This window comes from Haematobia irritans, chromosome 1, assembly GCF_050003625.1.
Source record: "Haematobia irritans isolate KBUSLIRL chromosome 1, ASM5000362v1, whole genome shotgun sequence".
In the NCBI taxonomy this organism is placed as follows: domain Eukaryota; kingdom Metazoa; phylum Arthropoda; class Insecta; order Diptera; family Muscidae; genus Haematobia; species Haematobia irritans.
In genome coordinates this window covers 200,110,680-200,254,858 of record NC_134397.1, presented here as the reverse complement: position 1 = coordinate 200,254,858, position 144,179 = coordinate 200,110,680, and the positions used below count along the sequence as shown (strand labels likewise).

General features: G+C 33.8%; 5 protein-coding genes and 1 long non-coding RNA gene across 9 annotated transcripts; 4 read left to right on the top strand and 2 right to left on the bottom strand.

Annotated features, from left to right (window-relative positions):
- The first annotated feature begins 1,877 nt into the window (after positions 1–1,877).
- Osi1 (Osiris 1) lies at positions 1,878–19,792 on the top strand. The gene is made up of 4 exons (XM_075288402.1): positions 1,878–2,366; positions 12,385–12,510; positions 18,997–19,242; positions 19,398–19,792. The coding sequence occupies exons 1-4, from the start codon at positions 2,003–2,005 to the stop codon at positions 19,559–19,561; spliced, it is 900 nt and encodes a 299-aa protein (XP_075144517.1). The 5' UTR covers positions 1,878–2,002; the 3' UTR covers positions 19,562–19,792.
- Positions 19,793–31,130: 11,338 nt separating this feature from the next.
- On the bottom strand, positions 31,131–32,194 carry LOC142222417 (sarcocystatin-A-like). 3 transcript variants are annotated; one of them, XM_075292561.1, is made up of 3 exons: positions 32,022–32,194; positions 31,920–31,952; positions 31,131–31,620 (listed from the first exon to the last, which is right to left on the bottom strand). In XM_075292561.1, exons 1-3 carry the CDS (start codon positions 32,115–32,117, stop codon positions 31,300–31,302), a joined length of 450 nt encoding a protein of 149 aa, XP_075148676.1. In that variant the 5' UTR covers positions 32,118–32,194; the 3' UTR covers positions 31,131–31,299. The 3 variants fall into 3 exon arrangements, with proteins under 3 accessions (XP_075148676.1, XP_075148675.1, XP_075148677.1); XM_075292560.1 differs by having other exon boundaries at positions 31,920–31,964; positions 32,022–32,193; XM_075292562.1 differs by lacking the exon at positions 31,920–31,952.
- Positions 32,195–40,111: 7,917 nt separating this feature from the next.
- LOC142222416 (sarcocystatin-A-like) lies at positions 40,112–41,038 on the top strand. The gene is made up of 3 exons (XM_075292559.1): positions 40,112–40,272; positions 40,367–40,399; positions 40,610–41,038. Exons 1-3 carry the CDS (start codon positions 40,183–40,185, stop codon positions 40,928–40,930), a joined length of 444 nt encoding a protein of 147 aa, XP_075148674.1. The 5' UTR covers positions 40,112–40,182; the 3' UTR covers positions 40,931–41,038.
- A 12,092-nt stretch (positions 41,039–53,130) lies between these two features.
- On the bottom strand, positions 53,131–60,705 carry LOC142222415 (sarcocystatin-A-like). The gene is made up of 3 exons (XM_075292557.1): positions 60,524–60,705; positions 60,319–60,437; positions 53,131–53,420 (listed from the first exon to the last, which is right to left on the bottom strand). Exons 1-3 carry the CDS (start codon positions 60,596–60,598, stop codon positions 53,216–53,218), a joined length of 399 nt encoding a protein of 132 aa, XP_075148672.1. The 5' UTR covers positions 60,599–60,705; the 3' UTR covers positions 53,131–53,215.
- A 5,163-nt stretch (positions 60,706–65,868) lies between these two features.
- On the top strand, positions 65,869–139,479 carry NPFR (Neuropeptide F receptor). 2 transcript variants are annotated; one of them, XM_075292556.1, is made up of 6 exons: positions 65,869–66,062; positions 99,724–99,983; positions 121,152–121,572; positions 126,166–126,335; positions 137,996–138,566; positions 138,639–139,479. In XM_075292556.1, the coding sequence occupies exons 2-6, from the start codon at positions 99,981–99,983 to the stop codon at positions 138,878–138,880; spliced, it is 1,407 nt and encodes a 468-aa protein (XP_075148671.1). In that variant the 5' UTR covers positions 65,869–66,062; positions 99,724–99,980; the 3' UTR covers positions 138,881–139,479. The 2 variants fall into 2 exon arrangements, with proteins under 2 accessions (XP_075148671.1, XP_075148670.1); XM_075292555.1 differs by having other exon boundaries at positions 137,996–139,479.
- LOC142222414 (uncharacterized) lies at positions 136,914–137,279 on the top strand. The gene is made up of 2 exons (XR_012718309.1): positions 136,914–137,022; positions 137,085–137,279. It is a non-coding gene; the product is annotated as an uncharacterized LOC142222414 (long non-coding RNA).
- Positions 139,480–144,179: the final 4,700 nt, after the last annotated feature.

The window sequence follows — 144,179 nt, the reverse complement described above, 5'->3', positions numbered from 1 at the left end:
CATATGCTAAAACCATGTACCAAATTTCAGCTGGATCGGATGAAAATTGCTTATATTAGAGTCCCCGCAAGCCAAATTTGGGGGTCCTTTTATATGGGGGGTATTGAACATTTTATTACAAAAACAAGTATATACAGCACTAAGTTCGGCCGGGCCGAATCTTAAATACCCACCACCATGAACCAAATATTAGGGTTTCCTTTGAAATTTCAGGAGGGCTTGAGGACTTGAGGGCACTTCCCGAAGATAAATTTAAAGATTTCACCTATGAGGACTATATCAGATTCTGGATTTATAAGGACCATTTTTGTTTGAGTTTTAGAGGAATCATTAACATCTCTTGTAAGTGTGCAAGAAAATTATAAAATAACGTCTTGATTTGAAATATTAAATCTGTAGAAGTAAAATCTGGAAATTTTACATTGAGTTTCAAGCAATTTTCATGATCTGTGCGCCTTCTACATCCTCAAGAAGTGAAGTCGGTCTATATGAAGGCATTACCTAATGGACCGACAAAAACTTAATCCGATACACGTTTTTGTGAGCCTAAAATACCAGAATATTTACAATTTCAGGCAAATCAGATAAAAACTACGGTTTCTAGAAACCCAAGGAGTTAAATCGGGAGATCGTTCTTATGGGGGCTATACTAAAATATGGACCGATACTCACCGTTTTCGGCACACCTCTTTATGACCCGATAATACCTCTAGATTTCCAATTTCAGGCAAATAGGATAAAAACTTCGGATTCTAGAAGCCCAAGAAGTAAAATCGGGAAATCGGTCTATATGGGGGCTATACCAACATATGGACCGATACCCACCATTTTCGGCACACCTCTTTATGATCCTAAAATACCTCTAGATTTCCAATTTCAGACAAATTCGATAAAAACTACGGTTTCTATAAGCCCAAAACCCCAAGTCGGGAGGTCGTTTTATATGGGGACCATACCAAAACATGGATCGATACTCACAATTTTTGGCACACGTATTTGTGGTCCTACAATACCTCTAGATTTCCAATTTCAGGTAAATTGAATAAAAACTGCGGTTTCTATAAGCCCAAGAAGAAAAACCGGGAGATCGGTCTATATGGGGGCTATACCAAAACATGAACCGATACTCACCATTTTTGGCACACCTCTTTATGGTCATAAAATACCTCTAGATTTCAAATTTCAGGCAAATTGGATAAAAACTTCGATTTCTATAAGCCCAAGACCCCAAATCGGGAGGTCGGTTTATATGGGGACTATATCAAAACCTGGACCGATATAGCCCATCTTCAAACTTGACCTGCCTGCAGACAAAAGACGAGTGTGTGCAAAATTTCAGCACGATTGCTTCATTATTGAAGACTGTAGCGTGATTACAACAGACAGACAGACAGACGGACAGACGGACATCGTTATATCGTCTTAGAATTTCTCCCTGATCAAGAATATATATACTTTATATAGTCGGAAATCGATATTTCGATGTGTTACAAACGGAATGACAAACTTATTATACCCCCGTCACCATTCTATGGTGGTGGGTATAATAAAATGTTCACTACTTTTTTGGGAACGCCTTTTTTTGCTCGACATCTAAGATATTCTTGCCAATAACGCAGAATTACCACTGCATTGGCAACACTGAATTCGATTATATTTATGAGATCTTGCTACAGATATTTACGTGAGATGTTCATAATGCCATTGTGAATGTCTACATCATCCTGACATTTGTCTTTGCTTGCACTTTTATTACAAAGCCAATGATGAATGTTGTTAGAAATATGCACATACTCGTCTTAGTCAGCATCCAGAGATTATAGTGGCACATAAAAGCAGTTGCCTAGATAATTTTCCTGTCATTCTTCTAGTTCAACTCCTTACAATCGTATCACGCACACTTTCCATTATATTTACGAGTTGAGTGTGTGAGAAAACAAAAAGTGAAATTAAAGCAAGCAAAAAAAAACTCAAAATACATATCAAAAATAATCAAAATATAATGCCTCTGATAAAAATAATTTCATTCCAACATATTCTAATATTAATTAGTGCTGGCCTTCTTAAGGAGACATTTGCAGAGGCGGCTACAAATGCAACCCTGAATAATCGCCCACGCGATTTATTAACAGACAGTGATGCCTATGTGCTGCGAAATCAAAAACAATGTTTGGAATCAAGAACTTTAGTGTCGTGTATTAAATATAAAACATCGAAAATTGTTTGGAAACTTGCTACCAATAGCCTGGGATATTTCCCCAAGGAGTATGGTCGTGAATTGAAGGAGGATAATCGACGAATACGTTTGATACAATTGGATAAACCTGTGAAGTTTTCTGTATTCGGTGATGCCCGAAGTTTAGATGGTGTGTGAGTGAGTGTGAATGAATGAGAATAGTAAGAAAATTTAAAATATTTGATATAAGGACATTATCAAATAAAGAAAAGGTGATCAAGGTTCGAACCGATGTGAACTGATTGAACAAAAGTTTGCAAAATGGTGCTGGCCCTTATTGGGACCTTTACATTGGCCAACAAATAGAAGGAAGGGCATTAAGGGATAGATAAAGTGAAAAGGTATTAATACTGAGAGAGGACATGATTGTAGTCATACATTCAAACACTGAAAAAAATATTGTTATGAGACCAAAGATTTGATATCCTTCAAATACAAATGCGAATTTTGCTTAGCATAGAAGACGCATTTCTCTGACTTTTCCTTGTCCAAAAGTCGATACCTTTTTAAATGAAGTCGTTTTTCAATATGGGTATATTAACATGAAAGAAAATTTCGTTAGGCTAAGGATAACTTGGCTTTAAAAATTCTTTAAAATTAATGAAATCGTCTTTGAGTTGTTTGACAAGGCTAAAAAGCATTCAAATATAGGAGATTTTTTCCACACTTTATGTTTACTTGAAAAATAGCATAATTTTTGTTTGAAGTCGAGACTAAATTTGGAAATTAAAGTCATCGGTAAAGGACTTTGATGGCACACGAAGAAGAAGAATACATTAAAATATTAACAGGTTGGCTGATAAGAACCCGGTCTGACACATAGATGGCGTCGCTAGTATTAAATGCATATTATTTTTATATAGTACCTACTAGAGGTCTGCACAATTCCATTTGTAAATGCAGAGTACACGTGTACTTGCTAAATGAGTACATATATTTGAGAGAGTCGGAAAACAATTGGTACACATTTTAATGAACACCAAAAGCCACGAGTAACTTCTAGTTGCTACTCTGATGTCTTTACTACCAACAAACACATATTCCTCTTTCTCTCTTATTGAAGTGTACTCAGTGTGATTACGTCGAGTATGTTGCGAGAACAAAACTTCATAGAGTACTCCATGTACCACGTGCAGTTTCAAAAATACAAGAAAACAGTTACTCTCCATAATAAAGGGTGATTTGTTAAGAGCTTGATAACTTTTTTTAAAAAAAAAACGCATAAAATTTGCAAAATCTCATCGGTTCTTTATTTGAAACGTTAGATTGGTCCATGACATTTACTTTTTGAAGATAATTTCATTTAAATGTTGACCGCGGCTGCGTCTTAGGTGGTCCATTCGGAAAGTCCAATTTTGGGCAACTTTTTCGAGCATTTCGGCCGGAATAGCCCGAATTTCTTCGGAAATGTTGTCTTCCAAAGCTGGAATAGTTGCTGGCTTATTTCTGTAGACTTTAGACTTGACGTAGCCCCACAAAAAATAGTCTAAAGGCGTCAAATCGCATGATCTTGGTGGCCAACTTACCGGTCCATTTCTTGAGATGAATTGTTCTCCGAAGTTTTCCCTCAAAATGGCCATAGAATCGCGAGCTGTGTGGCATGTAGCGCCATCTTGTTGAAACCACATGTCAACCAAGTTCAGTTCTTCCATTTTTGGCAACAAAAAGTTTGTTAGCATCGAACGATAGCGATCGCCATTCACCGTAACGTTGCGTCCAACAGCATCTTTGAAAAAATACGGTCCAATGATTCCACCAGCGTACAAACCACACCAAACAGTGCATTTTTCGGGATGCATGGGCAGTTCTTGAACGGCTTCTGGTTGCTCTTCACTCCAAATGCGGCAATTTTGCTTATTTACGTAGCCATTCAACCAGAAATGAGCCTCATCGCTGAACAAAATTTGTCGATAAAAAAGCGGATTTTCTGCCACTGATTTTGGTAATAAAATTCAATGATTTGCAAGCGTTGCTCGTTAGTAAGTCTATTCATGATGAAATGTCAAAGCATACTGAGCATCTTTCTCTTTGACACCATGTCTGAAATCCCACGTGATCTGTCAAATACTAATGCATGAAAATCCTAACCTCAAAAGAATCACCCTTTATATGTTTTCGGATTGATATAAAGAACGGCAAACGTTAAGGTAAGTGTGTGACATACATAAATATATGAAATATGTGACATACATACATATCTATGATTAATAATAATGGAAAGTTTTGTTTCGCACATAACTGAGCAATACTTGTGGTACCACGTGAAGTGAAGAGAATTCATGTTGTACTTTTTCTCAAGTACTTACATTTTTATTGTTCCTTTTTTTCGGAACACATATTGTTTCGGATAAGTACTTGGTGGTATTTGACAAGCAAGTGTTCTCTTCACTTCACTACTTGCGCTCTGAGAGAAAGACAGTGTATGTACTATATTCGACAGCGAATTGCATACATGTAGTGAAAAGTTATTCGATGCAGACCTCTAGTACCTACCTTCAAATGATTCGTGTCAAAATTTGACGTCTGTAAGTCAATTAGTTTGTGAGATAGAGCGTCTTTTGTGAAGCAACTTTTGTTATTGTGAAAAAAATGGAAAAAAAGGAATTTCGTGTTTTGATAAAATACTGTTCTCTGAAGGGAAACAATACGGTGGAAGCAAAAACTTGGCTTGATAATGAGTTTCCGGACTCTGCCCCAGGGAAATCAACAATAATTGATTGGTATGCAAAATTCAAGCGTGGTGAAATGAGCACGGAGGACGGTGAACGCAGTGGACGACCGAAAGAGGTGGTTACCCACGAAAACATCAAAAAAATCCACAAAATGATTTTGAATGACCATAAAATGAAGTTGATCGAGATAGCAGAGGCCTTAACGATATCAAAGGAACGTGTTGGTCATATCATTCATCAATATTTGGATATGCGGAAGCTTTGTGCAAAATGGGTGCCGCGCGAGCTCACATTTGACCAAAAACAACAACGTGTTGATGATTCTGAGCGGTATTTGCAGCTGTTAACTCGTAATACACCCAAGTTTTTCCGTCGATAAGTGACAATGGATGAAACACGGCTCCATCTCTACACTCCTGAGTCCAATCGACAGTCGGCTGAGTGGACAGCGACCGGTGGGACCTTTACCGTCTCCGAAGCGTGGAAAGACTCAAAAGTCCGTTGGCAAAGTAATGGCCTCTGTTTTTTGGGATGCGCATGAAATAATTTTTATCGATTATCTTGAGAAGGGAAAAACCATCAACAGTGACTATTATATGGCGTTATTGGAGCGTTTGAAGGTCGAAATCGCGGCAAAACGGCCCCATATGAAGAAGAAAAAAGTGTTGTTCCACCAAGACAACGCACCGTACCACAAGTCATTGTTTGCATGATGGCAAAAATTCATGAATTGGGCTTGGAATTGCTTCCCCACCCACCGTATTCTCCAGATCTGGCCCCCAGCGACTTTTTCTTGTTCTCAGACCTCAAAAGGATGCTCGCAGGGAAAAAATTTGGCAGCAATGAAGAGGTGATCGCCGAAACTGAGGCCTATTTTGAGGCAAAACCGAAGGAGTACTTCCAAAATGGTATAAAAAAATTGGAAGGTTGTTATAATCGTTTTATCGCTCTTGAAGGGAACTATGTTGAATAATAAAAACGAATTTAGACAAAATAAATGTGTTTTTCTTTGTTAGACCAGGGACTTATCAGCCAACCTGTTATGTAATTATAGACCGATGTAAACAAATTTTTGCATGGTTGTTATAGACCATATACTAACACCATGTACCAAATTTCAGCCGGATCGGATGAAATTTGCTTCTCTTAGAGGCCTCGCAAACCAAATTTGGGGGTCCGTTTATATGGGGGCTATACGTAAAAGTGGACCGATATGGCCCATTTGCAATACCATCCGACTTACATCAATAACAACTACTTGTGCCAAGTTTCAAGTCGATAGCTTGTTTCGTTCGGAAGTTAGAGTGATTTCAACAGACGGACGGACGGACGGACGGACATGCTCAGATCGACGCAGAATTTCACCACGACCCAGAATATATATACTTTATGGGATCTTAGAGCAATATTTCGATCCACCATCCTGTGGTGTAGGGTATAAAAAAGTCTTGTGAATATGTCTCGTTCATATGTTATAATATTGTGCTCGGTTGTGATTGAGATGCCGAAATATTCTCGAATGGCTAGATTCCTTCTGTTGTAAATATGTGTTATGAGATTATTCTTTGGGTTGTGCCAGCAAATTTCTGCTGAATCGTTTCCATTCGTAGTACGTAATATTTTTTACCTGTCCATTCAACGCCCATTCTAGCTGCATGTATTTTTATTTCCTTAACCCAAAAAAAAAATCCTGTTGCAAAAGCAGTTTGAGGAACTTATTTGGAAGTCTACACAGAAAAAAAGTGTCTCGTAAATTTAAGAAGATTTTTAAAATAATTTATTACAAGAATTTTCCAGAATTTTAGTTCATATTTCGTATCTTTAACGAAAATTAACTACTCGAAAGGAAATTTTACAAATTTTAAGTAGCAATCGTTTAGTTCATAGCCTAACAAAATACGATGGAAATTTCCCTAAAAATTTTCTTAACTGGTAGTTAAAAATTCTTTCGTCATACTATAAAACTACTTATGAAATGTAAAATACTTTCTAAATAATAAGTGTAATTTACTATAAAGAGTTTTTGTATGAGAAAATATTTTTTAATGAAAATTGAACTTGAAAGCGGATAGCAATTTCTTACTGGCAATTCCTACACAGAAAAAAAGTTCACGAAAATTGTTCCAATTAAAATTTTAATTGAGTTTTAAAAAATATTCAATTAATAATTTAATTGAAACATTTTAATTGAAACAAAAATCAATCACAAAAATTAATAGTATCAATTAATTTTTTAATTGGATCAATTAATTGTTTAATTGGCCTTCAATTAATTTTTTAATTGATACTATCATTTCTGTGATTGAAGAAATTTCAATTAAAAAATTAATTGGATCAATTAATTTCGTGATTGAATCAGATTTTTTTTGTGTATAGTTAATAATAGTTGGTACAACATTTCTCAATGAAATATTTTTAGTTCACATGTAATTAAATTTGTAGAAATTTTCGTCAAAAATGGGTAGATATCATTTCATGAAGTTTTTGCTAATTTTATGTTAAACGTTTCATCGTTCTTATACTGATATGCATTTAAGAGTATTGTTTTTAGAGTAAATTGTGGACAGATGCGATGAACTAATGCATAGTACAGAGATCTTTCTCGTCAAATTGGAATATGTTTAATGTAAAGATGATGTTACTTGAAATTTTTTTGAGAGTGAGAGCATGCAATGCAATGATGAGAAATGGTAGCGAGTGATGGGGATGTTGTGTATATCTGAGCGTGGGATTGTTTTTATTTTTGTTCTTTCAGTGGTGTGTGTGTGTGTGTTTATTATTCGCGAATGGTTTATTTGTCTGGATGAGGTGTTGTTTTCAATGAAGGCACATGTGTTTTGTTGTTGTAGAAATGTTTTGGTTTTGCTTGGTTTTGTTTGGCATGCTTCAGTTGTATAGTTGGCGTTGGCGTGGGTTGTTGCACCTTTCCCTGCCAACATTTGGGTGATAGTTTTATCGTCTTTCGCCAAGATGTCACTATTTCGGATCGCCAGGAAGTTTTCTGGTGGTAAAATCTCAAGCACAGCAACAATAAAAACAACTATCGCGTGGGGTGTTTCCGTTTCGAAACAAATTCGACTCTAACAGCGATCAAAAATCTAAATATAGACTCCACACATCGACATAGCTAATTCTTCAATAGCACCTCTCTGAGAGTACATGTGTGCAAAAAGCCACAATCAACCAACGAGCGTGGGTGGCACAGAGGGAGAGTCTCTGACTTGAAAACGAAAGGTTCCGAGTTCAATGCTCGGTGCATCCGATCATCATTTTTATTTTTTAAAAAATAACTATCGCTTTTCTAACTACTTTTAGTCACTGGTTCGATTCCCCGAGAACACTATCGCGTAGTGGGACATTTGTTCCCGAACGGGGACCCTAATTCGATAAGAAGATGATATCGCCTGCGAAAGTTTTATCTTCCGCGGCGAAACTACTTCGATACACTTTCGATAGAAAATGTTTGCAGGGTTTTAGCAAGTATGTAACAAGGGAATGTAAAGGTATGGAATACTTTGGTTTTTTGAGACATATATTAGTGTTTGTTTATTAAAACTTTTAAATGAAAGTTATTAATATAGCGATGAGGTGTACAATGGCGAAGTGATGATCGGTAGCTTAGTAAAAACTTATTAAGAACGTTCAATATTTAGGAAAAAAATGCTGAAATGGAAAGTATATTGAAATGGTTTTATCTAATTTAATTTTTATTATTCACTAGAATATTTACGTTTTTATGACCTTTTTATTATCAAAATTACATGTTTGTAATACCTTATTTTAGTATTACTTCAATCAAATATTTTTGGAAACCAATTTAATATTTTTAATGTAAAAAAAAAACAAATATTTAATTTCAGAATAACAACATTTTTATGAATTGGTAAGCTTTCTTTAACATTCTTTTAACCAGAATATTTACTTTTTTATGCATATTATTTCTTTAATTATATTTTTGGAAACCAATTTAATGTTTTTTATTTAATGTAAAAAAATAAATATTTAATTTCAGAGTAACCCCAAATGAATTTCGATAACTTTTTAACCTCGGCGTACAATGTAATAGAGAATTGGTAAGTTTTATATTAAAACTTTGGCTTTCTTTTAACAAGAATATTTATTGTATTCGATAACATCGATAACAACACAATTTTATGAGTTAATATATTACTTAATTCAATATTTCTCTAATCGTTTCAGGTACAAACTTTATGAGGTACGTTTATCTAAGAAAAGTTGAATTCCTTACACCATTTAATAAAATGCCCCCAAATATGGTAAGTTACAAGCTAATTTAAAGAGCTAAAAAAATTTATTTTATTACATGTTAATTTTTAACAATTTTCATTATTCCTTCCATTTTTTTCAGCAAGATATGTGAAAAATATACTTACGATGAATAAAAAAACTAAGGAAAAGTCAAAATGTCCAAAAAGCGAGTTAAAATAAACTACTTTCTTGTTCCACGTGGTCATAATTTTTATTCACAAAAACATTGTATTAAGAACTTTCATCATAAGTTGTTATAATAAAGTACTTTTGCTTAAAGAAAATTTAATTTTATTGTATGAAAATTTTCATAATAGTAAAACGGTTTGTTGTTCCTTTAATTATTTAATTTCTGTGTACTGTGGAATGATTGATTTAAAAATAGTTTAGTCGTCGACATTTTAAAGAGACTGTTAACCAATTTTTATTATCGGGTTTCCCAAAAAATAAGCAAGTAAACCAAAATAATACTGACTTTTTAACTTGGTAGGGGTATATAAATCTTATGGTGTTGTAAAAATGAACTAAAATACAATGTTATAGATGAACTAAAATTTAAGAGAATTATAAACTAGACAAGTTGAAAAAAATCTTAAGGGCTAAATCATGATCAATATTACTACAGTTTAGTTCATTTTGCAATGGAAAATGGTTCACTGTTTTTTCAGTGTACTATCGCTATATAAATATAAAGTTTTTCCTATATATGAGAGATGTAGACCTAATGTGTATTAGCGACTATCGTCTACACCTGATTCCAACATGTAGGCATAATTTGGAGTATGAGATGGTAGTTCTAGAAGTTTTTTTACGAAAATATCTCAACAAGGAGTTAACTTCTTCAAATTGACTGAATCCCCACACTTGGGCCGATTAAGATTGTGTTGAACCTGGATGCGTCTTCTTCTACATTGTATTTGGTATAACTTTCTAGGCATTTCATGGTGGAATTTTTATTTTTATTTACAAAGTCAAAATTCCTTTTACAGTTTACTTTAATCATCCCTCCACCCATGCTCTACTACTAAGCTCATCGATATTTGAAAAAATGCTAAATGTCACATTTTTTATTATCCGTGAAATATTCGAAAGACTTTCCCGTAGAGAAATGATTTAAATGCCTACACCCAGAAAAAAGTGCCTTCGAAACTAAAGGAAAAATTTTTCATCAATATAGTTTATCCATTTTATTTCCATTAAGGTAAAATTTTGTGAGAAATAATAAAATTTACTCGTTTCAGTAAAAATATCCTATACTGTAAGCAGTTAGGAATAGTTCATTAACTAGAATAAGGCATGGAATTTTACTCATACAATTTTCTTCGCTGGGTATAAGAATTTACTACTGAACAAGAAAATTTTATTCACCGATAACAAAGCATTCGTAAAAATAAACAAAACCCGAACTAAAACCAAGTTTCCTCAAAATTAGTAAAATTTCTTATAAAATGATAATTGCGACTTCCTTTATAATAGAAAGTTTTTCATACATACGAACAACACTTGGCATAGAAAAATATTTTAGTTCATTCGTACTAAGAAGTATGCAATCCAATCAAAACTTAAGGAAACACACTTGTTAGAATATAGGAAATTTCCTATATTTCTATTGTCTACCTGTAATCGATACCTGTCATCGCAATCGATGTGTTTGCGCGTGGGTGTAATCGATATGTTTGCGCGTGGGTTGTTTTTTTAGTTGGAATCGCGTTGTTGTGGTATACGGAAAGATTGTTAAAAAATAATATTGTAAAATAAAATAATAAATAACAAATAAAATATATAAAATATTTATTATTTTAAATTAGTGAGAAAAATTTTCGTTTTTTGAAAATAAATCTATCAATGTTCGTGATGGTATATAAAGAAAGAAAACACCAGCAGAATAACAACCCTTTCATTTGTCTTCATTTTGGAATCTTCAATTATCAGGTAATATTCAGTGACGCTAACCTTTTGTAACAAAAATGGTTTATGATTTTTTATATTTGTAGGTATTGAAATTGTAAAAGGAGGACAAAATCGTTAGGCAGCAACTTATTAAAAGTGAAAAGTACAAGAAGAAGAAAAAGTGCGTTTTACAGTTGATAATATCACATGGAAATTGGAAACAGCGGAATAATAAACTAATATTTTAAGGAGATTCGATGCTGTTGATTCTTAATAAGTATATTCAATGTATTAATAAAACATGTCTTTTATTGAAGATAAAATTGCTCATATAAATAAATAAAATTGTATTTAAAAACGAAGGTAAGCATTTATAATTATGAAGTAAAAGTTTTACCATAAATGTGTAAGATTTGTCCAAATGAATGAAAAAATTTCAATAAAATCATTCCATATATGAATTCAAATCAGTTAAATTTTTTCATTCTGTAGTATAGTGGTACATAAATATAGGAAAATGTTAACTAATATATGGAATGCATTATACCTAATTTCTACGAAAATCACATCGTTCAAACAAATAAAAATGTCTTTGGCGCTATACGAAGTTCAACTTTCTTCACAATGAGTTCATTTTAACTTAAAGAAGGGGTCACTTTTTTCTGGGTGTATGTCATTGTGAAGCTCAATGACACTAAAAATCAAAGCTACAGAAATATTTCTTTTGAATATTTGCTTGTAATAAGGGCATAGTTTTGTTGTTACTGGTGTTATTAAAAATCTTTCATTACAAAATTCTCAGAATTTGGACTGTCAGAAATAGCAACCACATTCCATAGCATTAGATCTCTAATGTCATGTAATTTAACAGAATTCAATCTATAGTGTCGGGGAAGTAGTCAGAATTTTTAAATTTTCTACTGTACACCAGAAGGCCAATCCAATCTAATGATTTCGAATTTCCCTTAAGGATTTTGGTATTGAAAGATGCAGCTGTCGCTGCTTGCCATCATTTCTGATAAATGTCCCAATATAATTAAATGAAACGCCAAAGAAAGTAAAACTTCTATTATCGTGGCGAATAGATGACAGCTATGACAACGAATGTCTGTTAACGGTAATGAATTTTTTCCAGGATATTTGAGAAGGTAATGAATAATTTAAAATATGTCCTGGACAAAAGTATGAAGGACAAGTTGCAGCAATCATACCATTGTTAGCCTTTGTAGTTTGTGGCATTCATGAATTTATAATTATTTCATTAATATTATAATAATTTCGAAATATTTTGTTTGGTCTATTCTTTTATGTTTTTAGGCGATACCGAAATTATGGCTCTTTCAAAATTCATAAAGCGTTCAATGGAGTATTTTGGCCAGAACCATGCCATACAACTGTCCATGTCCAGTGATAGTGGAGTGCGTATTACATCGAATGAAGTGGGTAAGTGTTGTTACTTTGTTTTTTACTATTAAAGCAGAAAAATAATGTTACCAAAGGATAGCAAATTATTAAGTTTTTTGTTTGTTGTTTTGTCAAGAGTAAAGAGTAAGCCCTTGAGTTTGGAAACTGTAATTCTCAATAGGAATTTCTGATTAATAAACAAACCAGACTGCTGGCTTTGTTTTTGAGAACCGAAAAAGTTTGGCAAAGAAAAACAAAACGAAACGACTTTACAAATCTCGTGCGACAGGACAAAGTTCTTATAACCTCTATTACATAGATTTTTACTATTCGACTCTTATTCATTTTAAAGACATAAAGATAAAAAGTTTTAAAATACACTAAATGCAAGCTTTTGGCGATGTAAAATGGAGCCCAATTTAAAAATCACAGCAAAAAAATGGGTTAGAAGTTGAAGTGACAGAACTGCTTACCAAGATTATTTGGTGCTATATCCCATGCAATACCGTATGCTTGAGAATAATGACTTACGACCTTGCACCTTTTGCATGAATCCCGAGATGTACTTAGACTATTCAGTCCATTGTGGGACCACAGTGATGAACTTCTCTCTTATCACTGAGTGCTCAATGGTTTAGCTCAATGACTGAGGACCTCTTTTTTATAGCCGGGTCCGAACGGCGGGTCCACATTGCGGTGGAACCACATAGAGAAGCTTTAAAACACTGGGAAATGTCCCCAGCATTACTGAGAGGGTATAATCCACCGTTGTCGAAACTGGATTTAAACCCACGACTCTGTGTATGCAAGGTGGGCATGCTAACCATTGTACCACAGTGGCGGAAGCAAGTTAATTGCCAAAGCAATTAGTGCCGAACTAAATCCAGCGGTGAAACAGTTAGTGAAGAAGCAACCTAAGAAGGAACTACTTCGGAGGCAAGATTACTATAGAAACAAATAATGTGGAATAAACTAGTGCGAAGCAAGCTAGATGATGAAACAACTACAGCTGATACCAGCTAGATACTTAAGCAACAAGTGCCGAAGCAAGTCATATGTGGAAGTAAGCTAAGTTCCGAAGCAAACAGTGCAGAATAGATTCCGAAGCAACTAGTCTGGAAACAAGCCAAATGCGGCAAGCGAGAGGCAATTATTAACAAAACAAGTCAAATGCCGAGGTAAAATAATGAGAATGATAGGTAGTAGGTGCAGAAGCAAACTAAGTGCGGAAGTAACTATTGTAGAATAAACTGGTGGGTATGCCAGTTAGATTCTGAAGCAAGTAATACGAAAACAAACTGAATGCTGATGCAACTAGTGTAAAAATGTGGACAATGCCGAAGTCAGTAGCAAAATAAAAACATATACAAATGATGGAGAAGCAACTTGTGGGAGACAAGTTAGGTGCGGAAAGAGTAAGTGCAAAAACAACAAATGGTAATGCGAGCTCAATTCAGAATCAACTAGCGCAGATGCTAGTCAGATGCCGAAGTAACTAGCGCAAAAACGTGCAAAATGTCGAGGTATCTACCAATATAAATACAAACAGGAATGATGAAGAAGAAACTAGTGTGGAGGCAAGCTGGGTGCAGAAAGGTTACGTGCTGCAAAAAGAGATGCTGAAACAACTAGGGCAGTGACAGCTAGATTCCGAAGAAAATTGTGCGGAAGCAAGCCAAATGCGGTAGTAACTACTCCGAAAGTAACCTTGATTCCGAACAAATATGTTGGAATATATACCGAAGTAACTACTGCGCATGCAAGCCAAATACCGAAGTAAAGAGTGCGGAATAGAGATAAACAAAACTAATGCGGAAGGAAGCTATAATGAGGTAGATATTAATTCCCATGATTTCATACGGGTACCGAATATGTCTCACGTTTTGTTCATTAGTTTGGTGTCGTTCTGGAACTAACTACTTCACGATTCTAATTGAATGAGGGAGCCACCGTGGTGCAATGGTTACCATGCCCGCCTTGCATACACAAGGACGTGGGTTCGATTCCTGCTTCGACCGAACACCAAAAAGTTTTTCAGCGGCGGATTATCCTCAGTACTCCTGGTGACATTTCTGCTTCTCTAAGTGATTTCACTGCAATGAGGAACGCCGTTCGGACTCGGCTATAAATAGGAGTTCCCTTGTCATTGAGCTTAACATGGAATTGGGCAGCACTCAGTGGTACGAGAGAAGTTCACCAATGTGGAACTTCTTCTAAGTGAGCCTGATACATCGGGCTGCCACCTAACCTAACCTAACGGAATGATTGGCATTAGGTCTGTCACTTTCGCTTCTATAGTTCAGTATGTTCCATTTCCTCTCTAATAGAGCAGTTTTCTTTTAGTATTCGATCCAATATTTGTATTAGCTTTCCAGAACATCTTTACACTGGTGTTCTCATCAGTGCAAATGGTGTCGGTGTTGCCAGATTGGATTTTGATAAATTATTGCTAGGAAGGAAGGAATAAATGGAACGATAAATCACAATCACTATGGTGACCTATTTTTACTTCTATAGAAAATTTTGTCAAAATTTTTTTTTCTATAGAAAATTTTTTCAAAATTTTATTTCTATAGAAAATTTTATCAAAATTTTATTTCTATAGAAAATTTTGTCAAAATTTTATTTCTATAGAAATTTTTGTCAATATGTTCTTTCTATAGAAAATGTTGTCAAAATGTTCTTTGTATAGAAAATTTTGTCAACATTTTATTTCTATAAAAAATTTTGTCAAAATTTTACTTCAATAGAAAATTTTGTCAATTTTTTATTTCTATAGAAAATTTTCTTAAAATTTTATTTCTAAGAAAATTTTGTCAAATTTTTATTTCTATAGAAAATTTTGTCAACATTTTATTTCTATAGAAAGTAACCCTAATTCCGAAAAAATAGGTTGGAATATATGCAGAAGTAACTACTGCGGACGCAAGCCAAACTCCGAAGTAAATAGTGCGGAATAGAGATAAACACTGAAGCAACTAGTGCAGAAGCAAGTTATAATGTGGAAGATATGAATTCCTATTATTGCTTAGATTAAACGGGCACCGTATATGCCTCAAGTTTTGTTCATTAGTCTGATGTCGTTCTGGAACTAACTAGTTCCAAAAACGATCGGTATTAGTTCCGTCACTTTCGCTTCTATAGTTCCATTTACTATCCAATAGACCTCTTTTCTTTTGGTACTCCATCCAACATTTGTATGAGCTATCCAGAAGATCTTATCAGTGCCAATCGTGTCGGTGTTGCCAGATTGGATATTGATAAATTATTGGAACGAAGGAAGGAATACAAGGATCGATAAAATCCAATCGCTATTTTGATCTATTTTTTCTTCTATAGAAAATTTTGACAAAATTGTATTTCTATAGAAAAAAAAAATTTTTATTTCTATAGAAAATTTTGTCAAAATTTTATTCCTATAGAAAATTTTGTCAAAATTTTATTTCTATAGAAAATTTTGTCAAAATTGTATTTCTATAGTAAATTTTGTCAAAATTTTATTTCTATAAAAAATTTTGTCAAAATTTTATTTCTATAGAAAACTTTGTTAAAATTCTATTTCTATAGAAAATTTTGTCAAAATTTTATTTTTATAGAAAATTTTGTCAAAATTTTATTTCTATAGAAAATTTTGTCTAAATTTTATTTTCTATAGAAAATTTTGTCAAAATTTTATTTCTATAGAAAATTTTATCAAAATTTTATTTCTATAGAAAATTTTGTTAAAATTCTATTTCTGTAGAAAATTTTGTCAAATTTTTTTTCTAAACAAATTTTTGTCAATTTTGTTTCTATAGAAAATTTTGTCAAAATGTTATTTCTATAGAAAATTTTGTCAAAATTTTATTTCTATAGAAAATTTTTTCAAAATTTTTTGTCAAAATGTTCTTTCTACAGAAAATTTTGTCAAAATTTTATTTCAATAAATAATATTGTCAAAATTTTACTTCTATAAATAATTTTGTCAAAATTTTACTGCAATAGAAAATTTTGTCAATTTTTTTATTTCTAAGAAAATTTTGTCAAATTTTTATTTCTATAGAAAATTTTGTCAACCTTTTATTTCTATAGAAAGTAACCTTAATTCCGAAAAATAGGTTGGAATATATGCAGAAGTAACTACTGCGGATTGGGAGCCACCGTGGTGCAATGGTTAGCATGCCCGCCTTGCATACACAAGGTCGTGGATTCGATTCCTGCTACGACCGAACACCAAAAAAAAAGTTTTTCAGCGGTGGATTATCCCACCTCAGTAATTCTGGTGACATTTCTGAGGGTTTCAAAGCTTCTCTAAGTGGTTTCATTGGAATGTGGAACGCCGTTCGGACTCGGCTATAAAAAGGAGATCCATTGTCATTGAGCTTAACATGGAATCGGGCAGCACTCAGTGATAAGAGAGAAGATCACCACTGTGGTATCACAATGGACTGAATAGTCTAAGTGAGCCTGATACATCGGGCTGCCACATAACCTAACCTAACCTAACTACTGCGGATGCAAGCCAAATTCCGAAGTAAATAGTGCGGAATAGAGATAAACACTGAAGCAACTAGTGCAGAAGCAAGTTATAATGTGGAAGATATGAATTCCTATTATTGCTTAGATTAAACGGGCACCGAATATGCCTCAAGTTTTGTTAATTAGTCTGATGTGGTTCTGGAACTAACTAGTTCCAAAAACGATCGGTATTAGTAGCGTCACTTTCGCTTCTATAGTTCCATTTACTATCCAATAGACCTCTTTTCTTTTAGTACTCCATCCAACATTTGTATGAGCTATCCAGAAGATCTTATCAGTGCCAATAGTGTCGGTGTTGCCAGATTGGATATTGATAACTTATTCGAACGAAGGAAGGAATACAAGGAACGATAAATTCCAATCGCTATGGTGACCTATTTTTACTTCTATAGAAAATTTTGTCAAAATTTGATTTTTATAGAAAATTTATTTCTATAGAAAATTTTGTCAAAATTTTATTTCTATAGAAAATTTTGTCAAAATTTTATTTCTATAGAAAATTTTGTCAAAATTTTATTTCTATAGAATATTTGTCAAAATTTTATTTCTATAGAATATTTGTCAAAATTTTATTTTTATAGAAAATTTTGTCAAAATTTTATTTCTATAGAAAATTTTGTCAAAATTTTATTTCTATAGAAAATTTTGTCAAAATTTTATTTCTATAGAAAATTTTGTCAAAATTTTACTGCAATAGAAAATTTTGTCAATTTTTTTTTTTATAGAAAATTTTGTCAAAATGTTATTTCTATAGAAAATTTTGTCAAAATTTTATTTCTATAGAAAATTTTGTCAAAATTGTATTTCTATAGAAAATTTTGTCAAAATTTTATTTCTATAGAAAATTTTGTCAAAATTTTATTTTTATAGAAAATTTTGTCAAAATTTTATTTCTATAGAAAATTTTGTCGAAATTTTATTTCTATAGAAAATTTTATCAAAATGCTATTTCTATAGAAAATTTTATTAAAATTTTATTTCTATAGAAAATGTTGTCAATTTTTTTTATAGAAAATGTTGACAAAATTTTATTTCTATAGAAAATATTGTCAAAATTTTATATCTATAGAAAATATTGTGAACATTTTATATCTATAGAAAATATTGTCAAAATATTATTTCTATAGAAAATGTTGGCAAAATTTTATTTTTATAGAAAATTTTGTCAAAATATTTTTTCTCTAAAAAAATTTGTCAAAATGTTATTTCTATAGAAAATTTTGTCAAAATTTTATTTTTTTATTAGAAAATTTTGTCAAAATTTTATTTCTATAGAAATTTTTGTCAAAATTGTATTTCTATAGAAAATTTTGTCAAAATTTTATTTCTATAGAAAATTTTGTCAAAATTGTATTTCTATAGAAAATTTTGTCAAAATTTTATTTCTATAGAAAATTTTGTCGAAATTTTATTTCTATAGAAAATTTTGTCAAAATGCTATTTCTATAGAAAATTTTATTAAAATTTTATTTCTATAGAAAATGTTGTCAAGTTTTTTTTTATAGAAAATGTTGACAAAATTTTATTTCTATAGCAAATGTTGTCAAAATTTTATATCTGTAGAAAATATTGTGAACATTTTATATCTATAGAAAATATTGTCAAAATATTATTTCTATAGAAAATGTTGGCAAAATTTTATTTTTATAGAAAATTTTGTCAAAATATTTTTTCTCTAAAAAAAATTGTCAAAATGTTATTTCTATAGAAAATTTTGTCAAAATTTATTTTATTTATATAGAAAATTTTGTCAAAATTTTATTTCTATACAAAATTTGGTTAAAAAAAAATTATTTCTATAGAAAATCTGTGAGGTACCTCTTAGTTGGAGAGGAATATTTTGTAAAATCTAACAAAAACATAAACAATTTTACCAATCTATTAAACCAACATCTAACAAACAGTAAAAAATCTACAATTTTTGGTAGAATTCTACCATCTGTGGCATCTGTGGTCCCTGCTCGAGGGCCATTTTGTAAAATGTTCTGTTTTTTCTCTATTTTTCAGATGAAGCACGTTTCCACAAGAAAAAGCAACGCAAATGGGCAATCTTATTGCCCTTGATAATTCTCATCAAGATTGCCCACCTGAAAATGACTTTGGTTAGCCTTATCCTAGGCGTAATGGCCTTAAACATATTGATCGTTGGTGGTGGTGGTTGGCTAATACATTATCTGAAATTCAAAACTTTATGTAAAATTCATCCACAATTGGTGCAGCATCATTCACATGTTTATGACTCAGATCCTGCTGGTAAGTTGCTATAGGCTTGACATAATAAATCACGAAATTATCAACAAATCAAAAAATCCAAAATTATTTCGATTTTAATTTATGTTTTATTTTTTCCAAATTTCATTTCATTTGATCCCAACTCACAACTCACTGATGCCCATAATTACAACCAGATTATTCCCAATTCTTGGGCAGCAGCTTTCCTGGTCCCTACCATGGCTCTTCTGGCTCTAATCCTCACGAAACTGCAGGACAATACTATTCCAAAGACTGGAGTACGGGCAAAGCATATCAGGGATACAATTTTTTGGATACCATCAGTAGACGAATACAATAGCTAAGGTCTTCGATATATCGTTTTTTCAATCGATATAGCAGGCGATATTTTGCAATGTTCATTCGTTATCTCATACCAATATTTGGTCCTAATTTGGTGATCGATTTTGCTTCACAACTAATAAATATAGCAAGTTCAGCTTCAGTATGAATAGAATGGAGTGAAATTAGAAACTAGAATTAGTCTTTGTTTATTTATTGTTGTTGTAGTAAATAAATAAAAAAATATATATTTTTAAGAGTTTTTATTGAATGTGATTAAACTGCGATAAATGGAATATAGATTTTATGAGGGTTGTTTTATATATGGCGGGATTGGGCAACCCTAGTGTTGCATTCTGCCAACTGACACCTCACATTTTTGCGGTTATTATCACAATGGACTGAATACTCTAAGTGAGCCGGAACATTTGACATACTAGCGTTATTTGTGTTGTTTGCAGCAATTAAATCATTAACATTTTCGTTCGATTAGTTTTTACAACTTTTGACGACTCACCATCGGTGTATCGATGAATTTAATTTAATTTTTGGAGATGAATTCAAACGATGTCGTAGTTCACTCTAAGACGAATTTCGTGAAGGTCGTCCAAAATCAGTTGTAGTTCTGGAAACTATTGATGCTGGAAACTATTAATGCTGTGCGCCAACTGATATTGTATGTTCGTCATCTGACCTATTGAGATTGAGACAGCGTTTGGCATTAGTGAGGATGCAGTGGTTAACATACCTGCTTTGCAAACAAAGGGTCGTAGGTTCGATATCTGCTTCCCCTCTCATTCTGAACTTCTCTGAGTGGTTTCACTGCAATGTGAAACGCCGTTCGGTTCAGATTTAGATATAGCTCTCATATATATCTTTATCCCGATATGGACTTAAATGGCCCCAGAGGTCAGAGTTTTACCCTAATTTGTTTAAAATTTTTACACAAGAAGAACAATTAGTACTATAGTCAAGTGTGCCAAATTTTATTGAAATCGCTTCAGATTTAGATATAGCTCCCATATATATCTTTCGGCCGATATGGACTAATATGGTCTCAGAAGCCAGAGTTTTACCCCAATTTGGTTGAAATTTTGCACTAGGAGTATAATTAGTGGTGTAGTCAAGTGCGCCAAATTTTATTGAAATCGGTTCAGATTTAGATATAGCTCATATGACCACAGTGGCCAATATTTTATTCCGATGTACTTGAAATTTTGCACAGGAAGTACAATTAACATTCCAATTCCAATTTGGTACCGACAGTTCAGATGTAGATATAGCTCCCAATTGACCATAGTGTCCAATTTTTTACTCCGATTTACATTTTGAAAATTTGCGTCCTTTCGTTAAAGTTGCATGACTTTAAACTAAGTCAAATTTTCGTATAAAGTAAAGAAACACATTTTTGATTTAAAGAAATCGTCCTTAAATGAACTGAAATATTGAATCTTTAGATTTAAGATAAAAGCGCTTCAAATATAGGCTAAAACTTATTTTGAGGATTTAGCATCTTTGGTTTAAAGTTATTTTGGAATTAAGAAAATATTTTTTTTTACTTCGAAATATCCGTCATAATTTGGATTTTTAAACTGGCATTTGTTTGTACGTGAATAGCTTTATTAATAACCGGAAAAATAGAATGAAAATTTAATAATTGAGATCTGTATCCTAATTTTAATTTTATAGATGCTAGATTTAAAGCCAGACAGGTCGCAAAAAAATTTCCATATTTTAAAGAACCCGCATCTTTGGCTCGGAATCAATACCAAAATCCTTAAAGGAAGGTCAACATCTTTGGATCCAAGTAAACTTTTTTGAGTGCATATTTATACCCTGCGCCACACTGTGGAACAGGGTATTATAAGTTAGTGCATATGTTTGCAACACCCAGAAGGAGACGAGATAGACATATGGTGTCTTTGGCAATATTGTTCAGGGTCGGCCCCTGAGTCGGTCTAGCCATGTCCGTCTGTCTGTGAACACATTTTTGTAATCAAAGTCTATGTCGCAATTTAAGTCCAATCGACTTCAAATTTGGCACAAGTATGTATTTTGGGTCAGAATAGAACCCTATTGAATTTGGAATAAATAGGTTAAATTTTAGATGTAGCTGCCATATATATCTTTCTCCCGATATCTACTAATAGGGCTCCAGAAGCCAGAATTTCAGCCTGATTTACTTTACATTTTGCAAAAGAAGTGCAATTGATAGTGTCGTAAAGTGTGCCGAATTTGGCTGAAATCGGTTCAGATTTAGATATAGCTCCCATATATATCTTTCTCCCGATTTCCACTCATATGACAACAGAGGTCAAAGTTGTAATCCGATTTAGGTGAAATTTTGCACAGGTTCAGATTTAGATATAAAGGGTGGTTAAAATTTCAAGGGCCGATGTTGATTTTGAATAAAACACAAACTATATAGGAAATTATTTTAATTTTATTTTATTATGATATATTGGTATTACTCAATTATGTATGGAACAAAATATCGACCAAATCGGCGCCGCGACCTCGGTGGCATACCTTCATCCGATGGTCCAAATTTTTGATGACGCTGAGGCATAATGGAGGTTCTATGCCGCTAATGTGCCGAATTATCTCATCCTTTAGCTCTTGAATTGTTGCTGACTTATCGACGTACACCTTTTCTTTCAAATAACCCCAAAGAAGAACTCCAACGGTGTCAAATCACATGGTCTTGGCGGCCAATTGACATCGCCATTACGTGAGATAACACGGCCATTGAATTTGTTGCGCAAAAGAGCCATTATTTCGTTAGCTGTGTGGCAAGTGGCACCGTCCTGCTGAAACCACATATCGTCCACATCCATATCTTCCAACTCGGGCCATAAAAAGTTCGTTATCATCTCACGATAGCGAACACCATTCACAGTAACTGCCTGACCGGCCTCATTTTGGAAAAAATACGGCCCGATGATGCCGCCAGCCCATAAACCGCACCAAACAGTCACTCTTAGTGGGTACATTGGTTTTTCGACAATCACTCTTGGATTCTCATTCGCCCAAATGCGGCAATTCTGTTTATTGACGAATCCACTGAGGTGAAAATGTGCCTCATCACTGAAGATGATTTTCTTCGAAAATTGATCACCTACTGTTGCCATTTCTTGGAACCATTCGCCCATTCACGACGTCCATGGTTCAAATTGAGTAAGTCTGAAATAGAGAAATGTCAAATAAAATTCGGAAAAAAAACTTGGCGTTTAAGTGTGGTTCACATTCAGCATCGGCCCTTACAATTTAACCACCCTTTAGTTCCCATATATATATGTGTTTCTTATTTCGGCAAAAATGGCCAAAATACCCAAATTTTCCTTGTAAAATCGCCGCTGCTAAGTCGAAAACTTTAATTTTCCTTTACTTGTAATACATAGCTATTGACCGATAAATCATAAATAAACTTTTGTAAAGTTTCCTTAAAATTGCTTCAGATTTAAATGTTTTCCATATTTTTTTACTATCATTGTGTTCCACCCCAGGGCATTAGACTGAAAGTTTAAGTCTACAGTTTTTTGGAAGTCTAACAAATGTTGTCCAAGTCGAGTCAAGTTTAAATGCATATATAGTCAAGTTTAAATGCAACACATTTGACGAATTTGATATGGCGAAATTGTGGATCTACAAAGTGGTGCAGGGTATAAAATTGTCGGCACCGCCCGTCTTTAGACTTTCCTTACTTGTTTTCTATTTGTAGTTCTCCCACCACAATGAAGAGCTAATAAAGAGAGCTGGACTAATTTCCCATTACAGCTGGGCATAAAAGTAAAATATTGGTAATTCAGGCATAAAATAGCTCTTATCATCATGCATGTCTTATACGATCTAATAAAGTAATTTTGTTTTGTTTCTGATTGGATTGGGGAAGTGGGTGGGCTGGGCAGTTTTGTCGCAGGCACATACAAACGTTCAGCGGATAAGTGAATTTATATTGCTATTCAAATATAGAATTCGATTAATATCTTTTCTCCAATCCACCATTCAATATCAATGTAATGATGATATTATCAGTGTTAATATTTGTGGGTGTTTATAAGTGTGTGTGTGTGTGTGTGTACATGTTGTTATTTGCTCAAGTATTTGTAAGGATTCTTTCATGCCTATTTTCAGTTATTTGTAGGTATTTTACATGGCCTTTTATTGACCCTAGTATAGGATATTAATTATCTACAAATAAGTAACAATTAATAAGCAGATTTATGCGTATGTGTTTACAAACGAGGGCAACCTTAATGTTGGTAATGGTGATTTGTCTTCTCTTTCCTTAACACAGTGTTACGGACATAGAGAAAAATGTATTTTTTTGCCATCAATCACATAATTAATTGATCCAATTAAGATTTAATTGATTTTGCTTCGAATTGATAATATCATTCACCAACGTGAATTAAAACAAATACATACAGCCAATGGACGGACCAGGCAGAATGTTGGTTCTGCACCCACACTGAAAAAATATTGATGTGTTATGAAAGATTATACAACTTAAATTTTTGGATACATAATTGACACAAGGATAAGGATTAATTTCTTTGAAAAAAAACAAGTACATACGGCCGCAAGTTCGGCCAGGCCGAATCTTATGTACCCACCACCATGGATTGCGTAGAAACTTCTACGAAAGACTGTGATTTAGTCCATACATGGTATATATTAGACAAAAGTTACGTATAGTTAAGTCTACAAATAATTACGAATCGATATGGACTTTTTGTACGTAGAGAGCCAGAATTGAAATATGGGGGTCGCTTATATGGGGCCTATATACAATTATGAACTTGATATGGACCAATCTTTGTGTGATTGGGGATCGATTTATCTGAGGGCCATATATAACTATAGACCGATATGGACCTAGTTAGGCATGGTTGTTAACGACCATATACTAGCACAATGTACCAAATTTCAACTCACTCGAATGCTCCTCCAAGAGGTTCCAAAACCAAATCTCGGGATCGGTTTATATGGGGCTATGTACGATTATGAACTGATATGGACCACTTTTGGCATGGTTGTTAAATATCATATACTACCACCACGTACCAAATTTCAAGCAGATCAGATAAATTTTGCTTCTCCAAAAGGCACCGGAGGTCAAATCTGGGGATCGGTTTATATGGGAGTTATATATAATTATGGACTGATAGGAACCAATTCCTGCATGATTGTTGGATACCATATACTAACATCACGTACCAAATTTCAACCGAATGGCAAGAATTTTGCTCTTCCAAGGGGCTCTGAAGGTCAAATCTGGGGATCGGTTTATATGGGGACTATATATAATTATGGACCGATATCGACCAATTTTTGCATGGGAGTTTGAGGCCATATATTAACACCAAGTACCAAATTTCAACTGAATCAGATGAATTTTGGTCTTCCAAGATGTTCCGGAGGTCAAATCTGGTGATCGGTTTATATGGGGGCTATATATAATTATAAACCGATGTGGACCAATTTTTGCATGGTTGTTATAGACCACACGGATGAAAAAGACTGTTTTTCATATGTTTGGCTATAAACATTATATGTTTGGAACACAAATTTTTAAACACAATATTTTTGAGTGCAAGCATATAATGTTCATAAACTAGCATAACATGTTTGGGACATATATGTTAATATGTTAGAACATATTATGTTTGGGACATAAAATGTTTGTAAATATAATATGCTTGGATGCAAACATATATTAATTTAGAAATAGCCTATAAACATATATGTGTTTAGTAGCTTGGAGCGCTATTTAACAGGGAGCGATATTGAATTAAGTTGGTGGTTGTTGCTTGTTATTACAAAATTAACATTTTATTTTTCCTTGGGCAATTGATCAGCTACTTCTTTGATCCTTACAAACTGTGTGGTCCGCTGTTCGAATCCCCGTCCGGCAAAAGGTAAAATTAAAATAAAAAAAAAATGAATAATTTCTTCTACAATGTTTGTATTACAGAAAAAGGTGATAAGAACTAAAAAATGTCGTGGAAGTGAGAAAGATGTGGGGGAATATACAATTAGGCAGAAACAAAATTTTGAGCATTCAGGTCGAAAACCTATGTTGTTAGCACCTATATTACCTGTTTATTTTCATAATTCATTATGATTATAAATATATAAATAAATAAATAAAATTTTGAGCACAATATTGTTTGGGAGAATTTTTTTTAAGCATATAATATTTTTGGGTGCAAAATGCTTCCAAACATATTATATGTTCACATAATAACATATTGTTTTTTGGAAGACAACATTATTGAATTTGGATGCAAAAATACAAAATGTTTGGAAATTGACTACCCAAACATATATTGTTTAGACCAATATGCTTTCAAACATATTATATATTGGAAGAGATCAAACATATAAATGTTTGGGCAATAGCCAAAAATGTATATGTTTGAAGCAAAATATGTTTGGGAGTATATGTTACAGAAGCGATTTTTTGTGAGCGTGCATATACTAACATCACGTACAAAATTTCAGCCGGATCGGATGAAATTTGCTTCTCTTAGCGGCCTCGCAAGCCAAATCGGGGGATCGGTTTATATGGGGGCTATATATACTTATGGACCGATGTGGACCAATTTTTGCATGGTTGTTAGAGATCATATACTAACACCATGTACCAAATTTCAGCCGGATCGGACGAAATTTGCTTCTCTTAGAGGCCTCGCAAGCCAAATCGGGGGATCGGTTTATATGGGGGCTATATATAATTATGCACCGATGTGGACCAATTTTTGCATGGTTGTTAGAGACCATATACTGACACCATGTACCAAATTTCAGCCGGATCGGATGAAATTTACTTCTCTTAGGGGCCTCGCAAGCCAAATTTTGGGGTCCGTTTATATGGGGGCTATACGTAAAAGTGGACCGATATGGCCCATTTGCAATACCATCCGACCTACATCAATAACAACTACTTGTGCCAAGTTTCAAGTCGATAGCTTGTTTGGTTCGGAAGTTAGCGTGATTTCAACAGACGGACGGACAGACGGACGGACATGCTCAGATCGACTCAGAATTTCACCACGACCCAGAATATATATACTTTATGGGGTCTTAGAGCAATATTTCGATGTGTTACAAACGGAATGACAAAGTTAATATACCCCCCATCCTATGGTGGTGGGTATAAAAACAAATTTTAGGTAAAAGAAAATTCAAAATCTTTGTGTTTTAAGATTTTTTCCATTAAATTTAGATCACGAATCTTTGAAACGTACGTCCCTTCTTCAACGTCGTAACGTTAACGTTGGTGTAAAGTTTTTTATACCCACCACTATAGACCTCTTTCGCTCTACGAAGACCACTATGAAGACCTCTTTCGCTCGTGAAATAGGTCAGTTTCAGCTCAAATATATTTGAATTTATATATAGAGAATACAGATTGGTTGTGATAACCGAATTTATTGCCAACCTCCTTTTGGCAGTTGCACCAACTATCAGTTGGCAGGTGTGTCACCCGACAAATTCGGTCGATTCAATCGAATTATGGGAACTCCAACTAATACCATATATGGATTTGGTTGTATCAGACGATGGAATTTGTCGTCGTTCACTTCATATGGTTGTGTTACCCAACCCCAATAAAAACAAGTATATATGGCCGTAAGTTCGGCCAGGCCGAATCTTATGTACCCTCCACCATGGATTGCGTAGAAACTTCTACGAAAGACTGTCATCCACAATCGAATTACTTAAATCGTTTTCTAAATTGTGAGTTAGTCCATACGTGGTATTATATATTAGACAAAAAAGGTATATATAGGTAAGTCTACAAATAATTACGTATCGATATGGACTTTTGCACGGTACGTAGGGAGCCAGAATTGAAATATGGGGGTCGCCTATATGGGAGCTATATACAAATATGAACTTGATATGGACCAATTTTTTTGTGATTGGGGATCGATTTATCTGAGGGCTCTATATAACTATAGACCGATATGGACCTAGTTAGGCATGGTTGTTAACGTCCATATACTAGCACAATGTACCAAATTTCAACTGACTCGGATGAAATTTGCTCCTCCAAGAGGCTCCAAAACCAAATCTCGGGATCGGTTTATATGGGGGCTATATATGATTATGGACTGATATGGACCACTTTTGGCATGGTTGTTAAATATCATATACTACCACCACGTACCAAATTTCAACCAGATCGGATGAATTTTGCCTCTCCAAAAGGCAACGGAGTTCAAATCTGGGGATCGGTTTATATGGGGCTATATATAATTATGGACTGATATGAACCAATTCATGTATGGTTGTTGGATAACATATACTAACAACGCGTACCAAATATCAACTGAATCAGATGAATTTTAATCTTCCAAGAGGCTCCGTAGGTCAAATCTGGTGATCGGTTTATATGGGGCTATATATAATTATGCACCGATGTGGACCAATTTTTGCATAGTTGTTAGAGACCATATATTAACACCATTTACCAAATTTCAGCCGGATAGGATGAAATTTGCTTCTCTTAGAGGCTCCGCAAGCCAAATCGGGGGATCGGTTTATATGGAAGCTATATATAATTATTGACCGATGTAGACCAATTTCTGCATGGTTGTTAAATACCATATACTAACACCATGTACCAAATTTCAGCCGGATCGGATGAAATTTGCTTGTCTTAGAGGCTCCGAAAGCCAAATCGGGGGATCGGTTTATAAGGTGGCTATATATAATTATGGACCGAAGTGGACCAATTTTTGCATGGTCGTTAGAGACCATATATTAACATCATGTACCAAATTTCAGCTGAATCGGATGAAATTTGCTTCTCTTAGAGTCCCCGCAAGCCAAATTTGGGGGTCCGTTTATATGGGGGCTATACGTAAAAGTGGACCGATATGGCCCATTTGCAATATCATCCGACCTACATCAATTACAACTACTTGTGCCAAGTTTCAAGTCGATAGCTTGTTTCGTTCGGAAGTTAGCGTGATTTCAACAGACGGACGGACATGCTCAGATCGACTCAGAATTTCACCACGACCCAGAATATATATACTTTATGGGGTCTTAGAGCAATATTTCGATGTGTTACAAACGGAATGACAAAGTTAATATACCCCCATCCTATGGTGGGGGTATAAAAAGCTTTTGATTTAAATATCTCCAATACTTTTTACTAGCAGTGTGCTTCGCTCCTGGGAATTAGCCTATTTAAATTTTAACTCTCGAGATTTTGTTCAAATCGATTCAGTATATATACGGGGACATTAATCTTTGTATAGCAACCTACAAATTTGAAGGATTTGAAATGGTATCGAACACGTAGATCTACAAAGTAGTCCAGGGTATAAAATGTGTTTTTATAAATAACTCAATTTGAGCCGCGGACGTCGTGAATGGTTCCAAGAAATGGAAACAGTGCATGATCAATTTTCGAAGAAAATCATCTTCAGTGATGAGGCACATTTTCACCTCAGTGGATTCGTCAATAAATAGAATTGCCGCATTTGGGCGAATGAGAATCCAAGAGTGATTGTCGAAAAACCAATGCATCCACTAAGAGTGACTGTTTAGTGCGGTTTATGGGCTGGCGACATCATCGGGCCGTATTTTTTCCAAAATGAGGCCGGTCAGGCAGTTACTGTGAATGGTGTTCGCTATCGTGAGATGATAGCGAACTTTTTATGGCCCGAATTGGAAGATATGGATGTGGACGATATGTGGTTTCAGCAGGACGGTGCCACTTGCCACAGAGCTAACGAAACAATGGCTCTTTGGCGCAAAAATTCCATGGCCGTGTCATCTCACGTAATGGCGATGTCAATTGGCCGCCAAGATCATGTGATTTGACACCGTTGGACTTTTTTCTTTGGGGTTATTTGAAAGAAAAGGTGTACGTCGATAAGCCAGCAACAATTCAAGAGCTAAAGGATGAGATAATTCGGCACATTAACGGTATAGAACCTCTATTATGCCTCAGCGTCATCGAAAATTTGAACCATCGGATGAAGGTGTGCCACGGTGGTCGCGGCGCCCATTTGACCGATATTTTGTACCATACATAATTGAGTAATACCAATATATCATAATAGAATAAAATTACAATAATTTCCAAAATAGTTTGTGTTTTATTCAAAATCAACATCGGCCCTTGAAATTTTAACCACCCTTTATATATGTAGAGGATTTTTGGTATCTATTCATATTATGACGAGGCTCTCTATGTAAGTTTATGCCATAATTTAATTTATTGACAATTGTAGCCAATTGGTCTAAATTTCATTTACGGCCATTTTCATGTAGCTCCGTTAGGCTTTAACTGCCAGTTAACAGAAAGTAAATTGCAAATATCTTCTCTTCGGTTAACTTTAATTGAAACTTTCGTCAGTTAAGTTCCTAATTCGCATATGGGATACATAGGCAAGATGACAGCTTCGACCATACTACGGTTTAAAAGTTGGTTAGTTAACGGAACACTAACGGAGCTTTATGAAAATGGGGGTTAGACTTCTAAAATTCTAACATTTGTCGGTATGCAACTGGTATCAAATGTGAAATTTATAGCTAGAAATAAGATAATTTTATAGGTTCATTTTTTGTGGAAGGTGCACCTTATAATTACAAATGAAAGTTATTAAAATGCGATTTAGTTATATTATCCGGAGTCGGAGTCGAGCAAAAAATTGGCTCGACTCCACAGTCCTAGTTAAGATACCCATTTTCAATCACTTAACTATAAGGACAAAACGACTCTAATGAGAATGTCTAAACAAGACTGTTTAGACTTAATATAACTATAACCCATTTGTGAATTTACTATATATAGAAATTAATCATTCTGAATTTTAAATTGTATTGAATTATAACGGAAAAATATTATGGTTTAAGAATCACTTGAAATGTATGAAATTGTTCGATTTACACTAAAGATAGTAATATCGATAAATGTCAAAAGATAATTTCTGTTTTCAACTAGTTCTAAAAATTAGTTAAATAGAAAATCGATAGGTTTCCTGGCTGGCAGGAAACATTCAATAAATCACTTTTTATTTTTCCGCAGCCACGAATAGACTTACTTAGTGAGATCATCCTCGAATAAAGACTTAACTCAAAATTTAACCCACTTGTGTTTATGTCTCATTCCTCTTTCTTGAATTATTTTTGGATTGGGCTATGATTTCCCATTGCTCGAGGAACCATCCCCAACCCAAAATAACAATACTATCTAGTCTATCGACTTCATCCATCGAACCTTCTGTGAAGTTTTGGGATTCAGTCTTCTCTACACATCCAATATCCACATACAGTCCACAATAAACACAACCTCTGGAGTCGTATACCCATTTAGCGCTATTGGTGTCAGTTGGTGCTTTTGACATCCTCCCCTGAATCCCCATTTTTGTTCAGAGTAGTTTATAGACTTTTCGACAAGGAAAAAAACTTTATATTGTAGAAATGCGTCTTCTATGCTAAGCAAAATTCGCATTAGTATTTTAAGAACAAGAAATCTGTGGCCTCACGACAATATTTTTTTCAGTGTATGGGAAGCCCAAAGAACTCAGAGAAACCTCGGCAAATAAAACGACATCACATGTTTTTATTCAAGTTCCATATTTAATATTAAAAAATCATGCTTTTTCGACAACAAAATACACTCGGAAACAAGAAAAGAGGATTTTTTTAATATACGCTATTTAAACTCGAAATAAACAAAACAAAATTTATAAGTCAATATTTTACTACTTTGTGTGTAAACAAAAATTAGTGACTATGTTGTCGAACCATTTCCGGCTCTGTACCACAGTTGAAAGTAACTCGATTGCCATTAGGCATCCACAATTGTGTCCAAATCGTAATGTTACAGTTCTTTGTTGTGGCACCATCATCATCGTCAATAATATCAGCATTGATGCGATACAAAAGTCCAGATACTACAGTTCTAGAGGCCTCATGTATTCGAACCAACCTAAAATGGGGTCCATTTTCATCGGCCGATAATTTTGTCAATGATTTGTTGAGATGATATACAGCTTCATTAATATTTTCTCCTTCTAGTTTTTCTGGGCCACCCCTTGGATGATCCTGGAAATAGATAAAGTGAAATAATTAAGCTATAATGGTTTGCACTGATAGCAAAAGCTCTGTAATAAACAAGAAATTCATTAAAATTGAGCCACTAAAATAATTCCATAAATCCAATGAAACTAACCGTTATTATTATGATGTTTTCATTTATGTTATGAAATTTTAATATTTTCATTTCTCCAAATGAAAGAAATCAAGAATTAAATGAAAAAAAAAACTAATAATAATAAATTGTGATCTCAATTTTAATTTCGTTATTTTATTTAATTCACATCATTCCGTAGAATCATACTTACATCTCTGGGTGTGACATAAGCTACCGGAATATCCTTAAATGAAATCTATATTATAATTTATTAAAAATTATATAATTTCCAAAATTGAAAAATTTTTATTACCTCATTGGGTTCATTGGATTTGGCATTTGCAGCAACACAAATGGAAACCAAAATCAACAAACTAAAGCAAATATTGATTTTTTTAGTTTTAAACATTTTTTTGCCTTATTTTAAGAATATTAGGAGAATAGATGCTCCTCACTTTCACTAATTCGAACTGACAATTCAGCTGGAAATCTCTTCGTATTTATATTTAATAAATGTGTTTAGTAGCAGTAGTATAGATTATTAATTCCCTCACAGTTTGTGAGTGTAGTTTAGCGCTCTCAATCGCTTTCAATTGAAATAATCGCTTGTTAATCTTTTCTTAGAATCTGATTGCTTTAGAACTTGCAGATCGACATAATATTACCAAAATCGGAGAAAAACTTTTGTTTATAGCTGGTAAATAGCCTTGGTAAGCAAAATTTCAAATAATAGGAAATGTTAAAGGTCTACTACTATGAACTCTACAAAATTTCATGGAAATAAATTAAGAGTTTGAACTCAAAATTTCATGAAAATCATTTCAGATTTTGGTATGATTTTTACAAAGTGGGTTTACCTGCCTCAGCTCGTTTTCTGTCAGTAATACACACTGAAAAAATATTGAAACAACTTCAAACATATAACACAAAAATAGTTTTCTGGAAGAACGTATGGTTTTGGATACTGCCGAAATATTATGGTGATGGTTTTCAAGGGTGATACGGTCAAAATTTGGTCAAGGGAAAACGCGTGTAAATCGGTGAAAGCGTTTATTTAAAAAATCAAATTAAATTTCTTTTTCAAGTTCAATTAGAATAGATTTCAGGAAAAATATTCAGTTAGGCTTTCGCTTTTCCAAATCCGAATTGCCGGGCCTCACGCTTGACCCCTGCCATCAGATTTTGTACAGCCACCTTGTCCACTTTCTTCGCCGCAGAAAGCCAGTTTGCCTTGAACTGCTGCTCGTCCTTAGCAGTTTTTTTGGTCTTCCTTAGGTTCCGCTTGACAATAGCCCAGTATTTCTCAATTGGGCGAAGCTCTGGCGTGTTGGGAGGGTTCTTGTCTTGGGAACCATCTGCACGTTGTTGGCGGCGTACCACTCCATGGTCTTTTTACCGTAATGGCAAGATGCCAAATCCGGCCAAAACAGTACGGAACAACCGTTTTCATCAGGAAAGGCAGCAGACGTTTATTCAAACACTCTTTCACGTAAATTTCTTGGTTGACAGTCCCGGAAGCTATGAAAATGCTGCTTTTCAAACCACATGTACAGATGGCTTGCCAAACCAGATATTTCTTTGCGAACTTTGACAGTTTTATGTGCTTGAAAATAACTGCTACCTTTCCCCTTCCTTTTGCCGTATAAAACTCCTGTCCCGGAAGCTGCTTGTAGTCGGCTTTGACGTAGGTTTCGTCGTCCATTACCACGCAGTCAAACTTCGTCAGCATGTACAGCCTTCGGGATCGCGCTTTGGCCATCGTATTTTGTTTATCATCGCGATTTGGAGTCACTATCTTCTTGTAAGTCGATAGTCCGGCTCGTTTTTTGGCTCGATGCACGGTTGTAGACGATACACCCAGCTTATTTGCGGCATCTCGGAGAGAGAGTTTAGGGTTTCGCTTGAAACTACCGGCAACTCTCATTGTCGTCTCAGCGGCTTCCGATTTCCCCCCGATCCAGACTTCCTGGCTGTCGACAAACGTTCCCCAAATACTTTAATTACATTTGTAACGGTTGATTTGGCAACTTTTAGCGATTTTGCCAGCTTTGCGTGCGAGTAGCTCGGATTTTCGCGATGCGCGAGCAAAATTTTGATACGCTGCTCTTCTTGCTTGGACGGCATTTTGACAACTGAAGAGTGAATTCCAAAATCAAAATAGGAGCAACATTCTACACACACACACCTTCAAAATGAGGTTATTTAAATTGAAAGAAATACGTCAAGTTTATATTGACCAAATTTTGACCGTATCACCCTTTATGTGAACAAACTCAAAAAACAGTAATCCCACCAGGAAGGAACATTTTGGTTAATTGTAGAAAATTTTAACTAAACTGTATTACAAACGCAGATGTCATACCAATTTCATTAAAATAAGTAAATAGATTTTTCACAAATTCAAGAAAATTTATTATACCCTCCACCACCCCCAATAGGATGGGGGCATATTAACTTTGTCATTCCGTTTGTAACACATCGAAATATTGCTATAAGACCCCATAAATATAAATATTCTGGGTCGTGGTGAAATTCTGAGTCGATCTGAGCATGTCCGTCCGTCCGTCCGTTCGTCTGTTGAAATCACACTAACTTCCGAACGAAACAAGCTATCGACTTGAAACTTGGCAGAAGTAGTTGTTATGGACGTAGGGCTGACGGTATTGCAAATGGGCCTTATTGGTCCACTTTTACGTATAGCCCCCTTATAAACGGACTCCCAAATTTGGCTTACGGAGCCTCTAAGAGAAGCAAACTTCATCCGATCCGGCTGAAATTTGGTATATGGTGTTAGTATATGGTCTCTAACAACCATGCAAAAATTCGTCCACATCGATCCATAATTATATATAGCCCCCATATAAACCGATCCCCAGATTTGGCTTGCGGAGCCTCTAAGAGAAGTAAATTTCATCCGATCCGGCTGATATTTGGTCTCTAACAACCATGCAAAAATTGCTCCACATCGGTCCATAATTATATATAGCCCCCATATGAACCGATCCCCCGATTTGACTTGCAGAGCCTCTAAGAGAAACAATTTTCATCCGATCCGGCTGAAATTTGGTACCTGGTGTTAGTATATGGTGTCTAACAACCATGCAAAAATTGCTCCACATCGGTCCATAATTATATAGCCCCCATATAAACCGATCCGCCGATTTGGCTTGCGAAGCCTCTAAGAGAAGCAAATTTCATCCGATCCGGCTGAAATTTGGTACCTGGTGTTAGTATATGGTGTCTAACAACCATGCAAAAATTGGTCCATATCGGTCCATAATTATATATAGCCCCCATATAAACCGATCACCAGATTTGACCTTCGGAGCCTCTTGGAAGACCAAAATTTATCTGATGCAGTTGAAATTCGGTACGTGATGTTAATATATGACCTCAAACACCCATGCAAAAATTGGTCGATATCGATCCATAATTATATATAGGCCCCATATAAACCGATCCCCAGATTTGACCTCCGGAGCACCTTGGAAGAGCAAAATTCTTCCCATTCGGTTGAAATTTGGTACGTGATGTAAGTATAGGGTATCCAACAACCATGCAGGAATTGGTTCCTATCAGTCTATAATAATATATAGCTCCCATATAAACCGATCCCCAGATTTGACCTCCGGTGCCTTTTGGAGAAGCAAAATTCATCCGATCTGGTTGAAATTTGGTACGTGGTGGTAGTATATGATATTTAACAACCATGTGAGTTGACATTTGTGGATGACAGTCTTTCGTAGAAGTTTCTACGCAATCCATGGTGTAGGCTACATAAGATTCGGCCTGGCTGAACTTACGGCCGTATATACTTGTGGTTGTGGTTCTAAAATACTTCTAGATTTTCAATTTCGGGCAAATCGGATAGTAAATACAGTTTCTAGAAGCCCAAGAAGTAAAAAAAGGAAGATCGGTCTATAGGGGGGCTATACCAAAAGATGGAATTATACGTCCCATTTTCGCCACACCCATTCGTGGTCTTAGAATACCTATACATTTCAAATTTCAGGCAAATCGTATAGTAAATACAGATTCTAGAAGCCCAAGAAATAAAATCGGGAGATCGGTCTATATGGGGGCTATACCAAAAGATGGACCGATACGCCACTTTTTCGCCACACCTATTTGTAATCCTAGAATACCTCTTGATTTCAAATTTCAGTCAAATTGGATAAAAACTACGATTTTTATAATTCCAAGACCTCAAATTGGACCGATATAGCCCATCTTCGAACTTGACCTGCCTGCAAACAAAAAACGAATCAGTGCAAATTTTCAGTATGATAGCGCCGTGATTACAACAGACGGACATGCATATATCGTCTTAGAATTTTTCGATCAGGGAGAAATGCATTCGATGTGTTACAAACGGAATGACAAAGTTAATATACTCCCATCCTATGGTGGTGGGTATAATAAGATTAAGTGACTTGTAGTTATATGAAAAGATGATGTACAGTGGGAGTAAAGATGATTCAGTTTGTAAGAGGAAAATTCCTAGATGTTTTCTCCATAAGGAGTTAGCATAAAGGGCCCAAAATTGAGTTATCTATCCCAGCCAGATCTATGTTATACTAAAGGCTGTGGAAAGGTTCATAAGTTCGGTCAGGCCGAAGCTTATGTACCCTCCATCATGGATTGCGTAGAAACTTCTTCTAAACACTGCCACCCACAATCGAATTACTTAAGTTGCGGTAACGCTTGCCGATGGCAAGGTATCTTAAAACCTCCTAATACCATCTTCTAAATTGTATGTAAGTCCATACGTGGTATATATTAAATCAAAAAAGATCGATCCAATACGTATATAATTCAGTTTGACAAAGTAGACGTAAAATTTTGACAAAATTTTCTATAGAAATAAAACTTTAACAAAATTTTCTATAGAAATAAAATTTTCACAAAATTTTCTATAGAAATAAAAATTTTCACAAAATTTTCTATAGAAAGAAAATTTTGACAAAAATGTCTACAGAAATAAAATTTTAACAAAATTTTCTATAGAAATCAACTTTTGACAAAATTTTCTATAGAAATAAAATCTTGGTAGATTATTTTTTGCTCGAGTGGCAACCATGATTATGAACCGAATAAAATTTGAACAAAATTTTCTATAGAAATAAAATTTTGACAATGATGAAAATTTTATTATGAACCGAATAAAATTTTAACAAAATTTTCTCTGGAAATAAAATTTTGACAAAATTTTCTATAGAAATAAAATTTTGACAAAATTTTCTATAGAAATAAAATTTTGGTAGATTATTTTTGGCTCTAGTGGCAAACATGATTATGAACCGATATGGACCAATTTTTGTGTGATTGGACCAATTTTGGTATGGTTGTTAGCGATTATATACTAACACCACGTTCCTAATTTGAACCGGATCGGATGAATTTTGCTCCTCCAAGAGGCTCCGAAGGTCAAATCTGGAGAACGTCTTATATGGGGGCTATATATAATTATGGACCGATATGGACCAATTTTTGCACGGTTGCTTGTAAGAAGGATTGTGGCGACGAAAAGTTCTACTTGAAAAAAATTAAAAATTATAGGAGCTGTTGAAATGAAATAGAAAATTTTTGAAAAATTTGAAATGTGTCAAAAGAAAAAGAAAATTTGGAAAAAAGGGAGAAAAAAGGAGTCATAAAATTTTTATGTCGAGGAAAAAAAATAGGAAAAAAATTTATAATTGAAAATTAATTGGAAAAATGCCGAAAATACATAAAAAGTATAGAACTCCAAAAATATATACATACGAATATCGACCAGTTGGGCCTGCGGCAGGAACAAATCTTAATTTTACGGATAGTTAAGCAGCCCTTAGCCGTAGAGGACAACAATTTAGAAAAATTGTAAATTGCCGTTACTTGGGTGAATTTCAAGAATCCCACTAATAAACATGGAAAAGGAAGATCACAGAGCATTTGGTCCATACTACATATCGTCCTCGTAAATACTAAATCAACAATATTTAATCTTCCGACAAATAAAAGTGTCTCCGAATTATCTCGGGAACTATATCGCTGTAAATGCAAGATTGATAATTGTATCTGGAACCATCCCCTGTCTATGCAAGATTAATATAATAGAGCTTTATCTTAATTTAATACATTTTATTGTTCACAACTAATTTACCTCCACTGAACGTACACTTCGAGCGAGTTAATTCGATCCTAAAATTATAAAGCCCCGACTTCACTATCCTCCTTCATCAGGCCTGAGGACAGCGATGGATTTTAAATGGTAAGTCAACCGTATTTGACATTCTCATACATATGGAATTAACTCGCTATTTCGTTGTTATACATATTATTATACCTTTTAGTCAAAACATATAGTTTACTAATATTTTATATATATCCATTCATAAATTTATCATTTTATATGCCATTATACTCAATCAGCTATAAGACCTCTCATTTGTTATACGTTCATATGTTTAATCTACGACACTTACTTCCATTATATTAAATGAAATTTAATATGAAGTTCTAAATTTTGTTTGGGATTCGCGAAAGGAAAGGTTAGCCTAATCAGAGGTAAGATGTATGCCATATAACACCCTGGGCAAAGTGGATTTAATACCAAAATAGTACTGTCATTCTATTAATTTATCTACACGAACACTATATTAACAGGCTACCTATTGTACACTTTTAGTTTATGATAATGTATCCACAACTATCTTCTCTGACTAAGAACCGCCCCAAGACTGAGCATGGCCGGGGCCATTAGGTAGCCGAAGTCAGAGGAGATCAGACCAAGAAGGGGGATCGTTACATGCTAGAGACCATATACCAATACCATGTACCAAATTTCAGCCGGATCGGATGAAATTTGCTTCTCTTAGAGGCTCCGCAACCCAAATCTGGGGATCGGTTTATATGTGCGCTATATATAATTATGGACCGATGTGGACCAATTTTTGCACGGTTGCTACCAATACCATGTACCAAATTTCAGCCGGATCGGATGCAATTTGCTTCTCTTTGAGGCTTCGCAAGCCAAATCTGGAGATCGGTTTATATGGGGGCTATATATAATTATGGACCGATGTGGACCAATTTTTGCATGATTGTTAGAGACCATATACCAACACCATGTACCAAATTTTAGCCGGATCGGATGAAATATGCTTCTCTTAGAGGCTCCACAAGCCAAATCTGGGGATCGGTTTATATGGGGCTATATATAATTAAGGACCGATGTGGACCAATTTTTGCATGGTTGTTAGAGACCATATGCCAACACCATGTACCAAATTTCAGCCGGATCGGATGAAATATGCTTCTCTTAGAGGCTCCACAAGCCAAATCTGGGGATCGGTTTATATGGGGGCTATACGTAAAAGTGGACTGATATGGCCCATTTTCAATACCATCCGACCTACATCGATAACAACTACTTGTGCCAAGTTTCAAGTCGATAGCTTGTTTCGTTCGAAAGTTAGCGTGATTTCAACAGACGGACGGACGGACGGACATGCTTAGATCGACTCAGAATTTCACCACGACCCAGAATATATATACTTTATGGGGTCTTAGAGCAATATTTCGATGTGTTACAAACGGAATGACAAAGTTAATATACCCCCATCCTATGATGGAGGGTATAAAAATAGAAAGTCTTCTTTACTTTTATATTTTTTGCGTACGTATTTCTCACAAAATAGTTAATTATATCTTTATATTTGTAAATTTTACTTCCAATGCATCCGTCATGAACTTCGTATATCACTAAAGACATTCTTGCAATTTTGAACTCCAATTTTTTTCCTCCAAACTACAACATTTTCTTTAACAAGTGGACAAAAATTAATTATGTCTAAAAAATTTTCTTAAATTTGTCGAAAAATATTTACTTTTTTTGTGATATCGACGTGATGTCAGCGTTTGTAATACTGTTTAATTCAAATTTTCTATAACTATTCAAAATTTTCTAAAATTAACCAAAAGTTTTCTTCCTGGTGGGTTCACTGTTTTCCAGTGTAGTAGGCCTATAATTTTGCCTATAGTTTCAACGGAAATTCAAATTTATGCAAACTAAGAATATTTATATGTTCAAAACAAAAATATTCCAAGATTTCAGTGATCTGTACTCGATCAACTAAACAAATTCAATAAGTTCCAAAAAAAAAGAAGATTCTGAGTAGAGATTAAAAATCGATTACCAATCAATTGATAGCAAAAATGTGCTAAACTACAATCACATACTACAAGGGGATTCAAATGAATTCAAATGTAGTCAATGTCAATGAATCTGAACTATTCATATCGATAATTAATAATAGTTTAATTGCGATTACCACATAATATGACGTGTAGCGCTATTATCTCTTTACTATTGCTATAATTGATTTTTAAATATAAATACGAAAAGATTTCCACCTGGAACATCAGTCATTTTCCGAATTAGAAAGAGTGAAAAACATCTTATTTACCAAATATTCTTAAAAACTCAGCTAAATATGGTTAAAATAGAAAAATTTAATATTTGCCTTAACTTGTTCATCTTGGCCTCAGTTTGTGTTGCCGCAAATGCACAAACCAATGAGCTGGTAAAAATTAATTTAGAAAATATAAAAAAAATAAATATAAAACTATATAGGTTTTAATATTCCAACTACTACATTTTTTTCTTATTTTTTTCAGGAACTTCCTGTAGCTACTATCAAACCCATGGAAGTAAGTACTAGTATATTGAATGAAATGAATATTACATAAAAAAAACAAAATTTGCATTTTCTTTCCAATATCTCCATTAATCACATATCTTCCTTCCTCTTTATAAAAAATACAATTTGCAAAAATACATATTGTTGCAGCATTTATGGAGTACCCCTTTTACAACGATTCGATTATATCGTGATTTTTTTTTTCAAAATATATTTTTAGTATCACAGATTGGGATGCCCCGAAAAACTAGAAGGAGAAAAAATGAAAGCAGCCGTAGATGAACTCAACAAATCTTTAACAAAATTAGCAGCCGGTGAAAATGGACCCCATTTTAGATTGGTTCGCATACATGAGGCCTCTAGAACTGTAGTATCTGGACATTTGTATCGCATCAATGCTGACATCGTTGACGATGATGATGGTGCAATAACTAAGAATTGCGATATTGAGATTTGGACACAACCGTGGTTGCCAAATGGCAATCAAGTTACTTTCAAATGTGGCAGAGAGCCTGAATTGATTCGAAAACATAGTGCTTAAAATTTATTTTTACAAAATTATGTTGAATTATTCTAACTCATATAGAGGTTAAAAAAATGAATAATAAATAAAGAATTAAAATCGTAATTTGAACTATGAACTACTAAATGTAGACTTTTAGATTTTTGAAAACTTGAAGAAGTCGATTTTATGAAGTTGAAACACAACCAGGCAAGCAAACTAATCACATTCAATATCTTTCAAAGTCGAAAAGTTGACTTTGATGTTTCAATTTTTTTTATCGGTGCAACGCAACAAAACTGATGTACCAAGTTTCTATCTTATTTCTATAGACAATTTTGTACAAATTTAATTCTATTTTGTTAAAATTGTATTTCTATAGAAAACTTTGTCAAAATTTTATTCCTATAGAAAATTTTGTCAAAATTTTATTTCTATAGAATATTTTGTCAACATTTTATTTCTACATAAAATTTTGTCATTTCTTAATTGGAGAGGAATATTTTTCAAAATCTACCAAAACATCAAGATTTTATTTATTTATTTATTCATTCATCTATGGTAAGCTAGCTTGAAGATAAATTCATTAGTACAATAAGTTCATAATTATTTTAACGTTAAACAAAATATGAGGACCAGAAAAAAATTAAGTAAGGATAAAAAAACTGGATAAAATGAACAAAATAGATAGACTCAACTTCTTTAAAATGTGACAATTACGACCAGAAAAAAAGAAGTTGAGAAGAAACAAGTATATACAGCAGTAAGTTCGGCCGGGCCGAATCTTAAATACCCACCACCATGAACCAAATATTAGGATTTCCTTTGAAATTTCAGGAGGGCTTGAGGACTTGAGGACACTTCCCGAAGATACATTTAAAGATTTCACCTATGAGGATTATATCAGATTCTGGATTTATAAGAACCATTTTTGTTTGAGTTTTAGAGGAATCATTAACATCTCTTGTAAGTGTGCAAGAAAATTATAAAATAACGTCTTGATTTGAAATTTTAAATCTGTAGATTTTCACCCGAAAAATAAAATCTGGAAATTTTACATTGAGTTTCACGCAATTTTCATGATCAGTGCGCCTTCTATACTCACAAGAAGTGAAATTGGTCTATATGGAGGCATTACCAAATGGACCGATAAAAACTTAATCCGATACACGTTTTTGTGAGCCTTAAATATGAGAATATTTACAATTTCAGGCAAATCGGATAAAAACTACGGTTTCTAGAAACCTAAGGAGTTAAATCGGGAAATCGTTCTTATGGGGGCTATACTAAAATACCGACCGATACTAACCGTTTTCGGCACACCTCTTTATGGCCCAAAAATACCTCTAGATTTCCAATTTCAGGCAAATTGGATAAAAACTACGGTTTCTATAATCCCAAGAAGTAAAGTCGGGAGGTCGGTTTATATGGGGGCTATACCAAAACATGGACCGACACTCACCATTTTTGGCACACTTCAAGGTCCCAAAATATCTCTAGATTTTCAATTTCGCGCAAATTGGATGAAAACTACGGTTTCTATAAGCGAAAGACCCCAAATCGGGAGGTCGGTTTATATGGGGGCTATACCAAAACATGGACCGACACTCACCATTTTTGGCACACCTCTTCAAGGTCCCAAAATATCTCTAGATTTTCAATTTCGCGCAAATTGGATGAAAACTACGGTTTCTATAAGCGAAAGACCCCAAATCGGGAGGTCGGTTTATATGGGGGCTATACCAAAACATGGCCCGATATAGCCCATCTTCGAACTTGACCTGCGCGCAGACAAAAGACGATTCTGTGCCAAATTTCAGGACGATAGCTCCATTATTGAATGCTGTAGCGTGATTACAACAGACAGCCAGACAGACGGACAGACGGACATGCTTATATCGTCTTAGAATTTCTCCCTGATCAAGAATATATATACTTTATATAGTCGGAAATCGATATTTCGATGCGTTACAAACGGAATGACAAACTTATTATACCCCGTCACCATTCTATGGTGGTGGGTATAAAAAAAAACTGGTGTACGTTGGCATAATAACGGGATTGTCACAAACGGGAACAAAAATGTAAGCTGGTGACAGGAACATTCGAATCCATCAGATTATAGGAATTGGTGAGACAACAATCAGGAAACAGTAAATCAGGAAGCAGTAAATTGAAGAGACAAATAGAACGGTAGAGGCAGGAACAATTTGCTGACAGATGATATAGGTTAGCAGGAACAACTTGGAAGGCAGGAACAGTGATGCGATCAGAACAGGAGAGAATTTTACTGGAACAGTTCTCGAGACAGCCAATTTTCCAGGGTACGGGGTAAAGACTTAGGTAGAATTATAACTAAGTTCCATGGCAAAGCTTAAAGTGGTGTACGATGCTGGACGACGTGTATCAAAACTCGTTTAACAATATGAATCGGATCAGATAAATCAAATACGTTGCTAAATTCATTGTAATGTCTACAGAGGCGGTAAAAGGAACTGTGTTCCTCGTAATTATTTCTAACGACGGGTAGTTTCAATGGAATGTATTGTCGCGTAACACGTGAAGGAACATTAATGTCAAGTTTACTAATCAATTGCTGTGAGTTGATTTCACCTTTCAGGAGTCTACTAATAAAAATTACATCAAACACTAAACGTCTTCGCTCCAGAGTCGGTAAATCTATCAATTTCAAGCGATTTACATAAGGAGGGAGATCTAGAGGATCAGTCCAACCTAAACCACGTAACGCAAAAAGTAGAAATCTCTTCTGAACCGATTCAACTCTATCAACATAACATTGATAACTGGGAGACCAAACGACAGACGCATATTCCAGGATCGGACGGACAAGTGAGGTATAGATACGTTTCGAAAGGTAAGGATCATTAAATTCCCTCGACCATCTCTTAATGAAACCCAGTGTGGACATAGCCCTGTAGACAATTGACTCAACATGAGAATCAAACTTCAGTCTGCGATCAAATAACACACCTAAATCATTAAATATTTGAACGTCTTCCAATTTAACGTTGTCAATATAATATTCCGTCAATAAAGCATTGGACCGAAAGAAGGTCATCTTCTTGCATTTGCCGAAATTGAGACACATTCCACCAGCGAACAACCAGATCCAGATCTCCCTGTAAACGACAAGAGTCTACCGTCGTACTAATGGACGAAAATAATTTCACATCATCCGCATACATCAATATATTTGAATGATGGATGGCCGATGACAAATCGTCAAGATAAAGAGCGAACAGTACTGGTCCGATATGGCTTCCCTGAGGAACCCCAGATGTAACCGATATCTTACGAGATGTTCGACCCTTAAACATAACGCATTGAACCCTGTCAGACAAGTAGGATGAAATCCAGCATCTACCAAACAATAACAAATTTAACAAATTTTTGGTAGAATTCTACTAGCATTGGCAACCGTGTCGGCGAGTCGTTGTTTAATCGCAACAAATTCAACTTAGAGAATCACGTACTTACAACATCAACCAGAGAGAATAACAAGTAAGCAAAGTCTAAAGTTGGGCGGTGCCGACTATATTATACCCTGCACCACTTTGTAGATCTAAAGTTTCGATACCATATCACATCCGTCAAATGTGTTGGGGGATATATGTAAAGGTTTGTCCCAAATACATACATTTAAATATCACTCGATTTGGACAGAATTTGATAGACTTCTACAAAATCTATAGGCTGAAAAATTTAAGCAGGCTAATGCACTTGGGTGGAACACAACATTTGTAAAAAAATATGGGAAACATTTAAATCTAAAGCAATTTTAAGGAAACTTTGCAAAAGTTTATTCATGATTTATCGCTCGATATATATGTATTAGAAGTTTAGGAAAATTAGTCATTTTTACAACTTTTCGACTAAGCAGTGGCGATTTAACAAGGAAAATTTTGGTATTTTGATCATTTTTGTCGAAATCAGAAAAACATATATATGGGAGATATATCTAAATCTGAACCGATTTCAATCAAATTTGCCACACATGACTATATTACTAATTGTACTCCTAGTGCAAATTTTCAAACAAATTGGCCGAAAGCTCTGGCTTCTGGGGCCATATAAGTCCATATCGGGCGAAAGATATATATGGGAGCTATATCTAAATATGAACCGATTTCTTCCAAAATCAATAGGGTTCTATTCTGACCCAAATTAGGAACATGTGCCAAATTTGAAGGCGATTGGACTTAAATTGCGACATAGACTTTGATCACAAAATTGTGTTCACAGACAGACGGACGGACATGGTTTTATCGACTCAGGGACCCACCCTGAGCATTATTGCCAAAGACACCATGTGTCTATCTCGTCTCCTTCTGGGAGTTACAAACATATGCACTAACTTATAATACCCTCACACAAAAAAATTTTTCTCTGATTCAATCACCAAATTAATTGATCCAATTAATTTTTTAATTGAAATGTCTTCAATCACGAAAATGATAGTATCAATCACAGTTTTAATTGGGCATAGAAAAAATTCTTGATTAAAAAATTAATTGATTTTTTCAGCAAAATTCAATTAATTTTTTAATGGATTCAATTAAAAATTTAATTGATGTTGATTGCAAAACGCAATTAATTTATTAATTAAAAAAGGTAACTATTTTTTTAACTACTTAGTTAGATTGGCTTAGAGTTTTTATTTGGATTAACAAATGATTGTTTGAAATATATTTTTAATTAAAAAAGTAAAAAAAAAATCAGCACTTTTTTTAACTGAATTAGTCTTCCGAATTTGATTAAAAAGTTAATTGTATCAATTAATTTTTTAATTAAACATTTTAAAAATTTCAATCATTGACTTAATTAACTTAATGTTTCTATCATGATTAAAAAGTTAATTGTATCAATTAATATATTAATTGAAAAAATTTTCAACTTCAATTAACTTTTTAGTTGGAAATATTTTGGTGATATTTTTTTCTGTGCTGTTCCACAGTGTGGCGCAGGGTATAAAAACACAAGAGGACGAAAATTTGTCTTCTACAAAAAAACTAAACAGAAATTTTCCTAATGACAGCCACCTACTGACGCAGTTTCGCTTCACATTTTCGTTCTCTTTGCATAAAATGAAAACGGTCGTTGTCAAAACGCGGTGAGCCATAGAAAACGTTAGCGAACATTGTTGCCAGTATATTTCTGGCCATTATGTTCAAATTGGTACTCTTTTATCCCCAAATATCCCCAGTTTAATATAAAATTCCCCAATAAATTTTTGACAAGTTTTTAAGAAAAACAAGTGTATTCAGCAGTAAGTTCGGCCGGACCGAATCTTAAATACCCACCAACATGAATCAAATGTTATATGAAATTTTAAGGGGGTTTGAAGACAGATATTCTCCCAAATAGATCAGTTCAAATATTACACTTTCCGAAGATAAATCTAAAGATTTTACCTATGAAGACTATATCAGCTTCTGGATTTATAAGAACCATTTATTTCCATTTATTTAAGCAATTCAAAGTCTTTTAAAGGCCAAATTAACGAATTACAATGTACTACTCTAATTTCTGTTTTAGAGGGATCATTAACATCTCTTGTAAGTGTGCAAGAAAATGCACACCTATTTATAGTCCTAAACCATCCAGATTTTCAATTTCAGGCAAATTGGACAACAACTACGGTGTCTATAAGTCCAGGAAGTGAAATCTGGAGATCGGTCTATATGAACGCTATATCAATACTCATCATTTCGGAATACCTTTTTATACCCTCCACCATAGGATGGGGGTATATTAACTTTGTCATTCCGTTTGTAACACATCGAGATATTGCTCTGAGACCCCTTAAAGTATATATATTCTGGGTCGTGGTGAAATTCTGAGTCGATCTGAGCATGTCCGTCGGTCCGTCCGTCCGTCTGTTGAAATCACGCTAACTTCTGAACGAAACAAGCTATCGACTTGAAACTTGGTCCAAGCAGTTGTTATTGAGGTAGGTCGGATGGTATTGCAAATGGGCCATATCGGTCCACTTTTACGTATAGCCCCCATATAAACGGACCCCCAAATTTGGCTTGCGGAGCTTCTAAGAGAAGCAAAATTCATGCGATTAGGCTGAAATTTGGTACATGGTGTTAGTATAAGATCCTTAGCAACCATGCAAAAATTGGTCCACATCGGTTCATAATTATATAGCCCCCATATAAACCGATCCCCAGATTTGGCTTGCGGAGCCTCTAAGAGAAGCAAATTTCATCCGATCCGGCTGAAATTTGGTACATGGCGTTAGTATATGGCCTCTAATAACTATGCAAAAATTGGTCCACATCGGTCAATAATTATATATAGCCCTCATATAAACCGATCCCAGATTTGGCTTGCAGAGCCTCTAAGAGAAGCAAATTTCATCCGATCCGGCTGAAGTTTAGTACATGGTGTAAGTATATGGTCTCTAATAACCATGCAAAAATTGGTTCACATCGGTCCATAATTATATATAGCCCCCGTATAAACCGATCCCCAGATTTGGCTTATGGAGCCTGTAAGCGAAGAAAATTTCATCCGATCCGGTTGAAATTTGGTACATGGTATATAGTATATGGTTAGTATATGGTCTCTAACAACTGTGCAAAAATTGGTCCACATCGGTGCATAATTATATATAGCCCCCATATAAACCGATCACACATGGTACATGGTGTTAGTATATAATCTCTAACAACCATGCAAAAATTGGTCGACATCGGTCCATAATTATATATAGTCCCCACACGCAGAGAAGAAACATGATTGCCACAATCATATTCGAAGAGCAAAATAATATGATAGCAGCTATTTTTGCGGCGACCATGTAACATTTTAACCTGCAACCATGTTGGCTCAGTGAACATGGTTCTAAGAAAAATACAATTGTCCTCATCTAAAATGTTATTATATTGATAAAAAGAATTTTGTTTCCATTAAAAGACAATGGTCACGATCTAAAATGTTATGTTATTCGTCAAAAATGTTTTTCTTCTAGTTAAAAGAACATGGTCACAACCTAAAATGTTTTGATTTTTATGAAAAAACTTTTTTCGTCGTCGAAAAAAGGACGCCACTTGAGAAAAGAAAACACAAAATCAACTTTATTTATTTGTTTTTATTTATTTATAAATTAATTCATTGTTTATTTGTATTTATAATGTCGTGAAAGCAAACTTCACATATTTTTACACACTCTAGTGTGATTCAATTTCAACAATTAGTAATCATTCCATATTTACTTCGTGCCCATCAAATGTACAAACGCAGACATGATGTAACTGCAAATAAAAATAAATTATACCATATATCAAAATGCAGAACAAAAACCAGGTATATTTTTTTCAATTACACTTTCCTTTTTTGTATTCACATAAAACCACGTGCCATTTCTGAATAAATAAATTAACACAAAACACAATAATTCCGTATTCTCCGTCCATTCCAAGAAACAATCACCACACGACTGACGCGCAAAATGAAAATCGTGTGTACCTGCTCAATGTTTTTATAAAATTCTTGTCGCTGCAAAAAAATTAAAAAATTAAATGGTCACGAAAACAATGTACATGGTCTTTATGGCCATGTAATGGTTGTAGACATGTCTACACGTAAACTATAAAAATACTTTTTTCTCTGCAAAAAAGTAAAAAAAATTGAATGGTCAGATACATGATTTTCCTGACCATATAATGGTCTCAAATTCTATCATTTAAATAATAGAACATGTTTGCGGCATTTGAGAACCATTTAAATGCTTATTGCCAACATATATTTTTCTCCGCTCGAAAATTATTTTTACAAAGACAAAATACATGGTTTTCGCGACAATTACATACTCTAAATAAACATTAAATGGATGCGGCAACCATGTCCAAACATGTTTTTTCTGTGCGTGCATATAAACCGATCCCCCGATTTGGCTTGCGAGGCCTCTAAGAGAAGCAAATTTCATCCGATCCGGCTGAAATTTGGTACATAGTGTAAGTATACGGTCTCTAATAACCATGCAAAAATTTGTCCACATCGGTCCATAATTATATATAGCTCCCATATAAACCGATCCCCCGATTTGGCTTGCGAGGCCTCTAAGAGAAGCAAATTTCATCCGATCCGGCTGAAATTTGGTACTTGATGTTAGTATATGGTCTTTAACAACCATGCACAAATTGGTCCACATCGGTTCATAATTATATATAGCCCCCATATAAACCGATCACCAGATTTGACCTCAGGAACCTCTTGGAAGACCAAAATTCATCTGATTCAGTTGAAATTTGGTACGTGGTGTTAATATATATGGCCTCAAACTCCCATGCAAAAATTGGTCGATATCGGTCCATAATTATATATAGGTCCCATATAAACCGATCCCCAGATTTGACCTCCAGAGCCCCTTGGAAGAGCAAGATTCTTCCCATTCGGTTGGAATTTGGTACGTGATGTTAGTATATGGTATCCAACATCCATGCAGGAATTGGTTCCTATCAGTCCATAATTATATATATCTTCCATATAAACCAATCCCCAGATTTGACCTCCGGTGCCTTTTGGAGAAGCAAAATTCATCCGATCTGCTTGAAATTTGGTACGCTGTGGTAGTATATGATATATAATAACCATGCCAAAAGTGGTCCATATCAGTCCATAACTATATATAGCCCCCATATAAATCGATCCCGAGATGTGGTTTTGGAGCCTCTTGGAAGAGCAAATTCCATCCTAGTCAGTTGAAATTTGATACATTGTGCTAATATGTGGCTGTTAACAACCATGCCTAACTAGGTCCATATCGGTCTATAGTTATATCTATCCCTCAGATAAATCGATCCCCAATCACACAAAAATTGGTCCATATCAAGTTCATAATTGTATATAGCCCCCATATAAGCGACCCCCATATTTCAATTCTGGCTCTCTACGTACAGTGCAAAAGTCCATATCGATTCGTAATTATTTGTACACTTACCTATACATACCTTTTTTGTCTAGTATAATCCACGTATGGACTAACTCACAAATTATAAAACGATGTTAAGAAGTTTTAAGATACCACAACCCAAGTAAATCGATTGTGGATGACTGTCTTTCGTCGAAGTTTCTACGCAATCCATGGTGGAGGGTACATAAGCTTCGGCCTGGCCGAACTTACGGCCGTATATACTTGTTATTGTCCTAAAATACCTCTAGATTTCCAATAGTATAAAAACTACGGTTTCTTTGAGCCCGAGAAGTAAAATCTGGAGATCGGTCTATATGGGGGCTATATCAAAACGTGGACCGATACTCACTATTTGCGCCATACATCTTTATAATCCTAAAATACCTCTAGATTTCCAATTTTAGGCAAATTGGGTAAAAACTACGGTTTCTATAAGCCCAAGAAGTAAATTCGGGAGATCGGTATATATGGGGGATATACAAAACCCTGGACCGATACTCACCATTTTTCGTATACCTTATTATGGTCCTAAAATACCTCTAGATATCCAATTTCAAGCAAAATGGATAAAAACTACTGTTTCTATAAGCCCAAGAAGTAAAATCGGGAGATCGGCCTATATGGGGAATATACCAAACCCTGGACCGATACTCACGAGTTTTGGCACACCATTTTTTGGTCCTAAAATACCTCTAGATTTCCAATTTCAGGCAAATTGGATAAAAACTACGGTTTCTATAAGCCCAAGATGAACAAGTATATACGGCCGTAAGTTCGGCCAGGCCGAATCTTATGTACCCTCCACCATGGATTGCGTAGGAACTTCTACTAAAGGCTGTCATCCACAATCGAATTACTTGGGTTGCGATAACACTTGCCGATGGCAAGGTATCGTAAAACTTTTTAACACTGTCTTCTAAATTGTAAGTTAGTCCATAAGGGGTATATATTAAACAAAAAAAAGGCCGATTAAATACGTATATAATTCAGTTTGACAAAATTTTCTATAGAAATAAAATTTTGACAAAATTGTCTATAGAAATAAAAACTTGACAAAATTTTCTATAGAAATAAAATGTTGACAAAATTTTCTATGGAAGTAAAATGTTGACAAAATTTTCTATAGCAATAAAATTTTGACAAAATTTTCTATAAAAATATAATGTTGACAAAATTTTCTATAGAAATAAAATGTTGACAAAATGTTCTATAGAAATAAAATGTTGACAAAATTGTCTATAGAAATAAAATGTTGACAAAATTTTCTACAGAAATAAATTTTTTACAAAATTTTCTATAGAAATAAAATTTTGACAAAATTTTCTATGGAAATAAAATGTTGACAAACATTGGTATAGAAATAAACTTTTTACAAAACTTTCTATAGAAATGAAATTTTGACAAAACTTTCTATAGTAATAAAATTTGACAATTTTTACATGGCTGTTAGAGGCCATATACTAACGAAATGTACCAAATTTCAACCGCATCGGATGACTTTTGCTCCTCCAAGAGGCTCCGGAGGTCAAATCTGGGGATCGGTTTATATGGGAGCTATATATAATTATGGACCGATATGGACCAATTTTTGCATGGTTGTTAGAGACCATATACTAACACCACGTACTAAATTTCAATTGGATCGGATGAATTTTGCTCATCCAAGAGGCTCCAGAGTTCAAATCTGGGGATCGGTTTATATGGGAGCTATATATAATTATGGACCGATATGGACCAATTTTTGCATGCTTGTTAGATACCGTATACTAACATCAGGTACCCAATTTCAAACGGATCGGATGAATTTTACCCCTCCAAGAGGCTCCGGATGTCAAATCTGGGGATCGGTTTATATGGGAGCTATATATAATTATGGACCGATATGGACCAGTTTTTGCATGGTTGTTAGAGACCATATACTAACACCACGTACCAAATTTCAACCGGATCGGATGAATTTTGCCCCTCCAAGAGGCTCCGGAGGTCAAATCTGGGGATCGGTTTATATGGGGGCTATATATATTTATGGACCGATATGGAACAATTTTTGCATGGTTGTTAGAGACCGTATACTTAGACCACGTACCAAATTTCAACCGGATCGGATGAATTTTGCTGCTCCGGAAGGCTCCGCAAGCCAAATTTGGGGATCGGTTTATATGGGAGCTATACGTAAACGTGGGCCGATATGGCCCATTTTCAATACCATTCGACCTACATCAATAACAACTACTTGTGCCAAGTTTCAAGTCGATAGCTAGTTTCGTTCGGAAGTTAGCGTGATTTCCACAGACGGACGGACAGCCGGACTGACGGACAGACGGACGGACGGACGGACGGACGGACATGCTTAGATCGACTCAGAATTTCACCACGACCCAGAATATATATACTTTATGGGGTCTTAGAGCAATATTTCGATGTGTTACAAACGGAATGACAAAGTTAATATACCCCCATCCTATGGTGGAGGGTATAACAATACTTAAATTTAGAATCGAGTGCACTCGAAAAGATTTAAAATAGGTCTTGGCCCACATCTCCACAAAAATCCCAAATTCAAGGTAATTCCCCACCAAATCCCCAACTCAAAATGTCGTCCCCATCTACGAAAAAATATCCCCAACGTGGGGAAAACCCAGTACTTACAACACTGTTGGCCAATCCAGTACTGACGGCATGAATTGAGAGGGTATTATCTACTATAAAGGTCGATTTATAGAATAAATATCTTTTTAATTCAATGAAGAAATTAATTGTTCCAATTAATTTTTAATTGAAATGTCTTCAATCACTGAAATGATTGCATCAATCACCAAAGTCAATTAAAACATTAATTGATGCAAATAAAAAATTAATTGATACAATTAATTTTTGAGGTTTTTTAATCTAATGACAAATAATCATATACATTTTTAACCGAATATTTTTGAAAATTTAACTAAAAGCTTAATTGAAAAAATTTTGTTAATTTTTTTCCTGCGTAGGACATCGCCAGAAGCTGCGGGAGCTTGGTTGGGAGGATCTTATGCTTCCCCCTAATACTACGGTCTTGTCACCAAGTGATTTTTATCTATTTCTGCTTTTTTAGAACATAACGGTGCATATTTGATCTAATTATGATCATTCTTACTACGGTCATTATAGTCTTTAATTTCACAAAAGATTACTTTTTACTATACCCATATATGAAAATAGGGTATCATAGAAATGCCTCCCGTTAATTTTAGCTCCTTGTAACTTGAGAGAATTTTACTAGATTTCCAAAGCTATTGACATGATCTCTATATTTAGATACATTTTTAATATAAATCACTGCATTCATTTATTTCTTTAAACAAAACCACCTTGAGTATACTAATAATTTCATTCTCATCCTCCTAGGCACTATGGCTAAAAACTAATTCGTCTTCTTCGTTGCATTTTAAAGTTACTTGAATACCATTTTCCAACCATGGTCTTGACCAAATTTCGATATTGCAGTTTTTACTTTTCTCTTCGTTGTCATTGTCAATGATGTCAGCGTTTATTTTATATAGCAAACCAGCTACGCGTTGTTTGAAGGCGGTATGAACTTTATCCAATCTGTATAGAAAAAACAAAATTGATTAGCTTATTATAATTGGCATTTTACACTATTAAAAAAAATAATAATAAAATAAACAAGTATATACAGCCGTAAGTTCGGCCAGGCCGAAGCTTATGTACTCTCCACCATGGATTGCGTAGAAACTTCTACGAAAGACTCTCATCGACAATCGAATTACTTGGGTTGTGGTATCTTAAAACTTCTTAATATCGTTTTCTAAATTGTGAGTTATTCCATACGTGGTATATATTAGACAATACGTAGATAGCCAGAATTGAAATATGGGGGTCGCTTATATGGGGGCTATATACAATTATGAACTTGATATGACCAATTTTTTGTTATTGGGGATCGATTTATCTCAGGGCTATATATAACTATAGGCCGATATGGACCTACTTAGGCATGGTTGTTAACGGCCATATACTAGCACAATGTACCAAATTTCAACTGAATCGGATGAAATTCGCTCCTCCAAGAGGCTCCAAAACCAAATCTCGGGATCGGTTTATATGGGGGCTATATATGATTATGGACTGATATGGTCGATAGCTTGTTTCGTTCGGAAGTTAGCGTGATTTCAACAGACGGACGGACGGACATGCTCAGATCGACTCAAAATTTCACCACGACCCAGAATATGTATACTTTATGCGCTTTAGATTAAAAGTTGTAAAGTCCACAAATTAGAAAAAATTGAAATCGGTTCAAAATTGTGGAGTTGACAGCTAAAACAAAATTTCATACCTCGAGGTAACCAACTCACAACGCCTACAGGCCAGCCCGTGGATCTACTAGGGACCCACAAATTTTCAAACTTAGAAGAAAACACCTCAGCTTTCACACACGAAAAAATATTGATATACCCAGAGAAGGAATATGATCACCTCAAACATGTTTCAAGAGCAAAATGTTATTTTTGGATGGTAACCATGTAAAATGTTTGTGGCAAAAATGTTGTTTTCTCGGCAAACATAACATGTTTTCAGAAAACACATACACAATTTCGGAGAAAATAACATGGTTGCAGCGAACATGTTACATGGTCACCATCCAAAAATAACATTTTGCTCTTGAAACATGTTTGAGGTGATCATATTCCTTCTCTGGGTGTATATTTATCCGTTCAAAAGTTGCAGAATTATTTCCAAAAAAGTGCGATTTGGAACCACTTTGCGACGGTAGCTTGCGATTTTCCAGCCAAATATAAAACTTTCACGTCTGAAATTGTAATGAATAACTTTATTTATGATTGCAATATATAAACATGCTATTGCAAGCATGTAAACAATGAAACGAACTGTTACTGGAACAAATCTGTCAGATGTCACACGAGCGGTTTAGAAATGATAGCAATCTGAAACTGGTTGCAATACACATCAACCACACTGTATAGTAAGGTGAAATTATAAAACGATAAAATAATTTATAGTCTGTTGTAGTTATCAATAATGAAGTTATCGTGCTGAAATTTTGCCAGCCTATTTTTATATACACCACCATAAGAAGTGTGTCATTCCGTTTATAAAACATCGCAATATCGATTTCTGACTGTGATGAATGAAATTAAAATTTTCTTATCCCAAGAATGTCTGAAAAAAATGTATGATCTGAAATTGGGTGGAAAAATCAATAACCGTTCTAATGACTTTTTTCTGTTTTCAGTTCATTTTTATACCCACCACCATAGAATGGTGACGGGGGTATAATAAGTTTGTCATTCCGTTTGTAACACATCGAAATATCGATTACCGACTATATAAAGTATATATATTCTTGATCAGGGAAAAAGTCTAAGACGATATAACGATGTCCGTCTTTCCGTATGTCTGTCTGTCAGTCTGGCTGTCTAGCTGTCTGTCTGTCTGTTGTAATTACGCTACAGTCTTCAATAATGAAGCAATCGTGCTGAAATTTTGCACAAACTCGTCTGAGTATCGGTCCATATTTTTGAGGGCTATATAGACCGATCTTCCTATTTTATTTCTTGGGCTTATAGAAACCGTAGCTTTTATCCAATTTGCCTGAAATTGGAAATTGAGAGGTACTTTCGAACCGTAAAGAGGTGTGCCAAAAATTATGAGCATCGGTCCATGTTTTGGTATGGTTAGGTTAGGTTAGGTGACAGCCCGATGTATCAGGCTCACTGAGACTATTCAGTCCATTGTGATACCACATTGGTGAACTTCTCTCTTATCACTGAGTGCTGCCCGATTCCTTGTTAAGCTCAATGACAAGGGACCTCCTTTTTATAACCGAGTCCGAACGGCGTTCCACATTGCAGTGAAACCACTTAGAGAAGCTTTGAAACCCTCAGAAATGTCACCAGCATTACTGAGGTGGGATAATCCACCGCTGAAAATTTTTTGGTGTTTGGTCGAAGCAGGAATCGAACCCACGACCTTGTGTATGCAAGGTGGGCATGCTAACCATTGCACCACGGTGGCAGCCACAAATGGTGAGTATCGGTCCATGTTTTTGTATAGCCCCCATATAGACCGATATCCCGATTTTACTTCTTGGGCTTCTAGAATCCGAAGTTTTTTATGCAATTTGCCTGAAATTGGATAGGTCAGGTTAGGTTAAAGTGGCAGCCCGATTAAAATTCAGGCTCACTTAGACTATTCAGTCCATTGTGATACCACATTAACTAAAAGGACCTATTACATATGGGCACTTCTAGTGTTAACCGCTGAACCTTCTTGATTATTTTTCTTTGTTGAACCAACCAGATTCTTCCAAAAACATTAGCAGACTGCTTAAGTTAACGTTTTCCAGATCCGCCAGTAATGCTCCTAAAAGTTGCTTGCGCTTTACACAAAATGCAGGACACTCACACAAGAGGTGTTTAATTGATTCCTTTTCCTCCGCATCATGACAGCTCATACAATAGTCATTATACTTCGCGCCAATAGTTTTTGCAAAATCGCCTATCAGGCAGCGACCCGTTATAGCAGATATCAGGAGTGATATCTGACGCCTTGAGAACACTAGCATATCTAGTGTGCGGTTTAAGTTTAAATGGGGCCATATTTGCTTGGTGTCATTACAGCCCTTGAAATTATCCCATCGAACATTTGCCATCATAACAGCCTTCTCACGCAGCATGAGCTTGCAGGTAGCCAGGAGCATACCAACAGATTCTAGTTCCTCTGGAATATGTAAGGTAGTCCCTAGCCTTGCCAACTCATCCGCTTCTCAGTTCCGCGGTATGTTCCTATGGCCAGGCACCCATATTAGGTGAATATTGTACTGCTCAGCCATCTCATTGAGAGATTTGCGGCAGTCGATGGCCGTTTTCGAGTTGAGGAACACAGAGTCCAAGGATTTTATTGCAGGTTGGCTGTCTGAGTATATATTAATGCCCACATTTTTTGGAACATTACTTCTCAGCCAATTCGCCACCTCTCTTATTGCTAATATTTCAGCCTGAAAAACATTACAGTGATTAGGTAATCTTTTCGCTATTCGAAGTTCCAGATCATTAGAATATACTCCGAAACCCAATTGTCCATCCAATTTTGAGCCATCAGTGTAGAAATCTATATATTCTTTATTCCCCGGGGTCTGTGTACAACACGCCTCACTGTTGGGGATTAGAGTCTCAAACTTTTTGTCGAAAAGTGGACTCGCCAAAGTGTAATCGCCTACGTTAGGCACATATGGCATTATTTTGAGGACCGAACTGTGACCGTAACTTTTTTCCGACCACAGCGATAGCTCGCGCAACCACACAGACTTTGTTGCAGCTGACTGTTTGGCCAAAATGTCTAAAGGCAATAGATGCAGCATGACATTAAGGGAATTTTTTCCTGTCTTGCTGAATGCGCCTGAGATACACAAACACGCCATACGCTGAACTTTGTCTAAACTTGTTGGCTGGTGAAGTGCTGACCACCAGACTACAACACCATATAGCATTATAGGTCTATCCACTGCCGCGTATAGCCAATGCACAATTTTTGGTTTTAGTCCCCACTTTTTCCTATTGCCTTTTTGCACGAGTACAAAGCTACCGTTGCTTTTTCGCCCTTTCCTCAATATTAAGCTTAAAGTTCGGCTTCCTGAACGGAAATTGGAAATCTTGAGGTATTTTCGGGTCATAAAGAGGTGTGCCGAAAACGGTGAGTATCGGTCCATATTTTAGTATAGCCCCCATAAGAACGATCTCCCAATTTAACTCCTTGGGTTTCTAGAAACCGTAGTTTTTATCTGATTTTCCTGAAATTGTAAATATTCTGGTATTTTAGGCTCACAAAAACGTGTATCGGATTAAGTTTTTATCGGTCCATTAGGTAATGCCTCCATATAGACCGACTTCACTTCTTGAGGGTATAGAAGGCGTACTGATCATGAAAATTGCTTGAAACTCAATGTAAAATTTCCAGATTTTACTTCTCGGGTGAAAATCTACAGATTTAAGATTTCAAATCAAGACGTTATTTTATAATTTTCTTGCACTCTTACAAGAGATGTTAATGATTTCCCTAAAACTCAAACAAAAATGGTTCTTATAAATCCAGAATCTGATATAGTCGTCATACACTGAAAAAACAGTGAACCCACCAGGAAGAAAATTTTTGGTTAATTTTAGAAAATTTTGAATATTTTTCGAAAATTTTAACTAAACAGTATTACAAACGCTGACATGTCGCCGATATCATAAAAATAAGTAAATATTTTTCGACAAATGCAAGAAAATTTATTAGGCATAATTAATTTTTTTCACTTGTCAAAGAAAATTTTGTAGTTTGAAGGAAAAACTTGGAGTTAAAAAAGGCAAGAATGTCTTTAGTGACATACGAAGTTCATGATGAACGCATTTTTGGTAAAATTTACAAATTTAAAGAAATAATGTACTATTTTGTGGGAAGCGCGAATTTAATAAATCTTTTTGCTTAATTTGAGGATAATTTTTTCCCGTGTTTTAGTTAATTTAACTAATGTACGCAAAAAATTATTAGAGTAAATGAAACTTTCTCCCAACATAATAATTCCATGAAATAAAATAAAGTTAAATTGGCTTTAGTGAAATAGAGAGTTCACTTTTTTTTGAGTGTAGGTGAAATCTTTAAATTTATCTTCGGGAAGTGTCCTCAAATTTTTATATAAAATTTTGTCAAACTGAATTATATACATATTTAATCGGCCTTTTTATACCTTCCATCATAGGATGGGGGTATATTAACTTTGTCATTCCGTTTGTAACACATCGAAATATTGCTCCAAGACCCCATAAAGTATATATATTCTGGGTCGTGGTAAAATTCTGAGTCGATCTAAGCATGTCCGTCCGTCCGTCTGTTGAAATCACGCTAACTTCCGAACGAAACAAGCTATCGACTTGAAACTTGGCACAAGTAGTTGTTATCGATGTAGGTCGGATGGTATTGGAAATGGGCCATATCGGTCAACTTTTACGTATAGCCCCCATATAAAGGGACCCTCAGATTTGGCTTGTGGAGCCTCTAACAGAAGCATATTTCATCCGATCCGGCTGAAATTTGGTATATGGTGTTGGTATATGGTCTCTAACAACCGTGCAAAAATTGGTCCACATCGGTCCATAATTATATAAAGTCCCCATATAAACCGATCCCCAGATTTGGCTTCTGGAGCCTCTAAGAGAAGCAAATTTCATCCGATCCGGCTGAAATTTGGTACATGATGTTGGTATATGGTCTTTAACAATCATGCAAAAATTGGTCCACATCGGTCCATAATTATATATAGCCCCCATATAAACCGATCCCCAGATTTGGGTTGCGGAGCCTCAAAGAGAAGAAAATTTCATCCGATCCGCCTGAAATTTGGTACATGATATTGGTATATGGTCTCTAACAACCATGCAAAAATTGGTCCACATCGGTTCATAATTATATATAGCCCCCATATAAACCGATCCCCAGATTTGGCTTGCGAAGTCTCCAAGAGAAGCAAATTTCATCCAATCCGGTTGTAATTTGGAACATGGTGTTAGTATATGATCTTTAACAACCGTGCCAGAATTGGTCCATATCGGTCCATAATTATATATAGCCCCCATATAAAACGTTCTCCAGATTTGACCTCCGGAGCATCTTGGAGGAGCAAAATTCTTCCGATCCGGTTCAAATTAGGAACGTGGTGTTAGTATATGGTCGCTAACAACCATACTAAAATTGGTCCAATCACACAAAAATTGGTCCATATCGGTTCATAATCATGGTTGCCACTAGAGCCAAAAATAATCTACCAAAATTTTATTTCTATAGAAAATTTTGTCAAAATTTTATTTCTCCTAGAGAAAATTTTGTTAAAATTTTATTTCTGTAGAAATTTTTGTCAAAATTTTTATTTCTATAGAAAATGTTGTGAAAATTTTATTTCTGTAGAAAATTTTGTAAAAATTTTATGTCTACTTTGTCAAACTGAATTATATACGTATTGGATCGATCTTTTTTGATTTAATATATACCACGTATGGACTTACATACAATTTAGAAGATGGTGTTAGGAGGTTTTAAGATACCTTGCCATCGGCAAGCGTTACCGCAACTTAAGTAATTCGGTTCTGGATGGCAGTGTTTAGAAGAAGTTTCTACGCAATCCATGATGGAGGGTACATAAGCTTCGGCCTGGCCGAACTTAGTGCTGTATATACTTGTTTTTGTTTAATATATACCCCGTATGGACTAACTTACAATTGAGAAGACGGCGTTAAGAAGTTTTAAGATACCTTGCCATCGGCAAGTGTTAACCCAACCCAAATAATTCGATTGTGGATGACGGTCTTTAGTACAAGTTTCTATGCAATCCATGGTGGAGGGTACATAAGATTCGGCCTGGCCGAACTTACTGCCGTATATACTTGTTTTTCTCTCATCCATTAATTATTTTACAATCTGCACTTACTCGTAGTGAGGACCCTTCTCTCCTGCAGCTATCTTTTTCAGTGAATTTTCTAATACATCTACTGCTTCCTTCTTCTTTGGGCCCTCCAATTGTTCAACGCTACCGAGCAGCTTTAGTTTCTTCAAAATCGACAATAACAAATATGAAAGGTCAGTATTAAGGTACATTGTATGTATGGCTTAATTTAAAATCAAGTTTAATCTACCGGTTCACTAGGTTGAGCATTAATCACAATGCAAACAACAGCTAAGCTGAGGGTAAATAGAAAAATTCTATTCATTTTTTTTCGTTTCGTTTATTGCACGCTTATTTGTTTGGCTAATTACAGCAAAGTGAAGAGCGTTGTGTTTGCTTTTCGATAGCAAAGATGAGACTAATTTTCATATTGAACGCTACTTTGGCTTTTATAAAGGTTATTATTGAGATTATTTTCTAGAGATTTGTTTATATTTATAATTAGAATACTGAAGCCGTTTATAAATCTATAGCAATTATTATTATCTATAAATGTCACAGAGCGACAATAATCAATTATATTAAATTCATATTTATTTGCGACCTTATTTGACACTTTAAAAGGCATAAAATATTTGGAGCACCAATTTTTTAAAATGTAATATATATTGATGCAAAAATTTATTAATTAACACATACATAAGAAAAAGCTATGAAATAACACATTTCATATGATTTGAAATCGAAATGTTGTAGACTTTTACCCCCATTCCTCGAATGAGGTCGAGAAAATCGGAACTGCGGCAATTTGAATGATCAATGCCCCTTCTTCACCACTATGTAGACCAACATTAGTGTTACCATCTCAACTTCCTCAAATTTGCTGGGAGCTAGGTTTGCATTTCCAGATACAAATACTTATAATGGAGACATTTTTTTTGTACTTCTACAAAATCTCTAGAATTAAAATTTAAATCGGCTAACGCACTGGGATGAAACACAATGTTTGTAAAAAAAGGGATATTGTTGTTAATTGTGGGTTGTGATATATTATTGGTCAAATTGGGCGAATTGTAGACTTATTTGAAACTCAACCGATCTTTGGAAAGTCTTGCATTACAGTGTGTAGGATATGACTAAGATATGGGGAAATCATCACAAAATTTTGGGTAAAGTAGGGGAATTTTTGCCATATTTGTATAAACCGGAAGAACGAACATATTAAGGGTTTAACTAAATCTGAACCAAATTAGAACAAACTTGACACCCTTAAATATCATATTAAATATATTCTCTGTGGAACTATCCAGTCAATTGGAAGAAAATCCCATTGAAAATGGGTCTGAAATATGAAATAGTCTACCATAACAGGTTGGCTGATAAGTCCCCGGTCTGACACATAGCTGGCGTCGCTAGTATTAAATGCATATTATTTTTATATAGTACCAAACTTCAAATGATTCGTGTCAAAATTTGACGACTGTAAGTCAATTAGTTTGTGAGATAGAGCGTCTTTTGTGAAGCAACTTTTGTTATTATGAAAAAATGGAAAAAAAGGAATTTCGTGTTTTAATAAAATACTGTTTTCTGAAGGGAAAAAATACGGTGGAAGCAAAAACTTGGCTTGATAATGAGTTTCCGGGCTCTGCCCCAGAGAAATCAACAATAATTGATTGGTATGCAAAATTCAAGCGTGGTGAAATGAGCACGGAGGACGGTGAACCCAGTGGACGCCCGAAAGAGGTGGTTACCGACGAAAACATCACAAAAATCCATAAAATGATTTTGAATGACCGTAAAATGAAGTTGATCGAGATAGCAGAGGCCTTAAAGATATCAAAGGAACGTGTTGGTCATATCTTTGGATGAAACATGGCTCCATCACTACACTCCTGAGTCCAATCGATAGTCGGCTGAGTGGACAGCGAACGGTGAACCGTCTCCTAAGCGTGGAAAGACTCAAAAGTTCGCGTGGAAAGACTCAAAAGTCCTCTGTTTTTTGGGATGCGCATGGAATAATTTGTATAGATTATTCTTGAGAAGGGAAAAACCATCAACAGTGACTATTATATGGCGTTATTGGAGCGTTTGAAGGTCGAAATCGCGGCAAAACGGCCCCATATGAAGAAGAAAAAAATATTGTTCCACCCAGACAACGCACCGTGCCACAAGTCATTGAGAACGATGGCAAAAATTCATGAATTGGGTTTCGAATTGCTTCCCCCACCCACCGTATTCTCCAGATCTGGGCCCAGCGACTTTTTCTTGTTTTCAGACCTCAAAAGGATACTCGCAGGGAAAAAATTTGGCTGCAATGAAGAGGTGATCGCCGAAACTGAGGCCTATTTTGAGGCAAAACCGAAGGAGTACTACCAAAATGGTATCAAAAAATTGGAAGGCCGTTATAATCATTGTATCGCTCTTGAAGGGAACTATGTTGAATAATAACAAGTAAGGAAAGTCTAAAGTCGGGCGGGGCCGACTATATTATACCCTGCACCATTTTGTAGATCTAAATTTTCGATACCATATCACATCCGTCAAATGTGTTTGGGGCTATATATAAAGGTTTGTCCCAAATACATACATTTACATATCAATCGATCTGGACAGAATTTGATAGACTTCTACAAAATCTATAGACTCAAAATTTAAGTCGGCTAATGCACTAGGGTGGAACACAATGTTAATAAAATACAAGTAAAGAAAGTCTAGAGTCGGGCGGGGCCGACTATATTATACCCTGCACCACTTTGTAGATCTAAATTTTCGATACCATATTACATCCGTCAAATGTGTTGGGGGCTATATATAAAGGTGTGTCCCAAATACATACATTTAAATATCACTCGATCCGGACAGAATTTGATAGACTTCTACAAAATCTATAGACTCAAATTTTAAGTCGGCTAATGCACTAGGGTGGAACACAATGTTATTAAGAAACTTCCACTACATATATGGGAAATATGGGAAACATTTAAATCTGAAGCAATTTTAAGGAAACTTCGCAAAAGTTTATTTATGATTTATCGCTCGATGTATATGTATTAGAAGTTTAGGAAAATTAGAGTAATTTTTACAACTTTTCGACAAAGCAGTGGCGATTTAACAAGCAAAATGTTGGTATTTTGACAATTTTTGTCGAAATCAGAAAAACATATATATGGGAGCTACATCTAAATCTGAACCGATTTGAACCAAATTTGGCACGCATAGAAACAATGCTAATCCTACTCCCTTTGCAAAATTTCAACTAAGTAGGAGTTAAAAATTGGCCTCTGTGGTCATATGAGTGTAAATCGGGCGAAAGCTATATATGGGAGATATATCTAAATCTGAACCGATTTCAACCAAATTTGGCACGCATATCTACACTGCTTATTCTACTCCCTGTGCAAAATTTCAACTAAATCGGAGTTAAAAATTGGCCTCTGTGGTCATATGAGTGTAAATCGGGCGAAAGCTATATATGGGAGATATATCTAAATCTGAACCGATTTCAACCAAATTTGGCACGCATAGAAACTCTGGCTTCTGGGATCGTATTAGTCCATATCGGGCGAAAGATATATATGGGAGCTATATCTAAATCTGAACCGATTTGGCTGATATTTTGCAAGTTTTTCGAGACTCATAAAATATTCGGATGAACGGAATTTTAGGAAGATCGGTTGATATACACGCCAATTATGACCAGATCGGTGAAAAATATATATGGAAGCTATATCTAAATCTGAACCCATTTTTTTCCAAAATCAATAGGGATCGTCTTTGAGCCGAAACAGGACCCTATACCAAATTTTAGGACAATCGGACTAAGACTGCGAGCTGTACTTTGCACACAAAAATACATCAACAGACAGGCAGACAGACAGACAGACGGACATCGCTAAATCGACTCAGAATTTAATTCTAAGACGATCGGTATACTAAACGATGGGTCTCAGACTTTTCCTTCTTGGCGTTACATACAAATGCACAAACTTATTATACCCTGTACCACAGTAGTGGTGAAGGGTATAAATATGGGAAACATTTAAATCTGAAGCAATTTTAAGGAAACTTAGCAAAATTTTATTTATGATTTATCGCTCGATATATATGTACTAGAAGTTTAGGAAAATTAGAGTCATTTTTACAAATATTCGACTAAGCAGTGGCGATTTTACAAGGAAAATGTTGGTATTTTGACCATTTTTGTCCAAATAGGAAAAACATATATAAATTTTGAACCGATTTCAATCAAATTTTGCACACTTGACTACACTACTAATTGTACTCCTAGTGCAAAATTTGAACCAAATTGGGGTAAAACTCTAAAATCAATAGGTTTCTATTCTGAGCCAAAACACATACTTGTGCCAAGTTTGAAGTCGATTGGACTAAAACTGCGACCTAGACTTTGATTACAAAAATGTGTTCACGGACAGACGGACACGGCTATATCGACTCAGGAGCCCACCCTGAGGATGTTTGCCAAAGACACCATGTGTCTATCTCATCTCCTTCTGGGTGTTGCAAACATATGCACTAACTTATAATACCCTGTCCCACAGTGTGGCGCAGGTTCTAAAAATTAATATTGTGTAAAGTATAGGTTATTTCATTCTAGGTCAACATTTTTTTTCAGTGTACAAATTTCATTGGTGGTGTGAGTGATATTCTATCCTTCAACTTCAACGAAATAATTTTATTTCGATTAAATGTAGCTTTAAATGTAATGTTTTGAACATCCTATGGTATGGTAAGCCACTCTGTGATTCGGAGCACAGGAGATAGAGGACTCCAACGACATCTATTGACAAAAATGGTGAAAATTCATTTTCGAATATGAAAATCTCATTCTTTTTAAAGCCCAACATTTTTCAAACATTGTCATCTTAAAGTTATAAAATTCCTGGAAAACCACTGTATCCGGCATTTTACCATCCAAAAGCTCTACACTTTACTCTCTGTTTACATTGCAAAAGCTTCGGCGAGTGATAAGAAAGCTTTGTGGGTGAAAGTGCGTATAATGATAGCTGTTGAGTTTTACTTGCATCCTTGGTAGGAAAATGTGGCAAACATTCGGACAGAGTGAAGAGGAATCTGCACAAGCGACAACGAACGTTTAATTGAATGGCAGTGCTCGGTGTCATAGGCGGTTGATTCTAAAAAATAATTCAGTTATATTTTGGCCACGTTAAGAGCAACAACGGTTAACGGACATTTAAATGGACCAAAATATTGTATATATAAATTAAATGAATATACAAATTAAGAAATCAAGAGAAAAAAAGAATTATAATAAAATCGTAGATGTTAAAAAAATTCCAAAATAAAAAAATCAAGTGAAAAAAATATTTAACTAATTCAAAAAAAAAAAAAATAAATAAATAAATAATAATAAAAATCAATAAATAAAATAAAAAAGAAATATTTAAATGAAATAAGTTATAATAAAAAATATACAAAGAAATTTAACTAAATATTATATATATTAAATTGTATATTATGTTTTAATAAATGTCTCTTACCATGCGAAAAATAATATTGTTCATCAGAAAATAAAATTCCTTAATAATTCAAAAAAAAAAAAAAATAATAATAATACTAATAATAAGATTAAATACTAAATGTACAACACCTTCCAAATTTAGTTCTAAATTTAAATGTGAATAGAATTAAACAAAAAAAAAAAAAAAACACACAAACCAAACAACAACGAATAATAAAAAGACGAAAGAAATTAAAACATATGTAACCATTAAGGGGATTAATTGTCGATAACGGAAGCCCAGAATAAAGTAAATATTTAATATTTTCATAAAAATAAGTGCGAATTTTATGGTTTTGTGAGTTGTGATGTTGTTGTTTTAATACCTCCCTCAATATATGGGAATGAATTCTCGGAGAATTCATTTTGTGTGTGTTTACTTAATATTTGATGTGTTGCGGATGGCTACAGCTTTATAATACCGCCGCTGTATACATTTGCTAATAATTCCACCCTGAGGCAACTTGTCTTTACAGCCAGTTTTATTATCACTTCGTGGACAGTGTGGAAACGGCATAACATAGAGAAGATACATTTAAAGTTTAAATCATAAGATTTTCTTTTATAGAAAATTATAAAATTTAAAGGTCACCAAAAAAAAAAAAATGTACTCAAATCCAAAAATTTTTCCCAATATTCAAAATATTTAATGTTGAGGTTCGGATTAAAGTGTTTTATGTAAAGTTTACATCATAGAATTTTTATAGAAAAATATTAAATTTGAAAATCACACCGGGAAAATGAAATGTATCCAGATCCAAACAGTGTTACCATAAAGGGTGATACGGTCAAAATTTGGTCAAGGGAAAACGCGTGTAAATCGGTGAAATCATTTATTTAAAAAATCAAATTAAATTTCTTTTTCAAGTTCAATTAGTATAAAATTCAGGAAAAATGTTCAGTTAGGCTTTCGCTTTTCCAAATCCGAATTGCCGAGCCTCACGCTTGACACCTGCCATCAGATTTTGTACAGCCACCTTGTCCACTTTCTTCGCCGCAGAAAGCCAGTTTGCCTTGAACTGCTGCTCGTCCTTAGCAGTTTTTTGGTCTTCTTTAGGTTCCGTTTGACAATAGCCCAGTATTTCTCAATTCGGCGGAGCTCTGGCGTGTTGGGAGGGTTCTTGTCCTTGGGAACCACCTGCACGTTGTTGGCGGCGTACCACTCCATGGCCTTTTTACCGTAATGGCAAGATGCCAAATCCGGCCAAAACAGTACGGAACAACCGTGTTTCTTCAGTAAAGGCAGCAGACGTTTATTCAAACACTCTTTCACGTAAATTTCTTGGTTGACAGTCCCGGAAGCTATGAAAATGCTGCTTTTCAAGCCACAGGTACAGATGGCTTGCCAAACCAGATATTTCTTTGCGAACTTTGACAGTTTTATGTGCTTGAAAATATCTGCTACCTTTCCCCTTCCTTTTGCCGTATAAAACTCCTGTCCCGGAAGCTGCTTGTAGTCGGTTTTGACGTAGGTTTCGTCGTCCATTACCACGCAGTCAAACTTCGTCAGCATCGTCGCGTACATCCTCCGGGATCGCGCTTTGGCCGTCGTATTTTGTTTATCATCGCGATTTGGAGTCACTACCTTCTTGTAAGTCGATAGTCCGGCTCGTTTTTTGGCTCGATGCACGGTTGTAGACGATACACCCAGCTTATTTGCGGCATCTCGGAGAGAGAGGTTAGGGTTTCGCTTGAAACTACCGGCAACTCTCTTTGTCGTCTCAGCGGCTTCCGGTTTTCGATTTCCCCCCGATCCAGACTTCCTGGCTGTCGACAAACGTTCCCCAAACACTTTAATTACATTTGTAACGGTTGATTGGGCAACTTGTAGCGTTTTTGCCAGATTTGCGTGCGAGTAGCTCGGATTTTCGCGATGCGCGAGCAAAATTTTGATACGCTGCTCTTCTTGCTTGGACGGCATTTTGACAACTGAAGAGTGAATTCCAAAATCAAAATAGGAGCAACATTCTACACACACACACCTTCAAAATGAGGGGTGTTCAGTTTTTTTAAATGCAAAATTTAAAGAAATACGTCAAGTTTATATTGACCAAATTTTGACCGTATCACCCTTTATTCAAAATACACCAAAAAATAATCTGTTTTGTACGAAGAATGAACAAACTCGTGCGAAAATTGAACAAAATTGTACTCCACATTTTGAGATTTCCACAAAACGTTGTTAAAGCCAGGAAAATTTAATGCCCTATTGTACCTTTTAACTACAGTTCACAAAATTAAAATTTTTTTTATTGTGTATTTGAATAACCTGCACAACATGAATTAATTCTTATAATTACAGTACAGGCATTTTAGTGGCCAACAATAGCATCCTTACCCAGCGAAAAAAATTGGAAGTTCTTCCAAAGGCACCACTTTAAAAGCACTTCCAAAAATGCCATCCGAAAGATGTTCTTTATTATCACTGCACAGGAAGTTCATTTGAGCCAATTTTTTCATAACTAGCATTTTCATATTTTTAATGGGAAATTTAATTTTTTGTGTGTCTCAAATAGGATAAAAGCAGATTAAGAATTAGTAAAATGGTTCAAATTATTTAAATTTGCAACAAGCCCATATAAAATAATAGCTTCTGCGCCAATTTTGCACCACTTCCGGATCCAAAAAGAATATTTTCACTACTTTTTTGGCGGCGCTTTTTTTTTGCTGGGTATCTATATATATAGAATTCAAAGTATGTTTGTTTGGATGTTCCGGGTAAGCTTGGAAACGGCTGAACCGATTTACTCGAAACTTTTATTTTTTGACACCTGTTCGCGGAGCGGCACCTCCCCTTTGTCCCAGTTTTTGAAAATGGAACCAAAGTTGACCGATTTGCTTGAAATTATCATTGAAGGCTGGGGTTGGTATCTAGACACAGATCCACATCTTCATTTTTTGATATTTGGTCGCGGAGGGGGCCTCCCTTTTGTCCGACTTTTTTTTTAAGTACAGTGAAAATTCTCTAAAGTACCTGAGATTTACATAGTACGGTGAGACTATAAAATTAACATAATATGGGGTACCTGATGTGTTCATATGTGGACGGACACTTGCCCGACTTTTTAAAACTTGGAATAAAATTATCCGATATGTATGAAATTTTCAGAGAAGGTTGAAGGGGCGTCTGGACAATGAACGGCTACTTTATTTTTCGATATTTGGTCGGAGAGGGGAACCTCCCCTTTGCACGACTTTTTTAAAGTACAGTGCACTGGTTGAGGTTATGAAATGTATATCAGGTTCCTGATTTTTTAATATTTGATCGAGGAAAAATAAAAGGGCATACACGCAAAAAAATAATTCTTTCCTCCCAAACGAAATTTTAGACAAAAAAGTTCGTTTCCCATTTGCTTTTCGTTGAAAGGACGTGTATTTGGAAGAAAAGTATATACTTTTTGTGATAAACGTTTATTCTTTTACAGGATGTAAAAACAATTTCATAAAGACTAACTAAAAAAAATTTTTTTCTGGCTAATTGCACACACATCTTTCTCACTTCCACGAAGTTTTTTAGTTCTTAACACCTTTTTCTGTAATACAAACAATGTAGAAGAAATTATACGATTTTATAAATTTTTAAAATTTTTTTACCTTTCGCCTGGACGGAGAATCGAACCGCAATTTGTAAGCCAACACACTATCCACTGAGCTATGTAGCCGTTATTGTCATCAATAGATAATTACCTATATAAGTTATATTAATATATATAAATATAGCATAGCTTGCGGCGCCCACGAGCCGATTAAACAAAGTTTATTTCACAGAAAAATACATTTAGTTGGGCACCATGCAGCAGTGGTTGCTTCGTCTGACTTGAATGCCAAGGGTCGTGGGTTCGATCCCTGCTTCGACCAAAGTTTTTTTTTGTGTTTTTTTTTTACATATATTCCAGATATGTTAGGAAGATTCCGAAAAAATGTTCAACATTACATTGTAGTATATTAAATTTTGAACTGTAAAATGTGTCTTATTAAAAACCTAAAGTCAGAAAAGAACAGTGTTTGATATAAACGAAATGGACTGTGTTGTTGGTTCAAAAAAAAACTTTTTTTATTAAAAAATTAACACTTTGTAATAAACGATTTTTTTTTTGGTGATAAAAGTGTATACTTTTCGAAGCAATTCAAAAAACTCTAACAAAAGAAAAACGTTTTCGGTACACGTTTTCCAAACTTTTTTTTCTTTGCGTGTGGGGAGAGATCCGCTTCTCCTTAAGTACACATAGAGAAACAATTAAACTTTTCCAATCTACTTGAAATTTACAGAGGACGTGGGAAGAGGTTAATATTGGATACCTGATTTTGTGATATTTGGACGGGAAGAGGGACATTTTCTGGGACGCTTACACCAGAAACGCTACATCACTTTTCGATATTTGGTCGAGGTGAGGAGACCTCCTCCAAAACTGAAAAAACTAAAATTCTCAAGTTTTATTGAAATTTACAAAGGCCGTGGGGGAAGGATATGAAATCAATATGGTGTACTATTGTTTGGGTATTTGGACGGGGAGGGAACCTTCTCCTTGCCAAATAATTCAAGGAAAATTTCTAGATTTTCTTGGAATTTTCAGGGAAGGTTAAGGGTGCTATTCACTTCGGTGTGTGTCGATATTTTATTAAGGAAAGTGTCGGCCCTTTAAAACAATAGACCAAAATTTAACCTTCTCCTATCTACTTGAAGTTTACAGGGAACGTGGGAGGAGGAGATTAAATTAATACATGATTTTATTTATAATTAGCACATGATTTTTCGATATCTGGTTGGAGAAGGGGATAGTGAAACAAGTTTATATGGCCGTAAGTTCGGCCAGGCCGAATCTTATGTACCCTCAACCATGGATAGCATAGAAACTTCTACGAAAGACTGTCATCCACAATCGAATTACTTGGGTTGTGGCATTTTAAATCGCTTTCTAAATTGTGAGTTAATCCAGCCAGAATTGAAATATGGGGGTAGCTTATATGGGGGCTACATACAATTATGCACTTGATATGGACCAATTTTTGTGCGATTGGGGATCGATTTATCTGAGGGCTATATATAACTAGAGACCGATATGGACATAGTTAGGCATGGCCATATACTAGCACAATGTACCAAGAGGCTCCAAAACCAAATCTCGGGATCGGTTTATATGGGGGCTATATATGATTATGAACTGATATGGACCACTTTTGGCATGGTTGTTAAATATCATATACTACCACCACGTACCAAATTTCAACCGAATCGGATGAATTTTGCTCTTCCAAGGGGCTCCGGAGGTCAAATCTGGGGATCGGTTTATATGGTGGTTATATATAATTATGGACCGATTTCGACCAATTTTTGCATGGATGTTTGAGGCCATATATTAACACCACGGACCAAATATCAACTGAATCAGATGAATTTTGGTCTTCCAAGAGGCTCCAGAGGTCAAATCTGTTGATCGGTTTATATGGGTGCTATATATAATTATGGACCGATGTGGACCAATTTTTTCTTGGTTGTTGGAGACCATATACTTACACCATGTACCAAATTTCAGCCGGATCGGATGAAATTTGCTTCTCTTAGAGGCTCCGCAAGCCAAATCTGGGAATCGGTTTATATGGGGGCAATATATAATTATAAGCCGATGTGGACCAATTCTTGCATGGTCATTAGGGACCATATACTAACACCATGTACCAAATTTCAGCCGGGTCGGATGAAATTTGCTTCTCTTAGAGGCTCCGCAAGCCAATCGGGGGATCGGTTTATATGGGGGCTATATATAATTATTGACGGATGTGGACCAATTTTTGGGTAGTTGTTAGAGACCATATATTAACACCATGTACCAAATTTCAGACGGATCGGATGAAATTTGCTTCTCTTAGAGGCTCCGCAAGCCAAATCTGGGGATCGGTTTATATGGGGGCTATATATAATTATGGACCGATGTGGACCAATTTTTGCGTGGTTATTAGAGACCATATATTAAACCCATGTACCAAATTTCAGTGGAATCGCATACAATTTGCTTCTCTTTGAGGCTCCGCAAGCCAAATCTGGGGATCGGTTTATATGGGGGCTATATATAATTATAGACCGATGTGGACCAATTTTTGCATGGTTGTTAGAGACTATATACCAACACCATGTACCAAATTTCAGCCGGATCGGATGACATATGCTTCTCTTAGAGGCTAAGCAAGCCAAATCTGAGGGTCCGTTTATATGGGGGCTATACGTAAAAGTGGGCCGATATAGCCCATTTGCAAAACCATGCGACCTACATCAATAACAGCTACTTGTGCCAAGTTTTAAGTCGATAGCTTGTTTCGTTCGGTAGTTAGCGTGATTTCAACAGACGGACGGACATGCTTAGATCGACTCAGAATTTTTATACCTTATGGGGTCTTATACCTTATGGGGTCTTAGAGCAATATTTCGATGTGTTACAAACGTAATGACAAAATTAATATACCCCCCATCCTATGGTGGAGGGTATAAAAAGCTGAAAAAAGATTTAAATTAAAATTTGCTTCAAGTATTGCGTTTAAAAGTATCCTTACTTGAATTCTCCACTCTTTTGGCTCGGAATCAATACCAACATCTTTGGAACCGAGCATGCTTTTTTTCATTGTAATTATCATGCGAAAATTGGTTCATATCGGTTCATAACTACAGACATCTCTATATTAGCCGATCAAGAATTAAATGTTTTTTTGCAGGAATTCAATCTTCCTTTTTTAATTAACAAAAACTCCATATCGACTAAGTTACAACTTAGTTGAAGAGGGCTTACGGTACACTCAAAACAAATGAAACCTTTATTTCACTAAATCCAATTTAGCTTTATTTTAGTTCATGGTATTATTATGTTTGGAGAAAATTTCATTTACGTTAATAATTTTTTTAGTAAAATGAACTAAAAACGGGGAAAAATTATACACAAATGAAACATAAAGATTTACTAAATTTGTACTTCTCACAAATTAGTTCATTATTTCCTTAAATTTTTAAGTTTTACTAAAAATTAGTCCATCGTGAAGTTCGTGTGGCACTAAAGCCATTCTTGCAATTTTAAACTCCAATGTTTTCCCTTCAAACTACAAAATTTTATCTAACAAATGAAAAAAAAAAATATTATGTCTAATAAATTTTCTTGAATTTTATGAAAAATATTTACTTATTTTGGTGATGTCAGCGTTTGTAATACTGTTTGGTTAAAATTTGCTAAAAATAACCGACATTTTTTAAATTGAACCAAAATTTGTTTTCCTGGTGAACTGAACAAAATATTTACGTGGTATTGAAGATTACGCAACCCCAATTTAGGATGCGCAATTTACACACTATTAAGGACAAATTTCTTTAAAATAATGACATTTTAATTAAAAGAAACTTTATAAAAAACTTAAAAAAAAATATTCATATAATCTCATGTGTAGAAAATGTTATTTATGCATATGTATGTATACAATATTTATACCCTGCGCCACACTGTGGAAAAGGGTATTATAAGTTAGTGCATATGTTTGTAACATCCAGAAGGAGACGAGATAAACACATGGTGTCTTTGGCAATAATGCTCAGGGTGGGTCCCTGAGTCGATATAACCATGTCCGTCTGTCCGTCCGTCCGTCCGTCTGTCTGTGAACACAATTTTTTGATCAAAGTCTAGGTCGCAATTTAAGTCCAATCGCCTTCAAATTTGGCACATGTTCCTAATTTGGGTCAGAATAGAACCCTATTAATTTTGGAAGAAATCGGTTCAGATTTAGATATAGCTCCCATATATATCTTTCGCCCGATATGGACTAATATGGTCCTAACAGCCAGAGTTTTGCCCCAATTTGGTTGGAATTTTGCACAGGGAATAAATTTAGCATTGTAGCTATACGCGCCAAATTTGGTTGAAATCGATTCAGATTTAGATATAGCTCCATATATATTTTACGCCCGATATGGACTTATATGGACCCAGCAGCCAGAGTTTTATACCGATTTGCTGAAATTTTGTACAAACATAACACTTAGTCGTATAGTTAAGTGTGCAAAATTTGATTGAAATCGGCTCAGATTTAGATATAGCTCCCATATATATCTTTCGCCCGATATGGACTTATATGGCCCCAGAAGCCAGTGTTTTGGCCGAATTTGGTTGAAATTTTGCACTAGGAGTACAATTGGTAGTATAGTCATGTGTGCCAAATTTGATTGATTCAAATTTAGATATCGGTTCAGATTTAGATATAGCTTCCATATATATTTTTCGCCCGATATGGACTTATATGGACCCAGAAGCCAGAGTTTTATCCCGATTAGCTTGAAATTTTGCACAAGGAGTACAATTGGTGGTATAGTCATGTGTGCCAAATTTGATTGAAATCGGTTCAGATTTAGATATAGCTTCCAAATATATGTTTTTCTGATTTCGACAAAAATGGTCAAAATACCAACATTTTCCTTGTTAAATCGCCACTGCTTAGGCGAAAAGTTTTAAAAATTACTCTAATTTTCCTAAACTTCTAAAACATATATATCGAGCGATAAATCATAAATAAACTTTTGCGAAGTTTCCTTAAAATTGCTTCAGATTTAAATGTTTCCCATATTTATACCCTGCGCCACACTGTGGAACAGGGTATTATTTTTTACTAAAATTGTGTTCCACCCTAGTGCATTAGCCGACTTAATTTTTAAGTCTATAGGTTTTGTAGAAGTCTATCAAATTCTGTCCAGATCGAGTGATATTTAAATGTATGTATTTGGGACAAACGTTTATATATAGCCCCCAACACATTTGACGGATGTGATATGGTATCGAAAATTTAGATCTACAAAGTGGTGCAGGGTATAATATAGTCGGCCCCGCCCGACTTTAGACTTTGCTTACTTGTTTTATAATATTAAATTGAGCCGACGGGCTTTTTGGGCAGCAAATAAATCAATGACTTCTTCAGTCGGCACATTTATTCGGCGATGAACCGACATTAATGCCAATCCATTGAGTCTACTCTCGCTAGTCGAATTTCTAAGATACGTCTTTAATCTCTTCATTGTTGAAAATGAACGTTCGGATGAGCACGTAGTAACTGCAGGGATGGAAAATGCAGTACTGTAGTACTTTTTTCAATACTTTTTCACCCCAGTCAGTACCGTAGTACCCCCGCGAAGGATTTAGTACCTTTTGTGTAGACATTTTTGAGTCGATATCAGATTTATGGTACAATAGCTTTGACAAAATATTTTACTATTTTGAGAAAGTCTTTATCAACCTTATTTGCTAATAGTCTTTTACAAATATGGCAGACTTGTTCATGTGGGAAGAAAATCTCGATTTTGTAAAAGGCATAGTCAAAAACAGGATTTTATTGAACTTCAAGAAAGTTTTAGTTGAAAAAAGAATGCGATTCTATATTATCGATTTTTATTTCGGTAGAAAATGTTGCCAAAATTTTATTTCTATATAGAATTTTTGCAAAATTTTATTTTTATAGATAATTTTGTCAACATTTCATTTCAATTGAAAATTTTGTAAAAATTTTATTTCTATAGAAAATTTTTGCAAAATTTTATTATATAGAAAATTTTGTCCAAATTTTATTTTCTTTAAAATTCAGTCTCTTGACAATAATCTTCCAGTGAAATTTTTTGTTGAAATTTAGTAAAAAGTACCTTTCCGCTCAAAAAATACCTTTTTTGTACTTTCTTAAAAATTGTATTTTCCATCCCTGAGTAACTGGCAAAGTGACCAAAATTTTTAAAAGAATATGCACTTTGGAAATATCTCTTTATTGCACTTTCCAAGTGCTTCCATCGCTGAATTAGGCAGGTTCTTTTCGCAGTTTTGCGCCATTTCATTTACAAACAAAGCGAGTCATGTTCACAAAAAGAACAACAAACACACATAAAAAGCAGAAAGACATTTTCCAAAAATGAAATTTGTGGTGCGAGAACAAAAACAATTTGTTTTTTTTCGACCGTCGTTTGACGGGCTTTTCAACTAGTATTCTAGGATTTGTGTAAGTTTTATAGGTAAGCGTTTTTCAAAATAAAACCTTCAGCTTTTCTTCAACATCTTCGATAAGATTTTTCTATGCAGCTAAAAATATATATTTATTTATATAAAAACATTCATTCATTTCGGGGGGGGGTTTGATCCCCCTCATCCCCCCCCCCTGAATACGGCCTTGCATATACATATATATTTATCACCATATATTTATCACCGATCTGATCATAATTGCAGTATTTATCAACGTATTTTCTTAAAATTTAGCACAGCCAAATGTAGTGGGGCTCACGTAAAATATGCAAAATATAAGCGAAATTGGTTCAGATTTAGATATAGCTCCCCTATATGTATATATTTCGTCCGATTTGCACTTATATGACCTCAAAAGCCAGAGTTTCGCCCTGATTTGCTTAAAATTTTGCACTAGGAGTACGTTTAATAGTATCATAATGTGTGCTAAATTTGGTTGAAATCGGTTCAGTTTTATATATAGCTCCCATATATATCTTTCGCCCGATTTATACCCATACGATCACGGAGGTCAAAGTTATACTCCCATTAAGGTGAAATTTTGCAGAGATAGCAGAATTATTATTCTTACTACGCATGCTAACCATTGCACACCGGTGGCTCCGTGGTGCAATGGTTAGCATGCCGCCTTGCATACACAAGGTTGTGGGTTCGATTCGTGCTACGACCGAACACAAAAAAAGTTTTTCAACGGTGGATTATCCCACCTCAGTAATGCTGGTGACATTTCTGAGGGTTTCAAAGCTTCTCTAAGTGGTTTCACTGCAATGTGGAACGCCGTTCGGACTCGGCTATAAAAAGGAGGTCCCTTGTCATTGAGCTTAACATGGAATCGGGCAGCACTCAGTGATAAGAGAGAAGTTCACCAATGTGGTATCACAATGGACTGGATAGTCTAAGTGAGCCTGATACATCGGGCTGCCACTTAACCTAACCTAATCATGTCAAATTTGGTTAAAATCGGTTCAGATTTAGATATAGCTCCAATATATATTTACGCCAGAGTTGGGGGAATATGGTATAATGTTTCAGATTTTAATCCGATTTTTAATGGGGTTTTCCTCCAATTGACTTGATAGTTTCCACAAAGAATATATTTAATATGCTTTTTAAGTGTGTCAAGTGTAATCTAATTTGGCTCAGATTTAAATAAATCCTTAATATATTTGTTCTTCCGGTTAATACAAATATGGCCAAAATACCCATATTTTACACAAAATTCTGTGATGATTTCCCCATATCGTAGTCATATCCTACACACTCTAATGTCAGACTTTCCACAGAATGGTTGAGTTTTGAATAAGACTCCGACTTGTGGAAATATCGCCCGACTTAGCCAAATAATATATCACAACCCACAATTGACCACATATGATGGCGAGATCTAACCAATAGTAAAATCGCCACTGCTAAGTAGCAAAAATTGTCTTATATTGCGAATACATATGTATCGCCCGATAAATCATAAATTATCTTTTGTACAATTGCATTACAATTGCTCTAGCTATATAATTCCCATATTTTTTACTAAAATTGTGTTTCATCCCAGGACATTAGGCGATTTAAATTTTAATTCTAGAGATTTTGTAGAAGTACAAAAAATTGTCTCCAAATCGGTTAAGATATAAATATTTGAATATGGGAATATAAACCTTCATAATAACTCCCAAGATGGTAACACAAATTTTGCTCTACATAGTGGTGAAGGGTATAATATAGTCGGCCCCGCCTGACTTTAGACTTTACTTACTTGTTAATATATCGGAAAAAGTAGAGTGAAAATTCGATAAATGAGATCTGTATATAAATTTTATAGATCCTAGATTTAAGGCCAGATAGGTCGCAAAAAAATTCTTTATTTTAAAGAACCCGCATCTTTGGCTCGGAATCAATACCAAAATCCTTAAAGGATGGTCAAAATCTTTGGATCGAAGTAAACTTTTTTTGAGTGTGGGTTCACTGTTTTTGCAATGTTGCTTACCATCGCCAGCTGTTACCTCAACACAAATATGTTAATTCGATTGTCGACGACACTATTTAATAGAACTTTGTGAGCAATCCATAATGGAGGGTACATAAGATTCGGCATTTACTTGTTTGTTATTACTCGTATTTTTATACCCTCCACCATAGGATGGGGGTATATTAACTTTGTCATTCCCTTTGTAACACATCGAAATATTACTCTAAGACCCCATAAAGTATATATATTCTGGGTCGTGGTGAAATTCTGAGTCGATCTGAGCATGTCCGTCCGTCCGTCTGTTGAAATCACGCTAACTTCCGAACGAAACAAGCTATCGACTTGAAACTTGGCACAAGTAGTTGTCTTTGATGTAGGTCGGACGGTATTGCAAATGGGCCATATCGGTCAACTTTTACGTATAGACCCCATATAAACGGACACCCAAATTTGGCTTGCGGGGACTGTAAGAGATGCAAATTTGATCCGATCCAGCTGAAATTTGGTACAGGGTGTCAGCATATGATATCTAATAACCATGCAAAAATTGCTCCACATCGGTCCATAATTATATATAGCTCCCATATAAACCGATGCCCCGATTTGGCTTGCGGAGCCTCTAAGAGAAGTAAATTTCATCCGATCCGGCTGAAATTTAGTACAGGGTGTCAGCATATGATATCTAATAACCATGCAAAAATTGCTCCACATCGGTCCATAAGTATATATAGCCCCCATATAAACCGATCCCCCGATTTGGCTTGCGGAGCCTCTAAGAGAAGTAAATTTCATCCGATCCGGCTGAAATTTGGTACAGGGTGTCAGCATATGATATCTAATAACCATGCAAAAATTGCTCCACATCGGTTCATAATTATATATAGCCCCCATATAAACCGATCCCCCGATTTGGCTTGCGGAGCCTCTAAGAGAAGTAAATTTCATCCGATCCGGCTGAAATTTAGTACAGGGTGTCAGCATATGATATCTAATAACCATGCAAAAATTGCTCCACATCGGTCCATAATTATATATAGCCCCCATATAAACCGATCACCAGATTTGACCTCCGGAGCCTTTTGGAAGACCAAAATTCATCTGATTCAGTTGAAATTTGGTACGTGGTGTTAATATATGACCTCAAACACCCGTGCAAAAATTGGCCGAAATCGGTCCGTAATTATATATAGCCCCCATATAAACCGATCCCCAGATTTGACCTCCGGAGGCCCTTGGAAGAGCAAAATTCACCCGATTCGGTTGAACTTTGGTATGTGATGTTAGTATATATTATCCAACAACCCTACAGGAATTGGTTCATATCAGTCCACAATTATATATAGCCCCCATATAATCCGATCCCCAGATTTGACCTCCGGTGCCTTTTGGAGAGCCAAGATTCATCCGATCTGGTTGAAATTTGGTACGTGATGGTAGTATATGATATTTAACAGCCATGCCAAAAGTGGTGCATATCAGTCCATAATCATATATAGCCCCCATATAAACCGATCCCAAGATTTGGTTTTGGAGCCTCTTGGAGGAGCAAATTTCATCCGAGTCAGTTGAAATTTGGTACATTGTGCTAGTATATGGCCGTTAGCAACCATGCCTAACTAGGTCCATATCGGTCTATAGTTATATATAGCCCTCAGATAAATCGATCGCCAATCAGAGCAAAAATTGGTCATAATTTTATATAGCCCCCATATAAGCGACCCCCATATTTCAATTCTGGCTCTCTACCACGTATGGACTATGTCATAATTTAGAAAACGATGTTAAGAAGTTTTAAGATACCACAACCCAAGTAATTCGATTGTGTTTCTATGCAATCCATGGTGGAGGGTACATAAGATTCGGCCTGGCCGAACTTACGGCCGTATATACTTGTTTAATTTTTTTTTTTTTTTTTAATGCATATTTTTGTATTAATATCCCAGCAACACAAAAAAAAAACTTGGATGTTGTTCCACAAACATGTCTTCTCAAGCGTATCCCAGGAACATCTATCCATTTCTATTTACTTCCGATGAAGTTCTTTCGGACAAAATATGCTCTTGGGTCATACGTATTAAAATTTAAATTTTGGACAATTAAATGTTGCACAAAAAAAAAGAATAGAATATCTATAAAAAAAATAAATTCTAGTCGACACTTCTTTTTGAAGACCTAAGTAAAGTTTTCAGAGTTTGATCCGAACCCAGTTTGTGATTCCTATTTAAACTTATATTTACGGTAATAAAAAATTCAAATTAATTCAATTTTATTAAAAATAAATTAACTGGACTTTATTTCAATGCCTATTAATCTTTTCGAAATAATAAATTATATTCGAATTCAATATTCCATTCACTGTACGATATATTTGCCATTCCCCCCTGCCATCCCATCCCCACGACTCTGTTTTGTTTGATAGCAATTTTAAACTTCCTGTGGCACACAGAAAATTTACTACCGGAACGTTTAATAAACTGCTAAGTGATAGCCCAAAGCATCTCGCACTTCTATTTGCTTCGTCCAAAGTGTTTGTGGATCCACATAATTTATGAACGGACATTCAACCACCATGCGCTTGAGAGATTTAGGTGGCATCAGACGTTTGTGTGTGTGTGGTCTTGGGAAAATAGACTATAACTCGATGGCCCCATGTTTTGGGGTTTCGAAGAATGATGCTAATAAAATCGCATGTTTATTATCATTAGAAAAATAAAAACAAACACATGAAAAAAAAAACAAAAAAAAGACAGAAAACTTGTCGTTTTTTGTTGCGAAAACGAAAACATCAGCAGCGTGAAATTGATATGCGTGAATGGACCAAAGTCAATATTCACAAAAAGTTTTTCTTTATAATGGGTATTGTATTTGCTAGATGCATAATAACCTCAAAATGTTGAAATTATCATATTTCATGGATATATGAGCAAGGCGATTTTTGTAAGTGTAACTTCTGAAAATTGATTCGAATTGAGGTAGATTTTTTTTTTTTTTTTTTTTTTTATGTACTTTATTAATGCGATCTATCTTACATTGATATTTGACATTATTCGTGGTTTTTGCAAATTGTACTTCAATGGTGTCGACCCAGTGGTCAACCCATATTAAATATTAAATTTAAATTTTAAATTCATATGTGCGTCTACGCACACATATACCTATGTATAAATACATATATACATGTATGTATATTCACACATATATTATATAATGACTTAAACTAGTAAATCCTGCGGGGCTTTCCTTTTAAGTCTTTTAAACGTTTCTCGACTTGACATTAAGTTTGAAGCAAGCGGATTTGGGTGGTTGTCAATTCTTATTTTGTAGGATAAAAGTTGAGATACAATTTCTTCTTTTACTGTCTTTATATTCAATTCTTCATGGAGGCGTTGATTGGTTATGTATGTGGGAGCATTTGTTATTGTTCTCAATACTTTCGATTGAAACTGTTGTAGCACTTTTATATTTGTATTTGAAGCGGTTCCCCATAATTGAATGCCGTAAGTCCATACAGGTTTTATTATACATTTGTAGATAAGAATCTTATTTTCCAACGAAAGCTTAGATCGGTAACCAATTAGGTATTTCATTTTATTGAATTGGATATCAAGAGCTTTTCTTTTAGTCTCTATGTGTTTTCTCCATTTCAGTTTTTGGTCTAAGTATATTCCTAAATACAGTGCATCATTACGTTGAGGTATCTGTATTTGGTTCAGGTATACAGGTGGGCATATTTTGTGTTTCAAAGTAAATGTTACCTGGGTTGATTTAGATTCATTTGCTTTTATACGCCATTTGCTGAGCCATAAGGACAACGTATTTAAATAGTCCTGGAGAGTATTGCTTGCATTTATTTCATTTTTGTCCACAGCCAGTATCGCTGTGTCATCAGCAAATGTTCCAATAATAGCTTTCGAGGATTTCGGGAGGTCCGATGTGAATAAAAGATAGAGTAGGGGACCGAGTACACTGCCTTGAGGTACGCCGGCCCGAATATCTTTAATGGGACTCATTTCACCAGCTTCTTGAACATAAAAGTGTCGTTCTTGAATGTAGGATGATATAAACATATAATAATTTATTGGTAGTATTTTCTTGATCTTGTAAAGAAGACCTTCGTGCCAGACTTTATCAAATGCTTGGGATATGTCGAGGAAAGCAGCTGTACAAAAATTTTTAGACTCGAATGCATTGTTAATTGTCTCAACTAGTCTGTGAATTTGCTCAATTGTACCATGTTTCTTTCTAAATCCGAACTGATGGTTTGGAATTAGATTTAGTTGGGAGACGATTGGCATTAGTCGCTGTAGAAAGAGTATTTCGAGCACTTTAGAAAAAATTGGTAAAAGACTAATAGGACGGTACGATTTCACTTGGTCAGCGGGTTTACCAGGTTTCTGAATCATAGTTATTTGTGCAACTTTCCATTGCAAGGGTACAAAACAACGAGTTAAACAGGCATTGTAAATAAATGTTAAAAGATTTATTGCTTCTTTTGGAAGTTCTTTTAACACTTTTGGTGTGATTAAGTCATAGCCAGGTGCTTTATTTGTTTTAAGGTTACTGATGGCCTTGTTAACTTCAGTTTTTGTAAACTTTTTTATGGGTAGCTCGAGCTGATGTGGTTCACTGAGGAATTCATGAATATTTTCAGGTACAGTGTCGGTTGTATTTGGGGTAAAAACCTCACTCAAATAGTTTGCAAATGTGACTGCTTTTTCAAAATTATTTCTTGTCCAAGAGTTATTTGGTTTTCTAATAGGGTGATTTAGTTTAGGGTATCTTTGTAACGATTTTGTTACTTTCCAAAGAGAATAGTCCGTAGACTTATTTGGCCCCAAGTTCTGGATGTCTCTTTCAAAATTTTCATTTTGAATATTTTGTAAGAGGTTTCGAAGCTCTCTTGTTGCTTTATTTAATTTTTTCTTATCTTCAGGAGATTTCGTTCTATGCCATTCTTTTTTTGCTTTTCGTTTCTCTGCAAGCTTGATTTGAACTTTCCTAGGGGTGTTTGAATACATTTTGTAAACTATTTGAGGAGTTGCATTCCATGATGCCTCTTGTAAAAGCTTGACCAGATATTCCACTGCTTCCGATATTTCATTGTCTGTTTTCAATGAAATATTGGTGTTTATTTTATTACTTATGTAATAACGGAAGTAATGCCAATTTGTTTTCTTATTATGAAGTGAACACTTCTCTTCGCACACTTTATATTTTGAGTCCATTATCAAGAACACGGGTGAGTGGTCCGAAGAAAGTTCATTGCATGTTATACATCGAAGTGATTTTTCAGGTATACCCTTCGAGACACAAAAATCTATTAGGTCTGGGATTTTGTTTGAATCACTTGGCCAATATGTTGGGGTGCCAGAGGATATAACATTTAGGTTTAATTCTCTAATAGCATACAATAGTTGTCTTCCTTTGGGAGTTACGAGCCTAGATCCCCATAAAGGATGTTTAGCGTTGTAATCTCCACAAGCTATGAACTTTTGTCCAAGAGTGCTGAAGAAATTTACATATACTTCCTTTTTTATGTTATGCCTGGGAGGACAGTAAACAGAAGAAACCGTCAACGGCCCATGCCAATCCTCAACTATGATATTAGTAGCTTGAATTTCATGAGTACAATAAGGAATTCCTTGGAGATGTTTAATATTCTTCTTGATTAGTATAGCCGATCCACCTCTTGCTTTGCCGTCTGGGTGATTTACATGATATAAATCGTAATAAGGTATAGTAAAATATGTTTTCTGAGTGAAATGTGTTTCCGATACACATAGTATATCTACTTGATTTAATTTTAGAAATTGTGTCAGTTCTAAAGTATGTTTTGATAATCCATTTGCATTCCAGAAAACTATTTTTAATTGGCTCATTTTTGTAACTAGGAGAGTTGCGCAGTTATATTTAGAAGAAGGCTAGTCATTTGCTGCATTAGGACATTTAGGCTATTGAGCATGTCCTTGATGTTGGTGGTATTTTGTGTGGGGAAAGAAATTTGGCATGGTAATTGGGATGGGGGATGTTGGGGACGAGATTCGTTTTCGCTGGTCTGTGGTGGTTTTACAGCATTTTGGTTTTGAGAGTGGTGGCCGATCTTAGAGGTAGAAACAGCATTTGCATATGTGGTATTATTTCTGGAACTCATGGTAAGGGATCTTTGACTAGTGGAAGGTTGCTCTACATTTTGTTCGGTATCAATCGTTTCCTGTCTTTCGATATTAGTTCGCAAGGCGGGGTATTGTTTCTTGTACAGTTGCTTATAAATGTTGCAACCCTTATAGTTTGCTGGGTGATTTCCATTACATAGAGCGCATTTCACTTCATTAGCCCAATTTTTTCGAGGGCATGATTTAGAATGGTGATTTCCTGCACATTTTATACATATTGGTTTCTTCCGGCAATATGTTTTTGTGTGGCCGTATTGTTGACAGTTTGAGCATTGTGGTATTGTTTTCTTGGGACGAGGTGGCTCAAATTCAACAATACTACTCATTAGTTTATTTATGGTGTAAATATCCTTATTGTTTGTCTTAGTGGATAATACAATTTCGAACATTGGTAGAGGTTTCTTGGTAACACGATGTTTAATATTCCAAATATTAGTAACTTCATGTCCCATTTTAAATAGTTCATCCTTCAACTGTTCAATATCGACAGTTGGATGAATATTTTTGAGTATTACTTTAAACCCCCTTTCATTCTTGGGTTTATATGTATGGAATTCCGTATCCTTTTCTTTAAGTTCCTCGACGATTTTCTTGTAGGCATCATGATTTTTTGAGGTAATCTTTACTTGGTTGTTTCGAAGAGATCTTATTTCGTACTGATCTGGAACGCTTTGAGTCAAAAGCGACATTAATGGCTGAATATTTTCAACATTGTCCACAAAAATTGGTGGAGGCTTTGATCGTTCCTGTACAGTAATATTTTCTTCGGTAGTCTCGACATGGTTACTAAGTATTTCGAACTGATTTTCAGAAACCTGGTTTTCTTTGCTGAGCCAGTATTTGCTTGACGTTGCTTGTTTTTTAGCATCATTAACAGTTGTACGATTGGGACTTTCCCTATTCCTCTTGCCACCTTTTACCAATTGCCACTCCTCAGATGGATTTGGGGGTAAAGTACTGTTTTCATTTTGTGCCTGCATATCAAAACGGCCGACTTCATGGTGTAATTCCTCTTCGTCAGTTTCAAACGAATCAGAACGTTGGTGTTGATTTAATTGTAATTTAAGATTTTCTACATCCTGCTGAAGTTGATAGCACAGTCTTTCATACTTCTCATTTCTGGCTAACAATTCTGCATTTGTCCTTTCAAGTTCAAGGAGTTTATTTATTCTCAGCGAACCAATGCTGTTTCTTGGGGTTGCATCTCTGCTGTTACTCATATTTAACGGCTATCACTGGGTGCTCGATGTCGCTAATGCAGTATATGTATATGTCTAGCAAGGACACACACCATATACGCACGACATTACCAACAGGTGATATCGTAAAATACTTTTTTTTGCTACGCTGTTACTACAGTACGTAGGTAACCCGTAACCACTATTTGATAGAAACGACCAGCTGGTGTTGGCAGTATTTGTAAACAAAACTATTAACAACACAGCAAAGCAGTTGTCTCTATCGTGTTTTCCAGTCAAAATTTTTTTATTTTGACTTGATTTATTGATAATGAAAAAGTTTAAGTGATAATATCCACTCACTCTGTGTCCAAAATATGTGTTCTCGAATGGTGAGATGATCCGAATGAAATTCTCTCGAGCCCAACACCCCAACGTAATCCGTAAGATGCTTCGGTTGGAGGAATTTTAAGGTTTTGATCGCAGCAACCACTAAGACGTCCGTCACAGTAAGTTGTATAAAAAAATTGAGGTAGATGCACTAATAGAAAAAATTACGTTCCAAAATCATGAACGGACGGTAACAAAATGAAACGGTAACGTTCACGAAAACTCAAAACGAAATATCCACGGTTTCGTCCACTGGCGTTCACGATTTCCTGAACGGCTTTCATTTTTCTTTGGCCTTTGGAAAAGTCTTAAAATATTTGTTAGACGTTCTTATGGCAATTCCGTCGGTGGTACAATGTGCTAAGGCGACTGTTAGCGCGTATGGTGCAGGCAATCCAGGTTCGTGTCACGGTAGCGGATTTTTTTTATCGATATATTGCTCTAAGACTCCATAAAGTATATATATATTCTGGGTCGTCGTGAAATTCTGAGTCGATCTAAGCATGTCCGTCCGTCCGTCCGTCTGTTGAAATCACGCTAACTTCCGAATGAAACAAGCTATCGACTTGAAACTTGGTACAAGTAGTTGTTATTGATGTAGGTCGGATGGTATTGAAAATGGGCCATATCGGTCCATTTTTACGTATAGCCCCCATATAAACGGACCCTCAGATTCGGCTTGCGGAGCCTCTAACAGAAGCATATTTCATCCGATCCGGCTGAAATTTGGTACAGGGTGTTGGTATATGGTCTCTAACAGATTTGGCTTGCGGAGACTCTAAGAGAAGCAAATTTCATCCAATCGGGTTGAAATTTGGAACATGGTGTTAGTATATAATATCTAACAACCGTGCCAGAATTGGTCCATATCGGTCCATAATTATATATAGCCCCCATATAAACCGTTCTCCAGATTTGAACTCCGGAGCTTCTTGGAGGAGCAAAATTAATCCGATCCGGTTCAAATTTGGAACGTGCAACATGTTGTTAGTACATGCCCGCTAACAACCATACTAAAATTGGTCCATATCGGTCTATAGTTATATATAGCCGATCTCCAATCACACAAAAATTGGTCCATATCGGTTCACAATCATGGTTGCCACTCGAGCTAAAAATAATCTACAAAAATTTTATTTCTATAGAAAATTTTGTCAAAATTTTATTTCTATAAAAAATTTTGTCAAAATTTTAGTTCTATAGAAAATTTTGTTCAAATTTCATTTCTGTAGACAATTTTGTCAAAACTTTATTTCTATAGTAAAGTTTGTCAAAATTTTATTTCTATAGAAAATTTTGTGAAAATTTTACTTCTATAGAAAATTTTGTTAAAATTGTATTTCTATTGAAAATTTTGTCAAAATTTTATTTCTATAGAAAATTTTGTCAAACTGAATTATATACGTATTTAATCCGTCTTTTTATACCCTCCACCATAGGATGGGGATGTATTTACTTTGTCATTCCGTTTGTAACACATCGAAATATTACTCTAAGACCCCATAAAGTATATATATTCTGGGTCGTGGTGAAATTCTGAGTCGATCTGAGCGTGTTCGTCCGTCCGTCTGTCCGTCCGTCTGTTGAAATCATGCTAACTTCCGAACAAGCTATCGACTTGAAACTTGCCACAAGTAGTTGTTATTGACGTAGGTCGGATGGTATTGCAAATGGGCCCTATTGGTCCACTTTTACGTATAGCCCCCATATAAACGGACCTCCAAATTTGGCCTGCGATTGCTCTAAGAGAAGCAAATTTCATCCGATCGGGCTGAAATTTGGTAAATAGTGTTAGTATATGGTCTCTAACAACCATGCAAAAATTGGTCCAAATCGGTTCATAATTATATATAGCCCCCATATGAACCGATCCCCCAATTTGACTTGCTGAGCCTCTAAGAGAAGCAAATTTCATCCGATCCGGCTGAAATTTGGTATATGGTGTTAGTATATTGTCTCTAATGACAATGCAAAAATTGGTCCACATCGGTCCATAATTATTTATAGCCCCCCATATAAACCAATCACCAGATTTGACCTTCGGAGCCTCTTGGAAGACCAAAATTCATCTGATTCAGTTGAAATTTGGTAAGTGGTGTTAATATATGGTATCCACCAACCATGCAGGAATTGGTTCATATCAGTCCATAATTATATATAGCCCCCTTATAAACCGATCCCCAGATTTGACCTCCGGTGCCTTTTGGAAAAGAAAACTTCATCCGATCTGGTTGAAATGTGGTACGTGGTGGTAGTAAATGATATTTAACAACCATACCAAAAGTGGTCCACATCATTCCACAATCATATATAGCCCCCATATAAACCGATCCCGAGATTTGGTTTTGGAGCCTCTTGGAGGAGCAAATTTCGTCTGAGTCAGTTGAAATTTGGTACATTGTGCTAGTATATGGCCGTTAACAACCATGCCTAATTAGGACCATATCGGTATATAGTTATATATAGCCCTCAGATAAATCGATTCCCAATCACACAAATATTGGTCCATATCAAATTCATAATTCTATATAGCCCCCATATAAGCGACCCCCATATATTAATTTCCATGTCGATTCGTAATTATTATTAGACTTACCTATACATAACTTTTTTGTCTAATATATACCACGTATGGACTAACTCACAATTTAGAAAACGATGTTAAGAAGTTTTAAGATACCACAACCCAAATAATTCTATAGTAGATGACAGTCTTTCGTAGAAGTTTCTACGCAATCCATGGTGGAGGGCACCTAAGATTCGGCCTGGTCGAACTTACGGCCGTATATACTTGTATTTTAATTCAAAAGTCCAAGTTTTCGTTTTTTTCTGATATTTGGAAAAGTCGATTTTTAACAATTTAAAAAAGCGACATTCGATTTTTGGGATTATTGAATAGTCGACATTCGACGTCGCGACTTTCAATTAAAATTCGATTTTCTCCAGAGTTCGATTAGTCAATCTTGGTCACTAAAAAAATCAATTAGCCGATTTTGACCAACATCAAAATTCGAATTGTTTCGATTCTCAAACAACTTGATTTTGTAGATTACAGTTTGAGAGAAATGGCCGATGAGCTGACTAGTAATATGGACCGATATGGACCAATGTTTGCATGATTGGGGGAGGGCATATCCCTTCATCATGTACCAAATTTCAACCGGATCGGATGAACCTTGCTCCTCCAAGATGCTGCATAAGTCAAATTTGGGGGTCGGTTTATATGGGTGCTATACCTACAAGTGGACCGATATGACCCATTTGCAATACCATCCGACCTACGCTAATAAAAACTACTTGTGCCAAGTTTCAAGTCGATAGTTTGTTTCGTTCGGGAGTTAGCGTGATTTAAACAGACGGACATCACTAAATTGATTCAGAATTTCATCAAGACCCAGAATATATATAATTTATGGGATGTGTTACAAACGGAAAGACAAAGTTAATATGCCTCCCCCATCATTTTGGGGATGGTTTAAAAAGAGCCTATTAGTATAAGTAGATTTGACTCGATTTTCAACAAATTCGAGTTTGAAAATTATAAAAGGTCGATTGATCCTCATTCTTTTTAGAAAAAAACCAATTAGTTGACTTTTCAAGTTTTTTCTAAATATTTTTTCCAAATATTTATGAAAAAGTGAGATTTTGAAATCGCGACGCGAAAGTTTTCTGATAAATGTTCTTCATGAAAAGAGCTACATACATACGTCATATTTCTCTTCAAATCAAATTCGATTCGATTATTCAATTTTGGTGACTTTAAAAACCCGATTAGTCAATATAAAAAGTCAAATTATCTCTATTCGCGAAAAAATCGATATGGAAGATTGCAATATGCCACAAAAGTCAAATTTTTCGTATTTGAGATCATTACATTTTTCTTATTCTAACAACGTGTTTCGGAATTTTGAAGAAAAAAGGGTAGAATTCAGCACGAAGTAACTCATTGTTTTCTCATTAAACAGTTTTCAGTGCGCCAAAATTTGGAAAAAAATAAAAATATTTACAAATTTTAAAGGTAAAAACATTTTGTTTGTGTGAGGATGAAATATAAACATTGTATGGGATAAAAATCCGTAATATTACTCGTATGTTCTGTTTAATATCAATCACTCCTAGTTTCGCAAACATCAGGAACGCCGTGAGCAAATTTCAAAAAAGAAAAAAATTATTTGAACGGCTCTTCTGAAATTCTCCAAGGGGTGTGTACTTGATATGAACTATTATTTGAAAATCTCTTTAATATATCCCTGAATGAGTTTAATATATAAATTTCAAAAAGAATGAAAGATGAAGTAATATGCCATCAATCTGTGCTCATTAATATGCAAATGCAAAATGTTTACAATCACTTGCTTGTTTCATCTTTGCCGAGTTTACTTTAGATAGGTGGAAAAATACCGTTTTACAAAACTATTTACACTGGACTACAATCGAAATATCTGTGATTTTGATGTATATTCGACCCAATGTCAAGCGAACAGTTTGAAAAAAGTGCTGTGTATGTATGGGTCTATACTGTATGGGTCGATACCAAATCAAATAAAATCGAATAAAAATTGCAGTGTCAATTGCTAAAGAAGTTGCCATCATTGGACCGCACTTCTTCCAATATAATGCGATATCCAGGTTTTCTTTTTGTCCAAAATGCAAGACCTCATAGGAAATCATGAACGGCATGGTCATTTCAAAACGATCCTTTCATGCGGAGAACAAGCCCTATCAATCTGACAACGATAAAATGACACAATGCGTTGTCAAAACAACAACCAGCCTTCATGATCTGAAACGTAATGGTTACGAATTTATAAAGAAAATTAAAAAAAGATGCCCGCTACCGTGATCATACGTGTGATCATAGCCTTAGTCACTGTCAACATTTGCATTTCAGATTTTTTCAGAATTTCGTGTTTTTTTTCTCTTAAGAAATCACCTTTTACAAGAAATGACGTTCCAAAATTATGAACGGACGGTAACTAAATGAAGCGTTCATGAAAAACTCAACTTTAGTGTGAAAAAGGAAAACGTGTAAATTAGTATTCATGTTACTCTCCAGGATTAATAATAACAAGTATATACGGCCGTAAGTTCGGCCAGGCCGAATCTTATGTACCCTCCACCATGGATTGCGTAGAAACTTCTACGAAAGACTGTCATTCACAATCGAATAACTTGCGTTGTGGTAATACTTACCGATGGCAAGGTATCTTAAAACATCTTAACATCGTGTTCTAAATTGTGAGTTAGTCTATACGTGGTATATAAAGGGTGATTCTTTTGAGGTTAGGATTTTCATGCATTAGTATTTGACAGATCACGTGGGATTTCAGACATGGTGTTAAAGAGAAAGATGCTCAGTATGCTTTGACATTTCATCATGAATAGACTTACGATCTGCCACAACGTCGAATTTTCAGTGAATGGGCCCTAGAAAAGTTGGCAGAAAATCCGCTTTTTTATCGACAAATTTTGTTCAGCGATGAGGCTCATTTCTGGTTGAATGGCTACGTAAATAAGCAAAATTGTCGCATTTGGAGTGAAGAGCAACCAGAAGCCGTTCAAGAACTGCCCATGCATCCCGAAAAATGCACTGTTTGGTGTGGTTTGTACGCTGGTGGAATCATTGGACCGTATTTTTTCAAAGATGCTGTTGGACGCAACGTTACGGTGAATGGCGATCGCTATCGTTCGATGCTAACAAACTTTTTGTTGCCAAAAATGGAAGAACTGAACTTGGTTGACATGTGGTTTCAACAAGATGGCGCTACATGCCACACAGCTCGCGATTCTATGGCCATTTTGAGGGAAAACTTCGGAGAACAATTCATCTCAAGAAATGGACCGGTAAGTTGGCCACCAAGATCATGCGATTTGACGCCTTTAGACTATTTTTTGTGGGGCTACGTCAAGTCTAAAGTCTACAGAAATAAGCCAGCAACTATTCCAGCTTTGGAAGACAACATTTCCGAAGAAATTCGGGCTATTCCGGCCGAAATGCTCGAAAAAGTTGCCCAAAATTGGACTTTCCGAATGGACCACCTAAGACGCAGCCGCGGTCAACATTTAAATGAAATTATCTTCAAAAAGTAAATGCCATGGACCAATCTAACGTTTCAAATAAAGAACCGATGAGATTTTGCAAATTTTATGCGTTTTTTTTTTTTAAAAAGTTATCAAGCTCTTAACAAATCACCCTTTATTAGACAATAAAAGGTTATATATATATAAGTCTACAAATAACTACGAATCGATATGGACTTTTGCACGGTACGTGGAGAGCCAGAATTGAAATATGGGGGTCGCTTATATGTGGGCTATATACAATTATGAACTTGATATGGACCAATTTTTGAGTGATTGGGGATCGATTTATCTGAGGGCTATATATAACTATAGACCGATATGGACCTAGTTAGGCATGGTTGTTAATGGCCATATACTAGCACAATGTACCAAATTTCAACTGACTCGGATGAAATTTTCTCCTCCAAGAGGCTCTAAAACCAAATCTCGGGATCGGTTTATTATGGACCGATTTAGACCAATTTTGGCATCGGTGTTTGAGGCCATATATTAACACCACGTACCAAATTTCAACTGAAACAGATGAATTTTGGTTTTCCACGGGGCTCCGGAGGTCAAATCTGGGGATCGGTTTATATGGGGGCTATATCTAGTTATGGACCGATGTACATCAATTTTTCATAGTTGTTAGATACCATATACTAACACCATGTACCAAATTTCAGCCGGATCGGATAAAATTTGCTTCTCTTAGAGGCTCCGCAAGCCAAAACTGGGGATCGGTTTAGATGGGGGCTATATATAATTATGGATCGATGTACACCAATTTTTGCATAGTTGCTAGAGACCATATACTTACATCATGTACCAAATTTCAGCCGGATCGGATGAAATTTGCTTCTCATAGAGGCTCCGCAAGCCGAATCTGGGGATCGGTTTATATGGGGGCTATATATAATTATGGACCGATGTGGACCAATTTTTGCATGATTGTTAGAGACCATATACTTACACCATGTACCAAATTTCAGCCGGAGCGGATGAAATTTGCTTCTCTTAGAGGATCGGCAAGCCAAATTTGGGTGTCCGTTTATATGGGGACTATACGTAAAAGTGGACCGATATGGCCCATTTGCAATACCATCCGACCTACATCAATAACAACTACTTGTGCCAAGTTTAAAGTCGATAGCTTGTTTCGTTCGGATGTTAGCGTGATTTCAACAGACGGACGGACGTACATGCTTAGATCAACTCAGAATTTCACCACGACCCTGAATATATATACTTTATGGGGTCTTCGAGCAATATTTCGATGTGTTACAAACGGAATGACAAAGTTAATATACCCCATCATATGGTGGAGGGTATAAAAAAAAACAAACACAACAAGTATATACGGACGTAAGTTCGATCAGTACCAAATTTGCTTATCTAGGAAAACGTAAAATCTGGGATCGGTTTATCAGACGGCTATATATAACTATGGACCGATATGGACCACTTCCTGTATGGTTGTTAACGACCATGTACTAACACAACGAATCGGACGAAATTTGCTCCTCCAAGAGGCTCCGGAGTTCAAATCGCGGGATCGGCTTATATGGGGGCTATATATAATTATGGACCGTTGTGGATAAAATTTTACATGGTTGTTAGTAGCCATAAACTTGCACAACATAGAAAATTTCAACCGGATCGGATATAATTTGCTCCTTCAAGAGGATTCGCAAGCAAAATGTAAGGATCGGGTTATATGGGGGCTATATATAATTATGGTCCGATATGGACAAATTTTTGCATGGTTTTCAAAGACCATTTACTAATATAGCCTACAAAATTTTAACCGAATCGAACGAAATATGCTCCTCCCAGGGGCTCCGGAGGTCAAATCTGGGGATCGGTTTATATGGGGGCGATATATACCCAGCAAAAAAATGGAAGTTGTTCCACAAACATTTCTTTTAATGTCCATCCCAGAATCCCCCATCGAGTTTTTTCAACTTCCGATGCAGTCCTTTTGGACAAGTCCACAAACATTTCTTCTAAAGCGCACCGTGGGATCCCCTAATGATTTTTTTTCCACTTCCTATGCAGTCTTTTTGGACAAGTGCACAAACATTTCTTCTACAGCGTATCTTGGGATCCCCCAATGATTTTTTCTACTTCCGATGCAGTCCTTGTGGACAAGTATTACAAAGAACGCAATCAGGCTATTTTAAGTGCAAATTGTGAACAATTAAATTTTACAAAAAAAAAAAAAAAAATAGAAAACTAATAAAACAAACTAAAAAAATAGAAGATTAATAAAAAAGTAAAAAAATAATAATAATAAAAAACTTCATCCCCGCTGGGATTTGAACCGGTGCCGTTTGACTTTTTCGCTTCTATGGAAGTTCTTTTGAGAAGGTTTTGCAAATTACGAGAATTTTTAATTTTTGTTTGGTTTTTAATGGAAAAAATATATTTATACGAAAATATATGCCGAAAACAAGTAAGGAAAGTCTAAAGTCGGGCGGGGCCGACTATATTATACCCTGCACCACTTTGTAGATCTAAATTTTCGATACCATATCACATCCGTCAAATGTGTTGGGGGCTATATATAAATGTTTGTCCCAAATACATACATTTAAATATCACTCGATCTGGAAGAATTTGATAGACTTCTACAAAATCTATAGACTCAAAATTTAAGTCGGCTAATGCACTAGGGTGGAACACAATGTTAGTAAAAAACCAGTAAGGAAAGTCTAAAGTCGGGCGGGGCCGACTATATTATACCCTGCACCACTTTGTAGATCTAAATTTTCGATACCATATCACATCCGTCAAATGTGTTGGGGGCTATATATAAATGTTTGTCCCAAATACATACATTTAAATATCACTCGATCTGGAAGAATTTGATAGACTTCTACAAAATCTATAGACTCAAAATTTAAGTCGGCTAATGCACTAGGGTGGAACACAATGTTAGTAAAAAACCAGTAAGGAAAGTCTAAAGTCGGGCGGGGCCGACTATATTATACCCTGCACTACTTTGTAGATCTAAATTTTCGATACCATATCACATCCGTCAAATGTGTTGGGGGCTATATATAAAGGTTTGTCCCAAATACATACATTTAAATATCACTCGATCTGGAAGAATTTGATAGACTTCTACAAAATCTATAGACTCAAAATTTAAGTCGGCTAATGCACTAGGGTGGAACACAATGTTAGTAAAAAAATATGGGAAACATTTAAATCTGAAGCAATTTTAAGGAAACTTTGCAAAAGTTTATTTATGATTTATCGCTCAATATATATGTATTAGAAGTTTAGGAAAATTAGAGTCATTTTTACAACTTTGCGACTAGGCAGTGGCGATTTTACAAGGAAATTGTTGGTATTTTGACCATTTTTGTCGAAATCAGAAAAACATATATATGGGAGCTATATCTAAATCTGAACCGATTTCAACCAAATTTGGCACGCATAGTTAAAATGCTAATCCTACTCCCTGTGCAATATTTCAACTAAATCGGAGTTAAAAATTGGCCTCTGTGGTCATATGAGTGTAAATCGGGCGAAAGCTATATATGGGAGATATATCTAAATCTGAACCGATTTCAACCAAATTTGGCACGCATAGCTACAATGCTAATTCTACTCCCTGTGCAAAATTTCAACTAAATCGGAGCAAAAAATTGGCCTCTGTGGTCATATGAGTGTAAATCGGGCGAAAGCTATATATGGGAGATATATCCAAATCTGAACCGATATCAAACAAATTTGACACGCATAGCTACAATGCTAATTCTACTCCCTGTTCAAAATTTCAACTAAATCGGAGTTAAAAATTGGCCTCTGTGATCATATGAGTGTAAATCGGGCGAAAGCTATATATGGGAGATATATCCAAATCTGAACCGATTTCAACCAAATTTGGCACGCATAGTTACAATGCTAATTCTACTCCCTGTGCAAAATTTCAACCAAATCGGAGTTAAAAATTGGCCTCTTTGGGCAAATGAGTGTAAATCGGGCGAAAGCTATATATGAGAGCTATATCTAAATCTGAACCGATTTGGCTGGTATTTTGCAGGTTTTTCGAGATCCATAAAATATTCGGATGTACGGAATTTGAGGAAGATCGGTTGATATACACGCCAATTATGACCAGATCGGCGAAAAATATATATGGCAGCTATATCTAAATCTGAACCGATTTTTTCCAAAATCAATAGGGATCGTCTTTGAGCCGAAACAGGACCCTATACCAAATTTTAGGACAATCGGACTAAAACTGCGAGCTGTACTTTGCACACAAAAATACATCAACAGACAGACAGACAGACAGACAGACGGACAGACAGACGGACAGACAGACAGACGGACATCGCTAAATCGACTCAGAATTTAATTCTAAGCCGATCCGTATACTAAAAGGTTGGTCTATAATTACTCCTTCTTGGCGTTACATACAAATGCACAAACTTATTATACCCTGTACCACAGTAGTGGTGAAGGGTATAAATATGGGAAACATTTAAATCTGAAGCAATTTTAAGGAAACTTTGCAAAAGTTTATTTATGATTTATCGCTCAATATATATGTATTAGAAGTTTAGGAAAATTAGAGTCATTTTTACAACTTTGCGACTAGGCAGTGGCGATTTTACAAGGAAATTGTTGGTATTTTGACCATTTTTGTCGAAATCAGAAAAACATATATATGGGAGCTATATCTAAATCTGAACCGATTTCAACCAAATTTGGCACGCATAGTTAAAATGCTAATCCTACTCCCTGTGCAATATTTCAACTAAATCGGAGTAAAAAATTGGCCTCTGTGGTCATATGAGTGTAAATCGGGCGAAAGCTATATATGGGAGATATATCTAAATCTGAACCGATTTCAACCAAATTTGGCACGCATAGCTACAATGCTAATTCTACTCCCTGTGCAAAATTTCAACTAAATCGGAGCAAAAAATTGGCCTCTGTGGTCATATGAGTGTAAATCGGGCGAAAGCTATATATGGGAGATATATCCAAATCTGAACCGATTTCAAACAAATTTGACACGCACAGCTACAATGCTAATTCTACTCCCTGTGCAAAATTTCAACTAAATCGGAGTTAAAAATTGGCCTCTGTGGTCATATGAGTGTAAATCGGGCGAAAGCTATATATGGGAGATATATCCAAATCTGAACCGATTTCAACCAAATTTGGTACGCATAGTTACAATGCTAATTCTACTCCCTGTGCAAAATTTCAACCAAATCGGAGTTAAAAATTGGCCTCTTTGGGCAAATGAGTGTAAATCGGGCGAAAGCTATATATGAGAGCTATATCTAAATCTGAACCGATTTGGCTGGTATTTTGCAAGTTTTTCGAGATCCATAAAATATTCGGATGTACGGAATTTGAGGAAGATCGGTTGATATACACGCCAATTATGACCAGATCGGCGAAAAATATATATGGCAGCTATATCTAAATCTGAACCGATTTTTTCCAAAATCAATAGGGATCGTCTTTGAGCCGAAACAGGACCCTATACCAAATTTTAGGACAATCGGACTAAAACTGCGAGCTGTACTTTGCACACAAAAATACATCAACAGACAGACAGACAGACAGACAGACGGACAGACAGACGGACAGACAGACAGACGGACATCGCTAAATCGACTCAGAATTTAATTCTAAGCCGATCCGTATACTAAAAGGTTGGTCTATGATTACTCCTTCTTGGCGTTACATACAAATGCACAAACTTATTATACCCTGTACCACAGTAGTGGTGAAGGGTATAAATATGGGAAATATTTAAATTTTAAGGAAACTTCGCAAAAGTTTATTTATGATTTATCGCTCGATATATATGTATTAGAAGTTTAAGAAAATTAGAGTAATTTTTTCAACTTTTCGACTAAGCAGTGGCGATTTTACAAGGCAAATGTTGGTATTTTGACCATTTTTGTCGAAATCAGAAAAACATATATATGGGAGCTATATCTAAATCTGAACCGATTTCAACCTAATTTGGCACGCATAGCAACAATGCTAATTCTACTCCCTGTGCAAAATTTCAACTAAATCGGAGCAAAAAATTAGCCTCTGTGATCATATGAGTGTAAATCGGGCGAAAGCTATATATGGGAGCTATATCTAAATCTGAACCGATTTCAACCAAATTTGGCACGCATAGCTACAATACTTATTCTACTCCCTGTACAAAATTTCAATTAAATCGGAGTAAAAGATTGGCCTCTGTGGTCATATGAGTGTAAATCGGGCGAAAGCTATATATGGAAGCTATATCTAAATCTGAACCGATTTCCACCAAATTTGACTCTCATAGCTATAATGCTAATTCTACTCCCTGTGCAAAATTTCAACTAAATCGGAGCAAAAAATTGGCCTATGTGGACAAAGGAGTGTAAATCGGGCGAAAGCTATATATGGGAGCTATATCTAAATCTGAACCGATTTGGATGATATTTTGCAAGTTTTTCGAGACTCATAAAATATTCGGATGTACGGAATTTGAGGAAGATCGGTTGATATACACGCCAATTATGAGCAGATCGGTGAAAAATATATATGGCAGTTATATCTAAATCTGAACCGATATTTTCCAAAATCAATAGGGATCGTCTTTGAGTCGAAACAGGACCCTATACGAAATTTTAGGACAATCGGACTAAAACTGCGAGCTGTACTTTGCACACAAAAATACATCAACAGACAGACAGACAGACGGACAGACAGACAGACAGACAGACGGACATCGCTAAATCGACTCAGAATTTAATTCTAAGACGATCGGTATACTAAACGATGGGTCTCAGACTTTTCCTTCTTGGCGTTACATACAAATGCACAAACTTATTATACCCTGTACCACAGTAGTGGTGAAGGGTATAATAAAAACGATGCATGACATAAAAAAATAATTTTTTAGAAAAATAGTTGATAAAAAATTGCCGCTGGTGAGATTTGAACCAGCGTTTCTTATTCATACTAATAAAGAACATCTCGAGAAGCAATTAGAATGTTATTCCTATTACAAACATTTGAATTGACCTTTCGACGCTTTATGTTCAATGGCGTTTGTGGCTGAGTGTACTAAGGCGTTCTGTTATGGTACCAGCAAACCCAGATTCAACCCCTGTTCGGAGCGAAAAAATTTTCAAATTGTAAAAATTAGATTATAGGAAAATAATTGTGAAATAAAACATATGGATAAAAAAAAGTGAAATTGGTTGCAAAAATTTTTTTTTCGCTTTTTAAATTTCTTCATTCAAATTAACTTCCAGGGCACAACTTCTAAAACAATGCAAAGGATCCAAAAAGGGAGTACTTCCGTCCTATGACAAGCCCATGTAAAATTCATTGAAGATGATCCAAGTTTGCAGTACTTCCGGATCACAGATTGGGGATCCAAGCTACTTTTTTGGAAGCTCTTTTTTGATAATTATGGACCTACATGAACAAGTTTTAGCATGAATGGACCGATATGGACCAATTTTTGTTTGGGTGTTAGATGTCACATCGTAAAACCACATACCAAATTTCAACCAGATTTCAACCAAATTTGCTCATCGAAGAGCCTCCGCAATCCGAATCTTGCGATTCGAATCTTGTTATCGATCTAACATATATCAATGACAACTACTTGTGCCAAGTTTCAAGTAGATAGCTTGTTCCGTTCGGAAGTTAGCGTGATTTCCACAGACGGACGGACAGCCGGACTGACGGACGGACATGCTTAGATCGATTCAGAATTTCACCATGAACCAGAATATATAAACTTTATGGGGTCTGAGAATTCCAATGAATTCGTCGTTCAAAAAATATCTTAAATCCTGCTAATCAATTACCGAAACATAAAAACATATATTTTATTTTCATTCTTTTTTGTTGCTTTAATAAAATGATTTGAAAACTATAAAACGAGTTTTTCTAATTTTTTCTCCAAGAAAAATAAATATCCATATGTATACCTAAAAGAAACTTTTTCTTATAAACAATAATTCCTTATAAGAAAAAATGTTTTTTTTTTCTGATTTTGTTGTTATCTACTGCACATGAATATTTGAAGTACGATAAATGTTAAAAAATTGTGTATTATTGATGTTTTGTCTCCTTTTTTTAGGTTCTGAATAATTCACCATAAAAAGGATTTGATCTAAAACAATGAAATGAACAGAAGGAATTAAAGTGCAACTTCCATTTATTGTAATCGAGTTAATGACCATGAAATGTTCACTCCAAGATTCTTGTTCCATCGTATGGAAGCACAAAGTAAAAGGATATTGAATTTCCCACAAACGAACAACAAACTCCAATATCCAGTATCACGTGTTAACAATTGCTCTTTTCAACTTGTAAAACAAATTTGCAATTCCTAAAATGGTAAGTAATAGGATCTAGTTAAAATTTAATCGTTTTGATTTTAAGCATAAATGAATTCGAGAAAACTTGGGTAAAGACCTACACCAACTGTCTTTAATGGGAGGCTATTTAAAGAAAGAAGGAAAAAATGGTGCCATGTACACTGAAAGAAGAAGAATTTTCTTTTCAAAGAATTGAAATTTCAGACAAGTAAAATTTTCTTTTTATCCAAAAGAAAAAAATTTTTATGCAAATAAAATAGTTTAGAGACAATCATGGAATTGCTTCTTACAAATTTGGTTTTTTTTTAATTTTCGGGTTTATTTATATTTAAAAGAAAATACATTACAAGAAAAGGGAATTTCTAGTTTTTAAAATATTGTTCCGGAGAAAATTTACTTGTTCCCCGTCCAAAATATCATTATGCTCAGTATGGACCGTAAGAAGTTAGCGATTCCAATTTTATACACTGTTAGAAAAATATGTTTTTCATATGTTTCGATATAAACAAAATGTGTTTCGGGCACAATTTTTAAACACAATATATTTAAGTGCAAACATGTAATGTTCCCAAACTAACATTAAATGTTTGGAACACATATGTTAATATGTTAGAATATATTATGTTTGGGGCATACATGTCTCATAAAAATTATATGTGTGAATGTAAACATATATAATTTTACAAATTTCGAGTAAACATATATATGTTGTGATATTTTATTCAGAGAGCGACAAATAGAGATAGAAACCGGGAGGGTTGACGATAGATATCAAATTAACACAGCGAGAAAATCAAAAGAGAGCAATTTCTGTGAAACCGCTTATATGTTGTTTCGGAAACTGCTTTATGATAAGGCCAAAAATTTTATATGCTTAAGTCTAAATATTATTTAATTTGAATATTAGAATGAGTATTCGGAATAAAGAGAATAGAGATTCAGAATAGACATTTGAAAAAAAACCATGTGTTTTCGTCTTGAAAGCAGCATTTTACGTATGTGTGGACATGTGTTTTGTTTATCATTTTGGCGTTATGGGTACACTATTTTTCTTGGTTCGTTAAAAGAAACCGGAACGTACGAGGAGTAAGTCAAAATATTCAGGCAAAGGAAATTAAAAAAAAACCAGTAAGGAAAGTCTAAAGTCGGGCGGGGCCGACTATATTATACGCTGCACCACTTTGTAGATCTAAATTTTCGATACCATATCACATCCGTCAAATGTGTTGGGGCTATATATAAAGGTTTGTCCCAAATACATACATTTAAATATCACTCGATCTGGACAGAATTTGATAGACTTCTACAAAATCTATAGGCTCAAAATTTAAGTCGGCTAATGCACTAGGGTGGAACACAATGTTAGTAAAAAACCAGTAAGGAAAGTCTAAAGTCGGGCGGGGCCGACTATATTATACCCTGCACCACTTTGTAGATCTAAATTTTCGATACCATATCACATCCGTCAAATGTGTTGGGGGCTATATATAAATGTTTGTCCCAAATACATACATTTAAATATCACTCGATCTGGAAGAATTTGATAGACTTCTACAAAATCTATAGACTCAAAATTTAAGTCGGCTAATGCACTAGGGTGGAACACAATGTTAGTAAAAAACCAGTAAGGAAAGTCTAAAGTCGGGCGGGGCCGACTATATTATACCCTGCACTACTTTGTAGATCTAAATTTTCGATACCATATCACATCCGTCAAATGTGTTGGGGGCTATATATAAAGGTTTGTCCCAAATACATACATTTAAATATCACTCGATCTGGAAGAATTTGATAGACTTCTACAAAATCTATAGACTCAAAATTTAAGTCGGCTAATGCACTAGGGTGGAACACAATGTTAGTAAAAAAATATGGGAAACATTTAAATCTGAAGCAATTTTAAGGAAACTTTGCAAAAGTTTATTTATGATTTATCGCTCAATATATATGTATTAGAAGTTTAGGAAAATTAGAGTCATTTTTACAACTTTGCGACTAGGCAGTGGCGATTTTACAAGGAAATTGTTGGTATTTTGACCATTTTTGTCGAAATCAGAAAAACATATATATGGGAGCTATATCTAAATCTGAACCGATTTCAACCAAATTTGGCACGCATAGTTAAAATGCTAATCCTACTCCCTGTGCAATATTTCAACTAAATCGGAGTTAAAAATTGGCCTCTGTGGTCATATGAGTGTAAATCGGGCGAAAGCTATATATGGGAGATATATCTAAATCTGAACCGATTTCAACCAAATTTGGCACGCATAGCTACAATGCTAATTCTACTCCCTGTGCAAAATTTCAACTAAATCGGAGCAAAAAATTGGCCTCTGTGGTCATATGAGTGTAAATCGGGCGAAAGCTATATATGGGAGATATATCCAAATCTGAACCGATATCAAACAAATTTGACACGCATAGCTACAATGCTAATTCTACTCCCTGTTCAAAATTTCAACTAAATCGGAGTTAAAAATTGGCCTCTGTGATCATATGAGTGTAAATCGGGCGAAAGCTATATATGGGAGATATATCCAAATCTGAACCGATTTCAACCAAATTTGGCACGCATAGTTACAATGCTAATTCTACTCCCTGTGCAAAATTTCAACCAAATCGGAGTTAAAAATTGGCCTCTTTGGGCAAATGAGTGTAAATCGGGCGAAAGCTATATATGAGAGCTATATCTAAATCTGAACCGATTTGGCTGGTATTTTGCAGGTTTTTCGAGATCCATAAAATATTCGGATGTACGGAATTTGAGGAAGATCGGTTGATATACACGCCAATTATGACCAGATCGGCGAAAAATATATATGGCAGCTATATCTAAATCTGAACCGATTTTTTCCAAAATCAATAGGGATCGTCTTTGAGCCGAAACAGGACCCTATACCAAATTTTAGGACAATCGGACTAAAACTGCGAGCTGTACTTTGCACACAAAAATACATCAACAGACAGACAGACAGACAGACAGACGGACAGACAGACGGACAGACAGACAGACGGACATCGCTAAATCGACTCAGAATTTAATTCTAAGCCGATCCGTATACTAAAAGGTTGGTCTATAATTACTCCTTCTTGGCGTTACATACAAATGCACAAACTTATTATACCCTGTACCACAGTAGTGGTGAAGGGTATAAATATGGGAAACATTTAAATCTGGAGCAATTTTAAGAAAACTTCGCAAAAGTTTATTTATGATTTATCGCTCGATATATATGCATTAGAAGTTTAGGAAAATTAGAGTCATTTTTACAACTTTTCGACTAAGCAGTGGCGATTTTACAAGGAAAATGTTGGTATTTTGACCATTTTTGTCGAAATCAGAAAAACATATATATGGGAGCTATATCTAAATCTGAACCGATTTCAACCAAATTTGGCACGCATAGCTACAATGTTAATTCTACTCCCTGTGTAAAATTTCAACTAAATCGGAGTTAAAAATTGGCCTCTACGGTCATATGAGTGTAAATCGGGCGAAAGCTATATATGGGAGATATATCTAAATCTGAACCGATTTCAACCAAATTTGGCACGCATAGCTACAATGCTAATTCTACTCCCTGTGCAAAATTTCAACTAAATCGGAGTTAAAAATTGGCCTCTACGGTCATATGAGTGTAAATCGGGCGAAAGCTATATATGGGAGCTATATCTAAATCTGAACCGATTTCAACCAAATTTGGCACGCATAGCTACAATGCTAATTCTACTCCCTGTGCAAAATCTCAACTAAATCGGAGCAAAAACTTGGCCTCTGTGGGCAAATGAGTGTAAATCGGCCGAAAGCTATATATGGGAGCTATATCTAAATCTGAACCGATTTGGCTGATATTTTTCAAGTTTTTCGAGACTCATAAAATATTCGGATGTACGGAATTTGAGGAAGATCGGTTGATATACACGCCAATTATGACCAGATCGGTGAAAAATATATATGGCAGCTATATCTAAATCTGAACCGATTTTTTTCCAAAATCAATAGGGATCGTCTTTGAGCCGAAACACGACCCTATACCAAATTTTAGGACAATCGGACTAAAACTGCGAGCTGTACTTTGCACACAAAAATACATCAACAGACAGACAGACTGACGGACAGACAGACAGACAGACGGACATCGCTAAATCGACTCAGAATTTAATTCTAAGACGATCGGTATACTAAACGATGGGTCTCAGACTTTTCCTTCTTGGCGTTACATACAAATGCACAAACTTATTATACCCTGTACCACAGTAGTGGTGAAGGGTATAAAAAAACGGTGGAAAATATACACAAATTACAAAGAGATATTCATAAAAATAACGAAAGGGCATTATACTCTTTTTAGAGTTGGGACCGTAAAATGAAAAAAGGAGGAAATAGTGAAAAAATAAAAAGTAAAATGTATAAGAACAAAGTTTAGTTCCTCTTTATTAATAAGTAGTCCAAGAGGAGTTGACGGACACCTTCAAATATAAAAGCGGGCATTAAGTTCGAGTTTTGCAGCTAAAACATTTGAAAAAGTTTATTTTCTTTAGAATGAATTATTAAAGAAAAGTAAAAGGCAAAACAGGGTCAAAGGGTCATTTTAGAGCGATAATGCCAACTTAATACCGGCCTTAAAGTTAAAAATAAATTAAGTACAAAACATGATAAGTTTTAAATGAATTTAAAATGGTGTTAATTGCTATTAAAAAACTGTTCACGCCTAAATAAATTTATGTGTATATTATAAAATTATTTATGTATGTTTATACTCGACTCGTTCTTCTCTTGTTAGAGTTTTTGAATTCCTTCCAAGGTTAGGTTAGGTTATGTGGCAGCCCGATGTATCAGGCTCACTTAGACTATTCAGTCCATTGTGATACCACAGTGGTGAACTTCTCTCTTATCACTGAGTGCTGCCCGATTCCATGTTAAGCTCAATGACAAGGGACCTCCTTTTTATAGCCGAGTCCGAACGGCGTTCCACATTCCAGTGAAACCACTTAGAGAAGCTTTGAAACCCTCAGAAATGTCACCAGCATTACTGAGGTGGGATAATCCACCGCTGAAAAACTTTTTGGTGTTCGGTCGTAGCAGGAATCGAACCCACGACCTTGTGTATGCAAGGCGGGCATGCTAACAATGGTTATTCCTTCCAAAATTTCAAACTTTTATACCAAAAACAGTTTTTTATTACAAAATTGTTATTTTTGCAATAAAAAATAATATTTTATCCAAAAGGTCAGTCCATTTTGTTTATATCAATCACTGTTTCTGACTTAAATTTGTAATAACCCACATTTCGAAGTTTCATTATAAAAATTTAATATAGTGTAAATAGTAATGTGTAAATTAAAAAAAACAATTGGTGTTTGGTCGGAGCAGGGATTGAACCCACGACCCTTTGCATGTACGGCAGACATGCTAACCACTGCTCCACGTTGCCAACACATGTGTGTTTCTGTTAAATAATGTTATGTTTGCATGGGCTCGTGGGCGCTGCAAACTATGCTATATAAATGTAACTTATAACGATAATTGTCTACTGGTGACTATAACAGCTACGTAGCTCAGTGGTAGTGTGTTGGCTTACAAAATGTATGGTCCTCGGTTCGATTCTCCGTCCAGGCGAAAGGTAAAATTTAAAAAATTATAAAATTGAATAATTTCTTCAACATTATTTGTATTACAGAAAAAGGTGCCAAGAACTAAAAAATTTCGTGGAAGTGAAAATTATGTTAGGGAATGAGCACAATCTTCTTTGGGGAAAATTCTTCTAAGCATATTATATTTTTGGGCTCAAAATGCTTCCAAACATATAATATGTTCACATTAAACAAACATATTAATGTTTCGGCAGTATCCAATAATACTATGGATACTATGTTTGGAACATATGTTAGAGAGGCGATTTTTTTTGAGGGTGTAGATATTTTTTCTAAGTGCACGCAAAAAATAATTAGTTTCTTCCGAACGAAATTTTAGACAAATATAGTTTACCATTTGCCGCCGCAGAGAGATCACTCTTTAATGCGAGCTCTCACACATCCGCTCAAACAACTGCATTTTGGACCAATCAAAACATCGATTTGATGTGTCATCTGTCGTATAGTCCTGACTTGGCACCGAATTACTTCCTTTTAATCCTGTACGTAAAAAATAAAAAGAGAAGTCAATGTTTTTCGACAGAATACATGTTTTGAAGATACCTCAATAAGTGTGGCCAAAGTGCATCGACAATTGGTTCAAACGCATGCAAAAGTGTATACACCCTAAAAAAATCGCTTGTGTAATATATTCCCCAAACAAATTTTGCTTCAAGCATATATATTTTCAGGATTGGTCCAAACAAAATATTGTTTGTATTGTTCAAACATATTACGTTTCACCGTAGGGCATATACTGGTAGTAAAAAATTTTAATGAAATTTCTTTGCACTTAAAAATATTGTATTAAAAATTTGAGTTGCAAACATTTAATTTGTACACCCACACATATGAAAAACAGTCTTTTTCGACAGTGTTGATGGAAAATATTTTGAGGAGCAATAAAGCGACTTTAGATGACTGATATTTGTTTTGATTTCTAGCTCCGAAATATAAAAGGAAACCGCCGTAAAGGAAGACAAACTCTCTCTCTCTCTCTCTCTCTCTCTCTCTATATATATATATATATATATATATATATATATATATATATATATATATATATATATATATATATATATATATATATATATATATATATATATATATATATATATATATATATATATATATATATATATATATATATATATATATATATATATATATATATATATATATATATATATATATATATATATATATATATATATATATATATATATTGCTCAGGGCGGGCCCCCGAGTCGATTTGGCCCAAGTATGTGTTTCGGCTCTGAAAAAGAATCCTATTGATTTTGGAAGAAATCGGTTCAGATTTAGATATAGCTCCCATATATATTTCGCCCGATATGGACTTATATGGCCCCACAAGCCAGAGTTTTACCCAAAATTGCTTAAAGTTTTGCACAAGAAAAACAATTAGTACTATAGTCAAGTGTGCCAAATTTTATTGAAATCGGTTCAGATTTAGATATAGCTCCCATATATATCGTTCGCCCGATTTACACTCATACGACCACAGTGGTCAATCTTTTACTCCAATTTAATTGAAATTTTGCACAGGGAGTAGAATTATCATTGTAGCTATGCGTGCCAAATTTGGTTGAAATAGGTTTAGATTTAGATATAGCTCCCATATACAGCTTTCGCCCGATTTACACTCATATGACCACAGAGGCCAATTTTTTGCTCCGACTTATTTGAAATTTTGCACAGGGAGTAAAATTAGCATTGTAGCCATGCGTGCCAAATTTGGTTGAAATCGGTTCAAATTTAGATATACGTATCTCACATATATAGCTTTCCCCCGATTTACACTCATATGACCACAGCGGCCAATTTTTAACTCCGATTTAGTAGAAATTTTGCACAGGGAGTAGAATTAGCATTGTAGCTACACTGAAAAGAAAGCATACTCGGTTCTAAAGATTTTGTCTTTACTTTAAAAAATTTGGTATTGATTCCGAGCCAAAGAAGCGGAGAATACAAGTAAGGATACTTTTAAGACACAATTCTCTTTTAAATTTAGGTTTTGTGTACTTGCTTCTAGGAAGCAAATTTTAATTTTTCGCTTTCTCAGCTTCTTTTCTTCATATGCTATCAAAGTCCTTTAAAAACGAGTTAACGGCAACTTTATTTTCCAAATTAGGAATTGACTTCCAGTAGAAATTATGCTATGTTTGAAGTAAAAAACTTCTTTAAAATAAAGTTTTGAAAAACATGTCCTAGATTTGAACGATTTTTTGCTTTGTAGTCAAGATGCAAAAAGACAACAAATTTAAAGACAATTGCATTAAATTTAAAGAATTTTTCTGAATTATTAAAGTCAAGTTGACTTTAGCCTATAATTTTTTTCATTCATGTTAAGATACCCATTTTTAAGTCAAATCACATAATTATAAGGACAATGCGACTTCATTGAAAAGTTTATCGACTTTTGGACAAGGAAAATAACTTTATTTTAGAGAAATGCGTCTCCTATGCTAAGCAAAATTTGTATTCGTATTTTAAAGACATGAAATCTTTGACCTCACGACAGTATTTTTTTCAGTGTATGCGTGCCAAATTTGGTTGAAATCGGTGCAGATTTAGATATAGCTCCCATATATATGTTTTTCTGATTTCGACAAAAATGGTCAAAATAGCAACATTTTCCTTGTAAAATCGCCACTGCTTAGTCGAAAAGTTGTAAAAATGACTCTAATTTTCGTAAACTTCTAACACATATCTAAAGAGTAATAAATCATAAATAAACTTTTGCGAAGTTTCCTTAAAATTGCTTCAGATTTAAATGTTTCCATATTTCTTCACTATTATTGTGTTTCACCCTAGTGCATTAGACGACTTAAATTTTAAGTCTATAGATTTTGTAGAAGTCTATCAAATTCTGTCCAGATCGAGTGATATTTAAATGTATATATTTGGGACAAACCTTTATATATAGCCCCAACACATTTGAAGGATGATATGGTATCGAAAATGTAGATGTACAAAGTGGTGCAGGGTATAATATAGTCGGCCCCGCCCGACCTTAGACTTTCTTTACTTGTTTTCATTCCCAATAAGGTGATTTTTGAGTGTTAATTACTTTTAACCAGCATTCAATTCACCCGGAGAGAGAAAGCGCAGTAACTCAAAATTTTGAAATGTTCACTTTTCATTATAAAACGATACACACTGTAAAATTCTCCCATTGTTATACCCTTCATCATAGGATGGGGGTATATTAACTTAGTCATTCCGTTTGTAACACATCGAAATATTGCTCCAAGACCCCATAAAGTATATATATTCTGGGTCGTAGTGAAATTCTGAGTCGATCTAAGCGTGTCCGTCCGTCTGTTGAAATCACGCTAACTTCCGAACGAAACAAGCTATCGACTTGAAACTTGGCACAAGTAGTTGTTATCGATGTAGGTCGGATGGTATTGAAAATGGGCCATATCTGTCCACTTTTACGTATAGCCCCCATATAAAGGGACCCTCAGATTTGGCTTGTGGAGCCTCTAACAGAAGCATATTTCATCCAATCCGGCTGAAAATTGGTATATGGTGTTGGTATATGGTCTCTAACAACCAAGCAAAAATTGGTTCACATCGGTCCATAATTATATATAGCCCCCATATAAACCGATCCCCAGATTTGGCTTGCGGAGCCTCAAAGAGAAGAAAATATCATCCGATCCGGCTGAAATTTGGTATATGATGTTGGTATATGGTCTCTAACAACCATGCAAAAATTGGTCCATATCGGTCCATAATTATATATAGCCCCCATATAAACCGATCCCCAGATTTGGCTTGTGGAGCCTCTAAGAGAAGCATATTTCATCCGATCCGGCTGAAATTTGGTACATGGTGTTGGTATATGGTCTCTAACAATCATGCACAAATTGGTGCACATCGGTCCATAATTATATATAGCCCCCATATAAACCGATCCCCAGATTTGGCTCGCGGAGCCTCAAAGAGAAGCAAATTTCATCCGATCCGGCTGAAATTTAGTACATGATGTTGGTATATGGTCTCTAACAACCATGCAAAAATTGGTTCACATCGGTCCATAATTATATATAGACCCCATATAAACCGATCTCCAGATTTGGCTTGCGAAGCCTCAAAGAGGAGCAAATTGCATCCGATCCGGCTGAAATTTGGTACATGGTATTGGTATATGGTCTCTAACAACCGTGCAAAAAGTGGTCCACATCGGTCCATAATTATATATAGACCCCATATAAACCGATCTCCAGATTTGGCTTTCGAAGCCTCAAAGAGGAGCAAATTGCATCCGATCCGGCTGAAATTTGGTACATGATATTGGTATATGGTCTCTAAAAACCATGCAAAAATTGATCCACATCGGTTCATAATTATATATAGCCCCCATATAAACCGATCCCCAGATTTGGCTTGCGAAGTCTCCAAGAGAAGCAAATTTCATCCAATCTGGTTTTAATTTGGAACATGGTGTTAGTATATGATCTTTAACAACCGTGCCAGAATTGGTGCATATCGGTCCATAATTATATATAGCCCCCATATAAAACATTCTCCAGATTTGACCTCCGGAGCCTCTTGGAGGAGCAAAATTCATCCGATCCGGTTCAAATTAGGCACATGGTGTTAGTATATGATCGCTAACAACCATACCAAAATTGGTCCAATCACACAAAAATTGGTCCATATCGGCTCATAATCATGGTTGCCACTAGAGCCAAAAATAATCTTCCAAAATTTTATTTCTATAGAAAATTTTGTCAAAATTTTATTTCTATAGAAAATTTTATCAAAATTTTATTTCTAGAAAATTTTGTTAAAATTTTTTTCGGTTCATAATAAAATTTTCGTCATTGCCAAAATTTTATTTATATAGAAAATTTTGTCAAAATTTTATTTCTAGAGAAAGTTTTGTTAAAATTTTATTTCTGTAGAAATTTTTGCTAAAATTTTCTTTCTATAGAAAATTTTGTCAAAATTTTTATTTCTATAGAAAATTTTGTGAAAATTTTATTTGTATAGAAAATTTTTTTTAAATTTTATTTCTGTAGAAAATTTTGTCAAAATCTTACGTCTACACTGAAAAAACAGTGAACCCACCAGGAAAGATAACTTTCGATTAATTTTAGAAAATTTGGAACTTTTTTAGAAAATTTTAACTAAACGGTATTACAAGCGCTGGCATCACTCCGATATGGCAAAAATAAGTAAATATTTTTCGACAAATTCAAGAAAATTTATTAGACATAACTCAATTTTTTCAGTAGTTAAAGAAAATTTTGTAGTTTTAAGAGAAATCTTGGAGTTCAAAATTGCAAGAATGTCTTTAGTGACATACGAAGTTCACGATGGACACATTTTTGGTAAGATTTACAAATTTAAAGAAATAATGAACTATTTTGTAAGAAATACGAAATTAGGAAATCCTTATGCTTTATTTGTGTATAACTTTTTCCCGTTTTTTAGTTCATTTAACTAACATACACAAAAAATTATTTGACTAAAATAAACTTTTTCCAAACATAATGATTCTATGAACTAATATAAAGTTAATATGGCTTTAGTGAAATAGAGAGTTCACTTTTTTTTGAGTGTACTTTGTCAAACTGAATTATATACGTATTGAATCGATTACATACAATTTAGAAGATGGTGTGAGGAGGTTTTAAGATACCTTGCCATCGGCAAGCGTTACCGCAACTTAAGTAATTCGATTGTTGATGGCAGTGTTTAGATGAAGTTTCTACGCAATCCATGATGGAGGGTACATAAGCTTCGGCCTGGCCGAACTTACGGCCGTATATACTTGTTTACTATTATTTCATTAAAAATGCTCTTATGTCTCTTTTCTTGTCTTCAGAGTTAATACTTTTTTATTACAGTTTTTTGTTTCTACTGAAAAATAAAGAATTTAGAGTTAGTACCATTTTGTTTAATAGGTGCAATATGTATTATCTATAAGAACAGCATTAAACCTATTTTGCCTTTTTCTGTAAATTTAGTTTGTAAGAAAAGATTGAATTAAAAATATGTTCTAATTTTTTAAGTTAGTTAAATTTACTTTATTTTATTTATGTTTATGAAAAGACTGAATAATAAATGTTTTGTTGTGTTATTATTATGTATTTAAATATTTTAATAAATAATTTTATTCCTCATATTTGGGGATTTACGAAATCCAGATTTTTTTAAATCCAGCCAACTTTTTCAAATGACAATAGGTCATTTGAATCTGGCAACCCTATAACTGCCATGTATATTTATCACCGATCTGGTCATAATTGGCGTGTTTATCAACCGATCTTCTTCAAATTCCGTATATCCGAATATTTTATAAGACTCGAAATACTTGCAAAATATCAGCCAAATCGGTTCAGATTTAGATATAGCTCCCATATATATCTTTGGCCAGATTTAGACTCTTATGACCATAGAGGCCAAAGTTTTACTCCGATTTATGTTAGGCTATGCACTGAGAGTAGAATTAATATTTTAGCTATCCGTGGCAAATTTTGTTAAAATCGTATTTAGATATAGGACCAATATATATGGATTTAATTGGCCCTAAAGACCAGACCAGAATTTTGCCTTTATTTGGTTAAATATTTTGCACAAAGAGTACAATGGAATGTCAAGTATGTTAAGTTTCGTTGAAATCGATTCAGATTTACATATAGCTCCCATATACATCTTTCATCCGAATTGATTTTATTTTATTGCAATTGACATCCAAAAATAACATTTTGCTGTAGGAGGTCACCATATTCCTTCCCTGCGTGATGATGGTGGGTACTTAAGATTCGGCCCGGCCGAATTTTTTGCATGTGTGACTCCTGTTATCTGAAACAATTTTCTCTGCTTACATCATTTACTTTTAGACTTGGTCTACATGTGTGAAGAACACATTAACGTTGTGCATTAGGAATTCAACTAACGACATACAATAGTACATTGTACCATTGGAACACTACCGTATCATCTTTCCCACGCATTTCAATTTATACCTTATCACATATGGCCTTTGATAACAAAGCCTCTTCTATACCGACTTGTTTGCCCATGGCATTATAGATCAAGCATTGCTATTCAAAAATCCAGTTTAATCTAGCATATGTTCCAAAGAATCCAGAGAATGTACAAATTCAGCAAATATGTAAACATAAATGGGTACATGTGTAAGAGCATTAAGTGAACAAGATTGGCAACAACAAACCAATGGATTCAAATAAAATCCTCGTCGGGAAGTAGAATGAATTTGGAAACATTAGAGTGAGTGGGAGATAGTAACGTCATACATTGCCAATGTTAATTTGCGTTATGGAAGAGTCCACCTACAGTAAATAATTGAAAATGTCGTAGGCATAACCTCTCTACCATCCTTTTTTTATTGTGGGTCCCACGAGACCTCATCACGCTGGTATCGCTTCCACATACACGAAGGTTAAACGCAATATTTTTAAATGCAAAAATATAATATAAAAATAATAATATAAAAATAATAATTCCTAAATTAGCATAAAATATTTGGGACACATATCTCATCAAAAAATTTTTTTGAATTGAGAAGATGTTCCTTGTTTTAATTACACAGGAAGTTCTTTTAACACAATTTTTTATAACTCGTTACTTTTTATTTTTAATGGGTAATTTTAACTTTTGTGTTTCAAATCGTTTGAAAAGAGAGTAAGAATTAATAAAATGGTAAAATTATTAAAATGTTGTCGAAAAAATGTTAAATCCATTCTAGAAAAAATGCGAATTTTTGAAAATGTATGAGGACGAACGTTTTAGACAAACTTTAGAATGCATTATATGCCATAAAAAGTTATAATTTTTTTTTTTACAAAATATCAGAAACCTTTTAAATTCACATCCAAAACACTGAATTCGGATCACACCTTAAGAAGTGATCCAAATTCAGTGCAACGGCTGTTCAAATGGTGGACATCGGTCCTATGACAAGCTTGTCCTAAATTCATCGCTTCTTCGCCAAATTTACACAGCTGACGGATCCAAAAATAACAACTATATTCGGCCGTAAGTTCGGCCAGGCCGAATCTTATGTACACTCTACCATGGATTGCGTAAAAACTAAAGACTGTCATCCACACCCAGAGAAGGAATATGATCACCTCAAACATGCAAAATGTAATTTTTGGATGGTGACCATGTAACATGTACGCCGCAACCATATTATTTTCTCATATTATTATGCATATCTTTTTTGAAAGCATGTTATGTTTGGCGAGAAAGTAACATTTTTGCGACAAACATGTTACATGGTCACCATCCAAAAATAGCATTTTGCTCTTGAAATATGTTTGAGGTGATCATATTCCTTCTCTGGGTACACAATCGAATTACTTGGGTTGTTGTAGTACTTGCCGATCTCAAGGTACCTTAAAACTTCTTAACATCGTCTTCTAAATTGTAAGATAGTTCATACGGGGTATATATATTGGACAAAAAAAAGGCCGATTAAATACGTATATAATTCAGTTCTTGATCGTTATATATATGGGAGTCTATAAATAATTACGAACCGATATTTACTGATGCGTGGTAATTAGAGAGCCAGAAGTGAAATATGGGGGTCGCTTTATATGGGGGCTATATACAATTTTTGTGTGATTGGATCGATATGAACCAAGTTCGGCTCTCCAAAAGGCTTCGCAAACAAAATCTAGGGTTCGGATTATATGGGAGCTATACACAATTTTGAACTGATATGGACCAATGTTTGTTTGATTGGGGTCGGTTTATCTGAGGGCTATATATAACTATAGACCAATTTTGGACCAATTTTGGCATGATTGTTAGCGGCCATATACTAGCACAATGTACAAAATTTCAACCGAATCGTATGAAGTTTGTTCCTCCAAGAGGCTCCGGGGGTCAAATCTGGGGATCGATTTATATGGGGACTATATATAATTATGGACCGATATGAAGCAATTTTTGCATGGTTGTTAGAGACCATATATGAACACCACGTACCAAATTTCAACCAATTCGGACGTAATTTGCTCTTCCAAGAGACTCCGGATATCAAATCTGGGGATCCGTTTGTATCGGAGCTATATATAATTATGGACCGATTTGGACCAATTTTTGCATGGATGTTAGAGACCATATATAAACATCACTTACCAAATTTCAACCGGATCGGATGAACTGTGCTTCTCTAAGAGGCTCCGGAGGTCACATCTGGGGGTCAGTTTAAATGGGGCCATACGTAAAACTTGTCCAATATGGTCCATTTGCAATTCCAGCAGACGTACATCAATAACAACTATTTGTGCCAAGTTTGAAGTCGCTAGCTTGTTTCGTTCGGAAATTAGCGTGATTTCAACAGACGGACGGACATGCTTAGATCGACTCAGAATTTCACCACGACCCAGAATATATATACTTTATGGGGTTTTAGAGCAATATTCCGATGTGTTACAAACGGAATGACAAAGTTAATATACCCCCATCCTATGGTGGTGCGTATAAAAAGAACGAAAAATTACGTTAATAGTATGACATGCGTCATTGTTTTACATCCAAAGAAACTTTTCTTTAAAAGAACGAAATGTTACGTTTTTAATGAAACTTGACCTTCATAGTTGTATGTAAAACTTTTGTACTTGTTAGGGAGCCACCGTGGTGCAATGGTTAGCATGCCCGCCTTGCACACACAAGGTCGTGGGTTCGATTCCTTCTTCGACCGAACACCAAAAGTTTTTCAGCGGTGGATTATCCTACCTCAGTAATGCTGGTGACATTTCTGTCATTGAGCTTAACATAGAATCGGACAGCACTCAGTGATAAGAGAGAAGTTCACCAATGTGGTATCACAATGGACTGAATAGTCTAAGTGAGCCTGATACATCGGGCTGCCACCTAACCTAACCTGTACTTGTTATGAAACAGTTTCGTACTTTTTATGAAACCATAAAGTATATATATTCTGAGTTGTGGTGAAATTCTGAGTCGATCTAAGCATGTCCGCCTGTCCATCCGTCCGTTTGTCTGTTGAAATCACGCTAACTTCCCAACGAAACAAGCTATCGACTTGAAACTTTACACAAGTAGTTGTTATTGATGTACACGCAAAGAAAAAAAAAACGTTTGGAAAACGTGTACCGAAAACGTTTTTCTTTTGTTAGAGTTTTTTGAATTGCTTCGAAAAGTATACACTTTTATCACCAAAAAACTTCGTTTGTCACAAAATTTTTATTTTTTCGATAAAAAAAGTTATTTTTGAACCAACAACACAGTCCGTTTCGTTTATATCAAACACTGTTCTTTTCTGACTTTAGGTTTTTAATAAGACACATTTTACAGTTCATAGTAAAAATTTAATATAGTAGAATGTAATGTTGAACATTTTTTCGGAATCTTCCGACCATATCTGGAATATATGTAAATAAAAAAAAAAAAAAAAAACAAAACTGTGGTCGAAGCAGGGATCGAACCCACGACCCTTGGCATGCAAGTCGGACGTAGCAACCACTGCTCCACGGTGCCCAACGAAATGTACTTTTCTGGTAAATAAACCTTGTTTAATCGGCTCGTGGGCGCCGCAAGCTATGCTATATAAATATAACTTATATGCGTAATTGTCTATTGGTGACAATAACGGCTACATAGCTCAGTGGATAGTGTGTTGGCTTACAAATTGCATGGTCCGCGGTTCGATTCTCCGTCCAGGCGAAAGGTAAAAAAAATTTAAAACTTATAAAAACGTATAATTTCTTCTACATTGTTTGTATTACAGAAAAAGGTGCTAATAACTAAAAAACTTCGTGGAAGTGAGAATGAGTGAGGGAAAATGCAATTAGCTAAAAAAAACAATTTTTTTGAGGTAGTCTTTATGAAATTGTTTTTACATCCTGGAAAAGAATAAACGTTTATCACAAAAAGTATAAACTTTTCTTCCAAATAAACTTCCTTTCAACGAAAAGCAAATGAGAAACGAACTTTGTTTGCCTAAAATTTCGTTTGGGAGGAAAGCATTATTTTTTTGCGTGTAGGTCGGATGGTATTGCAAATGGGCCATATGGATTCACTTTTACGTATAGCCCCCATATAGCCACAGATTTGGCTTGCGGAGCCTCAAAGAGAAGCAAATTTCATCCGTTCCGGCTGAAATTTGGTACATGATGTTGGCACATAGTCTCTAATAACCATGCACAAATTGGTCCACATCGGTCCATAATTATATATAGCCCCCATATAAACCGATCCCCAGTTTTGGCTTGCGTTGCCTCTAAGAGAAGCAAATTTCATACGATCTGGTTGAAATTTGGTACGTGTTGTTAGTATATGCTCTAACAAACATGCAAAAAATGGTCCATTTTGCATATAAACCGATCCCTAGATTTGACCTTCGGAGTCGCTTGAAGGAGCAAAATCCATCCGATCCGGTTGAAATTTGGAACATTTCGCTAGTGTATTGCCGATAACAACCATGCCAAAATTGGTGCGTATCGATCTATTTTATATATAGCTGCCAAATAAACCGATCCCCAATAACAGAAAAATAACGATTGCCACTCGAGCCTAAAATAATCTACCAAAATTTTATTGCCATAGAAAATTTTGCCAAAATTTTATATCTCTAAAGAAAATGTTGTCAAAATTTTATTTCTATAGGAAATTTTGTCATCATTTTATGTCTTTAAGAAATTTTGTCAAAATATAATTTCTAAAGAAAAATTTTGTCAGAATTTTATTTCTGTAGAAAATTTTGTCAAAATATTATTTCTATAGAAAATTTTTGAATCATTTCATAGTTAGGAATATATTGCAAAATCTTCCAAGGCATCAAGATTTCTACCAATCTACCAAACAGTAAAAAAATCTGAATTTTTTGGTAGATTTGTTTTCATAATTGTATATAGCCCCCATATAAAGCGACCCCGATATTTAAAATGTGGCTCTATAATTACCGCACAAAAGTTCATATCAGTTCGTTATTATTTCTTTCCTATATATACCGGCCAAGAACTGCACTGAAAAAAAAGCATGCCCGGTTCCAAAGATTTTGTCTTTACTTTAAAAATTTTGGTATTGATTCCGAGCCAAAGAAGCGGAGTATACAAGTAAGGATACTTTTAAGGCACAATTATCTTTTAAATTTAGGTTTTGTGTACTTGCTTCTAGGAAGCAAATTTTAATTATTCGCGTTTTCACCTTTTTTTCTTCATATGCTATCAAAGTTCTTTAAAAACGAGTTAACTACAACTTTAATTTCCAAATTAAGACTCGACTTCCAGTAGAAATAATGCTATGTTTCAAGTAAAAACATAGTGTTGAAAAACATGTCCTATATTTGAACAATTTTTTGCTTTGTGGTCAAGATGCAAAAAGACAACAAATGTAAAGACAATTTTATTAAATTTAAAGAATTTTTCTGCATTAATTATGTCAAGTTGACCTTAGCCCAAACATTTTTTCTTTCATGTTATGATATCCATTCTTAAGTGAAATCACTTAATTATAAGGACAATACGACTTCATTGAAAAGTTTCTCGACTTTTGGACAAGGAAAAAATCTTTATATTAGAGAAATGCGTCTTCTATGCTAAGCAAAATTTGCATTCGTATTTTAAAGACATGAAATCTTTGACCTCACGACAATATTTTTTTCAGTGTGAATATATACGTATTTAAGCGACCTTTCTTTTGTCTACTATATATCCCGCATGGACTAACTTACAATTTAGAAGATGTTGTTAAGAAGTTTTAAGATGCCTTGCCATCGGCCGCAGGATATACTTGTTCATTCTCTTTTCGCGGTTTATTAATAAAAGTACTGACGTACAAAATTCAAATTATAACGGATAGTTCAAAGTAAAACAAGTATATACGGCCGTAAGTTCGGCCAGGCCGAAGCTTATGTACGCCTTATCATGGATTGCGTAGAAACTTCTTCTAAACACTGCCATCCACAATCGAATTACTTAAGTTGCGGTAACGCTTGCCGATGGCAAGGTATCTTAAAACCTCCTAACACCATCTTCTAAATTGTATGTAAGTCCATACGTGGTATATATTAAATCAAAAAAGATCGATCCAATACGTATATAATTCAGTTTGACAAAGTAGACATAAAATGTTGACAAAAGTTTCTACAGAAATAAAATTTTAACAAAATTTTCTATAGAAATAAAATTTTCACAAAATTTTCTATAGAAATACAAATTTTGACAAAATTTTCTGTAGAAAGAAAATTTTGACAAAAATTTCTACAGAAATAAAATTTTAACAAAATTTTCTATAGAAATAAAATATTGGTAGATTATTTTTGGCTCGAGTGGCAACCTGATTATGAACCGAATAAAATTTGAACAAAATTTTCTATAGAAATAAAATTTTGACAATGATGAAAATTTTATTATGAACCGAATAAAATTTTAACAAAATTTTCTCTAGAAATAAAATTTTGACAAAATTTTCTATAGAAATAAAATTTTGACAAAATTTTCTATAGAAATAAAATTTTGACAAAATTGTCTATAGAAATAAAATTTTGGTAGACTATTTTTGGCTCTAGTGGCAACCATGATTATGAACCGATATGTACCAATTTTTGTGTGATTGGACCAATTTTGGTATGGTTGTTAGCGACCATATACTAACACCACGTTCCTAATTTGAACCGGATCGGATGAATTTTGCTCCTCCAAGAGGCTCCGGAGGTCAAATCTGGAGAACGTTTTATATGGGGGCTATATATAATTATGGGCCGATATGGACCAATACTGGCACGCTTGTTAAAGATCATATACTAAGACCATGTTCCAAATTACAACCGGACTGGATGAAATTTGCTTCTCTTGGAGACTTCGCAAGCCAAATCTGGGGATCGGTTTATATGGGGGCTATATATAATTATGGACCGATGTGGACCAATTTTTGCATAATTGTTAGAGACCATATACCAACACCATGTACCAAATTTCAGGCGGATCGGATGAAATATGCCTCTCTTAGAGGCTCCACAAGCCAAATCTGGGGATCGGTTTATATGGGGGCTATACGTAAAAGTGGACCGATATGGCCCATTTTCAATACCATCCGACCTACATCGATAACAACTACTTGTGTCAAGTTTCAAGTCGATAGCTTGTTTCGTTCGGAAGTTAGCGTGATTTCAACAGACGGACGGACGGACGGACGGACGGACGGACGGACATGCTTAGATCGACTCAGAATTTCACCACGACCCAGAATATATATACTTTATGGGGTCTTAGTAGTAATATTTCGATGTGTTACAAACGGAATGACAAAGTTAATATACCCCCATCCTATGATGGAGGGTATAAAAACGCTAAATCCTCAAAATAAGTCTTAGCCTATATTTGAAGCGTTTTTATCTAAATCTAAAGTTTCAATATTTCAGTTAATTTAAGGACAATTTCTTTAAATCAAAAATGTTTCTCTTTATTTTAAGGAAAATTAGACTTAGTTCAAAGACATGCAACTTTAACGGAGGGACGCAAATTTACAAAAATTGTGTCCTAAATTTAATGGAAAAAATTTTTGAAATAAACTTTATAAACATTATTTTAATTAAAATTTCATTATTTTAAAGAAATTTTTCCTTAATATTTTGTACATTTCGCATCCTAAAATTTAGCTTGCATAATCTTTAATATTACGTAAATATTTTTTTCAGTGCAAAGACAATTTTATGTCGCGAACTGAAATTTAATAGCTTTAATGAAACTGCTTCGTTATTTCAAAGAAAATGTTTCTTAATTTTTATGAAGAAATGTTTCGTAAAGTATTAACAAATAGGAAAAACTTCTTCACAAAAACCAAAAAAATTTAAGAAAGTTTCGTTAAAATGACGAACTTTTTGAAGAAAATGTTTCTTAATTTGTATGAAGAAATGTTTCGTAAAGTATTAATAAATAGGAAAAACTTCTCCACAAAAATCAAAAATTTGAAGAAAGTTTCGTTAAAATGACGAACTTTTTGAGAAGAAAAATTAATGTAGAATATTTATTAATGTATGTCAAATAGATTATAGTTTACGATAGACCAGCTCTGGTTGCAACGTCTGCCATAAATTCAGCTTTATATGCTCTTAGAGAAAATACTTTATAAGAAAGGAGAATTTTATATTTTATTTATATTTGACTAGACTGTAAGGAGATTATTCTATAGACTGAATAAAGTGAAAGGAAATTTAATTTTACGGTTCACCCTTATATAAAAAATTCAAGTGCATGTGTTTATAAACAGAAGCACTTCACTAACAACCAATTCGTTAGGACTTAGATAGAATTACGAGCACAGGACTAGGATGGTATGAGTTGGCCCTGAATGGAAATGTAAATACGCACACAACTTTGGTGCAACCAGTGAAGTGACATATTTATCGAATGATGGTAGATATTAGAATTCCATATGAAAAATAAATATTTACCAACATGTACATACATGTTTGCAGTGTTTACGAAGTAATAACAATCACAGAACTTTGTAGATTTATACTAACCCCCATTGTACTCTCTCTCTCTCTCCATTTCTTTTCCTTTTACAGATTATTAATATGAATCATACGGATTTAGGACTTGGCAGTTTTATCATACAAACCGATACAATGTCCGTGGATATGTTGAGTTCAATGGCTAGCAGTGAGAGTGACGAAAGCAAAGAATCATCATCATCATCATCGATAAATTATATCGATATGACACATGATGGACAACATAATCTTCAGCAATTGAATGCCTCAATCGGAAACAATGGAAGCGAACCCATGACGCTCGATCCTATATTATTGGAGAGATTTACTCGTAATCGTAGCATAGATGGCCTTTGGTATCATGTCCTCATAACGCTCTATTGTGTTCTGATTATATTTGGAGCGATGGGAAATATTTTAGTAGTTGTAGCTGTGATACGAAAACCTATGATGAGAACCGCCCGCAATCTATTCATATTGAATTTGGCGGTATCAGGTAAGTCCCTATTTTGTTATTGTATCATGGATGAAAGAGGACTTTTGTAGAATAATTATAATTATTTTCATATTTATTAAAAATTGTATTATACTACAAAAAAAAACCTGTATATACGGCCGCAAGTTTGGCCAGGCCGAAACTTATGTACCCTCCACCATGGATTGCGTAGAAACTTCTACTGAAGACTGACATCGAATTACTTGGATTGCGGTAAAACTTGCCGATGGCAAGTTATCTTAAAACTTCCTAACACCGTCTTCTAAATTGCAAGGTAGTCCATACGTGGTATATATTAAACTAAAAAAGGCCGATTAAATACGTATATAATTAAGTTTAACAAAATTTTCTATAGAAATAAAATTTTGACAAAATAAAATTTTGACAACATTTTCTATAGAAGTAAAATTTTGACTAAATTTTCTATAGAAGTAAAATTTGGACAAAATTTTCTATAGAAATAAAATTTTGACAAAATTTTCTATAGAATTAAAATTTCGAAACATTGTCTATAGAACTAAAATTTTGCCAACATTTTCTTTAGAAATAAAATTTGACAAAATTTTCTATAGGAATAAAATTTTGACAAAATTTTCTATAGAAATAAAATTTTGACAAAATTTTCTATAGAACTAAAATTTTGGCAACATTTTCTATAGAAATAAAATTTGACAAAATTTTCTATAGAACTAAAATTTTAGCAACATTTTCTATAGAAATAAAATTTGACAAAATTTTTTATAGGAATAAAATTTTTCCATTCGTTTTGTTTTGTTATTGTTGGTTTTTTTCTTTAAGCATTGTTGTTGTTTTTTTATTTCAGCTTAAAACCATACATTGACTAAACTACAAGTGTAGCTTAGGTTAGGTTAGGTTATGTGGTAGCCCGATGTATCAGGCTCACTTAGAATATTCATTCCATTGTGATACCACAGTGGTGAACAAGGGACCTCCTTTTTATAGCCGAGTCCGAACGGCGTTCCACATTGCAGTGAAACCAATTAGAGAAGCTTTGAAACCCTCAGAAATGTCACCAGCATTACTGAGGTGGGATAATCCACCGCTGAAAAACTTTTTGGTGTTCGGTCGTTGCAGGAATCGAACCCACGACCTTGTGTATGCAAGGCGGGTATGCTAACCATTGCACCACGGTGGCTCCCCAAGTGTAGCTTAACCAACAGAGAAAAATAATTTGGGCAAAGCCGTATAGACTGCAAGATGGTTGGATGGACGCACGTTTCGGAATTACCACATTCCTCATCAGCATCCTCTACTTGCAGCAAAACTATCGACCAATTATCAGAATAAATTCAGGCAGTTCATTAAACCCAACAATGAACCACACTTGAACCTTCCGAAAAAAGGTTTTGCATGATAGCCGGCCTATGCCGAAACAAATTCGAAACAAACATATATCTTTTCCTATGCCACTGTCAAATTATCGATTTGAGTGCAGTTGGCTGGGTTTATTTTGAGCGTGCTTCCTCTTCTTTTTCCATTCGTTTTTCTATAGAAATAAAATTTTGACAACATTTTCTATAGAATTAAAATTTTGACAACATTTTCTATAGAAATAAAATTTTGACAAAATTTTCTATAGAAATAAAATTTTGACAAAATTTTCTATAGAAATAAAATTTTGACAAAATTTTCTATGGAAATAAAATTTTGACAAAATTTTCTATAGAAATAAATTTTTGGTAGATTATTTTTGGCTCGAGTGGCAACCATGATTATGATCCGATATGGACCAATTTTTGTGTGATTGGGGATCGGCTATATATAACTATAGACCGATATGGACCAATTTAGGCATGGTTATTAGCGGCCATATACTAACACCACGTTCCAAATTTCAACCGAATCGTATGAATTTTGCTCCTGGAAGAGGCTCCTGATATCAAATCTGGGAAACGGTTTATATGGAGGCTATAAATAATTATGGCCCGATAAGGACCAATTTTTGCATGGTTGTTAGATCCATATATACTAACACCACGTACCAAATTTCAACCGAATCGGATGAATTTTGCTCCTCCAAGAGGTTCCGGAGGTCAAATCTGGGAGTCGATTTATATGGGGGCTATATATAATTATGGACCGATATGGACTAATTCTTGCATGTTTATTAGAGATCACATACTAGCACCACGTTTCAAATTTCAACCGGATCGGATGAATTTTACTCCTACAAGAGGCTCCGGAGGTCAAATCTGGGGTTCGGTTTATATTGAGGCTATATATAATTATAGACCGATGTGGACCAATTTTTGCATGGTTGCTAGATAACATATACTTACATCATGTACCATATTTCAGCCAGATCGGATGAAATATGCTACTATTAGAGGCTCCACAAGCCAAATCTGGGGGTATATGACCACACCTATATCAATAACAACTACTTGTGACAAGTTTGAAGTCGCTAGCTTTTTTCGTTCGGAAGTTAGCGTGATTTCAACAGACGGACGGCCGGACGGGCATGCTTAGATCGACTCAGAATTTCACCACGACCCAGAATATATATACTTTATGGGGTCTTAGCGCAATATTTCGATATGTTACAAACGGAATGAGGCCCAGGCTTGCGGAGGCCTGGGAGGAGCAAATTTCATCCAATCCGGTTAAAACTTGGTACGTAGTGTTTGTATATGGCCTCTAACAATCATGCGAAAATTGCTCCATATCGGTTCATAATTATATATTGCCCCCATATAAACCGATCCCCCGATTTAGCTTACGGAACTTCTGGGAGGAACAAATTGCATCCGATCCGGTTGAAATTTCGTACTTGGTGTTAATATATGATTTATCACAATGGACTGAATAGTCTAAATGACCCTGAAACTTAATCGGGCTGCCACTTTAACCTAATATATGCTTTCTAAAATCATATAAAACGGTCCCCAGATTTGGCTGGTGGAGTCTCTGCGAGGAGTTAATTTCATCCGATCCAGTTGAAATAAGTTAAGCCTGTAATCTTTACGGCCATTTGCATGTAGCTCCGTTTGACTTTAACTGCGAGTTAACAAAAAGAAAAATGGATATATATTTTCTCCGGTTCACTTTAACGAACAAATTTTCAACAGTTAAGTTTCTAACTGGCATATGGAATATGACAGATATATGCATGACAGATATATGCATATCTTGTTTTAAAAGTTTGTTATTTAGCTAACGTAGCACTAAAGGAGCTTCATGAAAATGGGAATTAATAACCAATCAAATTTTGGACCATATCGGTTCATAAATATATACATATATAGACCCAAATATAAACCGATCAACAGGTTTGATTTTCTTCGCTTCCCAGAAGTGGAAATTTTTTGCAATATGGTTGAAATTTGATACATGGTGTTGGCAAAAGTCCTCTAAAAATCACGTAAAGATTGGTTTTATTATATATAGCTCGCGCTTCCTGCAGGTGCAAACTTCATCCGATCCGGTTGAAATTATGCCTTCTAAACCGATCAATAACTGAACTATTTTATGTATATATACTTGTTTCCATTAAAAAATTAATTGGATCAATTAATTTGGTGATTGAATCCGAATTATTTTCTGTGTAAATTATAGGAGTAGCTAGGCGGTTATGGGGTCTAAGCTAAGATCAGATTTTTCAATGACTTTTGATTTTTTCCTTTGTAGATGGGGATGTGGACTTGCCACTTCTGGTTAGGTCCGCAGTAAAGTTTGTCCCATTGGTGGGCAAAGAGGTTCGCCTATGACTTCTGCATGCACGATTAGTAGTCGAAATGGTCGAATTCGAAAGTCGACCTTTTCAATTTTTTAAAAGTTGCAAAATCGAAAAAGCAACTTATGCATGATTCTCATGGAAAAGTCGAATTTCGGACTTTTTAAAAATGTTTTAAAGTTTTCAAATCTCGAAAAAGTAGACTCTTAAAAACTAAAATTTTTATCCGATTTTCTTGAAAATAGGTTTCTAGAGGTATTTTAGGACCAAAAGTATGTATGCCGTACATTGTGTGTATCAGTCCACATTTTTTTTCAGATTTGCTTGAAATTAAAAATGTAGGATATTTTAGGCTCACAATAACCTGTGTCGAATTTAATTTTTATCGGACCATGTTTGGATGAAGCCTTCATATAGAGGGATCTTCCGAAACTAAAAGTATTTACTTCTGGTATGCTTTTTAAAATCCACCTGAAATTCTATATATGTTTTAAAACATGCTGTCACGAGGGTTTTCATTACGTAAAGTATGACTCAAATGTTCTGAGGTCATGACCAATGCAAATACTTCTAACACCCTTTGTAAATCATGGGCAGCTTCCGCATCAAAACGGAACACACGAACTCCATAGGTGCTGGATTGCCCTCATTGCTGCCAGTGCAAATAACAACAAAAATCGATAAAGTTATCTACATTACCAGCCTTGAGAGGAACAAGGTATAGGAATACAGGGATTACATCTTCATATTAATATTCTGTGTGGCACTTTAATGAGTAAACTGTAATTGAATTATGAAATCCAATTTTAATAGGTAGAATTAAATTATTCTTGGAAATTAAAAGTAAATATATGTACTTGTTAAATATTTCTCTTTAATTAAAGTATTGTTCTTTTCAGATTTATTACTATGTTTGGTTACAATGCCTTTAACATTAATGGAAATTTTATCAAAATATTGGCCATTTGGTTCCTGCGCCATTTTGTGTAAAATGATTGCCATGCTACAGGCGCTAAGCATATTTGTATCTACAATTTCCATAACTGCCATTGCATTTGACAGATATCAGGTGAGTTGTTGTTTTTAATTTCTAATTAATTTTTTATGAATAGGGTTTCATTGCTTGCACCAAGGGCCAAATGCTTACCATTCATATACACCCCGAGAAGGAATATGATCACTTCAAAGGGCCAAATCTGGGGGTCTTATATGGGGTCTATACCTAAAAGTGGTCCGATATGGCCCATTGGCACTCACGGTTGTCACTCGAGCTAAAAATAATCTACGAAAATTTGGAGAAAATTTTACCAAAAAATCTTATTTTGCAAAATATTTTTACTGTAGAAAATTTCTCCGAAATTTTATTTCAAAAGCAAACTTTTCCATAACTTTATTTCTAAAGAAAATATTGTCAAAATTTTTTTTCTATAGAAAATTTTGTCAAAATTTTATTTCTGTAGAAAATTTTGTCACAATTGTATTTCTATAGAAAATTTTGTCAAAATGTTATTTCTATAGACAATTTTGTCAAAATTTTATTTCTGTAGAAAATTGTATCGCAATTTTATTTCTATAGAAAATTTTGGCAACATTTTATTTCTCTGAAGGAAATCGTCATAATTTTATTTCTTTAGAAAAAATTTTATTTTTATAAAAAAAAAAACTTTGTAAAAATTTTATTTCTGTAGAAAAATTTTACTTTTATAGAAATTTTTGTCAAACTTTTTTTCAATATTTTATTTCTATAAAACATTTTGTCAAAATTTTATTCAAAATTGTATTTCTAAAGAATATAATTTCTAAAGAATATAAGAAAGATAATTTTATTTCTCTGGAAAAAATTGTCACAAGTTTATTTCTATAAACAATTTATTTTTATAGAAAATTTTGTTAAAATTGTATTTATATAGAAATTTTTGTCAAAATGTTATTGCTATAGAAGACTTTGTTAAAATGTTATTTTGTCAAAATTTTATTTCTCTAAAAAAAATTGTCGCAATTATATTTGTATAGAAAATTTTTATTTTTATAAAAAAAAATTGTCAAAATTTTATTTGTATAAACATTTTTGTCAAACTTTTATTTCTATGGATTTTTTTTTTCAAAATTTTATTCTCTCAGAAAATTTTGTCAAAATTTTATTTCTACAGAAAATTTTGCCATAATTTTATTTCTCTAGAAAATTTTGTCAAAATGTTATTGCTATAGAAAATTTTGTCAAAATTTTATTGCTATAGAAAACTTTGTTAAAATTGTTTTTTTATAGAAAATTTTGTCAAAATTTTATTTCTGTAGAAAATTTTATCGCAATTTTATTTCTATAGAAAATTTTGGCAACATTTTATTTCTCTGAAGAAAATCGTCATAATTTTATTTCTATAGAAAAAATTTTATTTTTATAGAAAAAAAAACTTTGTAAAAATTTTATTTCTGTAGAAAAATTTTACTTTTATAGAAATTTTTGTCAAACTTTTTTTCAATATTTTATTTCTATAAAACATTTTGTCAAAATTTTATTCAAAATTGTATTTCTAAAGAATATAATTTCTAAACAATATAAGAAAGATAATTTTATTTCTCTGGAAAAAAATGTCACAAGTTTATTTCTATAGAAATTTATTTTTATAGAAAATTTTGTTAAAATTGTATTTCTATAGAAATTTTTGTCAAAATGTTATTGCTATAGAAGACTTTGTTAAAATGTTATTTTGTCAAAATTTTATTTCTCTAAAAAAAATTGTCGCAATTATATTTGTACAGAAAATTTTTATTTTTATAAAAAAAAAAAAATTGTCAAAATTTTATTTGTATAAAAATTTTTGTCAAACTTTTATTTCTATGGAATTTTTTTTTCAAAATTTTATTCTCTCAGAAAATTTTGTCAAAATTTTATTTCTACAGAAAATTTTGCCATAATTTTATTTCTCTAGAAAATTTTGTCATAATTTTATTTATATGAACTTTCTCGTTCTGTAAAAAATTTTGTCAACATTTTGTAAAAATTTTATTTCTACAGAAAATTTTGCCATAATTTTATTTCTAAAGAAAATTTTGCCAAAATTTCATTTCTATAAAAAATGTTGTCAAAATTTTTTTGCTATAGAAAACATTGTTAAAAATTTATTTCTATTGAAAGTTTTGTCAAAATTTTATTCCCACAGAAATTGTATCAAAATTTTAGTTGTAAAGAAAATTTTGCAATAAAAATTTAGTTTTATTTTTATAGAAAAAAATGTTTTCAAAATTTTATTTCAATAGAAAAATATTATTTTTATTTTTTTAGGAATTTTTGTCAAAGTATTATTTCTATGGATTTTGTTTTTCAAAATTTTATTCCCATAGAAAATTTTGTCAAAATTTAATTTCTAAAGAAAATTTTGCCATAATTTTATTTCTCTAGAAAATTTTGTCAAAATTTCATTTCTACACACAAAAATTTTTTTTCTGATTCAATCACGAAATTAATTGAATCAATTAATTTTTAATTGAAATGTCTTCAATCACAGAAATGATAGTATCAATTAAAAAATTAATTGAAGGTCAATTAAAAAGTTAATTGACCTTCAATTAAAAAATTAATTGATACTATTATTTTTGTGATTGATTTTTGTTTCAATTAAGAAATTTGTTGAATCAATAGAAAGTTTTGCCAAATTTTATTCCCATAGAAAATGTATCAAAATTTTAGTTGTAAAGAAAATTTTGCAATAAAAATTTTTTTCTATACAAAATTTTGTCAAACTTTAATTTCTCTGAAAATAATTATCAAAATTTGATTTCTATAGAAAAATTTTTATTTTTATAGAAAAAAATTTTGTCAAAATTTTATTTCAATAGAAAAATATTTTTATAGGAATTTTTGTCAAACTATTATTTCTATGGATTTTGTTTTTCAAAATTTTATTCTCTTAGAAAATTTTGTCAAAATTTAATTCCTAAAGAAAATTTTGACATAATTTTATTTCTCTAGAAAATTTTGTCAAAAATTCATTTCTATAGAAATTTTTCTTTCTGTTAAAAATTTTGTAAAACATTTATTTTTATAGAAAATTTTGCCAGAATTTTATTTCTAAAGAAAATTTTGCCATACTTTATTTCTCGTATAGACAATTTTGCCAACATTTTATTTCTATAAAAAATTTTGTCCAAATTTTTAGTTATTGAAAACATTGTTAAAATTTTATTGAAAATTTTTTCAAAATTTTAATTCCATAGAAAATGTATCAAAATTTTAGTTGTAAAGAACATTTTGCCAAAATTTTATTTCTTTCAAAAATTTTGTCAACATATTATTGATATAGAAAATTTTGTCAACATTTTAATTCTATAGAAATTTTATTTCTATATAAAATTTGGGAAGTATCTTTTATTTGAAGAGAAATGTTTTGCAAAATCTTCGAAACATCAAGAATTCTACCAATATAATAAACAGTAAAAAATCTACCATTTTTGGTAGAATTCTATCCAACTGTGGCAAAAATTTTGCCAAAATTTTATTTCTATAAAAAATTTTGTCAAAATTTTTTTTGGCAATAGAAAACATCGTTAAAATTTTATTTCTATAGAAAGTTTTGTCAAAATTTTATTCCCATAGAAAATGTATCAAAATTTGTAAAGAAAATTTTGCAATAAAAATTTATTCCTATACAAAATTTTGTCAAAATTTTATTTCTATGGAATTTTTTTTCAAAATTTTATTCCCATAGACAATATTGTCAAAATTTTATTTCTAAGGAAAAATTCGCCATAATTTTATTTTTCTAGAGAATTTTGCCCAAACTTCATTTCTATAGAAATTTTTGTTTCTGTAAAAAATTGTGTCAAAATTTTGTAAAAAATTTATTTTCATAGAAAAATTGTGCCAAAATTTTATTTCTAAAGAAAATTTTGCCATACTTTTATTTTTGTAGAAAGTTTTGCCAAAATTTTATTTCTATAAAAAATGTTGTCAAAATTTTATAGCTATAGAAAACATTGTTAAAATTTTATTTTTATAGAAAAATTTGTCAAAATTTTATTTCGATAGAAAATATATCAACATTTTGGTTCTAAAGAAAATTTCGCCATAATTTTATTTCTTTAGAAAATTTTGTCAAAATATTATTGCTATAGAATATTTTTTCAACATTTTAATTCTATAGAAATTTTATTTCTATATAAAATTTAGGAAGTATCTTTTAGTCGAAGAGAAATATTTTGCAAAATTTTCGAAACATCAAGAATTCTACCAATGTAATAAACAGTAAAAAATCTACCATTATTGTTAGAATTCTATCCACATGTGGCAACCGTGTTTGCAATACCATTCGATCTACATTAAAAGCAACTACTTGTGTCAAGTTTCAAGTGGATAGCCTATTTCTTCTGGTAGGTAGCGTGATTTTCACAGACGGGCGTGCTGCCGGACGGACGGACATTGCCACGACGCAGATAATACATACCTTTTGGGGTGTGAGACCAATATTTCTATCTTATGCTGAAGGGCATAAAAATAATTCAATTATTTTTTGTAGTCCTCTCTACATAAATTAAATAAACTCAGACATCCCAATTTTTATGCGATATTTTAAAGAAAAAATTACGGGAAACTACGAACTTAATTCATAGTATCCCGTTCCCGGGGGAAAAATTCCTAATGGCATTGGATATTAAATATTGACCACGAAACATCAACATGCATCATTCTGGAAATAGTAACGATTGTGATTTTTGAATAAAAACGATTTTGTTTACACCAAAAATAAAAAAAATTGCTAACAAATATTTGTTGGTGGCAAATATTTGTATTTTTTGAATAGATTCCAAAGCCATTGACATAGGAACTTCGTTTGCCAAACTCATTTTCCAAGTGTTTTACATTTCGCGTACTTACTAATCATGCATTGTCAGTATGCTTCAATCTGATTGAACAAATCGCCCATAACAATCACATTTCTAAGAAACTGTATACGTTCCACGTGCAATATTCTGCATCCCTCAACATTTTTATGTAGACCTCCAGATAAAATACAAAATTATTCTGAAAGCTTTTGTTTTTAAATCTTTACGTAGGTTGTTTCTCTTAATGGGTTTTTATGTTTTTTTCTTTTCTACCCAACATTGTAATCTTCTCCAGAGGCAAATGTTTAATTTCATAGAACTTGTTTTGCTTCTCTATATTTTAAAATTAAAAACACGAAGAAGCTTATATTTGTCTTTCCAAGCGTAATCTATTGTTGTGAAGAGAAGCCTTTATTGTTTTTTACTGGAAGTTGTTTGCAATACATGATTATTAGCTTTGTTGAAAAGAAATACGCCAATGAATCCTTTTAAGGATTGTTCCATGTGATTACTTTAAAGAGAGAAATTAAAAATATTTTTGTTTTTTCATGGCTTCTCCTATACCCACATATTGTACATATTGCAAACATTGGAAGGAGCAGTAAAAAACAATGAGAAATGCTTAAATAAGGTGCAAATCTCTACTACCAATGGGTGATGCGTCAATTCCGTTTGTAGTACAATAATAAGTGTCTTTCTCTTAGATTCCGATTCCCCATGTCCTGCCATAATCTACCAAAATTTGAATAAATTTTACCAAAAAACGACCAAATAAAAACTTAATCTTATTTTGCATAGTTTCGTCAAATTTTCGTGGTTATTATGGAAAAAACTGTTTCTTCAAACGAAGTGTTTTATTATTTAATTTTAGAAGTTTTGATCATTTGATCATTCTTAATAGCGACAGTTTATTTGAGTATATAAATATCCCTTTAAAACAAGTTGTGTGCCATAAAACAAAAATTTACAATTATAGAAAAATTTAGTCAAAATATTATTTCTATACAAGATTTTGTTAAAATTTTATTTCTATAGAATATTTTGTCATTTCTTTAGAAAATGTTGTCAAAATTCTATATCTCTAGAATATTTTGTCGAAATTTGATTGCTCTAGAATATGTTGTGAAAATTTGATTGCTCTAGAAAATTTTGTGAAAATTTTATTGCTCTAGAAAATTTTGTCAAACTTTTTTGTATAGAAAATTTTGTCAAAATTTGATTTCTATAGAAAATTTTGTCAAAATTTGATTTCTATAGAAAATTTTGTCAAAATTTTAATTTTATAGAAAATTTTGTCAATTTTTTTGTTATAGAAAATTTTGACAAAATTGTATTTCTATTGAAAATTTTGTCAAAATTGCATGTCTATAGAAAATTTTGTCAAAATTTTAGCTCAATAAAAAATGTTGTCAACATTTCATTTGTGTTGAAAATTTTGCAAAATTTTATTCTATAACAAGTTTTGTCGAAGATTTATTTCCCTAGAAACTTCTGTTAAATTTTTTTCTATAGAAAATTTTGTCAAAATGTTACTTTGTAAGAAAAATGTGTTAAAATTCTATTTCCATAGAAAATTTTGTCAAAATTTTATTTCTGTAGAAAATTTTGTCAAAATTTTACTTTTATAGAAAATTTTGTCAAAATTTTATTGCTATAGAAAATTTTGTCAAAATTTTATTTCTATAGAAAATTTTGTCGAAAATTTATTTCTGTAGAAAATTTTGCCAAAACTTTATTTCTAAAGAAAATTTGGTCAAGATTTTATTTTTATAGAAAATCTTGACAAAATTTTATTTCTATAGAAAGCTTTTTCAAAATTTTATTTCTCTAGAAAATTTTGTCAAAATTTGATTGCTCTAGAAAATGTTGTCAAAATTTGATTGCTCTAGAAAATTTTGTCCAAATTTTATTGCTCTAGAAAATTTTGTCAATTTTTTTCTATAGAACATTTAGTCAAAATTCGATTTCAATAGAAAATTTTGTCAAAATTTAATTTCTATAGAAAATTCTGTCAAATTTTTATTTTATAGAAAATTTTGTCAAAATTTTGTTTTATAGAAAATTTTGTCAAAATTTTATTTTATAGAAAATTTTGTCAAAATTTTATTTCTATAGAAATTTTTGTCATAATTTTAGTTCAATAATAAATGTTGTCAACATTTTATTTGTGTTGAAAATTTTGGCAAAATGTTATTTCTATAGCAAGTTTTATCAAAGATTTATTTTCATAGAAAATTTTGTTAAAATTTTTTTCTATAGAAAATTTTGTCAAAATTTTATTTTGTATAGAAAAATGTGTTAAAATTCTGTTTCTATAGAAAATTTTGTCAAAATTTTATTTCTGTAGAAAATTTTGTCAACATTTTATTTCTATAGAAAATTTTATCAAAATTTTATTTCTATAGAAAATTTTATAAAAATTTTGTTTCTATAGAAAATTTTGTCGAAATTTTATTTCCATTCGTTTTGTTTTGTTATTGTTGGTTTTGTTCTTTAATTATTGTTGTTGTATTTTATTGTAGCTTAATTTTGCCAAAACTTTATTTCTAAAGAAAATTTGGTCAAAATTTTATTTTTATAGAAAATATTGACAAAATTTTATTTCTATAGGAATCTTTTTCCAAATTTTATTTCTCTATAAAATGTTGTCAAAATTTGATTGCTCTAGAAAATGTTGTCAAAATATGATTGCTCTAGAAAATTTTGTCAAAATTTTATTGCTCTAGAAAAAGTTGTCAATTTTTTCTATAGAAAATTTTGTCAAAATTTGATTTCTATAGAAACTTTTGTCAAAATTTGATTTCTTTAGAAAATTTTTAAAAAATTTATTAATAGAAAATTTTGTCAAAATTTTATTTCTATAGAAAATTTTGTCAAAATTTTATTTCTCTTGAAAATTTTGTCAAAATTGCAGTTTTATAGAAAATTTTGTCAAAATTGCATATCTATAGAAAATTTCGTCATAATTTTAGTTCAATAAAAAATATTGTCAACATTTTATTTGTGTTGAAAGTTTTGGCAAAATTTTATTTCCATAGAAAGTTTTGTCAAAGATTTATTTCCCTGGAAACATTTTTTAAAATTTTTGTCTATAGAAATTTTGTCAAAATTTTATTTTGTTTAGAAAATTTTGTTAAAATTCTATTTCTATTGAACATTGCGTCAATATTTAATTTCTATATAAAATTTTTTCAAAATTTTATTTGTATAGAAAATTTTGTCAAAATTTTATTTCTATAGAAAATTTTGTCGAAATTTTCTTTCTGTAGAAAATTTGGTCAAAATTTTATTTTGATAGAAAATCTTGACAAAATTTTATTTCTCTAGAAAATGTTGTCAAAATTTGATTTCTATAGAAAATGTTGTCAAAATTTGATTGCTCTAGAAACTTTTGTCAAAATTTTATTGCTCTAGAAAATTTTGTCAATTTTTTTCTATAGAAAATTTTGTCAAAATTTGATTTCTATAGAAACTTTTGTCAAAATTTGATTTCTATAGAAACTTTTGTCAAAATTGCATTTCTAAAGAAAATTTTGCCGTAATTTTAGTTCAATAAAAAATGTTGTCAACATTTTATTTGTGTTGGAAATTTTGGCAAAATATTATTTCCATAGAAAGTTTTGTCAAAGATTTATTTCCCTTGAAAATTTTGTTAAAATTTTTTTCTATAGAAATTTTGTCAACATTTTATTTTGTTTAGAAAATTTTTTTTTAAATTCTATTTCTATAGAAAATTTCTGTAGAAAATTCAAAATTTTGTCGAATTTTTTTTTGCTCTGGAAAATTTTGTCAATTTTTTTCTACAGAAAATTTTGTCAAAATTTGATTTCTATGGAAACTTTTGTCAAAATTTGATTTCTATAGAAAATTTTGTCAAAATTTTATTTCTATAGGAAATTTTGTCAAAATTTTATTTCTATAGAAAATTTTGTCAAGATTGTATTTCTATTGAAAATTTTGTCAAAATTGCATTTCTATAGAAAATTTTGTCAAAATTGGATTTCTATAGAAAATTTTGTCATAATTTTAGTTCAATAACAAATATTGTCAACATTTTATGTGTGTTGAAATTTTGGCAAAATACTATTTCCATAGAAAGTTTTGTCAAAGATTTATTTCCCTTGAAAATTTTGTTAAATTTTTTTTCTATAGAAGTTTTGTCAAAATTTTATTTTGTTTATAAAGTTTTGTTAAAATTCTATTTCTATTGAAGATTTTGTCAAAATTTTATTTCTGTAGAAAATTTTTTCAAAATTTTGTTTCTAAAGAAAATTTGGTCAAAATCTTATTTTAGTAGAAAATCTTGACAAAATGTTATTTCTTTAGAAAGTTTTTTCAAATTTTTTTTTTTTGTAGAAATTTTGACAAAATTTTATTTCTATAGAAAGTTTTTTCAAAATTTTTTTTCAAAAAAAAGTTTTGTCAACATTTTATTTCTATAAAAAATGTTGTCAAACTTTTTTCTATAGAAATTTTTTTCAAAATGTATTTCCTATAGAAAATTTTGGTAAAATTTGATTTCTATAGAAAAATTTGGCAAAGTGTTATTTCTTTAGAAAGTTTTTTCAAAATTTTATTTCTGTAGAAAATTTTGTCATAATTTTAGTTCAATAAAAATGTTGTCAACATTTTACTTGTGTTAATAATTTTTGGCAAAGTATTATTTCCATAGAAAGTTTTGTCAAAGATTTATTTCCTTTGAAAATTTTGTAAAATTGTTTTCTATAGAAATTTTGTCAAATTTTTATTTTGTTTAGAAAATTTTGTTAAAATTCTATTTCTATTGAAAATTTTGTCAAAATTTTATTTCTGTAGAAAATTTTGTCAAAATTTTATTTCTAAAGAAAATTTGGTCAAAGTCTTATTTTTGTAGAAAATCTTGACAAAATGTTATTTCTTTAGAAAGTTTTTTCAAAATTTTATTTCTGTAGAAAATTTTGACAAAATTTTATTTCTATAGAAAGTTTAAAAATTTATTTCTATAGAACATTTTGTCAAAATTTTATTACCATAAAATTTTATTACATCAAAATTTGTTTCCTGTAGAAAATATTGGTAAAATTTGATTTCTATAGAAAAATTTGGCAAAGTGTTAGTTCTAGAGATATTTTGTCGAAATTGTTTTATACACCCAGAAAAAAGTGCCTTCGAAACTAAAGGAAAAAATTTTCATCAATATAGTTTATCCATTTTATTTCCATTAAGGTAAATTTTTGTGAAAAATAATAAAATTTACTCGTTTCAGTAAAAAAATCCTAAACTGTAAGCAGTTAGGAATAGTTCATTAACTAGAATAAGGCATGGAATTTTACTCAAACTATTTTCTTCGCTGGGTATAAGAATTTACTACTGAAAAAGAAAATTTTATTCACCGATAACAAAGCATTCGTAAAAATAAACAAAAACCGAACTAAAACCAAGTTTCCTCAAAATTAGTAAAATTTCTTATAAAATGATAATTGCGACTTCCTTTATAATAGAAAGTTTTTCATACATACGAACAACACTTGGCATAGAAAAATATTTTAGTTCATTCGTACTAAGAAGTATGCAATCCTTTCAAAACTTAAGGGAACACACTTGTTAGAATATAGGAAATTTTCCTAAATTTCTATTGTCTACCTGTAATCGATACCTGTCATCGTAATCGATGTGTTTGCGCGTGGGTGTAATCGATATATTTGCGCGTCGGTTGTTTTTTTAGTTGGAATCGCGTTGTTTTGGTATACGGAGAGATTGTTAAAAAATAATATGGTAAAATAATATAATAAATAACAAATAAAATATATAAAATATTTGTTATTTTAAATTAGTGAGAAAAATTTTCGTTTTTTTAAATAAATCTATCAATGTTCGTGATAGTGTATAAAGAAAGAAAACACCAGCAGAATAACAACCCTTTCATTTGTCTTCATTTTGGAATCTTCAATTATCAGGTAATATTCAGTGACGCTAACCTTTTGCAACAAAAATGTTTTATGATTTTTTATATTTGTAGGTATTGAAATTGTAAAAGGAGGACAAAATCGTTAGGCAGCAACTTATTAAAAGTGAAAAGTACAAGAAGAAGAAAAAGTGAGTTTTACAGTTGATAATATCACACGGAATTGGAAATAGTGGAATAATAAACTAATATTTCAAAGAGATTCGATGCTGTTGATTCTTAATAAATATATTCAATATATTAATAAAACATGTCTTTTATTGAAGATAAAATTGCTTATAGAAATAAATAAAATTGTATTTAAAAACGAAGGTAAGCAGTTCTAATTATGAAGTAAAAGTTTTACCACAAATGTGTAAGATTTGTCGAAATGAATGAAAAAATTTCAATAAAATCATTCCATATATGAATTCAAATTAGTTAAATTTTTTCATTCTGTAGTATAGTGGTATATAAATATAGGAAAATGTTAACTAATATATGGAATGCATTATTCCTAATTTCTACGAAAATCACATCGTTCAAACAAATAAAAATGTCTTTGGCGCTATACGAAGTTCAACTTTCTTCACAATGAGTTCATTTTAACTTAAAGAAGGGGTCACTTTTTCTGGGTGTAGAAAATTTTGTCAAAATTTTACTTCTATAGAAAATTTTGTCAATATTTTATTTCTATAGAAAATCGTGTCAATATGTTATTCTTATAGAAAATTTTGTGAAAATTTGATGTCTATAAAAAATGTTCTTTTTTAATGGGAAATGTTGTCAAAATTTTATTTTTCATTCCTTACTCCACAGTGTGACACAGGGTATAACAAGTTTTAAAAAATTTTAAAAAATCCCCTGTACACTCATTGAATAGAAATCAAAAAAGCAAATTATTTTTTATCGTAGAATATTTATATGTAGAGTTCCAGGAAATTCATAGTTTTTTCTTTGTTTCCTTTATCCTTTGTCCATTGCAGGTTATTGTCTATCCCACACGGGACAGTTTACAGTTCGTGGGTGCCGTATCCATATTGGCAGGCATATGGCTATTAGCCCTATTACTGGCTTCACCCATGTTCATCTATAAACGTCTCATACATGCTGACATTCCGCCCGTGCTACAGGAACTTGGTATTCATGGTGTATCCTTTTGCATAGAGGATTGGCCATTGAGCCAGGGAAGATTCTATTATTCAATGTTTTCGCTGTGTGTACAATATCTGGTGCCCATACTAATAGTATCGGCTGCCTACTTTGGCATCTATAACAAATTAAAAAGTCGCATAACTGTTGTCACGGTGCAGGCATCATCACAGCGTAAAACCGAAAGAGGTCGCCGTATGAAACGGACCAATTGCCTGCTCATTAGCATTGCAGTGATTTTTGGAGTCTCATGGTTGCCATTGAATTTTTTCAATTTGTATGCGGACATGAAGAGAGGAGCCGTGACCCATAGTATGCTGGTGGCTTATGCCTTTTGTCACATGATTGGCATGAGTTCGGCGTGCTCGAATCCTTTGCTCTATGGATGGCTGAATGATAATTTCCGTAAAGAATTTCAAGAATTATTATGCCGATATAAACCAAACACTAATATTGCTCTTAATGGTCATACAACAGGAGGTGCCCAATCGAGACGGAAACGGAAGAACAACGACATAACAAAAGGGGATCTCAAATTGCTAAATAGTGGGGCGGCGATGGCCAGCAATGCAGGGCCTGGTGGGGATCGTTACACTGGCAATTCTATGGATCTGGGAGTAATGAACAATAATGGTGTGGGTGGTGCAGTTACCGAATCGGTGGCGTTAACTGAAAATCCCATGTCAGTGGAGGTTACCACAACCCTAATGATTCGGTAAATCTCTCTCGGCCAACATCAACAAAAATTCCCATTACCATGTAGTTTAGGAAAATGCAACAAAAATCATTTATGTATGAAGACAATTAAAAAAAATGGAAAGTTTACATTTTCATTACCTTCCACTTTATGATGCTGGAGAATAATGTCATTGAATAAAATTCAATGAGAAATTCCAAAACGATAAGAAAAACCAAACAAATTATCATCAAAATATTTTCTAAGGATCAAAGGACACCATCGACAACATTTACACCACACATCTACAGCTGCTGCATATAGAACAACAACAAAAATCGTAGCTGTTACACTTAAAGTGAATTAAAAATATGTAAAAAAATAAATTTGAACTTGTCTCTAAGGAATGAAATGCATCCATTGTCATATGCACATAATTATTTCATTTCCATGGTGTCAAAGTCATCCTTGGTATTTGACAGTTCTTCACCATAAATCTAAAATAACAAATTTTAGATGTACTATCACTTATTCCAATTTCTTGTGTCTATTTTCTATTGGCTGTAAATTGTTATTGCATGATTTATGTAAATAGTTGTATCTTCTTTCTTTTACGAAAAAAAAAACAAATTAAAAAAAATATCTATGCAGCAGACATCTTTCTATTTGAATTTTAAATAAATTATTTGTAAATGTAATAAAAAAAAAAAGATTCTACAAAATTGTTTGCTTCATCAGTAAAAAATAAAACCAAGAATGGAGAAGTTAAAGATTCCCAACCTCTATGGGATATTTTAATTCTAATACCTTATACACTAAATCAGTGAATACATCTTCAATATTTTGTATTTTAATTTTTTAACGAAATGTCGAATTTTGATAAATTATACCTAGACCATTAGGTGGTAAGGGTGCAATACTATTCCCATACGAAGTACTCAATATTAGTGAATATAACAGGTTGGCTGATAAGTCCCCGGTCTAACAAAGCCAAACACATTTTTTTGTCAAAATTCGTTTTTATTATTTAACATAGTTCCCTTCAAAAGCGATACAACGATTATAACGACCTCTTCATTGCTGCCAAATTTTTTCTCTGCGAGCATCCTTTTGAGGTTTGAGAACAAGAAAAAGTCGCTGGGGCCAGATCTGGAGAATACGGTGGGTGGGAAAGAAATTCGAAGCCCAATTCATGAATTTTTGCCATCGTTCTCAATGACTTGTGGCACGGTGCATTGTCTTGGTGGAACAACACATTTTTCTTCTTCATATGGGGCCGTTTTGCCGCGATTTCGACCTTCAAACGCTCCAATAACGCCATATAACAGTCACTGTTGATGGTTTTTCCCTTCTCAAGATAATCGATAAAAATTATTTCATGCGCATCCCAAAAAATAGAGGCCATTACTTTGCCAGCGGACATTTGGGTCTTTCCACGCTTCGGAGACGGTTCACCGGTCGATGTCCACTCAGCCGACTGTCGATTGGACTCAGGAGTGTAGTGATGGAGCCATGTTTTATCCATTGTCACATATCGACGGAAAAACTCGGGTGTATTACGAGTTAACAGCTGCAAACACCGCTCAGAATCATCAACACGTTGTTGTTTTTGGTCAAATGTGAGCTCGCGCGGCACGCATTTTGCACAGAGGTTCCGCATATCCAAATATTGATGAATGATATGACCAACACATTCCTGTGATGTCTTTAAGGCCTCTGCTATCTCGATCAACTTCATTTTATGGTCATTCAAAATCATTTTGTGGATTTTTTTGATGTTTTCGTTGGTAACCACCACTGAGTTCACCGTCCTCCGTGCTCATTTCACCACGCGTGAATTTTGCATACCAATCAATTATTGTTGATTTCCCTAGGGCAGAGTACGGAAACTCATTATCAAGCCAAATTTTGGCTTCCCCTTCAGAAAACAGTATTTTATCAAAACACGAAATTCCTTTTTTCCATTTTTTCACAATAACAAAAGTTGGTTCACAAAAGACACTCTATCTCACAAACTAATTGACTTACAGACATCAAATTTTGACACGAATCATTTGAAGGTTGGTACTTTATAAAAATAATATGCATTTAATACTAACGACGCCATCTATGTGTCAGACCGGGGACTAATCAGCCATCCTGTTATCTCAAAATTGACGTTTTTACAATTCACAATAGCGCAATAATGGTGAATTATCAGGACAATGACATGAAATATGTTGTTTACCAATTCAATATTTTTTTAAATTCACGTTTCATCAATTCACAATAGCCACAATTTTTTTGAATTACCAAAGCTAGAAAAAACAGCAAAATTTGTATAAAATTTGGATATGCTCAGATATAAAGTATACCCTATGCATACATACGTTCTAGCTCTACGCCACACACAAAAAAATATTATAATTTTTGAGCTAACAATAAATTGTTGTTACAGAAAATTTTGAAGTTCAACTAAATTTTTGTTGATATAACAAAATTAGTTGCTAAAGTGACTAAAATCGTAATTGTATTTACAAAATACGTTGTTAGCTCAAATTTAAACATAATTTTAATTGTATTGACAATCAAATTAATTGATATTTTTTTGTGTGCACACATTATATGATATAGGAAGAGTTTTGCTACAAAATCGAACTGTATTAATCGAATCAGATTCCATATATTGCCGAGGACAAACTATGTTCACAATACTTTTGTATGAATTTTCTGTGAAAACTAGTTTGTCCTTCTTAAAGCAAATTTGTGACACATGTGATTCGAGTGACTCGAGAACAACTCCAGAAGCAACTCTCATGAATGTGCGTGAATGGACAGAAACAAATATATCGTCCTTGATTGTAAGTGAAAAATAAAATTAGTTTCTCCAAAATCACGCTCGCAAAAAATCACACTCACGCTCAATTTTTAGATCATATTCGTATGCTGGGTTAAGTGTCAGTGTCAAACCTGTTCGTTTAGGCTCACTTAGACTATTCAGTCCACTAAAACATTTTAAGTGATGAACTTCTCTCTTATTACACAATAATTTGGTATCTGAACGGGAGTTACTGAACGGAACAAATTTTCAGGGAACGTAGAAGGATTTTTCCTTTGCTTTTTCTGATGAGTTTTTTTTTTTTTTTGAATGAGTATTTCCTCAATTCACAATAGTGTATAATTTTGAATTATTATCAATACAGAATAATAGTAGAATGTAATGGTTAAAAAATTTACAATATTAATAATGAATTTCACTATAAAATATTGATAATTTTTATGACTTGTAGTGGTATTTGAATATTTTATACTGGGTTAGAGTCACTGAACTGAGATTAAAAAAAAAACTATATACACTAAAATGGGAGAACAACGGATTTGATTTCTCTTAAATGTTCAGGGAACAAAGAAGGAATTGCTGTATTTTACTTTACAATTAATTATTATTCGAGCTTTATGGACAAAGTAGATTACGGAACTTGATCAATAGAGTCATTGAAAAGAAAACGCCAAATACAAATGTACACACGCCTAGACTGTACATATTTCAGTTCGGGCGAATGAACCTTTCCATTGCCGTTAGTATAGTTTTGGCTGGTATAGATAACTCAATTTTGGGCCCTTTATGTTAACTTCTTATGGAGAAAATATATAGGAACTTTCCTCTTACAAATTGAATCATCTTTACTCCCACTATGCATCATCTCTTCATATAGCTCCAAATCCCTTAATCTTAATTTTATTTCGTTTTGTTACTTGTTGTATGCTTTCTTTTGGTAAGTTCTTTTTTCGAAATCAATATTTCCTCCATTCACAATAGTCTATTATTGTGAATTATCAGCAATACAAAATTATGTTATAGTAACAAAAATTGGCAATACTAATAATACATTTGATCCACTTAGGAAGATGGGAAATTGGCTGCTGCGAACATCAAACCATTGACGGCGCTAGGTCACTACTTGTCGCTTACGCGTTTGGTTCGACACATTAAAATGCAAATAAAAAGAAATTAAGAGTTGGACATATGTTGGAACAAACGGGAAAATATAACTTTTAATTTAGTGCTCAAAATTTAACATTGTTCAATTAAAAAATTTAAGTTTTTCATTTTAAAAAATGGAAATAAAAAAATTACAAACATGTATGGTCCTAGCGCCGTCAATGCACCATTTGGTATGACGCAAGCAATTTTCCCATATTCTAAAGTGTATTGTCTTTGATTTGATCATAAATAATTGAACATTTTGATGGCTTACAGTGATATTTGAATAGTTTATTTTGCACCCTCACAAAAAATCGCTTCTGTAACATATACTCCCAAACATATTTTGCTTCAAGCATATACATTTTTGGGTATTGCCCAAACATTTATATGTTTGATCTCTACCAATATATAATATGTTTGAAAGCATATTGGTCTAAACAATATATGTTTGGGTAGTCTAAGTTCCAAACATTTTGTATTTTTGCATCCAAATTCAATAATGTTGTCTTAAAAAAACAATATGTTATTATGTGACCATATAATATGTTTGGAAGCATTTTGCACCCAAACATATTATATGCTTAAAAAAATTCTCCCAAACAATATTGTGCTCAAAATTTTATTTAATTATTTATATATTTACAATCATAATGAATTATGAAAATAAACAGGTAATATAGGTCCTAACAACATAGGTTTTCAACCTGAATGCTCAAAATTTTGTTTCTGCCCAATTGTATATTCCCCGACATCTTTCTCACTTCCACGAGATTTTTTAGTTCTTAGCACCTTTTTCTGTAATACAAACATTGTAGAAGAAATTATTCAATTGTATGATTTTTTATTTTATTTTAATTTTACCTTTTGCCGGACGGGGATTAGAACAGCGGAACACACAGTTTGTAAGGATCAAAGAAGTAGCTGATCAATTGCCCAAGGAAAAATAAAATGTTAATTTTGTAATAACAAGCAACAACCACCAACTTAATTCAATATCGCTCCCTGTTAAATAGCGCTCCAAGCTACTAAACACATATATGTTTATAGGCTATTTCTAAAATAATATATGTTTGCATCCAAGCATATTATATTTACAAACATTTTATGTCCCAAACATAATATGTTCTAACATATTAACATATATGTCCCAAACATGTTATGCTAGTTTATGAACATTATATGCCTGCACTCAAAAATATTGTGTTTAAAAATTTGTGTTCCAAACATATAATGTTTATAGTCAAACATATGAAAAACAGTCTTTTTCATCCGTGTGGGTGCAACTAAAATATCTGAACAGACAATGGGAGCCACTTAACTAAACATCTGTACTAGAAAAGGGGGAAACTGATTCGATTAGTTTCAACATTTTAAG

Excerpts from the sequence above, each read along its gene's own strand:
- Osi1 (XM_075288402.1), top strand. The coding sequence starts at position 2,003 with ATGCCTCTGATAAAAATAATTTCATTCCAACATATTCTAATATTAATT. Across the intron at positions 2,367-12,384 it reads TGATGCCCGAAGTTTAGATG|GCGATACCGAAATTATGGCT; the intron begins GTGTGTGAGTGA and ends TTATGTTTTTAG. Across the intron at positions 12,511-18,996 it reads TATTACATCGAATGAAGTGG|ATGAAGCACGTTTCCACAAG; the intron begins GTAAGTGTTGTT and ends TCTATTTTTCAG.
- LOC142222417 (XM_075292560.1), bottom strand. The coding sequence starts at position 32,117 with ATGTTTAAAACTAAAAAAATCAATATTTGCTTTAGTTTGTTGATTTTG. Across the intron at positions 31,965-32,021 it reads AATCCAATGAACCCAATGAG|ATTTCATTTAAGGATATTCC; the intron begins GTAATAAAAATT and ends ATTATAATATAG. Across the intron at positions 31,621-31,919 it reads CTTATGTCACACCCAGAGAT|GATCATCCAAGGGGTGGCCC; the intron begins GTAAGTATGATT and ends ATCTATTTCCAG.
- LOC142222416 (XM_075292559.1), top strand. The coding sequence starts at position 40,183 with ATGGTTAAAATAGAAAAATTTAATATTTGCCTTAACTTGTTCATCTTG. Across the intron at positions 40,273-40,366 it reads ATGCACAAACCAATGAGCTG|GAACTTCCTGTAGCTACTAT; the intron begins GTAAAAATTAAT and ends TATTTTTTTCAG. Across the intron at positions 40,400-40,609 it reads CTACTATCAAACCCATGGAA|TATCACAGATTGGGATGCCC; the intron begins GTAAGTACTAGT and ends ATATATTTTTAG.
- LOC142222415 (XM_075292557.1), bottom strand. The coding sequence starts at position 60,598 with ATGAATAGAATTTTTCTATTTACCCTCAGCTTAGCTGTTGTTTGCATT. Across the intron at positions 60,438-60,523 it reads ATGCTCAACCTAGTGAACCG|AAACTAAAGCTGCTCGGTAG; the intron begins GTAGATTAAACT and ends TCGATTTTGAAG. Across the intron at positions 53,421-60,318 it reads GAGAAGGGTCCTCACTACGA|ATTGGATAAAGTTCATACCG; the intron begins GTAAGTGCAGAT and ends TTTTCTATACAG.
- NPFR (XM_075292555.1), top strand. Across the intron at positions 121,573-126,165 it reads ATTGAATTTGGCGGTATCAG|ATTTATTACTATGTTTGGTT; the intron begins GTAAGTCCCTAT and ends TGTTCTTTTCAG. Across the intron at positions 126,336-137,995 it reads TTGCATTTGACAGATATCAG|GTTATTGTCTATCCCACACG; the intron begins GTGAGTTGTTGT and ends TGTCCATTGCAG.